The sequence below is a fragment of the Culex quinquefasciatus genome, chromosome 2 (genome assembly GCF_015732765.1).
Source record: "Culex quinquefasciatus strain JHB chromosome 2, VPISU_Cqui_1.0_pri_paternal, whole genome shotgun sequence".
Lineage (NCBI taxonomy): Eukaryota > Metazoa > Arthropoda > Insecta > Diptera > Culicidae > Culex > Culex quinquefasciatus.
The window spans coordinates 167,177,360-167,321,538 of NC_051862.1; the positions used below are offsets into that span (position 1 = coordinate 167,177,360).

The following is a 144,179-nucleotide window of genomic DNA, read 5'->3' on the forward strand; positions in this document are numbered from 1 at the left end:
CTTTTGCTTTTTGCTTTTGCTTTTGCTTTTGCTTTTGCTTTTGCTTTTGCTTTTGCTTTTGCTTTTTGCTTTTGCTTTTGCTTTTGCTTTTGCTTTTGCTTTTGCTTTTTGCTTTTGCTTTTTGCTTTTGCTTTTGCTTTTGCTTTTTGCTTTTGCTTTTTGCTTTTGCTTTTTGCTTTTGCTTTTGCTTTTGCTTTTGCTTTTTGCTTTTGCTTTTGCTTTTTTTGCTTTTGCTTTTTGCTTTTTGCTTTTTGCTTTTGCTTTTGCTTTTTGCTTTTGCTTTTTGCTTTTGCTTTTGCTTTTTGCTTTTGCTTTTGCTTTTTGCTTTTGCTTTTGCTTTTGCTTTTTGCTTTTTGCTTTTGCTTTTGCTTTTGCTTTTGCTTTTTGCTTTTGCTTTTTGCTTTTTGCTTTTTGCTTTTGCTTTTTGCTTTTGCTTTTGCTTTTGCTTTTGCTTTTGCTTTTGCTTTTTGCTTTTGCTTTTGCTTTTTGCTTTTGCTTTTGCTTTTTGCTTTTGCTTTTGCTTTTTGCTTTTTGCTTTTTGCTTTTTGCTTTTTGCTTTTTGCTTTTTGCTTTTTGCTTTTTGCTTTTTGCTTTTTGCTTTTTGCTTTTTGCTTTTTGCTTTTTGCTTTTTGCTTTTTGCTTTTTGCTTTTTGCTTTTTGCTTTTTTTTCATGGTTCACCTTTTTAACAGCTAACGAATTCAAACGGGTTAGGAATTTACTGGTACATAGGGACATCCTTCTTTTTATGAGATCTGGAGATTTTATAAAAGGGTGGTTAAGTTTTCACTAGAAACTTTATACTGATAGAGTTTCACCATTCTTTTATAAGATTTGATGTATTCATGTAAGAAGATTGAAGAATAATAAAATAAAGAAAATCTCGATTTTCAGATTTTCATACAAATTTTGGCAATGACGGGTACTTATAGTGGAGAAAAACTATTTTATAATACTTAATCTTTGGTAAGTATTATATAGTTTGATAAACTGACTTGCTGTCATTAAGTGTTTTGAAATCGGAGAATCCTTGAAGTAAAATTATTTTTTAAGTACAGTAGCTTTTTCAGTTCTCTGATTTAATCGATAATCCGTCCTACTTTGATGAATTCTTCAGTCCTTTAAAACAGCGTACTTCAATTATTTTGTTTTTCATCCTAATACCTCCTTTACTCGACGGTCCCTTCAATATCACCAAATGGTGAGTCTCACATTTCTAGATTTCCCCAATATTTTTCCCGGCTAGGGGAAAAGATCCGTTACCTTGATCAAAAAGGGTTTCTCTCTCACCAAAACCCAATCAAACGGTCCATTTGAACCACCCATCACAATATCTTCCATTCATCGCTGCTGTCTTTTCCCAATCTTCAACCACTCCGCACAGCCGATCCAGATAAAGAGTTACAGTAGCTATTAGCAACCAGGTCTCAAGTACCAAGCGCCAGCACCTGCCGTGCGTCGTCGTCGCTGGATGTCGCAGTCAGTCAGTGAGTGTGTATCATAACATAAAACAAACTATCGCGTCCGGTCGCAACATCAGTCGACCAAGTGCAGTCGACCAGTTCGGAAGCAACACGGGTCGATCTTGCGATTTGCGCGCGCGCTTGGATTTTGATTTGAACCTTTTTTTTGGCACTAAAACTGTATACTTGTTAATTTAGTTGTTGACGAAGGATTTTGTTTGTGGTCGTAAATTTTGCACGTTTCACACACTTTAGTATTGGTTTAGTAGCACCTTAGATCGGCAACCCCGTACTGGTTGTTGCTAGTGTTTGCAGTCGGCTTGTGGTGCAGTTCTGAGTGTACCTCCGTCAGGACTGGCCGCGTGACAATTTTGGCCACCTTTAGTCAGTCATCTCGTACTCGTCAGTTGGCCGCAGATCGTCGTTGCGGTCGGATCGTACACCTCGCTAAGCTTAAAGGTTCCCGGGACTATCCTACCGTATAAATATCTCGCAGTACTCGTGCTCGCTCAAGTGTATCACCTTAAAGTTGCAAGAAATTAAGTGGAAAAGTACCAAACCGTCAAAGGTCTCCAAGTTCAACCGGAGAAGTGGCTCATACCAGTCCTCAAAGGTCCAAACCTTACAGTACGGTTCTAGGGTGAACCAATCTTGATCGTTTGTTGCCCCCGAGGAGTTTCAACCAAGTTCAACAAAACGGCACACGTTCCGGCATCACCACCGGTCCCAACCTCAGTACGGAACAGAAATCGAGCATCGGGCTGAGCCTAAACGCCGAATTTCAAGGTGAGTTTTGTTTTGGTTTCGAAGTCACTTATTTCGCTGATTGATGGCTCAAGTTCATGCTCAGAACTGGTGGCAGTTGAACTTGTTTTGAACAGCTGACGGTGATGGTGACGATGATGCTTGGTGGTTAGCCAGACTTGCCGGACCTGTGTCGGTAGTGACGAATTAGATGCTCGAGATTTAATCGCGGGTTGTCGGTTTTTTTTTTTCGTTGTAGTGTTTTGCTCGTGGGAAGCTGGTGAGATTAGTGGGTTTTTAGTGTGTAGTATATCTTTGAATACATTTGCATATGCAGTTTTGCATACCGACATTCCTCGAAAAGAGGTTCTATTAGCAAAGTAAACATTTTATTCTGATTAGTTCATGAGTTCAATCGTAACGTTACGTAAGCTGATTTCAAGCATTTTGCACTACAATTGATTTAGTATTCAGTGAACTAATACATGACGTTGTATTGAATTTTTATCGTGGTTTATCGTGGACTACTCTTGCTCTATTCAGCTAAGTTAAACAAGCAAATTGTAACAGGGCACACCTGCGATATTAAAAGATATTAAAGGAGAATGGGCAAATTTGTATGGGAGCTGGTCCAAGGATGTACACGAACGGGACCAACTTTTTTCAAAAAATCTTCCCGAGACATGAAAAAAAGTCTTCTGGACCAACTCTCCAAACCCCGGGGTTCAAAAGTTACATGCTGTTGAAGTTTGAGCATTTTGGGTTAAAATGTACAAAAAATCGTATTTTTGCTATTTCTAAAATCATTTATAAAATCTCTGTTTCATTATGGATTTCGATTTTCTTGACTTCATTCGACGCGTATCAGCAAAAACTATGAGTTCTGATATGTCTTAGCATGATTGAAACATGATTTCTCTTGTTTTTATCCGTTTGAACCGCTTGTGCAAGAGGCATCCCATAGAAACAAGTCGAAACTTCAAGGTTTTGAAACCGGATCCGACCCAGACTGCTTCAGTGAGTATGAAAGGCTTCAGTGCAATATTGTAACAACTTATTGGGATGGTCTGAGTCATCCGAGAACTCCTTGGAGTTAAGACCGGTGAGTCTACCGCCGTAACAAGCAAGATGTCGGCGGTTTTTGACCACGGATCATACCCGCATGGCTTCAGTGAGTATGGTAGACTACTATGCTGATGTGTTGGAGTGTCCTGGGTTCTCCTAGGACTCCCTGGAGTTAAGATCTGTGGGTCTACTACCGTAACAAGCAAAATGTCGACCGGTTTTGACAACGGAACATACCCGCATAGCTTCAGTGAGTGTGGTAGACTACTTTGCTAATGTGTTAGGATGTCTTGGGTTTTCCAAGGGCTCCCTGGAGTTATGATCTGTGGAGCTACAGCCATAACAAGCAAGAGGTCGACGATTTTTGACCCCGGAACATACACGCATAGCTTCAGACAGTATGGTAGACTGCTTTGTTAATGTGTTGGGATGTCTTTGGTCATCCTAGGACTCCCTGGAGTTAAGATATTTGGGTCACTGTAACAAGAAAAAGGTCGATGATTTTTAACCGCGCATCATAACCGCAAAGATTCAGTGAGTATTGCAGACAGTATTGCTGTTATGTTGGGATGTTCTGGACCATTCAAGGGAGTCCTTGTAACAGCCGTAGACCTACAAATCATAACTCCAGGGAGTCCTTGGATGACCCAAGACATCCTAACACATTAGCAAAGTAGTCTACCACACTCACTGAAGCTATGCGGGTATGTTCCGTTGTCAAAACCGGTCGACATTTTGCTTGTTACGGTAGTAGACCCACAGATCTCAACTCCAGGGAGCCCTAGGAGAAACCAGGACACTCCAACACATCAGCATAGTAGTCAACCATACTCACTGAAGCCATGCGGGTATGATCCGTGGTCAAAAACCGCCGACATCTTGCTTGTTACGGCGGTAGACTCACTGGTCTTAACTCCAAGTAGTTCTCGGATGACTCAGACCATCCCAATAAGTTGTTACAATATTGCACTGAAGCCTTCCATACTCACTGAAGCAGTCTGGGTCGGATCCGTTTCAAAACCTTGAAGTTTCGACTTGTTTCTATGGGATGCCTCTTGCACAAGCGGTTCAAACGGATAAAAACAAGAGAAATCATGTTTCAATCATGCTAAGACATATCAGAACTCATAGTTTTTGCTGATACGCGTCGAATGAAGTCAAGAAAATCGAAATCCATAATGAAACATAGATTTTATAAATGATTTTAGAAATAGCAAAAATACGATTTTTTGTACATTTTAACCCAAAATGCTCAAACTTCAACAGCATGTAACTTTTGAACCCCGGGGTTTAGATAGTTGGTCCAGAATCCTTTTTTTCATGTCTCGGCGAGATCTATCGAAAAAAGTTGGTCCCGTTCGTGTACATCCTTGGACCAAATTTGCCCATTCTCCTTTTAAAATGAAATTTGATATGATTGAACATTATCATAATACATTACAACGATGATTATGGATAAATCATACAAATGGAGATTTTTTTGATCAAAGCTCAAGGAGAAGGAACTTCTCAAAGGAAAAGTAATCACTCTCGAACTTCCAAAACATTTTAAATCAGTAAACCAAATCAATGCTCGTGTGCTCTCTTGTACTATCTACATAGAAGCTTAAAACAAGATAAGGTATTGAAATGAGAAGTAAAAGCTAAATTTCACCAGATTTTTCTGCAATAGTTTTTTTTTAGATTCTTTTGTTAATGATTCGTCCCTTGCTATATCCTTTTATTGTTTTTGCTTATTAGTTTAGTTTATAAGTTTGCAAGATGTTAACCCTGGACATTTTTTTTATTCAGATTTTTAATTTTTGCTCATGTTTAGGTAATTGATTTTTTTAAATTTCAGTTATTATATGTGAGATTATCATGTAAAGCTTATTGTTTAGACATTCTTAGCCGTCGCAAACATTTCTCAATGTTTTTTTTTGTTGAAACTTCAAAACTCTAAGAAATACTCAATAATTTTCAACAGGGACTTATGGGACTCGAAAACGGACCAAGCAAGTGCTATCAGCCTAAATCAGTTTTAATTCCATTAACCTGCGTTTTAAATCATTTTTGATATTTTTTTGTTTATTCAAAAATCTTTTTATTAGCTGAAAATTTTCGATATACAGTACAGCGAAAAGTTTTTATTTTTTCTGATTTTTTTTGTTTTAGGAATTTTGTTAATGCGTTGCTTTTTTCTCAAAGAGCACAAAATTTATTATAATGATTTTGGTTTTTTTTTAATTTAAATAAATCTTGTTAAGGTATCCAGTGGAAGAATTCTACCGGCCCGCATAAGACATACATATTTTCTTACCAGACCAGTTTTATTGACGTCATTACGAATGATTTTTCTGTTTATCTTGACTATATATTTGTTCTTGTCAGCTTTTCGATTCTGTAAGGTTTTTTTTTATTGGGAAAAACCATAATAGCATTTACATGAAATGTAAATATGACACGTTCTCTTGCCTTATAATTTTAATGTAAAACAAGGTATTCAAAATCCTATATTTGGGAATTTTCAGTAACCCCTTTTTCAAAACTCCCGCATATCTCAACAAAAGGATCAAACTGTGTTTGATTTTTTCATAACATTATGTGTTTGTTTTAACTTTTTAAATTACTTTTTTGACTTCCAGACTAAGGTAAGTCTATAATTTTGCTCTGAAAATGAAATTTTCATAAAAAGCTCGAAAAACCACATTATCGACTCAGAATCGAAAACTTAACAAATTTCTGTCTGTGTGCATGTGTGTGTAATGTGGATGTGTGTGACTAAAATGGTTACTCATTTTTCTCAGCACTGGTTTAATCGATTTTGATCAATTTTAACTTGGTTTATGGTCACATATAGCACTGTTGAATTGTTTGAAGTTTCGATAAGTTGTTTCAAAAGTTATTTAAAAAAAGTTTTCAAAAACAAGCAGGCGTTAGAAAAGTCGCCAAAAAGCAAGTCCCAATATTTTATACATTTTTGGTAAGGTAATCAAAAGACCTTTCGAACGAGTCCAAAACATTGGAGATCTGGCAACTCTGTCTCAAGTTATGACCGCTTATGTGACATTTGGGTACTTTTTTGGAGTCGGATCTCACTTAAATGTAGTAAGATTCCATCATCCGACCCATCGTTGGTTAGGTAATTTCAATACCCTTCCAATGAGTCCAAGACATTGAAGATCCAGCAACTCTGACTCATGTTTTGACCACTTAAATGATATTTGCCATTTTTTTTATTTCGGATCTAAAAAATAGATGAAATTTGTGTCCAAACCCATCATATCATTAACTGTTGATAAAACTTAAGTTTTAAGAAATTCTCATCTATTTATTAGGTTAAGCCTTCGGTCCTAAATACATTTAATTTGATGTTTTCACTATTTAAACAAATGCTTACAAAATTTTCGATGGAAATTTGCTGCTCACTTCCTACTGAGTTAGGGGAAATATACCCTTTCCAATCATACACCTATCTTCGTCATATGAAAAGTTTGATGCTCGATTAAAGATCCAAAAATACTATTTAGGCTTTAAACTTACCAGCAACATCACCGCCTCGACTAAGCACACCAATGTAATTTAATGCACTTTTGATCATAATTTCTATTTTGCGAGACCATTTCTCATCATTTTGGTGGCACACATATCCACACGCAAGATGAGAGCTTAACTGCCTAACGAAAGTCGCCATCAATATCTTTTCACTTGTGCTAACGATTTAAAAGCGCTGAAGATAAAAAAAAATGCTTCCAACTACCGGTAACATGTTCTTTTGCACTTTAGTTAGTCACTCACTTGAAAAATAATCCCGAAACATGGAAATAATTAGCAAGCGCCATCAAAAAAACAAACGCGCCAAGTCTTTTGACGTTTGACTTCTGAATACCCATTCCAATCGAAGGCCGAAGAAAACCAAGCGAGAAGCGAAGGCAAAGAAAGAACAAAGGGTGGCCACCAACACCACCAGCAGCGCCTGTTGGAGTGAGCCAGCGATGCCAGGAAATTTTCTCTACAAAAAGTAGGTGAGTGTTCGCTTAGAATTTCAACAATTTTGGCAGCACAAAGCAAACCCAAAAGAGCGCTGGAAGAAAAAAAGAACAAGCTGACTGATTAGAATGCATTTGAGATTCTTTTTTCAAATGCTTGTAAAAGGAATAGAATAACTTTTAGCAAAAGCAAAAATAAACAGAAATGTTCACAAAAAGTTGCTCTCGTTGGTGTACTTGATTTCAGTAAATTTCAAGGAACACTCCAGATTATCCAGCATCATTCAAACACGACCGCTAATTAGGCTTAAAATGGGTATATTTCCCCTATTTATTACTCGATTTCAGTTAAAACAAACTTATTTTTGAGATATAATTGAACGTCAAAGCGCTGGTATGCCAACATAATGTGCACGATAAAATTATAAACTGGTCAGCTATGTGGGCTTTTATGCACAGATTAAAATCAAAACTGATGATTCACGATTATCAAACTGCTTCAACAAATTTCTCTCGTTTACTGCATGAGTTTATGATTTTTCTCTTTACCGAGCATTAGCTGAATGCTTTTGTCACCGGCTTTTAAAAACAAAAAATAAAAACTTGCCAAAATGCCAACCAACACATCACATTTGCATATCATCCAACTTTGTAAAAAGGAAGACGGCACTAACACACAATCAAGCGGTACTTGCGTCTCGTTATCTTCATCTGTGTCTGAAATATGAAGAAGAAGTAGATAATGGATTTTATTGTTTTTAACCCACAGCCGAGATGAAAGAACTCGCTGAAAATGTTTATTATCTGACAGTTGCCACTGGTCTTGTTTTCCAGCCCCCAACAGACCAGCGAACCTTATCTCGAAATTGTTTTGATGAACGCATGACCGACCACCTCTATTCAGGCTCAGTTCGATAAACTGATAAAGTGATGGAAACTAAATTGTTTAATTTTCTGCCAGATTCGTCCTTCAACAGCTGCTGCCACCGATACGTCAACGGCGCACGTGGTATGCAATGCTGACACCTTATAACAGGTAGAAAGGCCTTTATTTGTCCTTTTGTATACAGTTTAGCTGAAAAAGCGTACATGGTGATATTTAAGCGTCGATTACCCTTTTTGTGGTTAGTCGGAACGAGTGCACCGCTAGGAGTACTGCACCGTGTTTGTGACCTTATCGGAATCCAATCAGGTGGAAAATCGTTTTGTACAACAGTGGCATCAGCTTGGTATTTTGCTACAAGTAACTTTTCAAGCATTTTTTAAAGAAAATTAAGTTTTTTTGTTATACTTTTATGATGATGATGATGGTCCCACCTCTTACCCCTACAAAGGTTTGAGCTGGACGAGTTATCGTTATGATATTTTATTTGAACATTTAAATCAGTATTGCAAAACAAAACGACCTGATTTTTAAGCAAATATAAATTAGCCTTTCAATTAACTCCGTCATTACAGTTTACTTTCGTAGATTACTAGTTGATAGGCCTGTAACTGTATCAGCTTCAAGGAATCGCATTTGGTACTAACTACTGTTCGGAGCACATATAGTTTTACTTGTATCTATCTGAACTGGATTTTTACTAAGTGCCAAGCTTACAATGACATTGCCCGAAATCGCACCCTACTGTTTTACCTGACAGAGTGTACGTAACGAGTTTTGCTTGAAGATTTGTACTTTTCGAAACCCTATCTTTCGACCGCCAAAACCTACTAGACTAGCTTTCCCTATAGCCTTCCGAGCTCTCCTGTCCTCAGAGCAACTACCAATTTTTATCATACATAGTAAGAAACATTTACTTTCATCATCGTCAACTTAAGAGGCACATTATATTTGCATATCGCGCGCGATTCTCAAACCTTTGTAGACTTCTAATTTTTTTTTAAACTCTAAATTTAAACAACATTTCCAAAATCAACAAAAAATCCATCATCATCATGTGGTCATACTGAGCAATTTACTTGTACATTCGTTTTAGAATTCCGTCAATATATAATTATATGAAGTCAAACTTAAAATACTAACTTAATGTGCGAGCAACACCGTCTTTTGAACTCTGCTATTGTCGTTGACTGTTTAATTTGTCTGGGCATCGAGTTAAAGATATTCACACCCTTATAAAACAATGAATTTTGTGCAGCTCCAAACAAGAAGTTTGGAGTGCGTGGTGCATCTGCATTTCTTGTGAAATGATCATGAAGATCACTACCTCGTAAAATTCGATCACATAGATATCTAGGCAACAAACCATTGATTAATTTAAACATAAAAATCATAGTGGAAAAAATTGAGCATGAGCATGAGCATGAGAGATCACCCATGGTTGCCCCTCCGTTGCTGAACAGAACCGTAATATCCTTTCAGCACTACTGATTATAGGCTTCGACGATCTAGTGGTGTTTCCCTTATCAACAGCATGTATGAATGCGCTGAAAAGATAAAACACCATGATTGCTAAAGCTAGATCAGTTGCGAATAGGTAACAGTCATTGGCCACCAACGGCGCCCGCCATGTCAGTTTGTAGATCTCGATTTTAAGGGACGGGAATGTTAGTTAGCGCAGGTTGCTACTAGGGCAGCTGATTTACTCTGTGCTTACACCCCACGAGCGCCAGGAACCTGAAAACTTGTTAGTAGGATAGGGTGTTTGGTCCGGATTCATCATAGAAGATGATGATGCGACCCAAAATCATAGTGTTTGTTTAACGGTATTTTGTTTTATTCTCAAGGCAAGCAATCGGATGCTGCGGATGAGACATTTCCCGTTTATCTGTTGTTAAATTTTAAATGAAATGGTTTAGTCTTAGACAGCCGGCTGTGGAAAGATAGAACCAAAATCATATGAAATTAATGAATGAAGGATTGAACAGTGCAATTTTTAACTTGAGATGATTTAACGAGTTTTAAATGATTGATGTTTAGTGAGGTACTGGTTAACGTTGCGAACGACGAGTTACAATGTTTATCGAACTGAAATGGTATGATAAGGTTTTGTTGTTGTTGCACACCGACAACGGACGCAAAAATTTTGCGACCCAACGAAAAGGCATCGCAAATCGAACTGGCTAACTGTCATCGGGACAGCCAGAGCCAGCCGCACCTTCACACGCACGCGAAAGGAAGCATAGCATAGCATAGCATAGCATTGGTGTCTACCCGTAGCTGCTACTTCGTTATTGACCAGGACCCCCAAACATTGCTCCGTGGACCACAGATGAAAAGTAGGAACCAATCATCACCCCTTCGCAATTTTCAAAGGTCCCTATCGTGCTGATCAATACTGACGCCGGCCACGACCAGTGGTAAGAACACGGGGAATTCGACCGCGATTCTCCAGAAATTCTCCGTCGGCGTGCCTTCCGATCAACGGTGATGTAGGAAGGGCTTCATTCATTAAAATTATTTTATATCATAAGCCTTAAAACATATCCGTCGACGTGCCTTCCGATCCTCGATGATATGGAAAGGACTTAATCCAGCAATACGACTTGCTTGTCTCAAAAACAAAATCGGATCGTTTCTATCGAAAACTATATAAAGAGAACAAAAATAAAATTCATCGGCCAACGAACGCGCGAACAAAAAATAAATGAAAAAGAAGAAGAAGAAATCCAATCACCCCATGCACTCGAACAGCGACACAAAAGAGACGGAAAATAGCACGAAAAAACAGGACTGAGCGTCCACACAGGCACCGCACTACTGATGCCATTGTTTAATTATAATGACCAATCACCCCATGCACTCGAACAGCGACACAAAAGAGACGGAAAATAACACGAAAAAACAGGACTGAGCGTCCACACAGGCACCGCACTACTGATGCCATTGTTTAATTATAATGACCAATCACCCCATGCACTCGAACAGCGACACAAAAGAGACGGAAAATAGCACGAAAAAACAGGACTGAGCGTCCACACAGGCATCGCACTACTGATGCCATTATTTAATTATAATGACCAATCACCCCATGCACTCGAACAGCGACACAAAAGAGACGGAAAATAGCACGAAAAAACAGGACTGAGCGTCCACACAGGCACCGCACTACTGATGCCATTGTTTAATTATAATGACCAATCACCCCATGCACTCGAACAGCGACACAAAAGAGACGGAAAATAACACGAAAACACAGGACTGAGCGTCCACACAGGCACCGCACTACTGATGCCATTGTTTAATTATAATGACCAATCACCCCATGCACTCGAACAGCGACACAAAAGAGACGGAAAATAGCACGAAAAAACAGGACTGAGCGTCCACACAGGCACCGCACTACTGATGCCATTGTTTAATTATAATGACCAATCACCCCATGCACTCGAACAGCGACATAAAAGAGACGGAAAATAGCACGAAAAAACAGGACTGAGCGTCCACACAGGCACCGCACTACTGATGCCATTGTTTAATTATAATGACCAATCACCCCATGCACTCGAACAGCGACACAAAAGAGACGGAAAATAACACGAAAAAACAGGACTGAGCGTCCACACAGGCACCGCACTACTGATGCCATTGTTTAATTATAATGACCAATCACCCCATGCACTCGAACAGCGACACAAAAGAGACGGAAAATAACACGAAAAAACAGGACTGAGCGTCCACACAGGCACCGCACTACTGATGCCATTGTTTAATTATAATGACCAATCACCCCATGCACTCGAACAGCGACACAAAAGAGACGGAAAATAACACGAAAAAACAGGACTGAGCGTCCACACAGGCACCGCACTACTGATGCCATTATTTAATTATAATTACCAATCACCCCATGCACTCGAACAGCGACACAAAAGAGACGGAAAATAACACGAAAAAACAGGACTGAGCGTCCACACAGGCACCGCACTACTAAAAAAAATCATAGTGGAAAAAATTAAAAGAAAATTTGACCAGTTTTTGAAAAAGTAAATAAAAAATAACGATGTTTTCATGTCTTGATTATTCAGAGTTTCTTTGAAGTCCTTTGGATAATCGAACTTTAGATAATCGAGTCTGGACTGTATTGCAAACAACATTCCGAGGACATTCCACTTCTGAGCCGTTCATGGCAACATGTAAATATTGATAAAAACCACACTTCACAAAGTTTTCCACTGTGGAAATTTCAATTACTTCACCGTCATGGTAGACACTTGTAGCATTCAATCTGGAGTACCTTTCTGCAGTAAGTACCCATCAATATCAACAGGTGATAAACCGCTCCTTGGAGTTCAACGGTGCCTGAACTGCATTGCCCCTCCTGTAGTAAACCATGATCTACCACTATCTATTTATTTTTAATTGCTTAAGCTCTCTTTAGCTATTTTTTTTTTGTTTGTTTTAGCTCTCTTTAGCTATTTTTTTTTGTTTTAGCTCTCTTTAGCTAGATACTTTTTTTTTTGGTTCTCTTTCAATAGTTGGGGCATTCGCCAACAATTGTTTTGTTGTTTTAGCTCTCTTTAGCTAGTTGGGGCATTCGCCAACTTTTGTACATATTTGCTCTCTTTAGCATGTTGGGGCGTTCGCCAACTTTCATTAGTACTCTTCAGTTGGTTGGGAGGTTCGCCAACCACCCCCTTCACATTACCACAATCATCTCATTTTCATTCTTTTCTTTATTCACACTATACTCACCTACCGACTATGCCATGTAGTAAACCATGAAATTGATCAAATCTTCGTCAAAATCTAATTTTGACGGACGTGTGATTGTTTTTATTTTGTTTGGAAGAGATAAATAAATTAGATTTTGACGAAGATTTGATCAATTTCATGGTTTACTACACCTCCCAGTGCGATCGCTCTTTCCCACGACGATTAGCACCTGACCGTGCCAAGTTTAGCAATCGCTCAGCAATTCATATCGTTATTATGACGAGTTGTGCAAACTTGTGACTACCTGTGCGCATCGGATACCTGGCAGATGACATCAATCGCGGTTTGGGATTTTATGGGCATCCTCGGCCGGCACGTGCTGATCGATGCGCCAAGAACACACGAAACGCTACCTGAGCTCGTGTTGCGGTTGCTCATCATAGGGGGGGATCATTAGATATTATATACTTGGTTTAATTTATGAATTTTTAATTCGGGATGCCTGCCAAGGTCGGAATGCCAAAAAATATTGTTGGTGGTGGAAGTCTTGCGACCTAGCTGCCAGTTTGGTTCCACACGAGGGACACTGTCTTATTTCAAAAAAAAGTTCCTTTTAATGAAATTTGAAGGTTGAGCAATTGTAGGTTAAGGGGTTTATTACCTTTAAATCAGCAAGTTTATAGTCACACCAGTGGCGAGATGGTCGTAAATGATTGCTGTTGTGAAATTGTTTGTGACTATCAAAGGATTTTGCTCAGGAGATCGTCTTCTGAGTTTTATTTTGTAAAATATAAACCACGATTCGTCCTAATCCTTATGATGTCCTTTGAAACGAGTAATAGCAATGCTTTCAATTATTTTAAGATGTTTTTTGGAAACAAACTAATAAATGTTTTTTTTTGCGCTATTAAATGTCTTTATTTGCCCTCATTTGAGTTGAGTCTTCATAAAGGAGACATTACACTATCGCAAACAAACAAACTCGTACTTTTTCGTGTCTGACAGTTTGCCAAATTCGAAAACTTGTTTGTGGTAAACTCGCTGACTCGGCTCGGCTGACGTTTATACAAACAAATCTAGGCAAACAAACAAAGCAGGCAAACTGGAAAAATGTCAAAAAGTGCGAGCTTGCTTGTTTGTTTGCCGTAGTGTAATAGCTCCTTAAGTCTGCATACGTCTTTAAAAGTCTTCAAACGTCTTAAATTTTCTTCAATCGCCTAAACGCCTTCAAACACTCAGTCGCCAGCCAGCGACAAGTTAAGACGTGTTTTGCTCGTGTTGTCATCTCGCGTGCTTGGAAGTTTTTGACAGATGGAGTTGGAGGAATCCTCCGAGGAGGAAGATTTTCGTCCCGTCCGCGGGAATCGGAAGCGGAAGAAGTCCAGCGAGGTCACTGGAATCGGCATCGAAGGAGAAAAAGTTGAGAAGACCCTGCTCAACAACAACAAGTTCAGCCCGCTAGCGGATAACAAAAACAACAACAATGCCAGCCCAGCAGGAGGAGGGGACGCCCCAGTGGTTCCACCACCCGGCCAGTCGGCAGGTAAACAAAAGCAACCACCTTTGGTGGTGAAGAACACCACGGATTTTTACAAGCTCGTGGCGATAGTGGAAAGTTGTAAACTTGGTTTCAAACCGATTTACAAACTAACCCGATTTGAAACCAAGGTGACCTGCTTCTCTGTCAAAGATTTTGATAAGTTGCAAGAGCTACTCAAGAAGAAGAAAGTGGAATTCTACACCCACGATCGGCGGAGCGAACGAAATCATCGGGTGGTTCTTCGTGGTTTTCCTGATGAACTGAAACCGGACGAGGTCAAGTACCTTCTGAAGAGGGATCTCAAGCTGGACGCGCTGGAGGTGCATATCATCAAGCGGAAGGAAAAGTCCACCGTGGACGAAACTCCGTACATTGTGGTCTTCCCCAAGGGATACACTAATCTGAAGAAGCTCTCTGCAATGAAAGTTGTGGCAAGCACTATCATCCGGTGGGAGGCCTACCGGAACAAGCGGCCGAACGTGACCCAGTGCAGGAACTGCTTGCAGCTGGGTCATGGAACCAGGAACTGTCACCTGAAAGGGAGGTGCAACAACTGTGGGGGTCCCCACAAGACGGACGAGTGCAAAGTCCAAGAAGCCGAGCCGAAGCGGTGTGCCAACTGCTCTGGAGCCCACGAAGCCACGGATCGCAGCTGCCCTAAGCGTGCGGACTTCATCCGGTGGTGCCAGCAGGCGTCGAAACCGAAATCGCCGGCAAGGAAGGCGGAGAAGCAGAGTCCAGCAGTTCCGGCGTTCACGCCGGCGGAGTTCCCTCCATTGCCGGGTGCAGTCCCGGACGGAACATCGAAGGATCGCCCTCGCCCCGCAGGAAAAAGCCAAGGAAGCAGTGGCTCTCGAGACGGTGGAGCCACGAAGGAGGAAGCCGGGGAGGTGCTCTACAGTTCGGCTGAGCTGTGGGGCATTTTCTCCGAGTACATCGGCAGGTTCAAGACCTGTAAAACCCGCTTGGATCAAGTAACCCTGGTCAGTTACATGATCTCCAAGTATGGAGTTTAACCCTCTACTGCCCAAATTTTTTTTTCGAAAATATTCATTTTTCCCGTGTTCAGGAGGTCATTTTGAGCAACTTTTGTTCTACGAAAAACTTTACTTCTCTTGTTTTATGTTTTTCTTGTTTCATTTTTAGTATTTTAATTTGCATTTATCTTGTTTAGTTAATGTTTGTTTTTGGTAGTATTTGGCCTACTCTACCATCTAATATAATTAAATTTCGCCTATCTAATTTTTTCATGTTTTTACAGTCACTTTTTCAATTTTTTGCATGTTTTTCACATTTTCTGCCATAGAATCGCACCATCATCATTTAAATTGCAAAAAAATGAGTAGAAGCATAGTCTGGGACACTACAAAAATTACTGCATACTTCTTTTTACTTAAAATATAGGAAATGTTAGTAAAAAAAACAGCCAAAGTTGACCCCTAAAAAAATTACATTTTTAAAAACATTGGCAAAGTCACATAAAACAAGTTAAACTTCCAACCCTGAAATTTTCTATAATTTTAAGAGTTCTTCTTTCCAATGCTTTTTAAATATCAAAAATTGGTTGGAAAATTGATTTTTGGCGATTTTTTAAATCGAAGCCCGTCTAAAGGCGGGGTTAGGTTGTAGAGGGTTAAGGAGTTGTTTTTTTTTGTTATGTATTAGTTATTTAACGATCCTCGGTCCCAACCTGGTCACAGCACCTAAAAGGACCTAATAAAAATAAGTTATGAATAAAAAAAATAAACGCCTTCAAACAATTGCAGACGTCTTAAAACTTCTGCAAACGTCTTTTAATATTTCGAAATGTCTACTAAAGTCTTCAAATGATTTAAATTGAGTTGAAATAGCATTGTCAATCATTTCACACTAACTTTATCCAATAGTTTTAGTATGAATTTCCGCACCTGCCAGTGGAAACGCCCTTTGCAAAGCGGGTTCTAGCCTCGGCAATAGCCGACAGATTCTGGATCGCACCTGCCCACGTGCACCGCTCAAATGTTAATGGATGCAATTCCGATCGGTGAGATTATACACGATTGTCAGCTTCCCTTATGTCAAATGAATTCGTTTGACATGTGCTGCGCGGAAAAACTGCTTTTTGCTGCACTTTTAGCTCAACAATAGGGTTGATGGAAGTGATTAGGACTTTTTGATAGGTGATTGTGTGAAAAATTAAATTCAAATGAAACCTTATTATAAATTTGATTTTTAATATCTAAAAGATATTGATTTCTATTCAAAGACATCAACTCGTTCAAGGTGTTTTGTTGTTGAATATGATTAAATGCTGCAAATTGATTTTGCAAACCAAAAGGTAGACTGCTTTTATGGTAATTAATCATACCTCAAACCCAGCTGCTTGACGACTGAACTACATTGGTCATCGTTCAACAAAAAAAAAAATGTTGTTTTCAACTCATCCCAAAATGGCAAGTGCTAAAAGACATCGCAAACATCAATTTGCGGGGAAATCTTACGCATCTTGAAAGTCGGAATCGGCCAAATAAAAAACATTTTACGAAACGTAAACAACTCGTGAAAAATTCCACTCAGGCGTGGTGAAATTTCTGTTTTTACCCAACGACCTGTTGGGACCCACTGACACCAAGAAGTTGGGGAATTCCGTCTTCTGGGGAAGCCAGCTTTGGGTACTAAAACAAACCCACAATGCTAATGCAACGGATAAACAGAGGGTGTATGCTCGAGTTGACGGGAAATCCCATGTTCGAACGGAGTGGTCCGACGGTGTGTCAAGCAAGATCGGATTACGGCTGGGAACTGGTGACGTACTTTGGAGCACGCACGTCAACTGGACAGAATCAGAACAATTTAATCGGTGGGGGGCTCATTTGGTATGCCGGTCCAGTATTTGTACAAGGTTTGATGTCACTTAATAGGGACTGATGGAATCTGAAATTTGTGTAAATTGCTTTTATTATTTAAAAAAAAAAATTTCAATGCAAAAATAATATTTAACATCCATAAATCGAAGAGGAAAGATGTAATTCTCAACAAATTTATTTCATTTATTACTTCTTTTAGATAAACATACGTTTCCAAATTTCCAAATCATCACCATTTAAGGCTGCAAATTATTGAAAAACATGTCTTTTATCGAATATTCAAAATTGATAAGTGTCGTACCGCTCCTCCGTCACGAGATATCTTAAAATAAAACTCGGATTTGTGATCAAGGACTAAAATTACCCCTAAGGACAAAGTTTCTCCAAAATTTAAGAGGGGATGAAGCAAAAGCTGTGTGACTTGACGAGGAATAAACCAAATGTTATGTAGAAGCAGACATTTTTTTGTTTGTCAAACTTAGCAAAAACTTCTTAACTTCCCTTTACGCTCCAGTTCATCGACATGCTGTCAGCCCCAGGTTCCGAATCCCTTCTTGCATGAGTAATGTCTGGAAGCAAGTTCTTCCGGCATCGCCTCGGAGGTGGCATTACCAACGTCCAACAGCAACACTCTCGCAACCGCACAGATCGCGCCGTCTGAATTCTTAATGTACGATCTCCTTGACAGTGCGGCGCGCGAGCTTCTCATTCATATAGCAGTAAACTGCATGCCATAAATTCACCGCCGCAAAGCTCCGTGTCATCATGTGGTTGAACACGGTGAGTTGGTGAGTGGAAGAGAGACGTAGCAACAACCTTCGGAGGACGCGGCGAATCGATGTGGACGGAGAAGATACGCTCGCTGTGCGAAAAATGCCAACAACACGCGGCAAGGACATCCGCGCCGTGGCTGATGAAGATCTCCGCAGGACATGGTAAAGAGGGAGAAGGAGGACAGAAGAAAAAACCCGTTTCTGAAATATTCGCATCGGACATGCTAATGAGACAAGCCCCCAAAGATCGGACCTTCTTTTGTCGATACTGAAGAAAGATGATGAGAAGACACTCGGTAAACACAGAAGTTGAAAGGAATCAGACGGTTGGTCAGAAAAAAAGGAAACCCTGATGATAGCTGTGGCGTGGTCAGTTTTCTGCATCTTCAGGACTTGACCTTTTGAGCGAGTGAGATACCTTCGGGGAAGACGGTACTGAGTTATGCAGGACGTGTAGAGTAGACAAAGACTGGTAGACGTTTGTGAAAAAAATGTCAAAAACTTTATTGTTGAACAATCGTCCTAGCAGACGTGCTTAGTAGAACTATGATTTTTTGCATTTTTTTTTCAAACTAAGTAGCTTTTTTGACAAATAATCGTGTTTTCTGCTATTTTTTGAATTCTTTAAATCATGAGGAATTTTTGAATTGATACAAACAATTTTGAATAATTTTGATGAGTTTTGAAATATTGAGGAATATTGGGAAAATATATTTTAACTTTCAGCATATAAATTTGACTAATTTCTGAGAGCTTTTGGTTTTTTTTGTTTTTTTTTGAGCATATTGTTTGAATAATTTCTGTGAGTTTTTGCAGCCTTACCAACATGAGCAGTTCTTTGATTTTGCATACAAGTTTGAATAAATTCGTTGAAATATGCATTTTTAAAATAAAGCTGGTACAAATTTCATTTCAAGTTTTTGTCAATTTAAAATGCATTCCTTTGCGTTTAGAATCATTTTAAGCATCATTTTAGTGTTATTAAAATGAAACTGGATTGAAATTAATCGAAATTTCAACGATTTAAAAAAAATCTTTGTGGGTTTATAAAAAAAATGAAAATCAGCTGAGCAGTTCTCTAGGATTTCGGTCATTCGATTTTTTTTGTATTTTTTAATCCAACTGAAACTTTTTTGGTGCCTTCGGTATGCCCAAAGAAGCCATTTTGCATCATTAGTTTGTCCATATAATTTTCCATACAAATTTGGCAGCTGTCCATACAAAAACGATGTATGAAAATTCAAAAACCTGTATCTTTTGAAGGAATTTTTGATCGATTTGGTGTCTTCGGAAAAGTTGTAGGTATGGATACGGACTACACTGGAAAAAAATGATACACGGTAAAAAAAATTGGTGATTTTTTACTTAACTTTTTGACACTAAAATTTGATTTGCAAAAAAAAAACACTATTTTTATTTTTTTTATTTTTTTATATGTTTTAGAGGACATAAAATGCCAACTTTTCAGAAATTTCCAGGTTGTGTAAAAAATCATTGACCGAGTTATGAAATTTTTAATCAATACTAATTTTTTCAAAAATCGAAATTTTGGTGGCAAAAATTTTTCAACTTCATTTTTCGATGTAAAATCAAAATTGCAATAGAAAAGCACTTTACTGAAATTTTGATAAAGTGCACCGTTTTCAAGTTAGATCCATATTTAAGTGACTTTTTTGAAAATAGTCGCAGTTATTATTTTTTTTGAATTAGTGCACATGTTTGCCCACTTTTGAAAAAAATATTTTTGAAAAGCTGAGAAAATTCTCTATATTTTGCTTCTTCGGACTTTGTTGATACGACCCTTAGTTGTTGAGATATTGCAATGCAAAGGTTTAAAAATGGGAAAATTGATGTTTTCTAAGTCTCACCCAAATAACCCACCATTTTCTAATGTCGATATCTTAGCAACTAATTGTCCGATTTTCAATGTTAAAATATGAAACATTTGTGAAATTTTCCGATATTTTCGAAAACAATATTTCCAAAATTTTCAAATCAAGACTAACATTTTAAAAGGGCCAAACATTCAATAATGCACCCTTTTAAAATGTTAGTCAGAGGAATTTGATAAAATACTGTAATACCAAAAGAATACCAAAATGTGGTGTTCGACCATTGACAAATTCTGCAATTTTGCAATATCAAAACAATACCTTAAATTGGTATGATACCAAATTTTGCTCTTGCATAATCCTTAAGACAAATTTGAAAGGGTCCAGAAATACCAAAAAATGGTATTGATACCAGAGAAAGGTATTATTACGCATTTCCTTTGTTATTTACCCATGCTCGAGATTCCATCTCAAATAATTCTTTTTCAATTTACAGACAAAAATTTGGATGTCACCCCAGTTTACAGTATGCTTTCAAAAATCACCCATGAACTAATTTTTGACAGTTTTCTACATTCTAAAAAAAAAGTTAAAAAAGAAATAGAGAAAATTTAATATATTTATTTCATCACGATATCTGTCAGCTTTTAATTTTTTTCTATTTAAAAATAAAATTTATCTGCACAGTTGAATCTATTTTTGCGACCCCGGATTTTTACGATTTTATTAGAGTTTTATTTCAGTAAAAGAAATTTTAATTAATATAATGGTGTACCTTACAGAGGTAATCTTCGTCAAAGAATATTACATAAATTTTCGAATATTTTTTGAATTAGTTTGACTGAAAAACATTTTTTAAATCAGAACACTTTTTAAACAAACAAAGTTGAACGTATAATAAACATACTTGCTTATATTGATAAAAAACACCTGCTAAATATTGTGCTCAATTTATATATTGTTTAATTTTTGATATTTTGTTAATTTGATATAAATAGTTTACAAAGTTTTTCACATGTAGCTTTTTCCAAAACGATAATAAATGCCCGTCTGAAGAAACTTTTTTTGAAAAATTTGGCACCGGTCTAACCTAGAGGGTTGGGTCGTTAGCTCAATTCAGGTGTAGGAGTCGTCTCCCTGGGTCCTGCCTCGGTGGAGTTGCTGGTAGGGAGTTGGACTAACAATCCAAAGGTCGTCAGTTCGAATCTCGGGTTGGATGGGAGCTAAGGTGTAAAAGAGGTTTGCAATTGCCAATCAAGCCTTTGGACACCTAGTTTCGAGTAGGAATCTCGCAATCGAGAACGCCAAGGCAATGATGTAGAGCGAATAATTTGATTTTGATATTTATCCCCTTAAAAATGATTTGAATAATTTTGAATAACATTAAATTTGTTGATTCACAGCAGGAAATTGTTGCTGTTATCATAGTATAGAAAGTTCATTCCTTTTCATATATTTATTTTTTTTGTCATTGATAAAGAAGTTTTATTTGATTAGTACAAAAAAATGAATTTTAATAAATACATGACTATTCTCCACCAAAATTTGCCCAACTTGACATCCCCCTACCTGCCAGCCAGGTCGGATATGCATTTACAGCGTATTATTTCGCCCCAAAAAGAGTTGGGCCAAATTAGTCCCCGCGGTAGCCAATCATCACCCAGCACAGGTTGGCCAGGTCGTCGAGCCGGGAGCTGAGATCGGACCACTTTTTACAACCCTTTCATTTTGGCGCGCGATCTTTCCATTCTGCTGCGCAAAATCTTCGACGCAGAAACAAAAAACGGATAAAAAAAAACGATGCCGAATAAGGCGAAATGATTATGATTTCCCTGGGTATGGGGTGGGAAACTGTCGTGGCAAAATATTGAACTTTTGCGATGTCAGTGTGCGATTTTGACGAAGCTTACGAAATTTCGCAAGAGTGGTTTTTCAGAAGGACCGGGGTGGTCAGCTTGGCTGGAGTTGAGTCGTAAAAAACTCAATGAATTGGAGTCGTAAAAGTTGGTGCAGGTTTTGGCATTGGATGGAAGAGAGGCTGAAATCTCATGTTGTTGAGATTTCAACAACTTTCGACTTCTTTTAATGTGTGGTGTGTGGGTGTAGTAGATGTATTTGGCTGCAATTAAGAGTATTTAATGCGCGACTTCTCTACAGTGCAACTTCAAATCTCTCATCATTTCCCATGTTTAACTTCAACCTGCGCGATGTAAAGCAATGTCAATGTCAGCCGTAGACCACACACTTCCTAATGCATTATTCACAACTTCCATAAAGATCAGACCTGCCCCGACACCGGTAATTAGCGTTCGCGCACACGTTACGTCACTACGACAGCTGAGATGCCAGATTCAGATTCGGATCACCATGGCTTGAACTGCTTTGACTACAAGTGCAGTTGCTTCCAGCTGTGTCGTCGTCGTCGGTCACACGCACAATGCTTATTATTCAATTGAAGAAATTGCACTCTTCCTCAAAGTTACTGACTTTGTGGTCATAAACGGTGTACGGCTTGAAATTCCTTCGCATCCACAGTTTGTGGTTCTAAAACGACGCGAATTTGCATCAGCTAATGAACTCTAATCTCAGGTTAAAATCCCGGGCAAAACAATAATTTGCCGGGGCTATTAAGCGAAGGGGTTGACGATCAGTTTTTTGAGGACTGGGCAGAGTGAGCAATAATTGCCGCAGAAGTTGAAGTCTTTGTTTCGAATACCTGGATCAGGTTGGGAGTCGGCCCAGATCCTGGTTCAGTGAATGCACCGCTTCCTGGAATGACAAACCTGTTTGAGTTCAACTTCTAGGGCTCCAACTATAGTTGAGAGTTTACAAATGGGAGGGTGAATATCTGGTTCTAAAACCAGTAATAAAATCACTCGACCAGAATTGATTCTTGATATCTCGCCCATTCCAGTGGATGGGGGTAGCAGATTTGCCGGCAATTTAATGACAGCCGCCATACCATTAGTGAGCAGTTTTAGTCGTGAAGGTCGTTCTAACATGTGGGGATTTCCTACTTCTGCCGTCGTAGGTCCTTCATCCAAAAGAAGAATCTATCAGCACGCAGAAGGTCAGAGTTGTTTTTTTTTTGCTCGGATGTCAAAAACCTGTTACCGCCAATTGTTTGGCCTGTCGGTTAGTAGATTGTGCTCAAGTGTAGCCCAGAGCATCTCTACAACGCCGGTTAGTACTACTATAATAACAATGCATGCCACCGGAATTATAATGACTTGATGATGATGTAGGGCTAATATAGCTATCAACGTGCGGTCTGCTCGCCACAAGTCCAACTGTTTTGATAAATGTAAAACTGTCATGACCACTTTTAGCAGGTTTAACCTTCTCAATGTGTGTTCCACTAGGAAATCCAAAAATTTCATTCACTTTATGAATGAATTGATCCAGTTCCTTCTCCAAAAGCAACCCGAGATATTCAAGGTTACGCGCGCTTGATCCAATCATACAGCGTCGTAATGAGAGTAGGTGGCAGCGGCCACTTTATCACCTTCCATTCAGCTGTTCGGCTGGTCCACCCCGGTGAGATCACAACTGCTCGTGTACAATCTGTTGTATGTCAATGGCTTGTCAGATTCGTGAAACAGATTTTTTTTTTGCTCTCCACCCTCAAGACCTGAAACGAGCGCGCCCCGGCTACGGAAACGTTATCGTTTGATTGGTGATTGTGGTATGATTTGAATGAATGTTGTTTTGATATGGGATATCACTTTGGGCGGTTTGCTGCGCAAATATCGAACATTGTGACTGGCTTTGACATGATTTTTTTTTTGCAAGCAGAGCAGTTTTCATCTCAGTTGGGTCAAATTGGACTATTCTAAAATGTTAAAAATTAGTTTATTTTTATACTTTTCTTTCATTGAAAACAAGCCAGAGATGCCGGATCTCCAGAAACCTTCACAGTTAAAAAATGATGGTTATAACTGGGAACGGTGACCGATTTTGTGTCACAAAATGTAATGTAATGTAAACATCAGAAAGTTGTGAATTTACATTAGTTTAATTGAATTTTCTTTTTTTATTATTTATTTTTTCTCTTTATTTAAGTAAATTTATTCAAAAAAAAAATAGGTATTATTCAACCACATTTTCAACTTACAAATTCAACTTTTTTTACTGTGCTGCAGGCATTTCAAACACCAGTAGTTTAATCAACTAGGTTAATATTTACCATAGCAGTACTCTAGAATTTCGCAAAAAAAACTGTTTTTTCAGTTTTTTGATTTGAATGAAACTTTGTCCATCGATTTCTCAAATCCAAATATGCCATTTCACACCATAGGTTTCTACATACATATTTGGGAGCTGTCAAAAAAGTGCTTTGCGAATTTTCGAAAATGTAACTGATTTGGTGGTCGGGCAAGTTATATGTTTTGCTGTAGGTTATGATAAGGACTATTCGGGAAATATAGATTGCAAATTTGATTTTACAACGAAAAATGAAGTTGAAAAATTTTTGCGACCAATATTTCGACTTTTTGAAAAAATCAGTATTGATTAAAAAATTCATAACTCGGTCAAAGATTTTTTGCACTACCTGAAAATTTCTAAAAAGTTGGCATTTGATGTCCTCTAAAACATATGAAAAAAAAAAGTTTTTTTTTTGCAAATCAAGTTTTAGTGACAAAAAGTTAAAAAAAAAACTTACTGTGTATCATTTTTTTCAGTGTAGTCCATATCCATATCTACAACTTTGCCGAAGACACCAAATCGATCAAAAAATTCCTTCAAAAGATACAGATTTTTGAATTTTCATACATCGTTTTTGTATGGACAGCTGCCAAATTTGTATGGAAAATTATATGGACAAACTAATGATGCAAAATGGCTTCTTTGGACATACCGAAGTCAGCAAAAAAGTTTCAGTCGGATTAAAAAATTAAAAATTAAAATTCTAAAAAAAACCGATTTTATAGAGAATTGCTCAGCTGTCATCGGGAAACAGAAAGCAGATCTGATGCAAACAAACCAACTTCTGAGTAGTACTCAGAGGTGTGAATATGTAACTAAATTTTCAACTAGAAAGCCTTATTGGATCGACTGACAGCTGTCAACAGTACAAAACCACGTGCTTGGAAATCATCGAACAATGGGGTATAACAATGTCAGTTTGACAGCTGGTTTTGACGTTTGAGTGCTTTTTCAATCGAATAAGTTGAATTTAGAGAGCTTTCGGATTAGCGGACATTCGAAGTACCGAAATCTGAATTACCGAATCCGCTCTGTACTTCTTACGGCCATCAGGCAAAAGCAAAATGCATTCTGCAGATTTCCCTTTAACCCACCGGCAGTAGCGTAAGTGTACTTTGTACACACTTTGTAAGAACACTTGTAATATACGCTAAAAACACGCGACTGCCGAAAGGTTAAAGATTTGCCAGAAGTTCCTAGAATCAATGGGAAATACGCGAATTAATGAGTAACTATGGAAATACACGAATCACTACGAAATTACTACACAGCTAAAAAAGTAGTAATCCAGCTGTGTGTAAAATGCCTGGGTTTAAAATGAATATTGCATTATCTTATGCAATTTTATGTGATTTTACACCCTGAAATATGTAGCCCATCAGTATGGGAAACCTACTTAACCGAAATTTCAAGCTGTTAAATGCGTTTATCCTTACAACTTTCCATTGTGTTGATGGCCGAGTGGGCTAAGGCACCAGCCCTTACTGTTGGTGCTGAGTTTGAATCCCGTTGGTTGCAACTTTTTTTTGTGTTTGCAAAAATTGTACATGTAGTGTGTAATATTAAGTGTTTATTTTGACGAAGGTGATGTGCATGCGATTTTACCATCGGATTTTTTGCTGTGTAGGTAATTCCGGAATCACAAGAATTACTGCAGAATTGCTAAGTGATTCTGGATTTTCTTAGACAACAATGACCATTAAAAGATCAGCAAACAAGCAAATTGCTATGCTTTTATCTCTTCAAAACATAAACAAACAAACCACTTTCAACCACCGAAAAAAACAAGAAAGCAAAACTCAGAACCGAATCTACACTTTGCACTATTTGCCACCTTCTCCGGATTTGCCAAACCAGTTTCGAAACCCGCTTCTATTTTCAAGTTTATAATCTACTGACCCACAGCCCCTGCTGATCAGCAATAGCATCCTGCTTGTCTGTAAAGTTCGCCACTCGATACGCAATACGCTTCAAGCGAAAATTATCGCACACTGGCTTGAAGTGTGCGCTTAAGCAGTTCAAGGTGATCCGCAAAAATTGACCGACTCCACACACCGGGAGAGTTAGTCAGAGCGTTTGCGACTAATTAGCATACTGCCGATAAATGGTTTGTTTTAGTTTCGTTTGGAAGCGATTTTTTATGTGTTTTGCGAACTTTGTATGGAACAGGTTCTTTGAATTGATCTTTGGACAGGATACTCGCGGATTTGAAGATTTTGTTTACGTTTTCGAACTGGAACTTGATTGCACTCACAATTTTTCACCACACTTTTTCCCAGATGGCAAATGGTCGCAGAAATCGAAATTTATTGCCATCTGTGCCACTCAAAGTTAGCGTCAAAAATCGCATCGCTCTCAAAATATCAGTTTTTGTTTGTTTTTCTAATCATGACGATCTTTTCGCTCGAAATGCTCCTTTCACCGTCACCGAAATCTCTGCGCCAGCCAACGTCATCTGGCTTTGGCAGCTGGCCATCATCACCCCGAGCGCGAATCTTCGGTCCAAAAACCAAAGAAAAAATGTATTAATATTCATGAGAGTCGGTCCAAACCGACTGGTAATTTAGTAGCTCGACGACAAGTATTCTTCCACCCCTTCTTGGTTCCAGCTGGGTGGAGAGGCTCGTCATCTGCTGCTCTCCAAGAAAAGTCCCCAGAACCGGCTTAAGCCGGTTACACTGCGACGATTACGATGAAATTGATACATTCACGTGCTGGTCGGCAGCGCCACACTTGGTCATGGTCCGCCAATCTACCCTTTGGATTCGGGCGCGAAAGTCATTTGAATATGTTCTGGAGTAGATTTTGAGGATGTCGTATGCGTCTTTTAAAATCAGATGATATCACCTATTGAAGTCAGTAGATGGTTTGATGCTAAAAAGGCATACGATCATTTTAAAGTTGATTCTAAAATTAAGGAAAGTAAGATTTTATTGTTGCAGTGAAACAATGTACAAGGTAGCCTGATTATGCTTAATTTGACATGTAAAATTACGTAAGGGCAGGAACATGGCATCATCCCAATTACTTATGGAAATCAGTTTTTTTTCACTATCAGTGTAGCTAATTTCAACAAATATTTTTTACATACATCGTGATGGAACAAAGGGTGGATGGAATGGATCTTTTTAAATGAACTTCAAAAGTTATAAGTAGTTGGGTATTTTGAGTATTTCTATTTTAATAGCCTTTTTAAAACGTTTAAAGTCAAAAAAGTTGAAAGAGTCATCATTTCTAGGAAAAAAATTTGTTAATTAAGAAATATAATAAAAACGATATCAAACTACAAGAGAAACATAAGTGATTCACCATAACAAATTAATAAACTTAAACTTTAGCTACCTTACAAAAATCAAGGTATAAAAACGAGCGCCATTGCTAATCGTCTGTTCATTCCGTTCATTTCAGATTAAAACATCACAATGACGGTGGATAAAGGCCACACCAATACAGCGTTCGTTGGAGATGATGGTCTCAACAGGTAAAATTTAATGTCAATGATTAAATGAAATGTAGCATATTCAAGGTTGTACTGAGCTCACTTTTTAAATCAATACAAAATTAAGATAGTTCTATGTTCCCTGATTATGGATCTAAAATTATCTTCGTTTACAAAATTCTCAAAATCTCTAGTGTGCAAATATAGCCTTCGGAAACAGAATGGTTGAATCTAACAGAAAATAAATTTATAAATAAAAAACAAGTTTCAAAATAAGTTCAGTCATGCATATTTTAAAAGTCATACTTTCATTTAAATTTATCTTAAAAATGACATCATTTTACTACTTCATTCCGCATACAAGAGCAGTTCTCTCAGTAATTATCCTTTTAGGGAAATTAGTTATTGTATTATTTTTTATTCTTTTCTCACTTTGTACACAGCATAAAAAATCTGTGTAAAATCGCATGCAAAAGCATGCACATCACCTTTGTGAGCAAAAGCATGTAATATTGTACGAGAAAACGTGTACACAAAAAGCATGTACCAAAAATCAGGTCTTCTCACCCCAAAAATAAAACCAATCTGGCGAGAGTCATACTCAGATTACCAAGTCTGCGCCCCAACCCGCTCGGCTATCTCGCCGCTTTGAAAATGATTGGATCAATGCCAATGTAACAGTAGGTTTTCCGTACGTCGTATACTGTGTTGACTGCATACGATGTATGGGGAACCAGATCCAATTATATTCATATCGGCGAGATAGTCGAGCGGGTTGGGGCGCGGATTTGATAATCTGAATATGTCTCTCGACATATTGATGTTATTTTTAGGGTGAGCAGACCTGATTTTTTTTCTTCTGCTTTTTGTGTACACGTTTTCTCATACAATATTACATGCTTTTGCTCACAAAGGTGATGTGCATGCTTTTTCATGCGATTTTACCATCGGATTTTTTGCTGTGTAGGGAGCCTTTCGTATGACCAAAAATGCCATTTCGCGTCGGTAATTTGTCCATACAGAATTGACAGCTCTTGAAAAAAAAAATCTGATCAATTGATTGGTTTTTTCTGCAATTTTTTAGGTAAAATTTGAGACAATTTTGTGGAAAAAGTACACTTTTAAAAATTACCAAACATATATTTTACATTGAATGCTAATCGATAAATTTATGATCAATAATAGTATAGTAAACCAAATTTTCAAAACTTGCAATATGGGTATCAAACAAAACGATTTTTTTTATGTGTTTTCAATTTATTTGCGTTTTGTTTCGTTGAAAATTAAAATTTTCACATTATCTTGAAAATTTAAGTATTTTAAAAAAAATGTGAAAATGTTAGTATTTTTTAAAACAAGACTCTTATAATTTGAAAATGCCTCAACAATTTCGCTTCGCAAATTTAAAAAATTTGAGTATTTGCGAAAAATTAAAGAATTTTGTGAAAATGTCAGTTTGTAACAATACAAACTGTTATAAACTGAAAAGCATGTGATTTATGTGAAAAATTTCGCAACGTTTGGAACCCATTTTGCAAATTTTGAAAATTTTGTTTTTTTTGCGAAAAAATGCTATATTTTTTGTAAATTTTAGTTTAAAACAAAAAAAACTCTAAAAAGGAAAAAACGCAAACAAAATTTCGCTTCGTTTGACACCCATTCTGCAAATTTGAAAATTTTAGTATTTTCGAAAAAATACGGAAAAATTGAGTGCGAAAAATTTAAGTATTTAAAAAATATTAAAATGTGAAAAAAGCATACAAAATTTCGCTTCATTTGATACCCATATTGAAAATAATGATAAATTGAGTACTTTCGAAAAAAATAATATTTAAGGAACAATTTTTAGTTCCGTCATCTGGGGTGAATCGGGACTACAGTCTGAATAGGGACAGCAGTGTTTAGAGCACTTAAAGGTTTTAAATTTGGAAATGGATGTACACATTTTGTTGGTCTGAGTCTGTTCTATCCGAAACCAACCAGAAAAATCAAAATATTATTCTCTAACATGGTTAAAACTAGAGACCCTAAATAGGGAGACTGGTCTAAGCTGGCTAAATCGATCTGGCAACGTATGTTTTGAGCTTGGCAACACTGATAAGTTTGGCTGGGCGTAAAGGCAAATGCTCGTTTGGATACGTCAAATTCACTTCGACCAGTCTCCCTATTAAGGATCTCTAGTTAAAACTGCTGTCCCAATTCGCCCCATGTGTCCCAATTCGCCCCATGTGTCCCAATTCGCCCTATTGACGGTATTTATACTTGTGAACTTAAATCATTTTTAAAAAACATTTATTTTAAGTTAAAGCATTGAAAATATCAAATGATGTGGTCGTATTGAGTCAATTTTAAAAAGCTTTTGAAAATGAGTTATGGTCCATTATCGGCGATATGCTTATCGCTTTTTTCAACATTTTAAATTTTTATCGGATTTTGAGGATTAAAATAGAAAATAATTGAGTGATTTGTCAATTTACTGTTTTTTTCATATTTGAAAATACGGTCGACAAAAAAAAACTTTACTGTTAACGGTAATCTTGCACTTTTAGGCTTTAAAAAATTATTAAAGTGCACCGATTTCAAGTTAAATCTAGTGATAAGTTTGATTTGTGTGAAAATTTTGCAATAAGTATTTTTTTAAACTTTTTTTCATGGTTGCCTAAGTCTCAAAATCTAGAAGAAATGTTCAAAACAACCTATGAGTCATGGATTTCCTATGCAGATAGGTCCTTTTGAAAATTTAATCTATAAATATTATTTTGGAATATTTCAAAACAATCCTGTTTTTATGATTGGGTTCAATTTACTGAAGTAAAGTTAAAAATGATACAGGAAACATGATATTTTTTTTACTTTATTCCCAACAGCGCTATATTTTGAAATGCCAAATCTTTCTGATTAAATTTTTTTCAAAATTTAAATTAAATACTAGCTTTTGAAAAGGGTTTAAATTTATATACTTCGCTCATTTTAAAAATTAAACTTCTTTTTATGCTATTGCAAGTTTGAAAAGTTTATGATTTATATCTTAATATTTCATGCAAATACAAGTAAATAAAATTTGAATTCATTTTTTTTTTCAATCTTTAAGGTGCTGATTCAGAATATGTTTAACATACAGTATGTCCCATAAAAAATGCGACATTGTTAATAGGTGGAATCGGGCCAGTTTTGACTGTTTACAATGTGGTTTCTAACGATGCTTTTGACACAGGGTTGGATATTTTTTACTGTTTCGTTTTTAAGATAAAAGGTATGAAATTAAGGTAAATGTTGTACCAGAAATACATCTAATATTTTAGTCCGCAAATACCGAATTTTGGCGAACAGCAATAAACTGTCATGAAAATATCTTCAAAACATACTAAACTAAAACCATGATACATAACAAAATCAGTTTGTTGAATACATTTAGAATGAAACCACTTTTCTGTGAAAAAAAAAATGCACATGTCGCATTTTTATGGGCCATACTGTCTCTTTGATCCTTATCACCAAACCAACCAGTTGCTGAAAATAAGATCAAATATTGAAAATTTTACATGAAAAACTGAACGGTTTAGAAAACCATGGGTATGATCACTTTTACCATTTGATTTCTCGGCATTTCAATAAAAATGCTTTCACCAAATAATCGCTTTCGAAAAATCTATTTTTTCAACTAATCGAAATATTGGTTCAAAAAAAATTTTCAATTTTATTTTTCGATATAAAATCAGATTTGCAATCAAAAAGAACTTTAGTAAAATTTTGATAAAGTTCACCGTTTTCAAGTTAAAGCCATTTTGGGTAACTTTTTTGAAGCAGTTTTCATTTTTTAAATAAATGCACAAGTTTGCTCACTTTTGAAAAAAAAATATTTTTGAAAAGCTGAGAAAATTCTCTATATTTTGCTTTTTGAACATTGTTGATACAACTCTTAGTTGCTGAGATATTATCATGCAAAGGTTTAAAAACAGGAAAATTTATGTTTTCTAAGTCTCACCCAAACAACCCACCATTTTTGAATGTCGATATCTCAGCAACTAATGGTCCGATTTACAATGTTAAAATATTAAACATTCGTGAAATTATCCGATCTTTTCGAAAACAATATTTTCAAAAAATTTAAATCAATACTAACATTTCAAAAGTGCGTAATATTGAATGTTTACCCCTTTTGATATGTTAATCTTGATTAAAAATCACAAAATTGTGTAGTCCTTATCCATACCTACAATTTTGTCGAAGACACCAAATCGATCAAAAAATTCCTTCAATAGATACAGATTTTTGAATTTTCATACATTATTTTTGTATGGAAAATTATATGGACAAACTAATTATGCAAATGGCTTCTTTGGCCTTATCAAAGGCACCAAAAAAGTTTCAGCCGGACTTAAAAATACAAAAATTACAATTAAATAAAAAGACCGATTTCTTAGATAATTGCTCATTTGCTTAAAAGGTAAGCAGAAAAGACGACGAAATTCATTAGAGTAGATGAATTGATTCGCAATCTTCGGCAAAGTTGTACTTGGATATTCGAACAAAATTCGTTTGGAGACTCAAAAATGAGCACAGATTTTTCGGATTCAATTTCTATAGAACTTGAAAACTGTCTGGATTTATTAAATCACATCAAAGAAGGCCCCCATTCTAGAGAATTTCATGTCAACATAAAAATCATAACATTGATCTATTATGAATCAAAAGTCCTTTAAATCGGAATCATCAATAAAATGGCAGATCCTCCTTTCAACCCCTTTGGATATGGTGAACAAAGGTATTTTTAAAAATAAATCACTCGTGTTTTGTTCAAAAAAATTATTATTTGTATTATCTAACTAAACAGACATCCTTTGTCGACAATAACGAAGATTGTTAAAAATAAATTTGTCTACTTTCATCTTTTCCTCATTCAGCAAAAAGGCCCACCATGGCACGAAGAACATCGCAAACAGCTTCGCGCTGGAGATCCAGGACAAGAAGCCGGGCCTCGAGACGGACTACAACCCGTACGAGCACCGGCACGTCGAGCATCCCACGACGAACAACGAAACGCTGATCCACCTGCTGAAGGGCTCGCTCGGGACTGGGATCCTGGCCATGCCGAACGCATTCCACCACGCCGGCTGGCTGGTCGGTGGCGTCGGAACGCTGCTGATCGGCATCCTGTGCACGTACTGCATCCACCTGCTCATCAAGGCCGAGTTCGAGCTGTGCCGGCGGAAACGGGTGCCGAGCCTGAACTACCCGGCGGTCACGCAGACGGCGCTGCTCGAGGGACCGGACGCGCTGAAACCGCTGTCCAAAGTCATTATGTGAGTTTGGTGGGTGGTGGTTGAGGTTGGAATTTTTGTATAATGGAATATCCTTTCGACAGTCACATCATCAACACCTTCCTGCTGATCTATCAGCTGGGCACGTGCTGCGTTTACGTGGTGTTTGTGTCGTCCAACATTAAGGCCATTGCGGACTACTACACGGAGAATGATACCGACGTGCGGATATACATGCTGATCATCCTGTTGCCACTCATCCTGATCAACTGGGTTAGTATTCGGGATGTCTGTAGTTATTTTAGTCGTCTTAATTTACGAGTTCTGCACCGATGCAAAAGTGCCAAAAATGGGCGCCAGCATCCATTGCGATGAACAAAACAAATTTTAACACTAATGTGAGAATGCACTCACCAACACAAAGGAAGGGTACGAAATTGGCGTCAAAATAGTTTGTTTTAAATTTAGATCTTAACCCGTCCCGCCCAAGTCGCGTCTTTATTGTTATGATAACTGACGTGCACATTCGGGGGAAGATTGCAATTCGATGTGATCGTGCTATCTTGTCGCACGTGCATCTTGGACCAAGTTGAGTTTGAGATTTTACTTTTTTTGACGTACAATCTTACCAGACTTGACTTTGACATTATGTTTTCATTCGTTCACAAACGCGTAACGCAACGTCACTCATACAGTCATTTGACTCTCACCGCCTCTCTCAATTCTGATCACCTTCCCCATGACTGCACTCAAATGATTGATGTCACCACGCAACACCGCAGCATGGAGGATAGAGAGTAAAAGGAAGAAAGAGAAAGAGCGTTCGTGTCCTGCGGCTGATTGAGTGTCGAGTTCGCATTCCTTCGTTTCAACTTCGTGTGCGCTCACTGACGACGGTCTCTTCTTGATAACGGTTATGAGAGGCGCGCTCAGTCAGCATTCAACAATCGCTCTTTTAAATTTCGGGCAGTCACAATTATCGACAGCTCCCCTTTAAAGCATTGGTTGACAGTATATAAAATAAATTAAACCTTGCAGCCTGAAACTAGCTCAATAGATTTGAAATATATGGACAAACAGGTAGTTTTTTCTTTGCACATTGTATGAATTTACTTCTTCTGCTTAATGAAACTATGGGGTGTTTTTAAACTTAAACTTCTTATGTAATATTTTAGATCGATGTTAAACCATCACTCTAATCCGACAATGAAAATTTCACTTGAACTAACCCTGTATTTCTCCCTTAAATTTCTCTTTCCCCATGTGCGATCATCTTTCATCGTGGATCAACGCTCTCATCCACGACACTCCTGCTACTGCACCACTCCACAAAACTTGCAGGTTCGCAATCTCAAATTCTTGGCACCGTTCTCGACGCTGGCTAATTTTATCACCCTGGTCTCGTTCGGCATCATCCTGTACTACATCTTCCGCGAGCCGATCTCGTTCGAGGGTCGGGAAGCGGTCGGCAACGTGGCCGAGTTCCCGCTCTTCTTCGGCACGGTCTTGTTCGCGCTGGAGGCCATCGGTGTGGTAGGTTCCTAGTGAGTTGCTTTCTTACGCAGGTTTGACATGTTTGCTTAATCGATTCGCAGATTCTTCCGTTGGAGAATGAGATGAAGACGCCGAAGAAGTTTGGCGGAAACTTTGGAGTGCTCAACAAGGCTATGATTCTGATCGTGACGCTGTACATCGGAATGGGATTCTTCGGATATCTGAACTACGGATTGGACGCCAAGGGTTCGATCACGCTGAATCTTCCCGAGGATGAGATGTAAGTTTGCTGTTTTCAATATTCTTCAAATTTAAAAATTCAAAAATTTAAAAACGTTCAAATTCTGCTCTTCTAGTTTGGCCCAGTGCGTCAAGGGAATGCTGGCCTTTGCCATCTACATCACCCACGGGCTGGCCTGCTACGTGGCCATCGACATCACCTGGAACGATTACATGAAGAAGCACATTGGGGACTCGCCGCGGGCCACCATCTACGAGTATCTCGTGCGAACGGTGCTGGTGCTGGTCACATGTAAGTAGACATGCTGCCGTATTTATGAGATTTGAAAATTGAAAGTTTATTCGAAGCCTTTTTTCATGAAACGTTCTAGCATTTTTAAACATGACGTCAGCTCGTTTAAAAATGTTTATGTATCTTCAAAAATGACTTCAATATTTTTTTTATTTTAATATAATAGTGCCATCAACTGTTATGGTTATGGAAATTTTGTTTAATTTATTCAAGTATAATCAAAGTCGTAAAAAAAATTATAGCCACTGCAATTTTTTTATGGCAACGATAATCGCGTAGAATTAATATCAATTTTTAATTCTTCCACATCATGTTCAATTTTCAATGCTTTCACTAAGAATATATTTTTTGAAAATGTAGTTAGTTTCAAAGTATAAATATGTACTAGAAATGTTTCACAGCAAACTCTATTTTTCCGGTATCAAACGAAGCGAAATGTTTTTTCACTTTATTAAAGTTTTTTTTTTGTAAAATATCAACATTTCTCGGGTGAGTTTTCAAAAAGCCGTAAGAGCCACTGTGATCTTTGACACTAATTTTCGTTTTTCTCGAAAATGAAACAAAATTTCATTTATTTCAAGTATGGGGCACTTGAAGACGTGTAGATGAACAATCTTGAGCATTTTTGATATTGGTTTTTCGTAAGTAGATCGAATACCGATGCAAAAAGGACTTCGTTTACCAATGGCTCTTACGGCTTTTTGAAAACTAATCCGAGATTTTCACAAAATACCGTATTTTACTAAAGTTTTCAATTATTTTTTTTCAATACTAAAATTTTCACAAATTACCCTATTTTTCAAAAGTACTTTATTAGAGTTTTTTTTTTGAAATACTCAAATTTTCAAAATTTGCAATATGGGTATCGAACGAATTAAAATTTCATGTGGTTTTTTGATGTATTAGATTTTTTTTCGAAGATACATAACTTTTCACAAATTACCGTATTTTTCGAAAATACTCAAATTTTCAAAATAAGCGATATGTGTATCAAAGTTCTTTGCTCAGTATTGGGACTGATTGTTAATTTACCCAAATTGTTTATCAGTTTCATTTCTTTCTTCTAATTTGTGAGTTTAATTTCACCGAAAACTACCGATAAGCCCGTAAATTATGTGTATCAAATGAAGCGTAATTGTTTCGTCTACACAGTAAAACATGAGCGAAAAGTACCTTACAGAAATTTTGACCTAAAATCCACCTAAAATTTGATTTTTGAGAAAATTTTAAAATTTTGGTTGATCAAAATCAAACTAAAATTGGGTCGCAGAACTCGAATTGATGTCAAAAGTAAGTAGATGAAAAAACACGAATAGTTTTTTTGTTAGAAAAAGAAAGATTCATAAAATTTTCCGATCTTATCAAACACAATATTTTGGAAATTTTGGAATCAAGGCTAACATTTTAAATGGGCGTTATATTAAATATTTGATTCTGTTGAAATGTTAGTCTCGATTCCAAAATTTTCACAATATTTTTTTACCGAGATAAATATCAGAAAATTTCATGAATGTATGGAATGAATGGAATGAATGAAACTAACCATTAGTTGCTAAGACATCGGCATCAAGTTTGCAGAACAAATACTTTGATGAAATCAAACTTTCGGTGGCTATATCTTGAGGACAAGCCCTTTATCAAAAAATCTGTTAAGTACTTTTCGAATGCAATTTCAAATTCACATAAAAATTGAAGTCACACAAAATGTATTTCTGAAATTTAGATTTTTTCCAAAAATCACAATTTTTTATGGTTCGGGGATCGAAGTAGCCATGCGCGAGTTTGGACGTAAAATTTTTTCGCTGCCGTAAATTTGACGTTTTCTTCGGTTTTTTTTTCAAGTTATTTCTCGTTGGCATCTTTTGGCCAATTGTTACAAAATTCCACGACGGTTTCGGATTTGTTCTTCGGTTGACTTTATTCTGTAAGAGAATCTTTCTGTGGCTGAAGACAAAAGTGAAGCTCTCCGTGAACCTTTTCGTATGGCGGTGAAGATTTCCTGATGGTTCCAGCCTATTCCGGCAAAGAGCCTGTTCCTTCACTTAAACAGCCCCTAAATGGAAGCAGATTCTATTTGATTCGGTTCGTCGACCGAAAACTATCAAGAACCCAGAGGAGGTGACGTCAGGCTGTGTCAAATTCCGGTTGCAGGAAAATGAAGATTGAAGCTGCTTATTGAAGATATCCAGGTTTTGGTGAGATCTTTCCATAATTTTTTGCAAAGTTTTTTTTTTCATATGAAATATCTTTCCTACCCCTTCTCCATTTCCATTTTCCCAATCCCCATTTGTCCATTTCCACGAACCTTATTATTTGCCAAATTTACACTTACACACCCAACCCCAACTGATTCGGAGCGTTTGGTACGGTATGTCCACGCATCCTTCCTCCCCTGTAGATTCTGTGAAATGTGATCCGTTCACAGAATCCTCTCTGCGGTAAACACAACGCAGTAGGGCTGGCCGCTTTAATTTTTGCAATTCATTTTGGGGTGTTCTCGGATGTACTGCAATTATTAATATTGACAAGAAAAGTGCTTGGGGCGTAATCTAATCACAAGACTTTCCAGCATGCTTTCATCGGACTGGCTGCGTTTGTGTTCGATTAGATTAGATTAGATTAGAAAAATCACAATTTTTTATGGTTCTTCTCTATGGCTCAAAAGTTGTGGTTTTGGTCCTCTAACACATATATAAAAATCTCGAAAATCAAGTAATACCAATTTTGGGAAATAGAGTTTTGGTGAAAAAAAATAAATTGAAAAATCGGCAAGATTTTTTCTTGTTTACTTTTTTTCTGTACAGTCCTCATCAATAGCTACAACTTTGCCCAAGACACCAAATTGATCAGAACATTCCTTCAAAAGTTAAATACAGATTTTCGAATATTCACGTACCATTTTCGTATGGACAGCTTCAAAAATGTATGGAGACTTGTATGGGTGTACCAATGACACAAAATGGCTTCCTTGGTCGTAGGGTCGAAATCGGCCGATTTCATAAATAATTGTTCTTATGTTAAACAGAAGTTGAATAAGAATTGGCAAAGGAGCACGATTCCTCAAAAAATCCAGTAATGCATTCCCAAAATAATTTTGTTTAATTTGATTTTCTAATTCCTAACTAAACTCCTTGTTTCTCCATACTCCAGTCCTGCTCGCCGTGGCCATCCCGAACCTGGAGCTGTTCATCTCGCTGTTCGGGGCGCTCTGTCTGTCCGCGCTGGGTATCGCCTTCCCGGCGCTCATCCAAACGTGCACGTACTGGCACGAAACGCACGGACTCGCCAAGGCCTGGATGATTGTGAAGAACAGTGTCATCGGAGTGATTGCCGTGATTGGGCTGGTCGTCGGCACCAGCACCAGCCTCAAAGAGATTATTCACACCTTTGGGGATCACGAGTAGAGGGTTAAAGAGGGCGGGAGATAAGGAGATTTTCCAGGAAAATCCATCCAGTTTGAAATTTTTCAAGTCGTTGCGACACGACGCAATAATTACATTCCTATTGGTTTTAAAAACTGTTTTTGTGTAGATACAATCGAAGTTGTGTATTTTGCCTATAAGTATTTAGAGCTAGCGACAGGAGCGACCCCACAGACAACTATTTTATTGTGATTAAGATAATATATTAAGTCCCCGCAATCGCTGTATCGATTAGAGAGTGAGATGAATATTTTGTGCCAACCATATATCTAATAGTATTTTGTATGGCGATAGCACCGTGCAAAGAGCTATTGGAGTAACGATAGACGATATTTTGATGTTTTATACATTGTCGAAAGTAGTTTTAACAAATTGAAAAAGAAAATTCATATTGTAAAGACGACGGTTACACTTTTAGCAAAATGTTGAAATGATCAATAAAGTATTATGAGAATATTTCCCCTTTATTTTTACTACGGTCTTCGAACGTTCCTCAAATCAACGGTTAACACGTGTTCATCAATTTTCATACTACTATGACAACTGAAAATCACTCACAGCGCATGCTCCAGTTGTAAAAAGCGCCTTGATGCTTGCAACCACGCGGCACATTTCTTCTCACTGCTCACCCTGCTCACTCTCATCACCTTCCACTTGAGTGAGGACGCCGTTCAACGTCAAACTGCACACACACGAACCAGAGCAGGAGAGTTTTGCGTTCACGTGGTCGGTCTTTCTCACGCTCTCTCTTGCTTCACCTTTTTCTACTCACTCTCTTGCTCGGGTTTGAGGGTTGATTCTTCCACTTCCATTTGAGTTTCCCAACCCCCGCCCAACCTTTCAGCAAGTTCCACGCATCTACCCAGGGAGGATATTTTCCGCCAATCAAACGCAATGTTACCGGCGATTGGAGTGATTTGGATTATGTTGTGGGTTAAAAAAAACTTTTTAAATGTTTTAAGGCTGTAGTCAAGACTTGTTCACACGAAGCCTCGATTATCCGAAGTTTCGATTGGCCGAAGGTAAGGTTTGTATGGGACTTCGGATAATGGAGCACCCGCAGTCGAGCAGTTTTTGACAGTTCGCTCCATAAGAAATACATTGTAGAAAAAAGCAAAAACTGCTCCAATGGAAATGCTCCATTGAATCATGAACAAAAAAAATAGGTTTCCTTTTTATATTATCTGATTTTTATCATCAAATTGAAGTTCTGCGATTCCATTTGATTATTGCCTATTTATTATTGATTGGATTGCCTATTGTATTTTGCAAAATGTCCGGAACATTGTCCGGATCCAGAATCAGACCATTACCCTTTCAAACAAGTCTAAAAGTTTGAAGATCTAGCAAATTTTTTATCAAGTTAAGACCACTTAAGTGATTTTGGTGTAGTTTTTTGAAGCCGGATCATTCAGATATAGTTGGTTCCATACAAATACACATTTTTGGTGCTTGATGTCGATTATGTCCACATCTTTAAAGTGAGCAAAAATTGGTAAGGAGTGGTGAAGGCAACAACCACATAAGAGGATTAAGTTATTTTTTTTTTTTCATTAAACGGACCTTTCTGCCCCCCATCCACCTTCAAAATTTTCCCATAAAATCAGGTGTAAACAAATATTGTTAAAAAATATTTTTTGCAATTCCGTCGTGAAACTACTTATTTTTGCTGTCATTCTTGAACGACGAAATAGCCTACTTTTCTGTACCAAAACGAACAGAATCGAATAGCAACACTTTTCAAAATAAATGCTGAAAAGTTCTACTTTTCAGCACTCAAATGGGTGCTGAAAAGTTGAACTTTTCAGCACTTGTTTCGAAAAGTAACACTTTTCAACATTTTTTTAATTTAAACGATTTATTGACAAAATACATGAAAATTTGACATAAAATTTCACTCAGTGTGTGTTTTTTGGAAATGCAAAAAATGTTGTATGGAACTCGTTGCAAAACTTGATTTTTTCAGCACTCTTCGTATTTATCCAACTCGGTGAACCTCGTTGGATAAATGTACGACTCGTGCTGAAAAAATCCTCTTTTTGCAACTTGTTGCATAAACTACTATTTCATTATTAAACTTGATTGATTATAAACTTTGAAGAATACATTTTATATTGTATTTTTAATCAAAATCTAAAAGTACAATTGTGAAGAAATATTTGAATAAATTTATTGATATTTAATTTTCTGAGAATTTTTGAAATTTTTGGCGAATAGCATGTTATCAATTAATTTATAATAACATTTTCAGCATCAAACTGTAATGCTCGGTTTGTACTTTTTTCAATTCAAGATGTCAAAAACTACCGCAAATTGACTGCAATAGAAAATAAACATTGCAATACACATTAAAATCAGTTTACAAGCGTACGTATAAATTTTGCCATGAAAGTTATAAGATTTTGACACTATCGAAAAAAAAAATACAAGTTGCATAACGCCTTTGCAAACTGTACGGATTTTTCCGTACCGTACGGATTTTCGATCCTCTTCGCGGTTTTTTACAGGCTGGATTCGGATTTTTGCCTTCCTCACTGAGGTAAGGCTATAATCCTGCTCTAAAAATGAACTTCATATAAAAACGTCGTAGACCCACCTTCATGTATACATATCGACTCAGAATCGAAAACTGAACAAATGTCTGTGTGTATGTGTGTGTGTATGTGTGTGTGTATGTATGTATGTGACCAACAAACTAGCTCATGTTTCTCGGCACTGGCTGAACCGATTTGACCCGAACTTGTTGCATTCGACTTGGTTTAGGGTCCCATAGATCGAGTTTAATACAGATTTAAGTTTCGATAAGTAGTTCAAAAGTTATGTATAAAAATGTGTTTTCACATATATTTGGATCTCACTTAACTGTATGTAAACTATGTCCGGGTCCATCATCCGACCCATCGTTGGTTAGGTTATCAAAATAACTTTCCAACGAGTCCACAACATTGAAGATCTGGCAACCCTGTCTCGAGATATGGCCACTTAAGTGATATTGATATACTTTTTTGAAGCCGGATCTCACTTAAATGTATGTAAACTATGTCCGGGTCCATCATCGGACCCATCGTTGGTTAGGTTATCAAAAGACCTTTCCAACGAATCTAAAACATTGAAGATCTGGCAACCCTGTCTCGAGATATGGCCCCTTAAGTGATATTGATGTACTTTTTTGAAGCCGAATCTCACTTAAATGTATGTAAACTATGTCCGGATACACCATCCGACCTATTGTTGGTTAGCTTATCAAAATACCTTTCCAACGAGTCTAAAACATTGAACATCTGGCAACCCTGTCTCGAGATATGGCCACTTAAGTGATATTGATGTACTTTTTTGAAGCCGGATCTCACTTAAATGTATGTAAACTATGTCCGGGTCCATCATCCGACCCAACGTTGGTTAGGTTATCAAAAGACCTTTCCAACGAGTGCAAAACATTGAAGATCTGGCAACCCTGTCTCGAGATATGGCCACTTAAGTGATATCGATGTACTTTTTGGAAGCCGGATCTAAAAAATAGATGAAACTTGTGTACAGCCATTGTTGTGAGGAAGGCTCCAACCACATAGGTGGATTAAGTTAGTTTTTTTTTTATAATATGGATTTAGGATGAATTTAGTGACTCACAATCCAGAGGTCGCCGGTTCGAATCCCGCGGCGGGCGCTCTAAAATTCTTGGTGTAAATATGGGTATTCGGCGCCGTCGCTCCGTGCCATACTTTCATACACTTAGGAGCCCAGGGCGGCGAAGTCCTTGTAGATAAAAAGGAAGACACTAGTGGTTGGTACTAGCAATGGTGGCCGACAGCTATAAAGTCAACTTCGTTTTTTTTTTGCCTTCCTCACTGAGGTAAGGCTATAATCCTGCTCTAAAAATGAACTTCATATAAAAACGTCGTAGACCCACCTTCATGTATACATATCGACTCAGAATCGAAAACTGAACAAATGTCTGTGTGTATGTGTGTGTGTATGTGTGTGTGTATGTATGTATGTGACCAACAAACTAGCTCATGTTTCTCGGCACTGGCTGAACCGATTTGACCCGAACTTGTTGCATTCGACTTGGTTTAGGGTCCCATAGATCGAGTTTAATACAGATTTAAGTTTCGATAAGTAGTTCAAAAGTTATGTATAAAAATGTGTTTTCACATATATTTGGATCTCACTTAACTGTATGTAAACTATGTCCGGGTCCATCATCCGACCCATCGTTGGTTAGGTTATCAAAATAACTTTCCAACGAGTCCACAACATTGAAGATCTGGCAACCCTGTCTCGAGATATGGCCACTTAAGTGATATTGATATACTTTTTTGAAGCCGGATCTCACTTAAATGTATGTAAACTATGTCCGGGTCCATCATCGGACCCATCGTTGGTTAGGTTATCAAAAGACCTTTCCAACGAATCTAAAACATTGAAGATCTGGCAACCCTGTCTCGAGATATGGCCCCTTAAGTGATATTGATGTACTTTTTTGAAGCCGAATCTCACTTAAATGTATGTAAACTATGTCCGGATACACCATCCGACCTATTGTTGGTTAGCTTATCAAAATACCTTTCCAACGAGTCTAAAACATTGAACATCTGGCAACCCTGTCTCGAGATATGGCCACTTAAGTGATATTGATGTACTTTTTTGAAGCCGGATCTCACTTAAATGTATGTAAACTATGTCCGGGTCCATCATCCGACCCAACGTTGGTTAGGTTATCAAAAGACCTTTCCAACGAGTGCAAAACATTGAAGATCTGGCAACCCTGTCTCGAGATATGGCCACTTAAGTGATATCGATGTACTTTTTGGAAGCCGGATCTAAAAAATAGATGAAACTTGTGTACAGCCATTGTTGTGAGGAAGGCTCCAACCACATAGGTGGATTAAGTTAGTTTTTTTTAGTGATGTTAGGAATAATATTTCAAAATTTAATTGCTTTTATGCTCTGGTCATACTTTTCCAATTACACATTTTTTATTCAACTGTACACACTTAGATTTTTTTTTACCGAATTCGGTAGTAGAAAAAATCGGTAAACCTTCTGTCAAAATGAACAAAATTCTACCGAAAATCGGTTGTATAATGAACAATAGTGAACTTCATTACCGAATTCGGTAGTTTTCAGTTTACCGAACTGTTCAGCAGTTGAAAATTCGGTAAACTTTACCGAATTCGTAAAAAATCTAAGTGTATATGTTTTATTATAAAAGAATAATTTGAGTTATTCAAACACTAGTAAACCGATAATTGTTTTTAAATTCATTACAAATCAATTTTATACAATACAATATCCAAGAGCATTCAAAAGCTTGGGAAAACCTGTGAAATATCTGAATGAAAAACACATTTTCTCATATAAACACTCAGAGCAATAGAACTCGTAAAAGCAAACTTGACAATTCGTGAACTTTAAATCGTTTAACCATTGGAAAAACATAAAGATTTAGTGCTATAAGTTAAGGCTATCTGTTTTACTCCCAATCCGAAAAAATGTTAAAAATTATTTGAAATCATTCTAACTGGCATTTTTTCCAATCAAATTTACAACTCCAATACTTCTAACTTACGTGAAATTGTCCGAGGATTTCGAATATGACAAAATTGAGACCAAAAAGTGCCGCGACCTACAGAGCAAAAAGCAACGTTGTAAAATGTTTGTTGTAGAAAAATCGAAAAACTATGAGAAAAACTGGATTGGCCTAAAAGTTAATACCATAGGCTTATAGTCCATGAAATTACCTATCTTTTGACCTATGGGAGTATGGGTGTTGGAGGCTGTTGCAAAAAGATATTAAGGTTTTTAAAAAAATCATTTTTTAACAGTTATTTGCAAAAGCTATGAGAAAAAATCAAACCAATCCTGGATGTCTATGGCACATTTTAAAGTGCTTCAAAAGACCTTTTGACTGCATCTAAGAGAGTTGGAATTGATGAAGTTTTACGGAAATGCGAGCAATTTTAAGATTTTTAATGTTTTTTCGACCCCAAACTTCAAAGCCCGTTTTACCCCACTTCCCTTTGTCGTAGAGGGCTCATATTTGGCATGAGTTCATCTCATGTAGAGACAAACAAACGCTGAAAGTTTCATCCAAATCGGAGCACCTCGATACGACCTCTAGAACAAACCGAGCAATATTTACAAATACTGCCTCTTAACAACATTTTAACATTTTTTTGCAAAAAAAAATCAAATCCTATTTTTTGATCAAAACCAAGAATAGAATTTGATTTGGAAATTTATAAAGAAGAATAAATTTTTTCGATGTATTTCATTTGTGACAACTCGATTTGTTGATAAGCATACCCCAAATTTTGCAAATATTTTTTTTAGATGTCTGCCCTACAACATTACAGATTGCTGTTACACTGTTAAAATGTTCCTGCTAATATACAAAAAATACAAGAATGGGAAAAATATAATGTTGTTAAAAACAAAATAATTTAAGTTTAACGAAAATCGATAATTTTCTGATTGAATTTGTAAATTTTGTTGAATTTTTTTATTAAGAGTTTTTTGCTTGGTATGCTCGAAGTGTAAATGATTTTATATTTATAGTAAGGCCGTTTCAAATACTTTTTGAAGTTTATATCCCTCGGCTCTGACCATAGTCGAGGGAAGAGTAAAAAATAGAGCGTCCAATTTCCCGTCCCGGGAAATCCCGGGAATTCCCGGAAAAAAATATTTCCCGTTTCCCGGGAAATTTGTAAATTTCCCGGGAATTCCCGAAATGCAAGCGGAGGTATACATTTTCCTACCTTTCTGCACCATTGTTTTGAAATTATACAAAAAATAATAATTATTAAACTTGATTTATTTTATTCATTGCAATCTACTGTTCATATTGAACTAATTAGTTTGTCTGTAAATTTCATGTTAAGGTTTACTTCAGATAATATTTATTTTTGAATTGAATTTGAATTGACATAATTAAATTTTTCAAAAAGAGTTCTGTGGGACGAATTTGTTTAAAAGTATTCGAGAAATTACAGTTTGAAGTTATAAATTTATGAAGCACGTGAGCTACCAAGAGCGTAAGAGGGTTAAATATAAAAATATCGATTAATTTCAACCACTTCTACACTTAACTTAACTTAACTTAACTTAATAAAAATCATACCATAAATGAAACCATGAAAAATCGTTAAAAAACAAATGCGTATAATATGGAATCAACCCAAAGAATGCAACCATATTTTCAAAACTCGCTTCATATATTTGAAAACTTTGAGTTGTGGTTTCATGAAATAGTGTTTCAAGTTAAAAAGCGCCAGAAATTAGATTTTTAAGGCAAATTCAATGATTATCTATTTATTCACATGTAGAAAATACTTATTCTGTTAGAAGTTATTTGTCATGATAAACAATATTTCTGCATGATTTTTTTTTCATTTCAATTTATGGTCACTGAGAAAGCTTTAAAAGCAATTGTATGTTGCCATAGATTTTTACTGTTCAAACAATTTGATTAAAAAAATACTACTTCTCAACAAAAAAATCTGTTTTTTTTTTCGATTTGGTACGATTTAAAGACAGCCTAAAAAATTATAAAATTTATATATTTTCTCAAAGCTGGATGATTTTTTTACAAGCAGTCAAGCAATTAATTGATCCTAACACTTATTTTGATCATTAAAGTTGCTGTTCTATACAAATGTGTTGCAAAAAATTGATCAGAAACAGGATCAGAATGATTTTCGTTGAATTTCAAATTTCCCGGGAATTCCCGGGATTTTCCGGGAAATTTGTTGAAAATTTCCCGTTTCCCGGGAATTTTGTAATCCCGGGAAATTGGACGCTCTAGTAAAAAACAATTGAAATTACAAGGCAGATTTTCTGGATCTGGATGAGAAACAGTGTTTTACATTCATTTTACAACAATCCAGCATTTTTGAGCTCATTGGTTTTCAAAATATTCTAGAATCGATGAAATTATTTTAAGCCGAAAAAATACTTTTTACGCGGATAAAAATTTTGTAAGCTCATCTCGTAACTCAATGTTGTCAAATTCGTAAACAGTGAAATGTTGTCAAAATCGTCATCTTTTTTCCGATTTTGAACCACAATTTTGTCGATTTTGAAAACATTTACAGCGAAATTGAACAAATGTTAACGATTTTGGAACATTTCAATGTAGCCGTCATCTGGGGCGAATCGGAACTACAGTTTGAATAGGCACTACAGGTTTTAGAGCACTTAAAAGCTTGTGATTTTGAAACCGATGCACTATTTTTGTTAATTAGTGTCTGTTCTTCCCGAAACTAATAAAAAATATCCAAATATTGTACAGTAACGAGGTTAAAACCGCTTCACCTCAGATGACGGTACCCTATTGTGAGGGCACATTTTACGAGAAACAAAATATCTTTTTTTTTACTGTCAACTCTTAACTGTTACAGAAAAATCTTACTAAGAAATAATAAAAATGTTATAAAAAGAATTATTTGTAATGCTTCTTTTTTAAAATTTTAACTAACCTCTATCACACATTAAAAAAAATTAACTGAACATAGTAATAATTTTCTAGATCACATTTTTTAAATCCGTTCCAAAGTCACCCCCCTCCGACGGTACGCCAACACCGGTCGACTACAAATCCCATCCACGAGGCGACGTTTCTCTCAGTCTCATCGCAGCACTCAAGCTGCACACGCCGTGGTTCTTCTCTTCTGACAGCATCGGTACCACCGGGAGCCAAGGAGCTTTCCCAGTTTCCTCCTTCCTCCCTACCTTACATCGGGTGGCGGGCAATCCTTGACACAGACTGTGTTGTTTCCTGTTGATGTCCTTCCGAGCGGGTGCTAATCGGTTGTAACGCACACACTCTGTGTACGGTGGTGGAAATCTGTTGATGTTTACGTGACTCAAAGTTGTGATTTTTTGATAAACTTTGCAAGTGAAATTCGCGGATAGTCGGATTTTCGTGTGGTTTAAACTCGAGGACCAACCACACACTCGGCCACCCCCCACCACCAGGGAGACGACCCAGCCGGAGATTATGTAATTTAGTGCAAACTGCAGCTGCAAAGTGCGACCGGACAGAAAAAATAAAAGTTTCTTCAAGTGAGTAACAAACCAATTTGAAAAGGCGACAGTTTTGAGTGTTTTTTAGCACTTTTCCACCGCGAAAAGTGCCAAGATTTTCCGAGTCAGTGTCGAGTGTCATCAGTCTGGGAGAGCCCTTCCAAAGGGGGGTGGTGGGTGGTGGGTTTTCTATAAATATCATCCCTGCTGCTGCTGCTGCTGCTGTTGGGGGGTGTTTTACAACCACCACCCACCACTCCCAGAAAATGGTGGAGCCAAAGTGGGGTGGAAAACTGTGGGGGAAGCGGTCGACATTGAGGGTGGTTTTTCGGTTGTGGCGCAGCGGAATTGGCCGGTTTCGGCAAGACTTTGTATGAGTTGTCTTTTTATAAATTAAGAGAATGAAAAGCACGTGAATGCCAAAGTCTTGTTAGCAAATTTCTTTGAAGCAAAAAAAAAAAAAACTGCCAGCAAACCCGATAGGATCAGGGCGATTGCAGAATAATTGAGGGTAAACAACGTGGTGAAACATATCGTACACGATTTCTTCTGCTTCTTGTGGTGGTTTTAAAAGGACTCGTTCGAGGGCCATTTTTGAAGGATTCTTTTGTGGGGTTCTCTCTCGTTTGAGACGCGATTAAAGGGTTGAAGAAGGCCAACGTAAAAAATGATGCAACATTGAAAGGAAAGCACGTTTGCTTTCAGGAGAGAGGGGGTTAATGTTGATGAAACGTGGCCTTCTCATGGTATCTTGAGTGCTGCCGATTAAATCTTGTTAAAAAAAGGACATTAAAAAGGTTCATGTTACTTTGAAGAACTTGTTTTTTTTGCTTTGCAAGTTTGAGCAAACACTCGAAAGAAGTGAAATCATCAAGGTTCGAAATTCTTAGAAATAAATAAATGAGTGAACTAGAATCCTGAGATTCATGATTATAATTATTCAGTTTTCACAAAATCTTCTGCTAAATTGGGATTCAACATACAAATTTTAACTGTCTGTGCATTAATTTTTTTAATTATATTAACCCTCTACAACCCAACCCCACCTTTAAAAGGGCTTCGATTTAAAAATTCACCAAAAATCCATTTTTCAACCAATTTTTGATCTTTAAAAAGCATTGGAAAGAAGAACTCTAAAAATTTTAGAAAATTTTAGGGGTTGGAAGTTTTACTTATTTCATGCGACTTTGCCAAAGTTTTGAAAAATGTCATTTTTAAAGGCGTTTAATTGGGAAGTGTTTTTTTACTAACATTTCCTGTATGATAAGTAAAAATAATTTTGCAGTAATTTTTGTAGTGTCCCAGGCTATGCTTCTATGCATTTTTACAAATTAAATGATAATGGTGCCATTTTATAGCAGAAAATGTGAAAAACAAGCAATTGAAAAATTAAAAAAAATACTGTAAAAACATGAAAAAAAATAGATAGGCAAAATGTAATGATAGGAGGTAGAAGAATAAGCCAAATATTACCAAAAACAAACCTAAACTAAACAATGTAAATGCAAATGAAAATACTAAAAATGAAACAAGAAAAACATAAAACAAGAGAAGTAAAGCTTTTCGTAGAACAAACGTTGCTAAAAATGACATCATAAACAAGGAAAAAAAAAATAGAAAAAAATTGGACGGTAGAGGGTTAAAGCCGTATCAAACGTGAAATTTTGAAAACACCGTGAAATCCCGCAAAATTTGTTACAATCTGTTGCCATAGTGTGCTAAGTGTACTTAAACCACGATTTTTTTTTTCAAATTTACGCTATACAAGGAATCTACTGTTCATTTAATTTGATAATATATCTCAATACTTTAAGGTATTGTAGCAAATTAAATTTTAAAAATCTCTGTAGAGATACATCGTTAATTCAGCAGATGAACTCTGAGTAAGCATAAGCATAAGCATAGGTGCCCACCCGCAGTTGCTACTCCGTTATTGACCAGGACCTCCAGAAGTTACATCCACGAGCCGTGGAAGATGAGTGGGAGCTTTCTTTCCTCGCTTCGCAACTTCTCAAAGGCCCCTATCATGCTGATCAATACCGGCGCCGGCCACGACCAGTGGTAGGGTCACGGGGAAGTGGATGGGAATGTTAGTCCGATACTTGAGTGATAGAGACCGCCCAATCGACTGCATCTCCGACAAAGTATCACATGAGTTTTGAGGGGGTTAGTAGATGGGTATGAGGTCAGGATTCACGAGTGGCAGTGATGTGACCATGAGCATTTTGTTTATCGGTTGAAAAATTTAAATCTTAGGCAGCCGGCTGCGGAAAGATCGATAATTGATTATTTAAAAAGTTTTTTTTTATCGCACGCGTGCCAGCCGAGCAATAGTGCTATGGGCTGGACTTATCAGTATATTTTTACTGTTTTTACAATTTAGATAACGCGAGCAAATTTCAAAAATAGTAAATAAATGACGCTTTACTCTTCATAAAATCAATAGTTTGGTGAGTTTATACTAAAATTGCCAGTTAGAATAAATTTTTACGATCATTTACGACGAAAATTATCGCGGAAAAACAGGACTGCGCATCCCCAGAAGCACTTCACTTATCTCAGCAGATGAACTCTGAGTATTCTCAAAACTGAATTCTTATTTATTTTAATATTTTTATATATTTTGTGTCTAGAACCAAGTGCCTTGATTGCACAAAACAGACCCTTTTACTCGTGAGCACAGTTTGAACGCGACGCAAAAATATTCTCCTCCATTTCCGTCGTTTGTCACTTCCACATCAATCGCTACTGAAAACTCTCTCTTTTTCTCTTCCTCTCATTCCAATCGGGTAGTAAAGCGAATAACGTCATGATTCGAAATCCGGACACTTAGTAGCATATCATTTTTGTTATAGCTGGCAAAAAATCATGTAATAAGTTGGAAATGTAGAAATATCATCAGGATGTAGTATAAACAGTCAGTTTCAAGAAAGTGCATGCAAAATATGTCTTTTCTAACAATTTTTCATCAGAATTTTAAAATTAAAATGACTTGTTGTGCTTCGAATCCCGGACACTGATAAAAGCTGATTCGAAATCCGGACACTTTTGCTTCGAATTCCGGACACTCGATTTTATTTATGAATCGCACAGATTTGGACTGAAATGTTAGTGAATGGCATTCTTTAGGTCTCAAATAAGCTGTTAACATCAAAACAATCGATAGTTTATATGAAAATTTGCTAGAATTTAAGGAAATCGAAAACATAAATTTCTGCTTTGCCTTCCCGGTGCTTCGAACACCTATGAAATATTTCAAGTGAAATGTGTGTGTGTTTAATTGAAAGTTGATGTTGGAATTCATTAAAAAACACAGTTTTGAAATTCATAATGCGAACTTATATCCAAATAATTGATAAAACAAGCTGAAGTGTCCGGGTTTCGAAGCGTCCGGGAATTCGAATCATGACGTTAGCTCAAAGAGATCGATTGCGCTGTGTCGCTCGAAGCTGACTCAAAATAATTCGCGATCGGCTTTAGTTTTATCATTTAATACATTGCTCAAAATCATCGTTATCAACAAAATTTTGTTGGTTACATAACATCCGAGATACATTTGATACCAATTTCCAATATGCCAAACTCTAATTGACGGCAAAATGTGGAAGTGCAGGCCAAGTGAGCGCCGCGCTGGTATTCTGTTAGATTCTCTCCTGTCTGAACATATTTTCTTGTGACTCGGGCCGACGGATGAAGTAGGCGAAGAAATTCTCGAAGTATTTGTATCGCTGTGCAAAGCGATTTTTGTATTTTTTAATGCGGCTGACACATTTTTGGTGTCTTCGGTATGCCCAAAGAAGCCATCCCAGTCAAATCAATCCGAATTCTGAAACGGAATCTAATTAGAATCGTATACAAATTCCGTTTCAAACGCAACAACCGGTTCCGTGTTCGAACCGGTTGTTGCGTTTGAAACGGAATTTGCATACGATTCTAATTAGATTCCGTTTCGGAATTCGGATTGATTTGACTGGGATTTTGCATCATTAGTTTGTCAATGTAATTTTCCAGTGTTATATTTCCAGTTTATGTTGGTCCCATTATCAAAATTTCACTAAACATCGAAAAATGAAGTTGAAATATTTTTGCGATCAATACTGAAAAAATCAGTATTGATTAAATAATTCATAACTTGGTCAAAGATTTTTTGAACAACCTGGAAATTTCTGAAAAGTTGGCATTTGATGTGTTTTCCCCTAAAACATATAAAAAAATAAAAAAAAGTTATTTTTTGCAAATCATGTTTTAGTGACAAAAAGTGAAACTAATAGTCACCATTTTTTTTAAATTGTATCATTTTTTTCAGTGTAGTCCTAATTCATACCTACAATTTTACCAAAAACTACAAATCGATCAAAATATTCCTTCAAAACGTACAGATTTTTAAATTTTTACATATCATTTTTGTATGGACAGCTGCCAAATTTGTATGGAAAATTATATGGACAAACTAATGATGCAAAATTGCTTCTATGGGCATACCAAAAGCACTAAAAAAGTTTCAGCCCTATTAAAAAATACAAAAAATATTAGAATGACCGAAATCTGAGAGAATCGCTCCGCAACAAACTGCGTCTGTCCGAATGTATTCGTGATTGACATTTCAAATTTGAAATTGTTGTTGTCATCTATTCGTTTTTTATCGAAATCCCCTCTTCTTATTTATTTTTTATCTAGAGGATGGAAAACTATTTAGCGTGGATTGAAATTGTGCATGAAAGCTGTACCAGGCCTGAAAGGGTTAATTTTTTATAGTAACTAGAGGGTGACGAGCGGGAATTCCTGGGAAAAATTTCCCGGGATATCGGCCATTTTTGGAACTCTCGATTCCCGGGAAATTTGGTCGAGACTCCCGGGAAATTTTTTACTTACAAATATCGACCCAAAATTAAAAATTTGATCAGAAAAAAACATTTGAAAAATTCAAAATTGTTTAGAATATTGGATGTTCAATGTTCGATTCTCAAATTTGAATAAACCAATGCTTCTCTAATCTACTTATTCTAAAAGTGTAAATTTAAGAGGCAGTATTTGTAAATATTGCTCGGTTTGTTCTAGAGGTCGTATCGAGGTGCTCCGATTTGGATAAACCTTTCAGCGTTTGTTTGTCTATACATGAGATGAACTCATGCCAAATATGAGCCCTCTACGACAAAGGGAAGTGGGGTAAAACGAGCTTCGAAGTTTGAAGTCGAAAAAACATAAAAAATCTTAAAATTGCTCGCATTTCCATAAAACTTCATCAATTCCAACTCTCTTAGATGCATTCGAAAGGTCTTTTGAAGCACTTCAAAATGCGCCATAGACATCCAGGATTGGTTTGACTTTTTCTCTTAGCTTTTGCAAATCACTGTCAAAAATGGATTTTTTTAAAACCTTAATATCTTTTTCCAACAGCCTCCAACACCCATACTCCTACAGGTCAAAAGATAGGTAATTTCATGCACTATAAACCTATGGCATTAACTTTTTGGCCAATCGCAGTTTTTCTCATAGTTTTTCAATTTTTATAGAACAAACAATTTACAACGTTAGTTTATGCCCTGTAGGCCAAGAAGACGGCACTTTTTGGTCTCAATTTTGTCATATTCGGAATCCTCGGACAATTTCACGTAAGTTAGAAGTATTGGAGTTGTAAATTTGATTGGAAAAATTGCCATTTAGAATGAATTAAAATATTTTTAACAATTTGTTGGATTAGTGGTAGAACAGGTTTTCGCCTACTTGATACAGCATTTGACGTATTGATCATAGGGTAAATAAGATCTATTTCTTTTTTCAAAAATGTTTTATTTAATTATTTTTTTAATCAAATTTACAGCTCCAATACTTCAAACTTACGTGAAATTGTCCGAGGATTCCGAATATGACCAAATTGAGACCAAAAAGTGCCGTCTTCTTGGCCTACAGGGCAAAAACTAACGTTGTAAAATGTTTGTTCTATAAAAATTGAAAAACTTTGAGAAAAACTGCGATTGGCCAAAAAGTTAATACCATAGGCTTATAGTGCATGGAATTACCTATCTTTTGACCTGTAGGAGTATGGGTGTTGGAGGCTGTTGGAAAAAGATATTAAGGTTTTAAAAAAATCCATTTTTGACAGTAATTTGCAAAAGCTAAGAGAAAAAATCAAACCAATCCTTGATGTCTATGGCGCATTTTGAAGTGTCCCAAAAAGGCTCAAGAAACGATTTTGTATTTGTGGATTGAGGTGAAAAATTTAAATGAAGAAAATTTTCCTTAAAACAATGAGATTACTCAAATTTACATTTCATTGGATTAGTATGAATTAATTGTATCTGAATTCATTAAAAAGATACGTTTTTTTACTATTCTTTTTAAGTTATTGACACTATTGGCTAGTTGAAAAAATCCCGGGTCCCGGGAATTCCCGGGAAATGGCAAAACTCAACTCTCGATTCCCGGGAAATTGAAAATCTCGAGAGTCGTCACCCTCTAATAGTAACAAACGTAACCCCAACTTTAGTTTACTTTATGGATTCACTGCTTATTATATCTGTCAAAATCTTTTGTCATCCAAGCCTTGACAGTGTCAAGGTTAAATTTAATAACTCAAGAGCGTTTCATTTTGTTTTACATAAATTGTTTTAATTTGTGTATTAATGTTGTTCAAGTGATGATATAATAGTTATCATTTGTTTGGTTTGTAGTAAGAAATAAATATGGCATCCAACTTAGGGTAAGTCAAAGTACAATCCTCTAGTATAATTGACCAGAAAATATGGTTCAATTGGTCGTTTAGGGCCATGTGTCTATGTGTACGTCCCCATTTCTCCAGTTTCTACCATTGGTCCTCGTTTCCAATCAGGCTGCGGACATGCAAAAGTCCGAGAAGGAGCTTGTGTCGGTTGTCACCGTTACTTGTTACATGTGCACTTTGCGCTGGTGTCTGTCCTCAAATGGACCAATTTACTGTTCTTCTTAGTCGTCTTCGTACTCTTAGCGCAGTGGTGGACGAAGTAGTCAAGTGACAATAATGCACCTCTCGTGATGTATTCTTTTAATTTGTGTCCACTGCCCTCTATAAATACCGATTTGTGAGCCCGAGCGAAGCACAACAAAACGTGTGTCCGGGATTCAATTGGCCACAATCCCGGCCTCTGGTGGTGTGTGGAATGTCAGGTTAACTGGTGACGTCCGTTTGATTCGTGTACAGGCTGGGCATGGTGGGTAACAAGTAAGAGTGATGGTTTGTTGTCATCTTCTGGTTTGTTGTTGTGACCGGGTGAGTGCCGGTTTCATTTGGTTTTGGGTACAGATTCGTTTGGCCTTTTATTGGTTCGGTCAGATGACCTGAATTTTGCCCAAATTTAATTTATTTTGAATAAATTATAGATAGACTCAATTATTATGGAATCAGAAAATTATCAACAATTTTTTGTATTACATGATACTCTGTCTTCTTTTGATAAATTATTTAAGAACTCTCCAATAACTATTTAGTTTGGTATGACTAAGTGGTAGACTGTTGAGGAATGCAACTAAACCTCATGAAATATTTGTAGTTGAATTGATTTACAAGATACGCGTGAAATGCTTTCTTTCATGCATCCCATCAAAATAGTTCTGAGGAAGCTGCCAACGCAATACTCCCCCTCCCCCTGGACCACTTTTATTGGTTTAATTTAGTTTGAACCGCCAACGCAAACCAACCCAACGACCGACCACCAACTGGGGCCGAGAAATTACCCGATTGATGAGCGTATAGAGCAAAGGCGTCGTCGTCATCGCTAATGCAAAAGTTGCCAACAAAACGTCACGATCGATTTTCCCAACATCCCTAGGGCGCTCGATCGGCGTGTTTTTCCTCCCGCAGATGGTTTCAAACCGTGGCGCAGTTCGGAAGTTGGTCGCATAAATTTTCTGCCTTTTGCAGTGCAAGTCTGGCCACAACAGTGTGTTCATTTTGCCAACTTGGAGGAAAGTTTTTGCTGGGGTGAAAGAAAAGTGTGGAGGCGTAAATTTGGAATTTCGTGAACAATTTTCTTGGAAGCAAAGATCTGTGAAAAGCACTTGCAAGTCTGCCAGCCGTGGGATTGTTTACGATTGGTGGATTAAGTTTTCGGCTGGATAAGATAGATGAGTTTAATTAAGATCCGTGAAGGTCAAGTGATGTGATTGCCGCTGACTGTTAAAACTGTGATATTACAGAAATTGTAAATATTCTAACAGTAAGTAACTGAAAGTGTATTAAAAACTGAATTCGTCAATGTTAAACTAACAAAATCATAAAAAAATATTTTTTGAATAAAATAAAAAGATTTTTCATGGTGCAAAAAAATATTTCGCTGCATGCCAATTACAAAACATAGGAATTTCATGGCTTTTTTACGCAACATTAAAATCTGGTTAAATAGACAAAATATAACCCGTCGACACAAAAAAATAATGATAAAAATATAAAATTTAAATTTGAAATTGTGTAGAACTCATCAGCTGAGCAGTTCTTTACAAAATCGGTCTTTTTTTTAGAATTTCAATTTTTGTATTTTTTAAACTGGCTGAAATTTTTTTGGTGCCTCCGGTACGTCCAAAGAAGCAATTTTGCATCATTAGTTTGTCCACATAATTTTCCATACAAATTTGGCAGCTGTCCATACAAAAACGATGTATGAAAATTCATAAATCTGTATCATTTGAAGGATTTTTTTGATCGATTTGTAGTCTTCGGCAAAGTTGTAGGTAAGGATATAGACTACACTGAAAAAAATGATACACGGTAAAATTTTTTTTGGTGATTTTTTATTTAACTTTTTGTCACTTTTTGCCTTCCTCACTGAGGTAAGGCTATAATTCTGCTCTAAAAATGAACTTCGTATAAAAACGTCGTAGACCCACCTTCATGTATACATATCGACTCAGAATCGAAAACTGAACAAATGTCTGTGTGTATGTGTGTGTGTGTGTGTGTGTGTGTGTGTGTATGTGTGTGTATGTATTAGGGTGTTTCATCCAAAACCAAAAGTTCTCAGAATCAGGCAAACCGAGGTTCCCCTAGTAGAGGATACCCATAGGGACTCTCATGCCAAATATCAGCCCATTTGGTTGAGAATTGGCCTGTCCCCAGCGGTTTAAAGTTTACATGGAAATTACTATGGGATTTTTGTGCTTTTCGTTCAATCGTTCCTACAGGTCTGGGGACAACATGGATTCACTCGGAATAAAGACAGGTGTCTAGGGGATGGTCCAATGAACACATTCCAGAAGGAATTAAGGTTGTCCATTCTGTCCCCAAGGTGCGCATTGGATCGACGTCCGGTGTCTCCAGAATTATCGATTCACCCTTCAAATGTACTCATTGTCCTTAGTATGCTATGACGGCTAGGTGAAAACCTGTGAAAACCACGACGCCCCATATGAGACGGTGAACACGTGGAGAGGCATCGATTGCATTATTAACACAAATGCATCATTTTACGCTATTTAGAATAGTTGAAATTCTTCCAGGAACAACAATAATTATAATTTTAGTACTTTAAAGAATCTTTCTGAGCCAAAACTCGAGTAGATGCTCTGCCACGTGTTCACCGTCTGACATGGGGCGTCGTAATTTTCTCCTAGCCGTCATAGCATACTAAGGACAATGAGTACATTTGAAGGGTGAATCGATAATTCTGGAGACACCGGACGTCGATCCAATGCGCACCTTGGGGACAGAATGGACAACCTTAATTCCTTCTGGAATGTGTTCATTGGACCATCCCCTAGACACCTGTCTTTATTCCGAGTGAATCCATGTTGTCCCCAGACCTGTAGGAACGATTGAACGAAAAGCACAAAAATCCCATAGTAATTTACATGTAAACTTTAAACCGCTGGGGACAGGCCAATTCTCAACCAAATGGGCTGATATTTGGCATGAGAGTTCCTATGGGTATCCTCTACTAGGGGAACCTCGGTTTGCCTTATTTTGAGAACTTTTTTGTTTGGCTGAAACACCCTAGTATGTATGTATGTGACCAACAAACTAGCTCATGTTTCTCGGCACTGGCTGAACCGATTTGACCCGAACTTGTTGCATTCGACATGGTTTAGGGTCGCATAGATCGAGTTTTATACAGATTGAAGTTTCGATAAGTAGTTTAAAAGTTATGTATAAAAATGTGTTTTCACATATACTTTGATCTCACTTAACTGTATGTAAACTATGTCCGGGTCCATCATCCAACCCATCTTTGGTTAGGTTATTAAAAGACCTTTCCAACGAATCCAAAACATTGAAGATCTGGCAACCCTGTCTCGAGATATGGCCCCTTAAGTGATATTGATGTACTTTTTTGAAGCCGGATCTTACTTAAATGTATGTAAACTATGTCCGGATCCACAATCCGACCCATTGTTGGTTAAGTTATCAAAATACCTTTCCAACGAGTCTAAAACATTGAACATCTGGCAACACTGTCTCGAGATATGGCCACTTAAGTGATATTGATGTACTTTTTTGGAGTCGGATCTCACTTAAATGTATGTAAACTATGTCCGGATCCTCTATCCGACCTATTGTTGGTTAGGTTATTAAAAGACCTTTCCAACGAGTGCAAAACATTGAATATCTGGCAACCCTGTCTCGAGATATGGCCACTTAAGTGACATTTATGTACTTTTTTGAAGCCGGATCTCACTTAAATGTATGTAAACTATGTCCGGGTCCATCATCCGACCCATGGTTAGGTTATCAAAAGACCTTTTCAACGAGTCTAAAACATTGAAGATCTGGCAACGCTGTCTCGAGATATGGCCACTTAAGTGATATTGATGTTCTTTTTGGAAGCCGGATCTAAAAAATAGATGAAACTTGTGTACAGCCATTGTTGTGAGGAAGGCTCCAACCACATAAGTGGATTAAGTTAGTTTTTCGATGTAAAATCACATTTTCAATCAAAAATTACTTCAGTGAAAGTTTGATAAAGGGCACCGTTTTCAAGTTAAGGCCAGTTTTAGGTAACTTTTTTTGAAAATAGTCGGACTTTTTCATTTTTTAAAATTAGTGCACATGTTTGCCCACTTTTGAAAAGCTGACAAAATTACGACCCTTAGTTGCTGAGAATTTGCAATGCTAAGGTTTTAAAACAGGAAAATTGATGTTTTTCAAGTCTCACCCAAACAGAACAAAGCACAACATAAACATAAAGTAAGTTTTTGAATAAAGGTGAAACCGAGTTGTATATATTTAATGCATTTTTATACGACTGCTTCTATAAATGTCAGGTAAAAATCTATTGAAGTGTTTGAACTTATAAAATCAAAGTTTAAATACACGGAGGAGCAATTTGACAATAGTTTATTTCAAATTTCGCTAGATTTCGTGGTTTCCCTCAAAGCTTATGTATATCCAGCAATTCAACACGAAAACAGCACAATTATGGGTGTTGATTATACCTTTATTCTTAAATTTGATCAATTTTTTTACTAAAACTGCGATAACTTAAAAAAATCGTCTTAAAGTTACGCTATTATTGGTACTTTTAAAATTTAGATCATCGATTTTGACCAGACACAAGTCCACAAAGTAGAGATTCATCCCTTCATTTTTGTAAGATTAAAAAAAATACTGGGGAATGTAGTTCTTGGGAATGAGATAGAACTTTTTTTCTATGGAAATTTCAAATTGCAAGTCATATTTTTAAAATTTTGAAACAATAATCACATAATGTATCAGTTTACCTGGTGACAATAATTTGCACAAAGTCAAGGAATTAATGTATTTTTTTCAAGGTTCTTCGTCATTGTCTAACCCGGATATATAAAATTCTAAATTTCTAAAAGTCTTTGATTTCTCTACTGGATTGAAAAAGAAAAAAAATATTGTTTTTTTAATAGTTTAAGATTGATCCAGCATTATTTTTTTCCAAGGTTTTTTTTGGAAAATATTGAACACCTATTAAATAAATTAAAGTGGCCTAATTCCACATTAATAAGATTGATTCTAAAATAAATTAATTGATTTGGTAACGATTTCCATCATCAACTTGGAAACAAATTTGGGTCATTACACCTCAATCGTACACAAAAAGTGCAAAATTGAAATCAATATTTTTTGATAAAGCTTAAATTTGATAAAGATCAACAGGTTTTTTTTGCAATAAAAAGTTTTTTGCATTGTTGTACATCGGAATTCCATAAAAATACATAAAAATATGAATGGGAATGAAATCTAGAAATGTTAGAGAAATTCACTGTATGTATTATATTGAACCAAAATTGTTATTTTTATCGGGAAATTGTTCTAGAAACAATTTTCTATTATATGATTGGCTCGAAAATGTTTTAAAATATCATGGTATAATATAGCAGTGGATTGAAAAAATTACTTTGGCAAATATTCTCTCACAAATCATCCTTGTTTTGAATCTAAAAACAATTTGTTCGTATTTAAATGCTAATTTTCTAGGGTAATGTATTGGATACATTATTTTTTAGGCGTTTGTTAAAATTCTCCATTTTTTTTGCTTATTACAATTAACATTCCAACGCCCAAGGCTCCAAAAAAGTTGGAACGGGAACTTGAACTTGCTGGTTCTCGGGCATTACTCAGCCAATCAAGATGATTCTTCTTTTCAGTGATTTGTTAGGATGTCTACATGATTCTACAACTTTGCAGAACTTAATTTGATTAGGCCGGAAATTTTAAAATCATCTAGACATTCCTACAAATCACTGTAAACAAGAATCGTCCCGATTGGTTGAGTAATGCCCGAGAACCAGCGAGTTCAAGTTACCGTTCCACCTTTTTTTGGGAGGCTTGGGCGTCCGTGTAAGTTGGACGTGCGTTGGGCGTTCCAGTGTTGAATTAATCATAAAATCATACCTAATCAATATCAAGTTAGAACCGATTGAAATATAACTTGAAGAATTTGTTACATCTAAATATTTTGTAACATACTTAAATTGACAATTAAATACTGTTGATACACGGAAAAAAATCAATTCTCGAAATCGTGAATTAAATTCACGAATGTGAGAACCACGTTTATAGTGCAAATGCACCATACTCATGAATAAATTCCTTCATGGTTCTCAAATTCGTGAATTTAATTCACGATTACGAGAATTGATTTTTTTTCTGTGTATAGGTGAAACCAGTGTTGACTTGTGGTTAAATCATCAAGCATTAATACAAAATAGTTTGTCAATTATCACATTGTTTATTGAAATCCAGCAACGAACTATTTCAATTATGACAATTCACCAACAAGCGCACCATTGCGTCGAATTTCAGCCAGCAGATCTCTTTGTTGCTCAACCTCATCCAGGTCGTAGATAACCTCTGAAAAAATCTCTTATTAGCTTTGATTCAATAATATTAAAAGGCTACCCAACTTACCACCCTTTTTCGGCCCAACTATCCAAACTCCCAGTGGTTTTTGTCCATCGTCACTGTAGAGAGGCGTATCGAGACATTTGAGAATCTTGATGGAGCATGGTTTCGCAACAGAAATGGACACAATTGCACCGAGCAGTACAAGTAAGAGGATGGACTTCATCTCGACTGATTTGGGTACAATGGGCGAATTTATACGTCTGGAACCGAGCACTGCTGGAAGGGAACTAAGACAGTTTTGTCACAGTTTGGTGGCTATAACGGAAATTTTGGATTGCTGGTGAAGCTAATTTCAATAGGAAAAAAACTCAGAAACATGTTTGCGACTTTATTAATGATCTTGTTCATCTTCTTTAGGAGGCCACGTCCCATTTCTGCGCATTTCCGCCAGCATTTCCTTTTGCTGATGCAACTCTTTCTGATAATAGATTATTTCTAAGAAAAAACGAAACTACTTAAACGATTTTTTTTTTCAAATAGCTGATTTTCACAACTTACGCCCTTTTTTCGGCCCAACGATCCAAAGTCCGACAGCTTTGAACTGCGCTCCAGGTTCAGCATGCTCGGCTGTGGTACGCAATCTGGAGTTTTTGTTGAACATGGTTCTTGGAAGGAAATGCAGAAGAGAGTGCAAAGAACTACCGTGAATATCAGGAACTTCATTTCGACTAACTGTGCGCAAATGAGAACTACTCAAGATGGCTGGTGATTAGCAACTGATTGCTACTTTGTAATTCTGTGGTAAACATCAATACTAGAGTTTATAATACAGTCCAGACTCGATTACCCGAAGCCTCGATTATCCCTAATTACAATTTTCCGAAGTTCGAATATCCACAACATTTATTTCATCACCGCCATTTTGGCCGCCATCTTGAATTTAAAAATTCTAAATCATCGGAACATACTTAAACTCGACAGATTTTTTTTTGTGGTTCAATTATCAGAAGTGAAATTCGAATAATCGAGTCTGGACTGTGCTGATTACAGATGAAATTCCACAGCCATGATGTTTAAATAGTTGGGTCTTTGATTATTATTTTTTGAGCTGATTTATCTTCAAAAAATCAAGAATTCTCTCGTAACTTCAGTGACGCCAGTTGAAAAAGATTTACCAATGCATTTTTGGCACAATCACCCTCCAATCACGTGACATTTGAAAACACTTTCGAGAGCATGCAGCTTCCTTCTAGCCAGAATTGCAACTAATCTGCACAATGTCAGGTTTGCAAACTATTTTGAGATTCACACTGGCAGATGTCTCATGTAATCCAAAGTAGACTAATTACATCCGACGTTCAGCTGATCGGCGATCGTGAATTCTGCCGAGGGGTTGACTTTGACCGAGTTGTGACGAACCAAGTGCTTTCACAGTGTAACTCAATTGGCGGTGATTAAAATAAATTTGTTTAAACCACAAGGGGGTTGGGGGAATGTGTTTAGTTGGTATTTGGTACTAAGTGGGGATGTCGTTGGACGGGGTGTGTTTGATGTTCCCAAAATAAGCTGCTTAGAGGGGGGTGTGAGGTGGACTTCAACTAGTTGAGATCTGTTACGAAATTAGACTTCAATCGCAAGATCATGGTCATTAGCCGGTTTGGTCCGGTTTATCTCTGAGCAGAGTTGAATTTGGTCAAATTTAAAGGTAGACTTGGACGCAGATGTGCGATCAAGTGATTTCCTGACTGATAGCTCGAGTTCAATTAGAAGTTGCTCCTAATTGTTGTACTGATTCCGATTGCACCCCTAGATTGAACTTAATTGGAAGTGACTTGCATTGCTAGTATTAATATCAAGTACAGAGTCCAGTGCTAACCTCCTCCACGTGTTTGTTTCTCCCCGTAGACCATTCAAGTTACCTCTGCCCATCATCACCATCGAGATGAGCAGCCCCAAGAAGGATGTTAACCTGGACATGCAGCTGCTCAGCAAGCCGGGCTCGCCAACCCGGAACGGGGACACGATCGTGGACGACAACTACGATCCCCATCTGCACCGGAATCGACCCCATCCCACGACGTTAGATGATTCCAAAATCTCAACAAAACCAAAAAAAAACTCATCCACCTTCCCTAATTTCAGCAACTTTGAAACGTTGGTCCATCTGCTCAAGGGATCGCTGGGAACGGGCATCCTGGCGATGCCCCAGGCCTTCTACAACGCCGGTTGGTTGTCCGGGTTTATCAACACGATCCTGATCGGTGCGTTGTGTACATACTGCTTGCACGTGCTGGTCCAAGCGCAGTATGCTCTCTGTAAGCGGCACCGGGTTCCCATCCTGACGTATCCGATCTCGATGAAGATGGCCCTGGCGGAGGGGCCGCAGTGCTTGCGGGGGTTGTCCAAGTATGCCGTGTAAGTACAAAAATACAAACAAATACAAAAATACAAAAATTCAAAAATACAAAAAAAAAACAAAAATACAAAAATACAAAAAATCAAAAATACAAAAATACAAAAATACAAAAATACAAAAATACAAAAATACAAAAATACAAAAATACAAAAATACAAAAATACAAAAATACAAAAATACAAAAATACAAAAATACAAAAATACAAAAATACAAAAATACAAAAATACAAAAATACAAAAATACAAAATACAAAAATACAAAAATATAAAAATACAAAATACAAAAATACAAAAATACAAAATACAAAAATACAAAATACAAAAATACAAAAATAAAAAATACAAAATACAAAATACAAAAATACAAAAATACAAAAATACAAAAATACAAAAATACAAAAATACAAAATACAAAATACAAAATACAAAAATACAAAATACAAAAATACAAAAATACAAAAATACAAAAATACAAAAATACAAAAATACAAAAATACAAAAATACAAAAATACAAAAATACAAAAATACAAAAATACAAAAATACAAAAATACAAAAATACAAAAAAAAAAATACAAAAATACAAAAATACAAAAATACAAAAATAAAAAAATACAAAAATACTAAAATACTAAAATACTAAAATACTAAAATACTAAAATACAAAAATACAAAAATACAAAAATACAAAAATACAAAAATACAAAAATACAAAAATACAAAAATACAAAAATACAAAAATACAAAAATACAAAAATACAAAAATACAAAATACAAAAATACAAAAATACAAAAATACAAAAATACAAAAATACAAAAATAAAAAATACAAAAATACAAAAATACAAAAATACAAAAATAAAAAATACAAAAATACAAAAATACAAAAATACAAAAATACAAAAATACAAAAATACAAAAATACAAAAATACAAAAATACAAAAATACAAAAATACAAAAATACAAAAATACAAAATACAAAAATACAAAAATACAAAAATACAAAATACAAAATACAAAAATACAAAAATACAAAAATACAAAAATACAAAAATACAAAAATACAAAATACAAAAATACAAAAATACAAAAATACAAAAATACAAAAATACAAAAATACAAAAATACAAAATACAAAAATACAAAAATACAAAATACAAAAATACAAAAATACAAAAATACAAAAATACAAAAATACAAAAATACAAAAATACAAAAATACAAAAATACAAAAATACAAAAATACAAAATACAAAAATACAAAATACAAAATACAAAAATACAAAAATACAAAAATACAAAAATACAAAAATACAAAAATACAAAAATACAAAAATACAAAAATACAAAAATACAAAAATACAAAAATACAAAAATACAAAATACAAAAATACAAAAATACAAAAATACAAAAATACAAAAATACAAAAATACAAAAATACAAAAATACAAAAATACAAAAATACAAAAATACAAAATACAAAAATACAAAAATACAAAAATACAAAATACAAAAAAATACAAAAATACAAAAATACAAAAATACAAAAATAAAAAATACAAAAATACAAAAATACTAAAATACTAAAATACTAAAATACTAAAATACTAAAATACAAAAATACAAAAATACAAATACAAAAATACAAAAATACAAAAATACAAAAATACAAAATACAAAATACAAAAATACAAAATACAAAAATACAAAAATACAAAAATACAAAAATACAAAAATACAAAAATACAAAAATACAAAAATACAAAAATACAAAAATACAAAAATACAAAAATACAAAAATACAAAAATACAAAAATACAAAAATACAAAAATACAAAAATACAAAAATACAAAAATAAAAATACAAAAATACAAAAATACAAAAATACAAAAATACAAAAATACAAAAATACAAAAATACAAAAATACAAAAATACAAAAATACAAAAATACAAAAATACAAAAATACAAAAATACAAAAATACAAAAATACAAAAATACAAAAATACAAAAATACAAAAATACAAAAATACAAAAATACCAAAATACCAAAATACCAAAATACCAAAATACAAAAATACAAAAATACAAAATAAAATCCCAGTTTATGTTTTTTTATGATTTCTTTCTAGGGTTATCGTTGATGGCTTCATGATCGTTTATCAACTTGGAATTTGCTGCGTGTACATAGTTTTCGTCGCCACCAACATAAAGCAGGTGAGTTAATAAACCTCCGCCCTAAGACATTCAGCTAATCATCAAACATTGACCCCTCCCCCCAGCTCGTCGACGTGTACCTGGTGCTGGACGTCAAGCTGCACTGTCTGATCCTGCTGGTCCCGCTGATAGGCATCAACATGATCCGCAACCTGAAGGTGCTGGCTCCGTTCTCGTCGCTCGCGAACGTGATTACCTTCGTTGGCATCGGCATGATACTGTACTACGTCTGCCAAGACCTGCCGTCGATTTCCGAGCGCGAAGCCGTGGCGGACCTGGGAAAGTTTCCGCTGTTTTTCGGCACGACGCTGTTCGCGCTGGAAGCTGTTGGTGTGGTGAGTTGGTTAAGAGTGGTTGGAGGAGTTGAGGTGGGTTTGATTATGAGATTCTTGATTGTAGATCATCGCGCTGGAGAATAATATGGCAACGCCCAAGTCGTTTGGTGGAACCTGTGGAGTTTTGAACTCCGGCATGACCGTCATCATTATCCTGTACGCCGGTATGGGCTTCCTGGGATATCTGAAGTACGGAGCGGATGCGCTGGGAAGCGTTACGCTGAACTTGCCTGAGGGAGAATGGGTATCCCAGAGCATTCGAGTGCTGTTTGCCATTGCCATCTTCATCTCGTACGGCCTGCAGTGCTACGTCCCGGTGGACATCATCTGGAACGTGTACCTGGCGGACAAGTACAAGGACTCGGGCAAGAAGCAGCTGGTCTACGAGATGTTGGTTCGCATCGTCGTTGTCATCACGACTTGTAAGTATATGGCAGCAACTTCCAAATTTCAAAATTTCACACAATCTTCTCAATTTTAGTCCTCCTGGCTGTGGCCATTCCGCGTCTTGGCCTGTTCATCTCGCTGTTTGGGGCGCTCTGCCTGTCGGCACTGGGAATCGCCTTCCCAGCCATCATGGAGATTTGCGTGCGATGGCCCGACCAGCTCGGTCCCGGCAAGCTCATCCTGTGGAAGGATATCGTGCTGATTTTGCTCGGAATTGTCGGCCTCGCCGCCGGAACGTACACCAGCGTGCGGGATATTATCTACAGTTTTCAGTAGAAAGTTAAGCTAGGATGTCCCAATCTCTGCCCCACCCCGAAAATCCCCATCGGAAGCAATTTGTACTCCTCTTCTTCAGCTTACTCTCTCTATTCAATGCGTAGTAACAGAGATTACCAATACTCGGCCTCGTCAGTGCAACAATATAATAAACGAAATTCAATAGACTGTAGTCGTTGTAACGTTTAAGGCACCCACCCAAACCACAACAAGCAACAAGCTTAATCGCATCAGCCAATCTCAAGAATACCAAAAAACTAAACTAAATACTAACTAAACACAATCAGGCGCTTATCGCTTACAAAGTGATACTGCTGCACCAACACACTCAAACACACCCCCCAAACTACACAACAAGGCCTTGGTAGCAATATTTGTGCGAACTCTAGTTACTATAGCAAACAAAAGCAAAAAAAAAGAAAACAATACGTAGAAGCTCAAGCGAAGGTAGATAAAAGAACAATTGCTGGCCAACATATCACAATTTAAATTGTCATCCGTTTTTCATTTTCTCTTTATTTTTGTGTTTGTATAACGTTAAGATTTTAGATAGCGCATTAATGAAGGCTCTACCTGTTTCCTATTATTTGTCTACACTCCTTTATTTTAGAATAGTGTTTTCTAATTGTATGTCTAATGTTTAGTTTGTTATAAAAAAAGTGGAGCATTTCACTTTAAAAAGCACTCGCGCAAATGAAGCTGGTTTAGGTTTTCGGTACTGCAAAAATAATAAAAATATAAAAAGATAATTTGAAGGAACACGCTCACTTTAATCTGCATCTAATGTAGCACACACGTTGTATTGGTTAAACTTAAACTTAAACAAAACAAAAATGTACCAAATTTATCGCCCGAAAATTGTAAGCAGGGAAATAAAGCATACCGTGCATAGTATTGCGTAAACGTTGTTGTGGTTTATTTGCAGCGAAATGTCAAATCTGATGAAAAGACGAGCTTTATATTTTAACCTTTTCACAAAATATTCTTTATGTAATTTGTTGTTTTATTTGCTGTGAATAGCCTGTTAGTATAAACTGTATACTAGTTTTATTAGATTTATTAGATCTACCAAACATTTAAAAATGACGACTAGCTTTTCATTCAATATTATCGAGTCAACCTCAATCAAATAAAACTTCAGATATGTTTATACTAACAAGCTTATCGATAGTAATAAACAATTAAACTCAATTCCATTATTTCTAGAGTTTATTTGAAACGCTCCTATAAACATGAAAGACAATAGCTTAAAGTACCTTAAAAAACTCTAGATTTGATCTGAGGTTCGATCGTAGCAATCGGTGCTGACGGTTGGAAAACTTTTTCACTCCACGTCATTTTTGACAAATTTTATCTTTTTCCTTTATATGTATTTTTTTATAAGGATTTTTTTTTGTGTTAAATGGGAATTACGTTTCTAAATGTCATTTTCGAAGTGAATTTCGCTGAAAATTAAATAAATCGTTCGGAACTGCCAAGGATCAGGAACATGAAGAGTAAGTGGAAGGGCTCAACCAAGCTGGAGGAGGCCGTTACCAGAGCATTTCAAGAGGCTTTGGTACCAGCGAAACATCCGGAAATATTTGTTGGGAGTGGAGATATTCGGTGCTAAAGGAACACTTCCACTTCATCCGACCGGCCTGTGTCCTGTCAAGTTCCTGGTCAGACTATCGCGACACCACCACCACCTGGCTGTGTTTTTGAAGATTCACTGTTTCTTGGTGAGAGCTTTCCATAATTATTTGATATTTGATTATATTCTCCTAAATTATAACATTATAAATTTAATAACCCTCCTACCTCTTTCCCACTTTTCCATTCCCCAATTCCCCCTAAAAATAAAATAATTTGCCAATTTACACTAACACACCACACCTAACTGTTTCGGAGCGTTTGGTACGGTATGTCCACGCATCCTTCCTCTCCTGATGATTCTGTGAAATGTGATCCGTTCACAGAATCTGTCTCTGCGGTTAATGCAACGCAGTAGGCCTGGCCGCTTTAATTTTTGCTATACATTTTCGTGGTAACTGCAATTATTAAGAATGACAAGAAAGAACTTGGGGCGTAATCTAACCGCAAGTTCTTCCAGGATGCTTTCTTCGGACTGGCTGCGCTTGTGTTCGATTAAATTAGATTGAAAAAACTCTAGATTTGATCTATCTGATTTCTACTTCGACATGTTTTTCAGTGATAAAAAAATCCGTATTGAGATAGACACTTGTAGTCAAAAGGATAATTATTTAGAATTTCATGCCCGATTTGATAGTTTACTAAACATTCTTAAATGCTTATTATTCTACAACTCAAGAGAAATGTTTTTTTTTTATGGAATACGGGTTTATGGGGTTTATACAGTATTCTGTGGAAATTTTAGTATTTTTTACTAAACATTAGTGCGTCCATCCCAGGAATTCCCGGGACAAAATTCCCGGGATTTTTCCAAAACTGGGAATTCCTCAATCCCGAGATTTTTCATATTTTGTCCCGGGAATTCGCGAAATATAAAAAAAATATTTTTGGTCTGGAAATGTGGGGCAAATCCGAACAAATGAACGAATTAAGACACTTATTTGTCGCAGTGCTTGCGGGGGTAGTATGCCGTGTAAGTACAAAAATAGAAAAATAGAAAAATACAAAAATACAAAAATAGTGCTGAAATTTTAGTATACCAATCTGCAAAATGCCTAGCGCTTTAAAAAAAAATTTAGATATCTAGATATATTTATTATTTAAAATAAAAATTAAATCAAATTATTTTTCATCAAAAACTGCCGTGTGGGGCGAATCCGAACAAATGAAACGAATTAAGACACTTATTTAGCCATCTTTTGCATGATGTTTTGAATAACTTTTGTTAAAACAGGAACAGAACAAAACAATTTCACAGAACACCGATTTTTAAATTTTTTGCTCTAAAATCTACTTACCTATTCAGACTGTTTTCCTGTTTTTTTCCTAGTAACTTAAAATTATTTTGTAAAATATGTTTTTTGCAAAAGTTTATTTTTGTAAAAGTTTAACTTTTCAATACAAGTAACTATAAGTAATTTTTTTTTATTTTAACGGTGTACTTATTTAACTTATGGAAAAAAAATAATTCAAAAGTCGCTAATTCAAATTCAAAACTTATCAAAACTAATCTAAAATTTTACATTGGCTGTTGTCATTTTATTTGTTGTCTTGTTTTTTAAAGATATTTTCAAATAAATTTTTCAAGCTTTTCTGATCATGTCATATAAAATAGAAATATATTTATATGCAACAATTCCCCACGAAAACAGCATGGAAAAAAACAAAGTGCTCGGATCGGGCTCAACATTTTCTGGGGTTCCCTGGCCAAAATAATTAGACCCGTATTTTTTTGTTTGGCCATTAGGGTGACCTACGCCATGATGTTTGGGTACCAAAGTTTTCGTAATTAAAAGACGCAACTTTTCGTACCCAGACATATATAGGTAATTGCTGAAATTTTGAAGTTATCGCAGTTTTAGTGAAAAAAGTTGATTTTTTGCCAATTTCGTCATTCTCCGGTTTTTGCGCGTGGCGCTTAAAAAAACACGGATTTTATTTTCAAAAAATCATATCTCGGAATCCTGTTAATGAACTCTTCCCATTTTTCAGTATATTATGTAAAAATGTCCGGGAAATCCGATAAAAATATTTCCATATATAGGCTCTTTGGTCCAGACACCGTCAAAACGGCATTTTGAAGTTTCATACGCCCTTTTCATATGTTAGGCTAGATTTTTGAAACTTCTTATTATTTATCTTTGAAAGGCCAACTTATCACCTTCCATTTGCGTATAAGACAATTGAAATCGGTTAAAATGGCGAGGAGTTATGATTTTTCGAAAAAAGTGGTTTTTGCGAAAATCGACGAAAATGGCCATTTTTCAGACCACCCTAACACGGCGTAGGTCACCCTAATGGCCAAACAAAAAAATACGGGTCTAACAATTACCCCCAGAAAAAAGTTGAGCCCAATCCGAGGACTTTTGCTTTTTCCATGCTGTTTTTGTGGGGAATTTTTGTATAAGTTTATTAAATTTGAAATGAACTTCAACATTTCAAATCCAAATCACAACAAAGAACAAAACAACTTATTTTAAGTCTCTTTAAGCAATTTAAAACTTGTCGTCCTTGTTTAGATTGAAGAGTAGATTATCACCAATTAATATGATTGAGCTAATTCCATGATTTTAAGCTTGAAAAACATAACAAATATAATAAAAACATAGATTTTATGACTGTTTCATAAATTTCCCGGGATTCCGGGAATTCCCGGGATTTCAAAAATACTTTTCCCGTTTCGCGAGAGCACAGAGGCATCGATATTTTGACGAGTTTTTATGAAAAAAAAAAAATGGTTTGGCTTTTATGCAGATTTGCCCTAATTGCCCAACATTGTTTATTCCTACATGAGCAAAAACCACGTTCATCAAAGGATGTGAGTTGAACTTAAATAAAACTAAACATATTTTTTTCTTTTTATGGTATCTTTATTCCAGTAAGAATTTTTGTCACTGTCCACATTAAAACATATGTTTAGTCCAATTTGCCTGATAGTTTGATAGTTTACTGTTTACACGTTTTGAGACACCTTTTATCCACACCTATCTATCGATTTAATTGACAACGAATGACACTCTTACCAAATCGCTATTCTACACTAAAATTAACCTTTTAGAGAAAATTAAAAAAGAAAACCAAAAGTGACATTTTTGTTGTCTGGCTATGGCTCGTTGCACTGTTTTTATAAAAATCAACACTCCGTTTCAGAGCACGGGCGCTTTGTCTAACCTAATGAAATCAAATCACGCTCATCCGATATGTGTAGTACGAATTAAACTTAAAAACTTTGGAACTTTTTTTCGCTTCTCAGCTGTTCCGATTCCCGATTTCCCTTCTCTGCCGGTTTGACCCATCTTCAACACAGAAGGTGTGTGCTTTGCCACTTAATATCACAACTATTATCACAAGCTGTACAAGTTTATCATTCGCGCGCGGTTCTTTCTTCTTCTTTCACTAATTGAAACATAGACTGAAACCGATTTGATCGGTTCCATTTCTATCCTCTTACTCGCTCTCGCTCTCTCTCTTCTTCTCAATTAAGCTGCTCTAATCTTACTCACTATTACTATTTTGTTTTTTAATGTAACATTTCTTGTTTTGTAATTGTTTACGGAAGAAGCTTTCATCCTGGTTAGATTTTCTTACAGTTTGTTAATTGGGTTTTTTGAATCCGTTTTTAAGCATAGCTTAAAAGCATCGTTTTTCTTCACAAATCTTACACGTCTAATTTGATACTCTCGGTAGTGTAGCATTGTTTTTGTGTTTCTCTCTTGGTGCTGGGTAGCCATTCTATGGTGACGACAGCTCGAAATCACACACCAGTGAAAAGTGATCCGACGGGTACTGGTAGCTGGGCGTCCGGTCCGGGCTGATCTCCTCGCCCGTGGGAAACATGAGACAGTTTTTGACCTGGAACAAAGAGATGTTTGTATCAACATTTTTCTCAGATTGTAAAACATTATTTTTCCAAAGAATTACAAGAAAATTGATTTTTTAAAGTATGTGGGTCAATCTCCACCAACTCACACAGTATTTGGCCTGATACGAGGTCCCTTTTTTCGATATTTCGTTACGGAGGGGCAGTTCGACCATTTTTATTTATGAACATTTGAAAAAAAGAAGTCAGCAATTTGGAGCTTGACCATGATGATTTGGAAATTTGGTGTCAAAGGGACTATTATGTAAAATTGGACGCCCTCAGATGGCTTATTCAGAATTACGAAAAAAAACATGTTTTACCGAACTAAATATAAAAATAGTTTTGAAATCTCTGCCAATATTCGTTACTTAACTGTATGAAAAATTGTCTTTTATTGGGAAATGGACATATCATTTTATGGGAAATTTTGTATGCTTTTGAATCTGCATTTACCCAGAAAGGTAATTTCTTCATTGAGAATAAAAAAATCATTTTAAAATTTCATGTATTTTCTAACTCCGACAAGTTTTTTTTTCTAGGTGAAAAAATGTTCTGCAGAGTTGAGCACACAATTTAAAATAATAAATCTGTGCAAACATAAGGAGACTGCTTGACATCTAGGAAGGGGTACATCTTTTATGTCAGGAAAAATATGTTGCCACTTTACCACTTTTTAAATCTAAATTGAGGTAAAATTACATCATAAAATTCAACCTTCCATAATTACACCTTCCAATTTTAAACATTTTATTACTGTGTAGTTTCAAAAAAAAAAGCAAGACATTTTAAATGATTTTTTTATTGTAAATGAGAAAATTACTCCAAAAGGACATTTAATTTCCCTTTCAATGTCCCAATTTGTTTCAGTTTAGTAACGAAAAATGGTAACAGTTTTAAGACTACTTTGTTTCGATGAAAAATACGTTTTTTCTGTAATTTTTAGTACGCCGCTAGATCGGGCCAACTTTCCAAATCATTACCGTTTCAGGCTGCAAATTATAAAAAAAAACACGTCTAATTACGAATGCTCAAAATTGAAAGGGGTCGTGCCACCCCTCCGTCATGAGATATTAAAAAACAAACCTCGGGTTCGTGATCTGGGACCAAAATTACCCCTCAGGACAAAGTTTCACGCAAATCGAAGAACATTATCGGGCAAACTTATTCTGAATTCGTGCGAGTTGACAGAGAATGACTCACACGGAGAAAAAAGGGTTCCCAAAATCGTGAACAAGCGTTCATGAAAATGGGAACCACGAACAAAGTGTTCAAATGCCATGGTACGTTTTTCAAAATCGTACCATGGGATTTGAACACTTTGTTCGTGGTTCCCATTTTCATGAACGCTTGTTCACGATTTTTGGAACACTTTTTTCTCCGTGCATGTATTTTGTGGACAGAGTTTTAAATGAGACTAGATAGTTGAATTTGGAAAGTTTTAAAACGATACAGGTGGTTATGTTATACATGACCAATTTGACAAAGAACGTTGTTCAGTTATAAGGCCGTTGTAAATATTTTTTCAAAGTTTATGTCGCCCCCTCCCCAGCAAAAATCGGTCCGAAAAATCAGGGGGCGCAACACTTTTTTTCAAAAAACTTCTAAATTTCAAGGGAAATAAAAGTCTAACCAACTGAAAACAATTAAAAATGCATTTTCCTGCATTCAAAATCATATTTAACATGTCTGAGATCGATCAAAAATATTTTCAATTTTTGTGAAAATCCAATGTACAGCACCGCAAAAAGTTTTTTTTTTCGGCAAAAAAAAAAATCTCTTCAATCTTGCATATTTTTAACACTTATAAGGCCGATGCAAAAATTTAAAAAAGTTTTTGTCCCTCGGCCCTGGCCGAGGTCAAGGGGGGGGGGCAAAAAAAATAAAAAATATAAAAATTTAAATAACAAGCCATAGTCTTCACATTTAAATGAAAAAAGTGTTTTAAAATGCATTTTACACTAGTTCAGTTGTTTTGCAATCATTAGTTTTCAAAAAATCTAAGATCTGACAAAAACAAAATTGTATCGAAAAAAAGATTTTGCATCGAAAATTTTCAAAAAATCTTAAGATTTTTTAATAAACCCAAACATGCTAAAAATGATTTAAAACGCAGAAGAATGTATTTTAATTTGATTTCAGCTGGTTGCACTTGAATTTTCATTGAAATTTTGAAGTTTATTGTAAAAATATTTTTTTTGCCCCCTGATTTTTCGGGCCAATTTTGAAGGGTGGGGTGGGGGTGACAAAACTTTTAAAAATATTTGTACCAGCCTAATTGCAAAACAACTGGGCAGGTTAAAATACATTTTAAAACACTTTTTTCATTCAAATGTTGAGACCATGGCTTGTAATTTAAATTTTTATATTTTTTTTTTATTTTTTTGTCCCTTCCCCGACCAGAGTCGAGGGACATAAACATCAAAAAATATTTGCAACGGCCCAAAAAGAAAAAAAAATAATATTTTTTTTTTTGCGAAATTCAATTCTTTGTATGTTTTTATTTTTCAAAAATAAAAGTTAATTGAAAAATTAGAATAACAGGCAATGTTCCAACATTACAAAAAAAAAGTGTTTGAAAAAGCACATAATTATTTTTTTTGCATTTTTGCACACAAACTTAACATATTTTCTGAATAGTCTACCATTGCTAAAAATAATGGTCTGCGTCGGAAAATGCATTTGAAATTGTTTTGAGTTGTCTGTAAAAAAACATAAACCATTTTTTTTAAAGCAATTTTCACCGATAAAATATTTGTGATGCAGATTTAGGCTTATAAAACACAACTTTTTACGTATAAATCTCAGATAAGGTATCAAATATTTTGATTCAACCACGCCGTTTATTGTCATAACTCATATTTAAATTCATTTTTAGATGTAAAATCAAATAAGAATGTAGAATAAGAATTGACAAATAAAAAAAAACATCCTTTTTGGCACTCCAGCAACAATATTTGCATTTTAAAGTTTTGACAAATGTTCTGAACTTTTCAACAAATTTTGTAATAGCTAACTCTAAAATTAAAAAAAGCCTCGCAATTCAAAATGAAAAAATTAAGTGTTTTTTGTCTTTTTAATATGTTAGCCTTGATTTACAACATTTGAACTGTTTTTTTAAACAGGAAAAAATTAATCTTTGAATGCAATATTAATTTTTTTTTTTCGAAATTTTATCCTGCACCCAAAATTCAGAATCGAGATAATCGTTCTCTCAAAGTTTATTGAGGGCTCAGTGCCAAAATCGATAGAATAATGGTACCAACTCACACCATCATAACAAATGAGTTCATTCGTTAGTTGAATCAATAAATCTCCAACAAGTGTCATACATCGACTTCTGACTTCTCCTTGGTCACCAAGCTGTGGTGGCCGAGGCAGCTAAGTCATTGGATTGGTTTGTCAAAGGTCTCTGGTTCGATTCCCGTTGTCGACACTTTTGGTTTTTTGTTTGACGGATGAACTTTTTTTGCAAATGAACCTCGAGAGAATAGTTCTATCGCCCATCTCGAGCTGTGTTCTCAGCGTCCGTGAATGGTACTACTATTCTCTCGACTCGAGACCATCATTCTCTCGGACTAGCGCTGCCAGTTTTGGGTGTAAAATGCCTACAACATGGAAATGGCCAGTGAAAATATTTTTTTTCATTTGATTTTTTTCATTTTGAAGTTTTTATATCAAATATATTAGCAAAAATTTCGAAAAAGTATCAAATACCTCACTGCAAATAAGTCTAAACATAAGTCAAACATGTGTTTCCTTGAGTTCCCTGAGCAATTCAATAATATACTGATCACGGTAAAATTTATACCTTGGTTGTCATGTTCAATAGTAGATGCAAAATAGGTCTTTTCAATTGTTTTTTTTTTCAAATTCATCTGGAAAAAACAATTTTCTTCAAGTTTATCACAACTGATTTTGTAGATTTTTAGCATCATCTAGAATAAATACAATTATGTGTTAGTTATTCTTTTCTTGTACTTTAATCATTCCCAGTTCTACAAATCTAAAATCCTAAATTAGATTTCGAACTTATTTTGCTTGTAGAAAAAAAAAACGCACACATTATTGTACATCTAACAAAATATCGCTTAGCAGAATTACAAGTGTAAGTAAGTGTAAGTGTATTATGTATAAAAATGTTATATTTATGATGTTTCAATACAACAATTCCCACGCAAAACGGCATGGACTAAAACAAAAGTGGTCAGATCGGCCTCTATTATGGTCTGGAATTCTATGCCCAAAATAGTTGTACACATATTTTTGTTTGGCCATTAGGTGGTTCAATGATTGAAAAATAATGAAATTGCCCATTTTTGAAGATAATTGCTATAATATATAAATATTCTAAATTTACCTAAAAACTTAAATTTAATCAGAATAAAGTCTGCAGTAAAATTTGTAAGCATTCCACAATGCAACTATCAATTTTAACCTGGCCATGGTCTTCGTTTTCTACATACACGAATGGTATTCCGGGTCTATAGGACCCAGAAATGTTTTCAGCTGCCAAAATTCGAGATTGTAACCGATTTTGGATGTCTTGACCGCAAATGAAAGGCTAGGATGTCTACTTTCTGAATCCGACCGGCAGAACCGGGTTTGGACATCGTGGCCACCGGGAACCTGCTATAACCGAAAAAAGTCCTTTTTGAGGCCCCTAATTTGAGGACCTGTATCTCCGAAACGATTGCACATAGTAGGTTGCTTCCGCTTGCATTCGACAGATAAAAACCTGAATTTTAAGCCCCAGAAAAAATAATTGGTCCATAGTGGCCACCGGTTCCGGTAACCCGGAACTTCCGGAAAACTTGATTTTTACAGTTTTTGACATAAAACCGTCACACAGACCAGTATTTTGAAACCGATTATTTTGTAAATCATTGCAGAAGGATACTATATACCACCCCTGACTGTTTGGTATCGGTTCTGGCCAACTCTGGCCAATCCGGAACCGGTTCCAGGGTACCACTAAAACGGTTCAAATAATTGTCACGCTAGAAACCCGTCATGTTGCATATCAAACTTCATGAAATTGCATGTTATGACCATTTGAGGTCATGCCGATGTCCTCTGACCCATCCTGGTCACTCCGGAACCGGTTACCGGTGGCCACTGGGGGACACTATCGGAATATGCAATGAACGCTATCATCCGACATATCAAACTTCATGAAATTGAAAGTTATGACCATCTGAGGTCATGCCGATGTCCTCTGACCCATCCTGGTCACTCCAGAACCGGTTACCGGTGGCCACTGGGGGACACTATCGGAATATGCAATGAACCCTATCATCCGACATATCAAACTTCATGAAATTGAAAGTTATGACCATCTGAGGTCATGCCGATGTCCTCTGACCCATCCTGGTCACTCCGGAACCGGTTACCGGTGGCCACTGGGGGACACTATCGTAATATGCAATGAACCCTATCATCCGACGTATCAAACTTCACGAACTTGAATGTTATGAACATCTGAGGTCATGCCGATGTCCTCTGATCCATCCTGGTCACTCCGGAACCGGTTACCGGTGGCCACTGGGGGACACTATCGTAATATGCAATGAACCCTATCATCCGACGTATCAAACTTCATGAAATTGAAAGTTATGACCATTTGAGGTCATGCCGATGTCCTCTGACCCAACCTGGTCACTCCGAAACCAGTTACCGGTGGCCACTGGGGGACACTATCGGAATATGCAATGAACCCTATCATCCGACATATCAAACTTCATGAAATTGAAAGTTATGACCATTTGAGGTCATGCCGATGTCCTCTGACACATCCTGGTCACTCCGGAACCGGCTACCGGTGGCCACTGGGGACACTTGTGGAATATGCAATGAACCCTGTCATCCGACGTATCAAACTTCATGAAATTGAACATTCTTACCATCTGAGGTCATGCTAACGTCCTTTGAACTTATCTGGTCACTCCAGAATCGGTTACCGTTGGCCACTTGGTGACACTCTCTGAGTATGTAGTAAACCCTATCATCCGACGTATCAAACTTCATGAAATTGAATGTTATGACCATCTGAGGTCATGCTAACGTTCTTTGAACTTTTCTGGTCACTTCGGAATCGGTTTCCGATGGCCACTTGGGGACACTTGTGGAATATGCGAGAAACCCTATCATCCGAAATATCAAACTTCATAGAATTGAAAATTATTACTATCCAAGGTTATGCCAACTTCAACTAACCTTACCTGATCAATCTGGAACCGGTTACCTATGGCCACTGAGGGCCACTCCGGGACCGGTTACCAGTGGCTTTTGGGGAACATTATCGTAATATGCAATTACGGCATATCGAACAACATGAAATTGAACAATATTTAATTACGCTAACATCCCCTAACTCTATCAGGCTTTTGGAATCGGTTACCGATGGCAACTGGTGTACACTTGTGGAATATGCGGAATAGAAACCCTATCGTCCGACATATCAAACTTCATGAGGCCGTCTTTCTCTCAAACCGAGTGTTGCCGAGATTTGGGTGCAGAAACTCTTTCATCTAACCTTTGATTTTGATATTTTAGAAATTATAGACACGCAAAAATCGGTATTTTCTCGGATAGCTAAGCTGCACTATTGGCGTTAAAATCCTCTAAATGCGAATCCAAACATGTTTGGAACTTGCTACTCGGCATGTTGTTTTGGGTACCAGGATACTGCGGCATTGAAGGCATTGAAATGGCTGATGAACTTGCCAGACTAGGCTTATCAAGCATATTCGTGGATCCCGAGCCGTTCCTTGGAATCTCAAAAAGTGCCGTGAAGCAAGAAATAACTAATTCGTCGCTTGTGTGCTATCTATCTCCTATCTTTTTACAGCAGACGTGTTACAAGATAGCACAAGTGACGAATTGAGGACAATCGCAAATTGCTTCAATCTGGGGCGAGATGCGTGGATTGAGACAAGCGTAAACTTTTATCACTCCAAGTCCTTCAATCACCAAGAAACTTCTTGGCTTAAACCGTAGGGAACTACGAATACTCGCAGGGCTTCTAACAGGACATTGTCCTGATTGATATCACCTGCACAAAATCGGCATGGGGCCTAACACCCTCTGTCGTTTTTGTTTAACTGAGCTAGAATGCTCGGCACATGTACTCTGCCGGATAAATGGATAAACAATGGCTGCGAAATATCCCCTCGTCTACCGATCCCATGAATACGAGTAATTTGTAGTATGGACTGTAACCAGGGTACATTACAAAAGATAGCCTTCTTAGGTGGTCGCACAAATGCCCGATGTGAAAAAAAAGTTTGATATTGATAGACAGATTAAAAACTATAGTAATGAGAAAATAGTGAAAGATTTCGTGTCAAAAATATGTGTAATATTACATCAGGAATTGGTGATTTTCCATCAGTTTCTGGTGAATTTTCATTAGGTTCACATTTTTACACATTTTTTAGGTAAAATTACTCAAAAAAGTGGTTATCCAATTTTTCAACATTCCAAAATTCACATATTTTTTGCTGTGCGATATAGAAGGATACAGATGTTGGCATAACCTGGGATAGTAATAATTTTCAATTCTATGAAGTTTGATATGTCGGATGTTAGGGTTCTAGCATATTCCACAAGTGTCCCCAAGTGCATGACCTCAGATGGTAAGAATGTTAATTTCATGAAGTTTGATAAGTCGGATGACAGGGTTCATTGCATATTCCACAAGTGTCCCCCAGTGGCCACCGGTAACCGGTTCCGGAGTGACCAGGATGTGTCAGAGGACATCGGCATGACCTCAAATGGTCATAACTTTCAATTTCATGAAGTTTGATATGTCGGATGATAGGGTTTACTACATACTCAGAGAGTGTCACCAAGTGGCCAACGGTAACCGATTCTGGAGTGACCAGATAAGTTCAAAGGACGTTAGCATGACCTCAGATGGTAAGAATGTTCAATTTCATGAAGTTTGATACGTCGGATGATAGGGTTCATTGCATATTCCGATAGTGTCCCCCGGTGGCCACCGGTAACCGGTTCCGGAGTGACCAAGATGGGTCAGAGGACATCGGCATGACCTCAGATGGTCATAACTTTCAATTTCGTGAAGTTTGATACGTCGGATGATAGGGTTCATTGCATATTCCGATAGTGTCCCCCAGTGGTCACCGGTAACCGGTTCCGGAGTGACCAGGATGCGTCCGAGGACATCGGCATGACCTCAGATGGTCATAACTTTCAATTTCATGAAGTTTGATACGTCGGATGATAGGGTTCATTGCATATTCCGATAGTGTCCCCCAGTGGCCACCGGTAACCGGTTCCGGAGTGACCAGGATGGGTCCGAGGACATCGGCATGACCTCAGATGGTCATAACTTTCAATTTCATGAAGTTTGATACGTCGGATGATAGGGTTCATTGCATATTCCGATAGTGTCCCCCAGTGGCCACCGGTAACCGGTTCCGGAGTGACCAGGATGGGTCAGAGGACATCGGCATGACCTCAGATGGTCATAACTATCAATTTAATGAAGTTTGATACGTCGGATGATAGGGTTCATTGCATATTCCGATAGTGTCCCCCAGTGGTCACCGGTAACCGGTTCCGGAGTGACCAGGATGGGTCAGAGGACATCGGCATGACCTCAGATGGTCATAACTATCAATTTCATGAAGTTTGATACGTCGGATGATAGGGTTCATTGCATATTCCGATAGTGTCCCCCGGTGGCCACCGGTAACCGGTTCCGGAGTGACCAGGATGGGTCCGAGGACATTGGCATGACCTCAGGTGGTCATAACTTTCAATTTCATGAAGTTTGATACGTCGGATGATAGGGTTCATTGCATATTCCGATAGTGTCCCCCAGTGGCCACCGGTAACCGGTTCCGGAGTGACCAGGATGGTTCAGAGGACATCGGCATGACCACAGATGGTCATAACTTTCAATTTCATGAAGTTTGATACGTCGGATGATAGGGTTCATTACATATTCCGATAGTGTCCCCAGTGGCCACCGGTAACCGGTTCCGGAGTGACCAGGATGTGTCAGAGGACATCGGCATGACCACAGATGGTCATAACTTTCAATTTCATGAAGTTTGATACGTCGGATGATAGGGTTCATTGCATATTCCGATAGTGTCCCCCAGTGGCCACCGGTAACCGGTTCCGGAGTGACCAGGATGGGTCAGAGGACATCGGCATGACCTCAGATGGTCATAACTATCAATTTAATGAAGTTTGATACGTCGGATGATAGGGTTCATTGCATATTCCGATAGTGTCCCCCAGTGGTCACCGGTAACCGGTTCCGGAGTGACCAGGATGGGTCAGAGGACATCGGCATGACCTCAGATGGTCATAACTTTCAATTTCATGAAGTTTGATACGTCGGATGATAGGGTTCATTGCATATTCCGATAGTGTCCCCCGGTGGCCACCGGTAACCGGTTCCGGAGTGACCAGGATGGGTCCGAGGACATTGGCATGACCTCAGGTGGTCATAACTTTCAATTTCATGAAGTTTGATACGTCGGATGATAGGGTTCATTGCATATTCCGATAGTGTCCCCCAGTGGCCACCGGTAACCGGTTCCGGAGTGACCAGGATGGGTCAGAGGACATCGGCATGACCACAGATGGTCATAACTTTCAATTTCATGAAGTTTGATACGTCGGATGATAGGGTTCATTACATATTCCGATAGTGTCCCCCAGTGGCCACCGGTAACCGGTTCCGGAGTGACCAGGATGTGTCAGAGGACATCGGCATGACCACAGATGGTCATAACTTTCAATTTCATGAAGTTTGATACGTCGGATGATAGGGTTCATTGCATATTCCGATAGTGTCCCCCAGTGGCCACCGGTAACCGGTTCCGGAGTGACCAGGATGGGTCAGAGGACATCGGCATGACCTTAGATGGTCATAACTTTCAATTTCATGAAGTTTGATACGTCGGATGATAGGGTTCATTGCATATTCCGATAGTGTCCCCCAGTGGCCACCGGTAACCGGTTCCGGAGTGACCAGGATGGGTCAGAGGACATCGGCATGACCTCAGATGGTCATAACTTGCAATTTCGTGAAGTTTGATACGTCGGATGATAGGGTTCATTGCATATTCCGATAGTGTCCCCCAGTGGCCACCGGTAACCGGTTCCGGAGTGACCAGGATGGGTCAGAGGACACCGGCATGACCTCAGATGGTCATAACATTCAATTTCGTGAAGTTTGATACGTCGGATGATAGGGTTCATTGCATATTCCGATAGTGTCCCCCAGTGGCCACCGGTAACCGGTTCCGGAGTGACCAGGATGGGTCAGAGGACATCGGCATGACCTCAGATGGTCATAACTTTCAATTTCATGAAGTTTGATACGTCGGATGATAGGGTTCATTGCATATTCCGATAGTGTCCCCCAGTGGCCACCGGTAACCGGTTCCGGAGTGACCAGGATGGGTCAGAGGACATCGGCATGACCTTAGATGGTCATAACTTTCAATTTCATGAAGTTTGATACGTCGGATGATAGGGTTCATTGCATATTCCGATAGTGTCCCCCAGTGGCCACCGGTAACCGGTTCCGGAGTGACCAGGATGGGTCAGAGGACATCGGCATGACCTCAAATGGTCATAACATGCAATTTCATGAAGTTTGATATGCAACATGACGGGTTTCTAGCGTGACAATTATTGGAACCGTTTTAGTGGTACCCTGGAACCGGTTCCGGATTGGCCAGAGTTGGCCAGAACCGATACCAAACAGTCAGGGGTGGTATATAGTATCCTTCTGCAATGATTTACAAAATAATCGGTTTCAAAATACTGGTCTGTGTGTCGGTTTTATGTCAAAAACTGTAAAAATCAAGTTTTCCTGAAGTTCCGGGTTACCGGAACCGGTGGCCACTATGGACCAATTATTTTTTCTGGAGCTTAAAATTCAGGTTATTATCTGTCGAATGCAACCGGAAGCAACCTGCTATGTGCAATCGTTTCGGAGATACAGGTCCTCAAAGTAGGGGCCTCAAAAAGGACTTTTTTCGGTTATAGCAGGTTCCCGGTGGCCACGGTGTCCAAACCCGGTTCTGCCGGTCGAATTCAGAAAGTAGACATCCTAGCCTTTCATTTGCGGTCAAGACATCCAAAATCGGTTACAATCTCGAATTTTGGCAGCTGAAAACATTTCTGGGTCCTATAGACCCGGAATACCATTGGTGTCAGTTTTTGGTGGGCACTTCCGGTGGCCACCGGAAGTTCATTTTTGCCAGAATGTGTGTCTTAGTAAGATACACAAAGTCACAAAATTTCAGATCTCTAGGTGTTTTTGGTCAAAAGTTACAATTACTTTTATAGTGCTACTGGGTCCTATAGACCCGAAGACCATGCCCGGGTTAATAAAAATATTGATAATACTGTCCAGCCTCGATTATCTAAAGCCCTTGGTGAAAATTCACTTTGGATAATCTTAATATGTATTGAAATTTCAAAGAAATTATTGATCTTTTCAATACTCACAGTGATCTGATCTTTGGAATAGAAGACGTAGTCGATGGTGTGGCACACTTCGCCCTCCTCGCGGATCTTCCACGTCGTGTAGGAAGGTTCGCAGGAGGCGGACTGCTCGGCCTTGGTCCGACCACCCGCGCTTATACTGCTGGCGCAGTCGTCATCGACACTGTGCGCGGAGCTGATGCTGGACTGGTGCTGCAACGACTTGAGGTCCTTGATCATCAACGACGGATCGCCCTCCTCGGCCAACAGGTCCGAGTACGCACTGGTCAGCCCGAGCGGTTTGTAGTTCAACACCGTGCTGTAGATCGGCTCGATGGGTTCGGCGTTAAAGTCTCCGCACAGTATCACAGGTCGCTTCTCGGCCACGGCATCGACGAACCCGAGCAGATCCTTGCCCTGCTCGTTACGCAGCTTGGACAGCAGCGCTCCCTTGCGGGCTTTTAGGTGGGTCGTGGTCACGCACAGCTCCTGGTTTGTGTTACGCGTCCGGAAGAGGGCGGCGATCGCGACCTGGTTGCTTTGAACGCGCCACACTTCCAGGACCCGCGTAAAGTGGTTCAGCAGTTCGAGGCGATCCTTTTTGTAGAACACTGCACAGCCGTCCGGGCCGTTGTTGTCGTTGATGTACAGACAGGGTGAGTCGGGCTTGGGGAAGAACACGCCCTCGTAGTTTTGGGTGGCGAGGATCTTCTGCAGGAACTTGAAGTGGTCGACTTCCTGTGGAGTGAGGGAAGTGGAAAAAATTGATGTTAAATTGTTGAAACCAATATTGGATCCTCAAATTACCTGCAGACACACAATGTCCGGATCGTTTTGTACAATTTCCTGTATCAGTTGATACCGCCGGCAATCCCAGGTTAGCGCATCAACTGGACACCGTACAAACCCATCGTTATGCATGCCGAGGGCTGTTATTTGAACAAAAGTCATTAATTAACTATAAGTTGGACGAATCAAGCCTAAAGTACTCACTTTGTGAGAGCATATTCCACTGGAAGATCCGCAGCTGGGCTGGATTTGTCGTCGGTTCGCTACAATCTGAAATTTGCGAACAATTATTAATCACTGTTTGAGCTTCTTTCCGCAGAACAAACTCACTCTTGGATATCGCGTCCAGCTTCAGCATCCGGAAGCCGTCGGTCAGGTCGGGCTGGCCCGTGCGCTCGTCCGGCCGCAGAAACTTGCGCTTGACGAGCTGCGGCCGGTCCTCACCCCGCATGATCCGGCAGTACTCGACCAGGTCCGGGATGGACATCCCGTCCGAGATCTGCAGCTGGTCGTCCTGGTAGTCGACGTTCTTGATCTGGGGCGCCGACGTAAAGGAACCCATCCTGTGGGGGAGGAAAAAAAAAAGGTTCGAGGTTAGATTTAAGATAGATTCTGAGAAGTTTAGGTAATGATGATGAGATGAGGCTTCCAGGTTCTACCTTTGCAGCATGACCCGCTGCAGGTGGGACTTCTTCTTGGGACCACCAGCATCTTTGGGCAGCTGTTCGTCGCAGTTTCTACCGTTTACAACCGCTTTAGTTTCAATCATCTCGTGTTTCCTAGAATACTTTAACGACTCGCAATTCACATCCCACTCCGTCTACGATCCACGCTAGACTGAATATGTACGAACAAGACACGACTCTCGTAGAGCTATTTCAAAAAAGAAGTAGAAGATCACACGACTGAGATACAGCAGAAAAGTAGAGCTCGTGGACTAGCAAATTACGCGCGAGAGAGGTGAATAAAACATTCAATCTTTGCCTAGGGCCACGCTTATTGTTGGGTAAGAATATTCAACAAACACGTGGATTATCAAGATCAAGTCCCCCTCCCCCAAAGGGTGTCATCTTTCTTTTGTAGTACGATATGGTCGAGGCCGAGGTTACTATTCCTGAGCGAAGATAGTTTTGACGGATTTGTTTGTATGCGAAGTCAGAGAGGGGTCAGAAAATTATTCCTTTGAAAATAAGATCATAGTGGAAAATTTCATGAAAATCTTCATCAGATTGGTCCAGAATCAAAGGTGTAGTCATTACAAGGCTACACAGTTAAAAATATAAGTTTAAAGATTGAAAATTAGATTGTTGAGTATAACCTCTATTTCGATGTAATTTTACCTGAAAAATATGTGAAATCTATGCAGAGAACAACAATATTTTAATATGTATCTTGACAGATACGTATTTCTTCTACTACTTGCAGACTTCATCAGTGCCTGTTCTCGAAAAGAAAGGAACAACTCGTCTCTTTGAATGTTAGTTTTATTTCGGGTGGTTGAGCAATGAGATGTAATTTCACCTGAATGTATACAAACAAGTAAAATTACTCATAATAAGATGCTAATTTACACATTTTATAGATCTAACACACTATTTGAATACACAGTAAAAATTGTGTAAGATGTTATATTACCACTTTTATGATGTAAAATTACCTTTTTTATGATGTAATATTACCTCTATTAACACTGAAAAGTGTTAACATACTAGAAAAGTGGTGGAAAAATGTTTAGATTTTGAAGGTTTAATATAACCTTTTTCGATAAAGATATAGACTGAAAAAGTGACTTTACAACAGAAAAGTGACTTAAAAGATGTATCCATTCCCAAATGGAATATTACCATAATTTTTAAAAGTGTAATATTGTCTGATTTTTTGCCAGGGTTGCGGAGATGACTGATTCTTACAACACGTCTGTTAACAAAACAAAATTAAAAAAAAACCTGGATCATGAATGGTTAGTTTTTTTAAACAGTTATTTTGATTCACACATAAAACAGAGGAAATTTACACATTTTAGAGTTCATGATCATTTTTACTGTGTAGATCAACCTTTTATCAACAAAATTTTAACGTATCGTTTTCCAAAAGGTATTCCTGTGTAATGTGATTATTTATATACTTTGCACAGTAAGAAAACTTTTTTATTACGAATATTACGTGTATTACATCAATTTAAACTGAAAAGTGGAATTTCACCGTAAAAATGATAAATTTACAAATTTTCAAAGATTTAATTTCCCAGATGTTATATTACCATGTTCCAATTTCAGCATACCATGATTTAGGATTTTTTGGCGACACTGTTTTAAGATAATTTATCAAAATTGGAAACAAAGTTGCCAAAATAAACGTAACATTAATTGACACAAAAATTCAAATATTGTTAATATTTCAAATAAATGTAAAAAATATTTTTCAATTAGTAAAGCAAGAACAGTCAAGACTTGATTATCCGAAGGTTTGTATGGAACTTCGGATAATAAAAATCATGAACAAAACAATCGTTTTGTTTTTTCATTACCATGTTTTTAACATTAATTCAAAACAAAAACTTGTCTAATCGATTGTTAACTCTCATTTAGCACTTAATGGCTTTCTTTAAATTTTCAATTTTTGGACCACACTTCCCAATTGATGGTAAAACTTGAGGAGTTAAAATATGTTATGTTTTCATGCAAAAAAAAGTATTTCTGATACAGTAATCCGGGGTGACGTTGATAGGATTTCAATTATTTTTTGAAATATTTTTTTTCCAAGTGGTAAGGATTTTTTTAAGACTATATTTTTTTCAAACATGTACTGGGGCAGGCCACACAATTTTCAAAAGTGTTTAAAAAAATAATTGCGTTGGAAATTCTTATTTTGCTCCATCAGAAATTAAGAAACAATATTCTAATTATTTAATTATTTCAAATAATCACAACTCAGTTTTGAAATATTTTCAAGACACTTCATAGGTTGCCTTCCTAAGCTGTAATTTTGAAAGGTTGCATATAACCTTTTTTATGATGTAATTTTACCTTAATTCAGACTGAAAAAGTGACATTACCCCAGAAAAGTGGTAAAATTACACATTTTTAGTGGTAAAATTACACATTTTTCAGATATAAAAGATGTACTCCTTCCCAGTTGTAATATTACCATGATTTTTTTAATGTGTAAGGTCCAGTTTGAGACCTTTACTAAGCAATCGAATCCAGAAAAGAAACGATCACCAGTTGTGTTGGTCGAGCCGGGATTTGAACTGAATACGATAGAAAAATAATTTCACAATGTTGCATTCATATCTCCAAAATCTCATCCAACAAACCTCAAGTCAAGTTCGCTGTTCACGAAGAAAAACTCAATATTTTTCTTGCAAGTATTATTGATCAATCAGAGTAGTGGCAAGGTCGTGGTGCACCAAGTCAGTGACATCAGCGCGGCAAATGTCAATGCCAAACAAATTGCGTATTTCGCGTGCTAAAGAAAATAATGCCACGTAAAATCGTAAAAATATAGATATATTTTCCCTCTTGTCAGCCGACGCGGCTTGGTTTCACATCTTTGAAGTTCTACACATTTTGACGTCCGGCCAAAATAAACTTTCATTTTGTATGTTTTGCTGTACAATTTGCAAAACCAATCCGGCTCACGTTTTACGTAATAATTGATGATGGTCAAATTTTCCACATTCTAGCTCGCGTGAAAACGTAAACAGAGCTGGCAAAATTTGTTTTTCGCACTGCCAAAGCCAACACTCGTTGTTTTTTTTTTACTCCCGAACCAAAAACACTTGCTGCAGCTCACAAATGCACACAACAAACACCCTTCGCTCCCGGACAGGACTTGAATGTCTTTCGTTCGTGTTTTGCGTTGTAAGCCACGACTCGACTGTGAATGAAAAGGTGGAATCCCCGACGATTGCTCCGAACGTGAGATTCTCAGAGATGGTGAAAGCCATCGCTTTTTTTGGGAGAATAGATGGTGTACGATATAAGGCCTCTCCACGTACGATAAGATGTAAACATTCGAGGATTGTATACCCACTGCTTAAGGGTGTTAGTGCTGAAGGGAGAGCAGTGATGGTAGTTTTGTTGGAACAGTCGTGAGAGAAAAGTTTATGAAATGAAAAAGTTTTCTGGAAAATATAAATAATTTGCAAAAGATTTCAAACAACGTGTAAACAAGCCCAAATTTCAAGCGATGGTTTGAACACACACTTTAATCTGTGTTTAAGGTATTAAAATTCACATTTTCAACTTTTACCAAACTAAACTTAAAGACATTTGGTTGTGTGATTACCGAAATAAAACTATTTGAAGTTAGCAATTAAAAGAAAGGGGGTTACAGGGTGGCCACTCAAATCTGGTTTTCAAATTTCCGACTATTCCAGAAACACAAATAATAGACTTTTCTTATCTAAAGAATGATTTCAAACCAAAAAAAAACTCTTAATATAAAAAAGAAAATATCAAACTTAAAAAAAAAATATTGAGTTAAAAAAAACAAACCATTGACAATTCTTGTAAAACATAAATTTCACAACAATTTCCTAAAAAAAAAAACACTTCAAAAGTGGAAAAACTCATTTTTTGGATTCAGAGTAGAAACATAAACAGTACACGGAGAAAAAAGAGTTCCCAAAATCGTGAACAAGCGTTCATGAAAATGGGAACCTCGAACAAAGTGTTCAAATCCCATGGTACGATTTTGAAAAACGTACCATGAAATTTGAACACTTTGTTCGTGGTTCCCATTTTCATGAACGCTTGTTCACGAATTTGGGAACTCTTTTTTCTCCGTGTAGTCTTTGAAAAATAACCAAAAAATTAACAATACTTAAAACAATTCATACTTGGCTAAAGATAAAAAAGGTAAAGAATTAGAATATTTATTTTATTTTAGGACAAAGATCGCATAAAACATGTTTACTATTATTACTCTTTCAAAGAATTAAGAAATATATCTAGGAATTTTTTGATAAATAAATTTTTACCAAGTTCCCTTTTTAATTTTGAAAATTTAGATATCGAATTTTTCCATCAATGTACATTTATCTAGTTGTAAGTATTCAAGAGCGAGTCCACAATCAGAGCATACCCAACTCATATCGAACTCACCAATCTGCCAGAAATTTTTAGAGGTTGTTTGGACATATATAACTAGCATATGGGCCAAATATGAGCACTCTAGATCAACGGGAAGTGGAGCAAATCGGGACACAAAGTTTAAAGAATAAAAAACTTGAAAAAAAAAAACTTTTTAATTTTTAGAAAGGCTGTAATTAAGGCGAATTTCAAGGCAATAAAACTATTTTGATTCATAAAAAAATATCATGAAAATCTGTGTCGAATGCAAGATTGAATGCGTCCAATATTTATTAGGATATTTAATGACCTAAAAAGCCTTTTGAATCTAAAATAGATATTTAAAAAATATTCAAGAATGCCCGACTTTTTGACAAAATATCATAAATTCCCGACTTTCACCCGATTTTTGGCGGAGTTTGCCAAATTCCAGATTTTTTCCTGGTTTCCAGTCTTAAATGGCCACCCTGAGTGTTACAATATCTCAACATTGCTTTGACCAAATCGGCTAAAAATCGTTGTAAAGATATTTTTTGCACATGTTTAATTTTTATGTTTCAAAGTATTTCATTTTTTGGACTCACTTTAAAAGTGTAGTTTGAAAAGTTTTTCAAAGATTGGCCAGCTTTTCCCAAGTAAATTTCAATTTCAATTTAATTTGTGTTTTTTATTAGAATTGAGCAGTTCTGTTCCAGGATGTTACATTTGCAATTCAGAGATTTGGAGAACCTTTTAACTGAGATCAATTCATAAGCCTCTGCAGGGAGGGTACATATTTCTACGTTTGTCAAGTAAATTTATTTTAATTATTTATTTATTTATTGTTTTTTTTTCGCTAATTTATTTTTTATGAGTACTTTTTGGTGCAGAGACCAGAATAGGATCGGGGGTCTTTAGGCCGAAGCAAATATTTAAAAAAGTTTTTGTCCCTCGGCCCTGGCCGAGGTCAAGGGGGGGTGGGGCAAAAAAATAAAACAAATATAAAAATTTAAATAACAAACCATTGTCTTCACATTTAAATGAAAAAAAGTGTTTTGAAAAACATTTTACACTAGTTCAGTTGTTTTGCAATCTCTAGTTTTCAAAAAATCTAAGATCTGACAAAAATAAAAATTGTATCGAAAAAATAGATTTTGCATCGAAAATTTTCTAAAAAATTTAAGATTTTTTAATAAAACCAAAAATGCTAAAAATAATTTTAAACGCAGAAGAATGTATTTTAATTTGATTTCAGCTGGTTGCACTTGAATTTTCATTGAAATTTTGAAGTTTATTGTAAAAATATTTTTTTTGCCCCCTGATTTTTCGGGCCAATTTTGAAGGGGGTGACAAAACTTTTAAAAATATTTGTACCAGCCTTAAGTATTACTAAAAATGGCTGGCAACAAACCCTTTCAATGAAATGTGTACCAGCCTTATGCGCTTAAAAACATATATTTTTAGCCATACCTAATCAATTTACAATTTAAAAGTATTTTGAGACCAAAAATATCAAATTAATTTGAGTGTTAAAAAAAACTGGAATATTTGAAGCCAAAATCGGGTGTTTCCAAGAAAAGAAGGAAATGAAATAAACATTAATAGTAGTTTATGCAACAAGTTGCAAAAAGAGAATTTTTTCAGCACGAGTCGTACATTTATCCAACGAGGTTCACCGAGTTGGATAAATACGAAGAGTGCTGAAAAAATCAAGTTTTGCAACGAGTTCCATACAACATTTTTTGCAATTCCAAAAAACACACACTGAGTGAAATTTTATGTCAAATTTTCATGTATTTTGTCAATAAATCGTTTGAATCAAAAAAATGTTGAAAAGTGTTACTTTTCGAAACAAGTGCTGAAAAGTTCAACTTTTCAGCACCCATTTCAGTGCTGAAAAGTAGAACTTTTCAGCATTTATTTTGAAAAGTGTTGCTATTCGATTCTAGTATTTTTGGTACAGAAAAGTAGGCTATTTCGTCGTTCAAGAATGACAGGAAAAGTAAGTAGTTTGACGACGGAATTGCAAAAAGGTACTTTTTGCAATTCCGTCGTGAAACTACTTACTTTTCCTGCTACTACTTTTCTGTACCAAAATTAACAGAATCGAATAGTAACCCTTTTCAAAACAAATGCTGAAAAGTTTTACTTTTCAGCACTGAAATGGATGCTGAAAAGTTGAACTTTTCAGCACTTGTTACGAAAAGTTATACTTTTAAACATTTTTTTGATTTGAACGATTCATTGACTCAATGCATGGACATTTTTCCTATAATTCTGTCCAAAGGGTGTTTTTCGGAATTGCAAAAAACGTTGTATGGAACTCGTTGCAAAACTTGATTTTTCATCACTCGTCGTATTTATCTAACTCGGTGAACCTCGTTAGATAAATGTACGACTCGTGCTGAAAAAATCCTCTTTTTGCAACTTGTTGCATAAACTACTATTTTGGAATTTAAACAAAACGCTTTAGAGGTTATTTAAATTGTTTCACGTTCCGTAAACTTCCGTGAAATTTGGTGTTTCGGAACTATGGTCCACGTGAAAATGGCAGTTTTTACACTAACCCTTATTACATTGCTCATAAAACATGTTTGACGGAACGAAAAACTTAAAAAATAGAGCTGAAACATTTTGATTTATTTTGTTCTAAAGAAAAAAACACACAGTTTTTTTATTGTATTGTACTCTTTTGTACTGTATTATAAGAGAGAAGTTAAATGAATACTGAATATTGAATAGTGAATACTCTTTGGTATTGTTTTTCGTAGAAGTTTTTCATAAAGTGCATCAAGAATCGAAAAAATCTCTGAAAGTATTAGTTCGATTTTCAGATTAAAACCTCTGGCAACCCTGCCACACCTTCTTCTCACCCCACCAACACTTCATTCACACAACAGCACTTTATCCCCAACAAACACCTTACAACACACGTCCGCGCGTCGTATCACGTTTCTCGCCAAGGTGGTTCCCTCCGAAAAGAGCAAGCAAATAAATGTTATCCACTCATCTAGTACGATATGCGATAATCTCCACTTTCACCACAATTTGTCACCGTGTCCAAAATTGATGTCATCCTCCTCGTCAAGGCCGTTGTCCTTGTTTAAGGTGCGCCCACACAGCTCGGACCCAACCCAACCCAACTTTACAACAGCGCACACCACGCGACATCCCACCCGTCGCCGCTTGCTATGAATGACATGGAAGGTCAACCACTTTTCCGTCCACACTGGGACGAACTTTCGCGGAAATGTCACCCGTCTCTACCTGTCCGGATGTTTGCCACCCTGAATCGCCGCCGCCAGCCGATTTCGTAGCATTACGCGACACTTGGACACGATCAGCTTGAACATTTCCATGCGGGGTTGCTTCGATCGAAGAACTGTCAAAAAACGCTACGCTTCGCGGTCAATCGAGGATGATGGTTACAGCATCACTACTGAACTGAACTACTCTGCCACCGATTCAGGGATAGGTCGCGGACGATTGATGGGATGTTCTGCTCTGCTGTAGAGAAGCAGTAGCATGTGCGGATGAGTTGGATACACAACAACCTGACGAGATATCTATAACTGTATTACGGGCTAGATTCACACCTTGAGCTAGGCAGCGCTTCCTGGTTGGCCGCACAACATACACGGCAAAAACACGGCGACACGACGAACACAGCGACTTGAGACTTGAGCAGCGGCTACAGGTTCCAATATCTACATCGGGTAATGTCACTTAATCGAGGCAAAGCTAGTAAAGCTTGTAGATCCACGCGCGCGTTGATGAACACTGAATTACACTGAACACACACACACAGCACACACGCGGAGAAATGGACAGCACCGAAACGTCAGAGGTCAGTTCGTCAGTGTCTGGTACAGAACATCAGTGCTCGTCGTTACCTTGGGATTAGCAGTAGCGCTCGGAAGCGTCTCGTACTGAACACACAGGTCGTCCGTACGCATGGCCCCATCATGGTGTGCGTAAGATCGGTAAGACTGGTCTCTTTGCTTGCAGGTGGTGGTCGTGACTACTTTCTCCTCTCACCACGACTAGGCTTTCCGCGTTTCTTCTCTTTGTGTGTTGTTGACCAGGCCACAACAGCTGTGTAGTTTCGCGGAGAGAGCGCGACAGTCTCCGGTCGCGAACGTTAGTCGTCGCGAATCCGCTCACGCTCACGCTCTCTTGATAGATGGGGGTGGTTTGTGTCTTGGCTAGAAGAGTGTGTGCGGGTGGTGGAATGTTGCGGGGTGGGGATTTTGGGTGAAATAGAGGAGGTGAGATGGGAAGAAAAACGTTGATTCAAGGTCAGTTTTATTTGCTGTTCAAAATTGATGTGCTATTTTTTGAGCGGTACATACACACGATCCGGCAGCAACTAGCAAACACTGTAGAGTTGTGACTTTGTAACGGGTTTAATTTCAGGCAAAATTATTGAAGGGTGAAAAAGGAGGTTAATTGTTGTTGAATGGAGACGCTTTGTTCTATAAAATGGTTTCATGGTGAATTTTGCGGAAATAATTATAATTTTTGATTTATTGATTTTAAAAAAGATAGAATAATAGAATAATAGAAACCACAGTTTCATAATTTATTCACACCGATTGAACTTAAAATTGGTTTAAATATTTCTTGCAAAACAAAAAAGTTTTTTTTATCCTAAGGTGTAAAGTTGTAAATCGATAACCATCGTCGATATTTTTATCATCCGACAATAACGATAATGGTTATTGATATCGTCGGGACTTTAAACGATAATTTATCGTTGTTTTTATCGAAATACGGTTATTCTATAGACGAAAGCTCTTTTGAAATATTTTACTAAAGCTAACTTATTGAAAGCAAAATCATGATTATCTTTTAAAGCTTTCACTAAGATGTATTTAAATGATGTTTTAGTAAATTTTATAGCATAAGTTCTTAATTTTTTACAAGTTATTCATTTTTTTTAAACTTAAATTGATAATTTGCTTTAAGGGTTTAAAAAGATGAGAAATTTTATAAGTATGTTCACTTTATTTTTATTTTTTTAGAATAATGCTCAATTTTTTACAAAAAAACGTGTTTCTAGAAAATACTTTTTTTATGTGTGATATAGATATCATACGAAGCAAAATTGTGTATGCATTTGCAATTCATAAGAGTTTTTTTTGTAAAATACTTAATTTATCACAGAATAGTTACCGTATTGTATTGATAATATTTTTATATCTTTAAACGTGGTTTTAAACCATAACAAATATATATTATATATGCAGCCATTCCACGTCAAACAGGAAGTCTCCAAATCAAAAGTGCTCTGATTTGGCTCAAATTTGGAGTGGGGGTTCTTTGGCCCAAATAATTAGACCCGTTTTTTTTGTTTGGCGATTAGGGTGGTCCTATCCGAAATAGGGTGGTCCATAAAATTGCGTTTTACATCGAAAAGATTTTCATAGGCCTTTTCAAATTTCAGTTAGTTTTTTTGGACCTCAACATATTTTTCCATAAAAAGCCCAACTAATAACCTTTCTTTTGAATTGTGGCGCTCCAAAATTGGTTCAGCCGTTTCGGAGATATGATTTTTTGAAAAATGTGGCTTTTGCGAAATCGACGAAAAACGCAATTTTATGGACCACCCTATTTCGGATAGGACCACACTAATCGCCAAACAAAAAAAACGGGTCTAATTTTTTGGGCCAAAGAATCTCCACTCCAAATTTGAGCCAAATCGGAGCACTTTTGATTTGGAGACTTCCTGTTTGACGTGGAATGGCTGATATATATTTTTGTAAAATATTGAAATAAAAAAAACGTAATTCATATAAAAATATTTTTTCCTTCATATTAACTATACAACCGATTTGTATTTGTAAAATACTCAAACTTTCACAAATTATCTTCATTCATGCAAATACATTTTTTCATATTTAAATTTAAGTATCATGAAATAAAATGAAATAATAAATAATAAATTTACCGATTTTGAAAAGTATGCAAATTTTTGTATTTGAATGAATTATGGTATTTTAAGAAAAAAAAACAGTATTTTGGGGTAGGTAAACATAAATATTGTAAATTTTAATTACAATGCATGCTTAAAAAAATTGAAAAAACACGAAAAAAAATTTAACAATTTTCAAAATATCGGAGTACCGATGTTTTTTTCGCTTTGCTACTCATATTTTAAATTAAAAAAAATCTTTTTTCAAAAAAAACGGTATTTATGAAAATCAAAGTGTTTAAAAAAATTATAAAATGAAAATGCATATCAAAATTTTAAATTGATTGAAACCTATAATGAAAACTAAGCAAATTTAATCTTTTCATGATATACTTTTTTTTGAGTATTTAACAAAAATAATCATACATTAAAAATACATACAATATTTTACATTATTTGATATTCGTATTAAATTTTTTGTTAAAATAATATTTTTATCAATACAATATTGTTTGAAAATTTGAGTATTTTGATAAAAAAAACGCTTAAACAGTGAAAATACAAATACAATTTTGGAAAGATTAATACTCTTAAAAAAATATTTATTTTTATTTTGACCTGATTTGAATTGAATTCATTTAATTTTTACTGTATTTGCTACATTTTATCAAACTACACTAAATGCCAAAAGTAGAGAAAAAAAATATCCAGGTGTTTATATTTTCAATTTTTAAAAGAAATAATATTCAATGTAATTTATTTCAAAACATTCGTTAGTAAATTTTGTTTTGTGTTAGATGACAAAAAAAGAACTTTTAATAAATCTACAATAAATAAGCATACAAACTATGAGTGTAAAATTGTGGAATATTGAAGGATTTTAATATTTCTGAATGTTATCGAAACCTATATTTTAACGACTAATAAATATCACGTTTTGTACACTAAAATATGAATAGTTTAGCAAGAAAAACAAAACAAAAAGCTTAAGGAAAAAGGTTCTTTGGAAATCTTATGAGGTTCAAGCAAAAATTTAATAATAAAATGATGTTATTTATCTCATCACAACTTCCTGCACAAATGTACAAGCTTTTGAGACATTTACACAAAGCCATTGCAATAAAATTTCAAGTTACTAGAAAAATGAGAGGGCAAAAATTACTCAAAACGCTCATTTCTATTGCAAAGACTGTAGACTGGATTAAATGCATTGTATAATAAAATAAATACTATTAAATCTTTTTTTTTAAATTTGAATATTGGAATCACAGCGAAAAGTTAAAAATAATAATATTTTCAAAGATTCATTTATTTTTTCGAAACTTTTTATTTTAAAATAATTATAATGGTTTGTTAAACATTGTGGGATGGTTTTCGTCTATTTATTTTAATTTATAAATTTGTAAATAGAGCTTAAGAAGTTTTTTTTTTAATTTCAGATGCAAATTTTGCAGAAAAGTCTATATTAGCAGTAAAATGCGGAAAACGGAAAATAGTGAACAAAAAAAAAAAAAACAATTTCCTTTCAAAGTCTTCCCTTTCAATATCGGAACAATTCTATAAATTTAAAATTAACCACCTCATTAAAACCCCTCGACAAACCGGATATCGAGCAGAATTCCAAAACCCCACAAAAAAAAGTTTGTTTACCACTCTAAATTTCCTTCCTGCAACCCGCTCACATGCAGCGTAGATCGTTCGCACAGGTCAACAAAGTGCTTTACACTTCGGGTCTCTTTGGCTAGACATCGTGACTGCTCTTTGCCCAGTTTGCTCTTTTTTCTGCTCCATCATTCTTCCACACACATGACACATTGGCACCTTTTGACTCCATCGATAAGTCGTGCAATCGCGTCAACACCATCGCCATCGTGAAACCCACCCAAAATTGAGTAGCGTGCTCTCGTTAGATCTGTTGGGGTCAACCATCAGCACAGCTTAGTGGTCACACTGTTTGACAAAATTGTTGATACATTTTATTTGAAAGATTTGTTAAATTGGCTTTTTGAATTTATCAGATATTCTTAATAAAGTTTATCCAAAAATAACAAAAATAATTCGAAAATATCTATACAAGATATTCAAAATAAGTGATAAAATTATGCTGCATAGTGTACTTAGTTCTGTGCATATGAGTTGAGCAAATGGCAAATACACCCGAAGACGTATGATGAATCAAGTGAATGAGTCAACCGACGCGACGCGCGACGAATCAAAACAGCATGACGACGACAGTGGTGAGACTTGGCTTGAAGTTTTGTGCAATCTGCCGAGCGACACAAAGCGCCGCGGCGATGATCGTTTACGCGGTTGTCAGGTCAGGTTGGCGCGAGACCTGGGTGCTACGGGGTAGAGCTCTTGGCCGGCTAGAAGTGTTCAGCAGGTTTCAATTCTAGATTACTTTTTCAAAACAAGCAATCGGTTTTCTATGTACATAACACTTTTTTTCTTTTTTTCATTTTATTAGGTTGTTCGAAATGGGGCGAGAGTTAACTAGTACTAAGAAGAACAAATTAGACAGAGAAGGGAAAAAAATGCAAAAAATAGCGAAATAGCTAATAAATGTGGGATAGTAAGAGGAAAGAATAATGTTGAATGATTAGAATAGAAGAAGATAAATATTTACTGAGAATAATAATGCTTATACGTCATAAAATTAAATAAATTTTTAATAAAAAAAATTAAATATGTTAACTTGTTACAGCAAGCAAATTTAATGTTATATCGATCTAATTTATAAATATAAATTATAAATAGAAAAATCATAAGTTGCTTGTTGATTTAACGAAAATCACAAAAAATAAACATGTTGACAGCGAATGATATTTTCTAGTGCGTCAATTCCGGGAATTCCCGGGACAAAATTCCCGGGATTTTTTCCAAAACTGGGAATTCTTGAATCCCAAGATTTTTTTATATTTTGTCCTGGGAATTCCCGAAATTGAAAAAAAAATATCAAAAAAAAAATTGGTCCGGTAATTCAGATTTGGTTGTTGAAATCAATGAACAGTTAAATACTTAGTAAGCGATAAGAATGGTTAAGGATTAATTTAGCTAATAATGGAAAATTGGTAAAATTCGAGTTTATAGATTCGCAAAATACGCTTTGAATATTTTCTATAAAATTTTATATATTTTTGAAAAGATTGGAGTTACATGAGTCGATTATATACGAATCTTCATGCTTTTAAGTTTAAATTTGTTTTCATCAAACACCGATTTTAAAATTTAAAGCTCTAATATCTCAGAATATATTCCCGATTTTCCTCAGTTGGAGGTAGTGACTTAAAGATGTTTTGTAAAATATTTTTAATGTAAAACATGAAAATCTAAACTTTTGTAAAATTTTACATTGACTGGTATCATATTATTTGTTGTCGTTTTTTTAGACATTTAGTCCGTTACAAATATTTTTCAAAGTTTTTGTCCCTCAAAGAAAAAAGTATAAAAAGTGAAATAACGAGCCACGGTTTCAGCATTTGAATGAAAAATAAAAGTATTTCAATGCATCATACACCATTCCAGTTGTTTTGGAATTATGTTTTTCCATCGGAAAAACATTTTTCTGCGGAAAAAAACTGTTTTGCGGTGCTTTACTTTGGAGTTTATAAAAAATGATAAATATTTTTAAACGATCTCTTATAGCATATAAATATGATTTTCAATGCAGAAAAAGCATTTAAGATTGTTTTCAGTTGATTAAACTTTTATTTTCATCGAAATTTTGAAGTTTTTTGAAATAATTTTTTTGACCCCTGATTTTTCGGACCAATTTTGAAGGAAGGGAGGGGCAACATAAGCTTTAAAAAGTATTTGCAACTTTATTAAAAGAACTGTTTAAGCTTTTCTAGTCAAATATATTTTTATAAGAGTCCTTTTTAATTTTTTTTTGGATTGGAAATTGTGGTGCAATCCAAAGCACAAACAAAAATCTCTCAAGCTATCTAAAAACTGCTATCTTTATTAAGACTGATGTTTAGATAATCATAAATTGATAGTATTGAGCTAATTCTATGATTTTAAGCTTAAAAAATTAACTCATTCTTCAATTTTCCTGGATTTAAAAAAATCCCGTTTCCCGGGAAATTTTAAATCCGGGAAAATTGGACGCTCTAATATTTTCTTTAATCACCAGAAAAAAAAACCTAATTAATTTTTTTTTTCAAAACTTGAACAGAGAGCAGATTTCTGCTATATTTTTTTATCAAAAAAAAAAAAAAAGAACCAATGATCTTTTTTTTGCATTTTGGGTGTTTCATTCGGATTTTTCTCTTTAAGAACATCCAAAGATTTTCTTTTGGTTCTGATTATTCCATCGTTTATTGATACATAAATAAATAAATTGAGAATTGTAAAAATGAGAAATAAAAAAAGAAAAAAAAATGAACAAATTGAAAAATAGAAAAAAACGAAAAATAAAAAAAAAAAAACAAATGAAATACCCGATAAATTTACCAAATAACAAATTAAAAAAATGTAGAGCAAAAAAATTGAAAAAATCAAAGCAAAAAACAATAAAGAATAAAAACAATGAAAATTGAATAAATTTAAAATTTGATTAATTGATAAATTTATTCATTGATAATTTGATAAATTGATAAATTCATAAATTGATAAATTGATAAATTGATAAATTGATAAAATGATAAATTGATAAATTGTTAAATTGATAAATTGATAAATTGATAAATTGATAAATTGATAAATTGATAAATTGATAAATTGATAAATTGATAAATAGTCAAATTGATAAATTGATAAAAAATTATTTTAATAAATTGATAAATTGGAAAATTGATAAACAAAAAATGACGGATTTCTTCTAAACCCAATTCTTCTGGACTTCAGTCAACTGTCTCAACCTCGCCTCAGAACTCTACCTCTCAACTAGCATACAGACTTCATCTGCTCTGTAGGACGTCGTCATCAGGCTCAACAAAGTTAGAAGTTGACGACGCGTTTTCCGTCGTCGATGAACCAAAACCATAGGCATATAACTACTTTGAATTTCATGTCTCTGCGTCTCGTCGCGTTGGCGCGTGACGATCTAGATCTTGCGAAGCAAAGTGCTGCTCCCCATTAAGGTTCGGTGACGTATGCCGCGCCACGAGCTGCGTTGGATGACGTGAACGTCAACCCTCTCGCAAGGTCATCCGGGGTAACTGTAATTTAACGTGTGTATTTTTTTTTGCTTCACAGCATCCACCAGCATCATTTGCTTCCGTTTCGGCAGGAGACAATTTATGGGTTTGCTCGATTAACATGTATGGTTGGGGCCTGTGCGGAGTAGACCGTTTAGCTGCAGCTGCCGTTGAAGTGTTCTGGGTTGTGGTTGAGTTCCAATTACAAGTTTTAAGTACTTGAAGGGAAGCTGTGGAGTTGCCTATGTCTACTAGATCAATTCCTAGCGCTTTGCGATGTTCTACAAAGTTGTTCCCCGGATCAAAACCTATTAGAAACCTAAGAATAGGAAAGTTTGACAGGGGTTTGGGAAATTTTCTATAAGAAGATGTAAAAAGTTACAATTCTCCATAGTAAATTGATTTTTGTTCCATACTAACTTCAAATCAAAACTGGAGCAACTAAACCTTAACTAAATGAGCTCAAATTTTCAGGCTAGCTTCTGGGGTAACAGTACTTTAAAATTCCGGTTGATGCAAATGAAATTGAACACTTTTGTCTTTTCCATATATCCGCGAACCACGCTAATGTCTAGTTGTTGGTAGAGTTGGTAGAGAAAAACAGACAAAATAAAAACTTCTATCACCGATAATAGCCCTTTGTTATGCCCAGAACTAGCCAACACAATAACTGTTGAAACTCTCTAAGCAGTAAATGGCTCTTTCTTAACCAACACTTAACACTCAACTCCGTTCCTCTTTCCACAAACACACGTGTGTCAATTTACACTTACACCGGTACCGGCTAATACCTTATGATTAAAGGGTAGCTTGGCGGAACGCACACCGCGATGTTGTCATTAAAGTGATATTAAATCTATGCACGATCTACCGCTACCATAGCAACTCGCGCGTAGTTCTCCGTCGAGTTCAGGAAGAGTTTGACCAGCGGCGATCGTTGATACAGTTTGGTCCCATTCTAGATTCTAGTATAGCTCCTCAAATCACCCCACTCAATCAACCAATTTATCGATCGATTAATGGTGGTGCGGTCTGGACGACCACATGTGTTCTCCATAGAACGTTTCCAGTGTCGCTCGGTCACGACCAGGTTTCCCAGCTTCTAACCCGTATCGAATTGTGGCAACGCGAACGCACTCAGAACTTTACTACGGGGTGGGAAGCGTAAAATAATAGAATTGCGGAAGTTTGTTCGAAGTAAGTTCGAAGACCACAAAAAGTTTTGCCCCAGACTGGGACCAACAAATCAACAAACCACATGAGTCAACCGGTCTTGGCGTTCTAGTTTGGTCAGAACGTTTGGTTGCTACCTCGGAGATCATCTTTTTTTTTCTGTCGGTCATCAGGTTTACACCCCGGGATCAAGGTCTGGATCACGATAACATGACTCGGTACGTTCACGCCATTGTCCGAACCAGCTTAACCTGTTTGATCGTGGGTGAGGCGTTTATCTCCGATGAGTCTGGGAATCCTCAGACTTTTAAACACTTATCAGGAAGGAGACTCTGGCCAAACCGTCATTTATGTAAATAATAATTAACCTGTAAAGCGCGAGATGATCGACACTTTCCGAATTCAACCAATTGGCAGTTTTCTTTCACCCTGATGACTGTACGAACTGTCGGTAATTGTTTTCAACAGTCCCGTTTTTTTGTTCAAAGTTCGATGCCTGGACGGTCGCAGCCTATCGCAGAACGTGTGCTTTTTTGTTTGTTTGGTTCACTCAAAAGTGAATGGATGGCTGCAAAACAAACTGCGCAGTAGATTGACCTGCACTTTGGGAGCGGGAGCGACATCCCGAAGAAGTAAACAGGTTTCACCCCCCGGGGGTGGTTATGTTCTAGTTCTGGGTCGTAAAAGATTCCACTCCAAATTGGTGACTTGGAGGATTTTCTGTTGTGGACAATAAAATTAAATACTCAGGTGGAATTATAAAATCAAACAGCTTTTACTGGAATTCATCTGATTTTTTTAAATGTTTGAATTTTATTAGAATAATATGACCATGATGGTTAAAATCATGATGCAAAAATGCTACATTTGACATAAGGGTAATTCTCTGCCAACTCACACAGCAGTTGCCCCGACCCCTCTTCGATTTGCGTGAAACTTTGTCCTAAGGGGTAACTTTTGTCCTTGATCACGAATCCGAGGTCCGTTTTTTGATATCTCGTGACGGAGGGGCGGTACGACCCCTTCCATTTTTGAACATGCGAAAAAAGAGGTGGTTTTCAATAATTTGCAGCCTGAAACGGTGATGAGATAGAAATTTGGTGTCAAAGGGACTTTTATGTAAAATTAGACGCCCGATTTGATGGCGTATTCAGAATTCCGAATAAACGTATTTTTCATCGAAAAAAACACTAAAAAAGTTTTCAAAATTCTCCCATTTTCCGTTACTCGACTGTAAAAATTTTTGGAACATGTCATTTTATGGGAAATTTAATGTACTTTTCGAATCTACATCGTCCCAGAAGCGTCATTTTTTTCATTTAGAACAAAATTTTTCATTTTAAAATTTCGTGTTTTTTCTAACTTTGCAGGGTTATTTTTTAGAGTGTAACAATGTTCTTTAAAATTGTAGAGAAGACAATTACAAAAATTTTGATATATAGACATAAGGGGTTTGCTTATAAACATCACGAGTTATCGCGATTTTACGAAAAAGTCCCTTTGACACCAAATTTCTATCTCATCACCGTTTCAGGCTGCAAATTGTTGAAAAACATTTCTTTTTTCGCATGTTCAAAAATGGAAGGGGTCGTACCGCCCCTCCGTCACGAGATATCAAAAAACGGACCTCGGTTTTGTGATCAGGGACAAAAGTTACCCCTTAGGACAAAGTTTCACGCAAATCGAAGAGGGGTCGGGGCAACTTTTCCCGATTTCGTGTGAGTTGGTAGAGAATTACCCATAGGGAATGTATGCACAAAGTTTCTTCCAAATTGAAAATTACAAAATGCACAATTATTGATGCACAAAGGTTTTTAAAATTGTCTGTAAAAAAAAACTCTGTGCATTTTTCTAAAATTTAAATATATCAATTAACAGTCATGGAAATCTATCAAACATTGCGTTTTTAAGCATCGTTACGTCAAGTCTTGAACTAACAAAATGAGTTTCAGTGGATATTTTTACAAAATTTTAATTTATCGAAGTTTTTTCAAGTGTTTTCTATTAGAAATAAAATATGAAGGACATTCACCTTCGCAAAACTGTCCAACTCCAAACCAAACATACTGCGGGATACAGTGGAGAATTTCCCCTATCCCATTAAAAAAGTAAAGCATCATATTGTAATGCATGTACTCTCTGTCTACCGAAGCGGAATGAACTGTAATGGACGGCTATCGTGGTGTTGAGAGTCTGTTCCAAGTGAAAAGGATCAAATCCTGGATAATCATAAAATATCTATAACGAAATCCAGTCCATAATCCGCTAAAATCAGTCGAAATAAAAAAACCACTTGGTTCACAAATCTGGAACTAAAGTTTAGTGTGTCAGTCCAGAAAATTCCTTCCAGATCTTTCTCCAATAACTATTTTCATTTCAAGCTCTCGAAACGCTCAAGAGACCCGGCGTCTCAACGGTTTATTTATAAATACTTTCGGTCAACAATTTGCATAATCCAACCGCGAACACGCAGTTTTGGGCCGGGCGCACACCTTCTTCTCGTCAGGTAGCTCCCGTGTTTATGTTTGGCAGCTCTTTGTTTGACTTTCCTGTCATGTCTCCCTGGAACCTCCGCGAAGAAGTTGTTTATTTTGATATCCACACCATCCGTTTTGGTTTGGCGCGTGGCCAAACTTGCTGTAATTCGTAAAACAGGGTCGGAAATTACAGCATTTGATTTGTATTTTTTTGTGATCAGTTAAATAACTTTTTTTTTGTTTTCAAATGTTTGAAACAAATTAAATCTTTTCCAACAGTGTTTCAAAATTCTTAATAATCTTTCTTGTCTAGTCTTAATCTTTCTTTTCTAGTCTTTCAAATTTGGAATATCACAATCAACCCCAAGAAGGTGAACAGTGTCTGCAGAACTTTTCGACAAGAACTGAACCGTGACGCATGGTTCATAACTCCAGTCAGTTGAAAAATAAATAAATATTATATAGGTTTAGGTCAGTGAATTGCGCTTCTCTTACCGGGAGGTTTGCTGGCAGAGCAAAGAACTTGTTTATGATGCCAAATTTTGCGCAGAATTTTTCGGTTCAAAAATGTCGGCTGAAGGTGTCAAGCTGACTCATTTGTTGTTTACAATCAACTAAAAATCAGTTCTTTGTGTTTGATAGGATATAAATCATAATGATTTAAAGCTTGATTACCATTATGATTACACAGTTCAACAAAAAATCAAATGTTTCCTTACCACTTTCTTTAGATCTACAGTATGACAAGGCAGGCGCCGTTAATAACACAGTCCAACAAGATTTTGTCTCTGAGACGAGTATATGTGTTCCTAGTAGATTTTTGCCTGCTGAATCCGTATCCGGGTCCAGAATTGCTCCAAATGGTCCCAATTTTGAGATACACCCGTTTGAAATGTGAGTTTAGGCCAAAATTAGCTACTTTGTCGACTATTTTACAAAAGAACTATTGAATAAACAAATAAACCAATACATGTATCTTGAAGTTCACGTTCTCCCCTTTCTGAAACACCCCTGGTTTTTAAAATTTGATTGTTTCTACGCATATTTATAGCCATTTTAAAATTAGAATTTGACTTGCATGCAAGTTGGAAAAACTTGAATGACAACCAACTGAAAATATAATTTTAAAACGGCTATAAATATGCGTAGAAACAATCAAATTTTAAAAACCAGGGGTGTTTCAGAAAGGGGAAAACGTGAACTTTAAGATACATGTATTGGTTTATTTGTTTATTCATTAGTTTTTTTTTGTAAAATAGTCGACAAAGTAGCTAATTTTGGCCTAAACTAACATTTCAAACGGGTGTATCTCAAAATTGGGACCATTTGGAGCAATTCTGGACCCGGATACGGATTCAGCAGGCAAAAATCTACTAGGAACACATATACTCGTCTCAGAGACAAAATCTTGTTGGACTGTGTTATTAACGGCGCCTGCCTTGTCATACTGTAGATCTAAAGAAAGTGGTAAGGTCGTTGATAACGTAACTGAATCGAACAACTAATTTTTTAAGTGTAACTTTACAAATCTTCATATACAATGCGAACAATCCAAACCTCTGACTGTAAATAACTACAATAAACAAGCTCATGAAACTTCAATCGCATCGAATTTGATATTGCCCGGCGATAAGTGTGATTTGTGAGTAATGCATTTTGCAAGAAGGGGTTTTTTTTCAGTCGTGATTGGGCTGTTTGACCGTGCCCCGATTGATTATACAGTCGGTCCGGAGATCCAGAGATCCGTGACGCGGCTGACACGCGAAGTTGCGCCGGCGCTGTTTTGGCGGATTTTTGAGGGCGTTTGAGCGCGGTGAGACACCGCGAGTGCGTAACACCGCGTTGAGTTTTTAATATTTTTGGGGTCTCGAGCGCACGATGGGTCGGGGGAAATCCGGACTGTGAGTCATTTTTTTTTCGGGGAACTACCCCGTTTTGTTAGAAGTTGAGACCCGGATCAATTGACGGCGTGATTTAGTTGTGGGAATTGTATGGTTTTTGTCATATCATGGCCGATAATTGTCAGGTTATCACGAGAAGATTTTCTTGGAAAGTGGCGTTTGGCGGTTCCTGATGCTGAACGACTCCATTTAAGATAGTTGGTTTGATTTTTAGATAAAGCTGAAGATAATATTTACTTTCACTGATTTTTTTTTTGTTAGTAGCCAGATAATTTAGTTAAACCCATTTAAAATCTTAGCTTTTGTATGAGATATTGTAATGAACATCGTCATTAACATAGAAGAAAAAAAGGCAATATTACATCCGGGAATGAGTATCTTTTATGTAACTCACAACTATGTCAGTGTGTTGCTAGTTTTACAGTCTAAATTGAGGAAATATTACATAATAAAAGAGGTACCTTCCAATTCTACACCTTAAAAATTCACACATTTTTTTACTGTGTACTTAAAATATGCCCAGAAATGATGTTTTTAAATAAAATCAAATACCATATTCATTATTCAAATTAGGGTTTTTAAGTCAGTCTTTAAATAAGCGTTTTTTCGTTCTTTTTATTGAACGCTTATTTGTTTACATAACACGATTTGATAAACAATTTAAGGGTAAGTTCAGTAGAAAGAGGTTCGAAGTGAGACCATAGCATACATAAAAGAAAATGATGGTATTATGCATCAGGAAATGGTGACATATTTTGTGTAAAAAACATGAATAATTTTACATCGGGAATTGGTGAATTTCTAGCAGTTTCTGATAAATTTTTGATCACTGATCAATTTTTGATTTTATTTTTACACAGGTAATATTACTTTTATATTCAACCGGCAAAATTTTCAACCTTCCAAAATTCAACATTTTTTCGGTTTATGTTAGGCCGATGCAAATATTTTTAAAAGTTTTTTTCCCTCGGCTCTGGCCGGAGTCGAGGGGGGGGGGGGGGCAGAAAAATAAAAAAATATAAATAATAAAATGACATGCCATAGTTTCAACATTTGCATGGAAAAAGTGTTTTAAAATGTATTTTACACTAGTTCAGTTGTTTTGCAATAAATGTTTTCAAAAAATGTAAAATTTGACGAAAACAAAAATTTTAGCAAAAAAAACTTTAGCGATAGTAGACATCGAAAATTTTCAAAAATTCAAAAGATTTTTAAATCAACCCAAACATGCTAAAAATGATTCTAAACGCATTGGAATTCATTTTAAATTGATTTTGACTAATTGCACTTAAATTTTCATAAAAATATTAAAGTTTTTTGAAAAAATATTTTTTTGCCCCCTGATTTTTCGGGCCAACATTGAAGGGGGGGGGGACAAAAACTTCAAATAAAATTTGTACCAGCCTTATCTTCACAGAAAAAAGTTTTTTTTTTTTGAAATTAATTGTGTAGAAGTGAAATTCACCAGAAATTGATGAAAATTTCACTGGATCCTTATGAAAAATTACACAATTTTTGTTACAAAATCTATAAAATTTCCCAAGGTATGTAGATTAGATAAGGTATGTAGATTAGATAAGGTACTTACCTTACGGGTTTTTTTCTAGCTGTCAAAATAGTTAGCACGAAATCTGGATTTTATATGGAGATTTTCAGAAAAGTGAAAATGTGACCATTTTCCGGGCAAATTTTACCGGATTTTTTTCTATAGGGTTATTAAGCTTGCCAAACTGAACTGAAAAACGCGTTTAACTGATTTTTTTTTGATTTTTTTTTTTCAAAGCGTATTTCGGTTTAGTTTGGCATGCTTAACAACCCTACAAAAAAAAACTAACTTAATCCACCTATGTGGTTGGAGCCTTCCTCACAACAATGGCTGTACACAAGTTTCATCTATTTTTTAGATCCGGCTTCAAAAAAGTACATCAATATCACTTAAGGGGCCTTATCTCGAGACAGGGTTGCCAGATCTTCAATGTTTTGGACTCGTTGGAAAGGTCTTTTGATAATCTAACCAACAATGGGTCGGATGGTGGATCCGTACATAGTTTACATACATTTAAATGAGATCCGGCTTCAAAAAAGTACATCAATATAACTTAAGTGGCCATATCTCGAGACAGGGTTGCAATATCTTCAATGTTTTGGACTCGATGGAAAGGTATTTTGATAACCTAACCAACAATGGGTCGGATGATGGATCCGGACATAGTTTACGTACATTTAAGAGAGATCCCGCTTCAAAAAAGTACATCAATATCACTTAAGGGGCCATATCTCGAGACAGGGTTGCCAGATCTTCAATGTTTTGGACTCGTTTGAAAGGTCTTTTCATAACCTAACCAACAATAGGTCGGATGGTGGATCCGGACATAGTTTACATACATTTAAGTGAGATTCGGCTTCAAACAAGTACTTCAATATCACTTAAGAGGCCATATCTCGAGACAGGGTTGCCAGATCTTCGATGTTTTGCACTCGTTGGAAAGGTCTTTTGATAACCTAACCAACGTAGGGTCGGATGATGGATCCGGACATAATTTACATACATTTAAGTGAGATCCGGCTTCATAAAAGTACATCAATATCACTTAAGAGGCCATATCTCGAGACAGGGTTGCCAGATCTTCAATGTTTTGGACTCGTTGGAAAGGTCTTATGATCACCTAACCAACAATGGGTCGGATGGTGGATCCGGACATAAGTTACATACATTTAAGGGAGATCCGGCTTCAAAAAAGTACACTTTGAATCACTTCAGTGGCCATATTTCGAGACAGGGTTGCCAGATCTTCAATGTTTTGGACTCATTGGAAAGGTCTTTTGATAAGTTAACCAACAATAGGTCGGATGGTGGATCCGGACATAGTTTACATAAATTTAAGTGAGTTCCAGCTTCAAAAAAGTACATCAATATCACTTCAGTGGCCATATCTCGAAACAGGGTTGCCAGATCTTCAATGTTTTAGACTCGTTGGAAAGGTATTTTGTTAACCTAACCAACAATGGGTCGGATGGTGGATCCAGACATAGTTTACATAAATTTAAGTGAGTTCCGGCTTCAAAAAAGTACATCAATGTTACTTAAGTGGCCATATCTCGAGACAGCGTTGCCAGATCTTCAATGTTTTGGACTCTTTGGAAAGGTATTTTGATAACCTAACCAACGATGGGTCGGATGATGGACCTGGACATAGTTTACATACATTTAAGTGAGATCCAAATATATGTGAAAACACATTTTTATACATAACTTTTGAACTACTTATCGAAACTTCAATCTGTATAAAACTCGATCTATGGGACCCTAAACCAAGTCGAATGCAACAAATTCGGGTCAAATCGGTTCAGCCAGTGCCGAGAAACATGAGCTAGTTTGTTGGTCACATACATACATACACACACACATACACACACACATACACACACACATACACACACACATACACACAGACATTTTTTCAGTTTTCGATTCTGAGTCGATATGTATACATGAAGGTGGGTCTACGACGTTTTTATACGAAGTTCATTTTTAGAGCAGGATTATAGCCTTACCTCAGTGAGGAAGGCAAAATCCGGTGAAATTGGCCAGGAAAATGGTACAATTTTCACTTTTCTGAATATCTTTATATAAAATCCAGGTTTCGTGCTAACTAACTGTTTTGACAGCAGGAAACCCCGCCTTACCTTACTAAAACATGCCTTGAAAATATCCAAGGCGTAATATTACCAACATTTTTTTTGTATTTATAAATATTGGAAACATCTTATTTTCACAGTCACTAAAATTCACAAAATGACAAAAAAGTTTGATTGCTTTTACACACACAGTAAAAAAATGAATTTTGGATTGTTGAAAATTTGGCTGGTTGAATATTACCTGAATATATAAGTAAAATTACCTAAAAAATGTGTAAAAATGTGAACCTGATGAATATTCACCAGAAACTGATGAAACAAAAATGCAGAAATTTGTATGACCCAATCTCACCTCTGATGCCGGTATTTTAGAAATACGTTTTTTTTAGAGTTTTAGTGCCTTGAATTTGAAAGTTATTTAAATTTGAGTGTTATGAAAAAATGGTATTAATATTTACGATTTAGGTGATCCAGACTTAAAACTATAATTTAGTGAAAATTTTCAAATTCACGTCGTTTGATACCACATTGCATATTTTGAAAATTTTAGTATTTGCTAAAAATGTAGTATTTTGTAAATTTTGTTAACTCACTCAAAAAAGGTTTTGGTTATTCCTTCTTAAGAAACTTTTTTCAAGAGTTATTAACACTAGTGCAATTTTTATATTATGTCCAAAATTAATAATTTTTTTTCTTGCCCATGTGATTTCATAAAAAATAAACATTTTTGATTACGTAATGGAAAGATGTTTTTTGCTAACAGTGAAAGAAAAAAAATCAGCTAAAAAAATGCTGAAGATCCTAAAATCAGAAAGCAAATTATTCAAATCTAAACAGAGATTGCAATTTTTGTGCAAAAATATTTAGAAACAGAAATTCTCACTAGCTTATTATAAATTTGGGACAAAGTTAAATGTTTAGGAATAAAGTTTCAAAAGGTTTGTCTAAAGAAATCAACAATTTTAGAATAAAATGAGACCAGCTTTTCAACAAGCGTCTCACCTTAAATGTTTAAAAATTCATGCAAAATGTACACAATTTTTTTTTGTTTGTTTTTATTATAGAAACTTTACACAGTTTGTGCATTCGCCTCTATTTTGTACACAATGGTTTTATTTTTTAGTGAAAAGAAATAAAATTATGACGAGATGTTTAATATTCTCACTAATATGTCAGTAAAAAGGTTCTTTGAGCATTGAAATGCAAATCACATTCCCAAAGAAGTTGTAAAGAAATCAATCAAAAATAAAATATGTTGGAGACCATTGTTTATTATTCTTGTCCAGTATATATTTGTATAATGAGCAGCACGGTACAATTGTCGAGATTCTGGACACGTCTGCTTTATCGGAGCCATACGTGCGCATAACGCACAAACGTTTAACGGCACAAGCCAAACTGGCTTGCAGCATTTTCATGCTAGAAATAACAAATACTTGTGTTAAATTGAAACTTTTTTCCAATATTTATATTCAAAATTACAAAACATGTCGAGCTTTCAGAAGAGAAGAGGCTGCTTACAAATAATTCTTCATAATTTGACTAGCTGGATTCATAGTATCACGTAGAAACTAAACGTGACCTTCTTATCAGTGTTTGATCCCACTATTTAAAGATTTGACAAGCCCTCATTTCAAGTACAATATCAGTTTCTATGCCACACGAGCCTCCAAACCTCGTGGTCTACATCCACACAGACTCTGTAGAACTTCAACGCGCCGCTTAAGTTCACCCAGATTTTACGGCACCAGTACTGTACCGTCGATACACCAAACCGATCCCATATTAAATGTAATGAGATTCACACGATCGCCCCAGCTCGCGATCTCATCAAGGGGCCGGTCTAATTATCCCATTCGCGAAAACGATAAAGATGCCCACCTTATATAACTCCACAGTACCCCCCCACACTCTCGACCAGAAAGAAACTCAAGACCCAGTGAGCCTTTACGGCTCATGTGGTCGTTGATGTAATGATCTTTTGTCACAGTTTGAAACCTTAAATATTGACACAATAAATCAACTTTTTTAAACGTCACGCAGAGCAGATAGTCAACAATAAAATGCTCTCAACTTGGATTGAGAGAAAAAATCTCTCGAAACAACGATCTAGGCAGTGAAGACCCACTGAACGACAGTTGAGTTGAAAGCTCGAACTTTTTTAGTCTCTTAAGATCCATCAATCTTCCAAAAAATGAATTCATGACAAGGGCGCACAACGCCAACCAGATGAAGAGGCGCCGCGCGCGTTGATTTAATTACCTGACCAAGTACATGAGCAGCTGCTTCGGCGGAATACACTCGTAGTCCCCGGCCGTAGCCGTAGCCGACTCCATCTCGATCTTGCGGGCCGCTAGGCGCCTGTTGGCCGCGGCCGGCGTCTTCATTGACGCCTCGAAGATGGCGAGCCGTTTGCGAAAGTAGGCCCGGGTTTGCTTTTCGTCCGCGAACTGGCTCAGGTCGATTTCTTCCTCGTCGGCTTCGTCCTCGGTGGAGTCCAGCTGGCCGAGATCGGACGAGTCCTTCCGGCAGTTGGCCCGGTACGGATCTTCCGACACCATGCGCGAAACCTGCCCATTGGTGGGCTTTTGGTGGTGCTGGTTCCCGAACTGACCTCCGCAGGTCAGCAGGTCCACGAGCGACGACGCACTGCTCATCACTGATCCGCTACCAATCACTGATCAAAAGTGTGTTCAAATATGCCGAAGTGGCTTCAAATATCGAACAAGTCCCCACTAATTCACACGTCTTCTTCTGTTGACCAAAAGCTTCACGATCTCTCCACGATCCCCAAAATCTGACCGCCTTGTTTCGACTTTTACTTAAGACTGAACGCGGAAAAGTCCAAATCAAAACACGACCCCCGCGAATCTCCGTACGTTGTTGCACTTGCACCTTAAGTTTCTCTCTCGCTCTTTCTCTCTCCCGCAGTTTCGTAGTTCTCTCGCGCAACGGCTTAGTAGAGAACCGCCAGGCCCCTCTCGCGTAGCTGGTTTCGGGAACGGCCGCAGGGGGAACGGTCGGTTGTGGTGGTACTTTCCCAAGATCAAGGTCGTTCGGCGCGGTCTAATGGTGTGCCCGGCGGATGTTTGAGGTTAGTCACTCCCGGAATGGTCGGCGGCGGTGGTTAAGGTGGCGGCGACAGCTAAGAAGATGAACGAAGTGCTTTGTTTTATGCGCGTTGTTTTGCGACTGAACGGGCTGAAAACGGTTCGGATTTGCAGTACGAGTGATGATCTTTGGCATGTGAGAAGTGTTTTTTTGTCTCTGGGTTTTTTTTAGAGGAAACTGCGTGAAATATTTGTTTTGAGTTTGAGGAAGTATGACATTCTAAACAATTCTTCCGGTTATTTTGGGTTTGCTTAGAAATAATTGTGAATCGATTAATTTTCTTCGAAATATATATATTTTTTAATTTTAATGAATCTTCCCTTTATTAAATAAATGTAAAAAAACAAGCATTTTTTGACTGCTAAAATAATACTGAGTTTTTTTTCTTTTATTATAATTAATTTACTCGTTGCACATGTTTCATGCTGTCTTTAATAAATTCTACAATTTATTTGAGGTATTGACTAAAAGAAATTAAAAAAATCTTTTCCAAACAACTTTGGTGCGAGAGATTTTTACAAAGCAATATTTTTGCCTTCCTCACTGAGGTAAGGCTATAATCCTGCTCTAAAAATGAACTTCGTATAAAAACGTCGTAGACCCACCTTCATGTATACATATCGACTCAGAATCGAAAACTGAACAAATGTCTGTGTGTATGTGTGTGTGTATGTATGTATGTGACCAACAAACTAGCTCATGTTTCTCGGCACTGGCTGAACCGATTTGACCCGAACTTGTTGCATCTGACTTGGTTTAGGGTCCCATAGATCGAGTTTTATACAGATTGAAGTTTCGATAAGTAGTTCAAAAGTTATGTATAAAAATGTGTTTTCACATATATTTGGATCTCACTAAAATGTATGTAAACTATGTCCGGGTCCATCATCCGACCCATCGTTGGTTAGGTTATCAAAAGACCTTTCCAACGAGTCCAAAACATTGAAGATCTGGCAACCCTGTCTCGAGATATGGCCACTTAAGTGATATTGATGTACTTTTTTGAAGCCGGATCTCACTTAAATGTATGTAAACTTTGTCCGGGTCCATCATCCGACCCATCGTTGGATAGATTATCAAAAGACCTTTCCAACGAGTCTAAAACATTGAAGATCTGGCAACCCTGTCTCGAGATATGGCAACTTAAAAGATATTTATTTACTTTTTTGAAGCCGGATCTCACTTAAATGTATGTAAACTATGTCCGGCTCCACTATCCCACCCATCGTTGGTTAGACAATTGAAAGGCCTTTCCAATGAGTACAACACATTGAAGATCTGGCAACTCTGTCTCGAGTTATGACCACTTAAGTGATATTTATGTACTTTTTTGAAGCCGGATCTCACTTAAATGTATGTAAACTATGTCCGGGTCCACTATCCGACCCGACGTTGGTTAGGTTATCAAAAGACCTTTCCAACGAGCCCAAAACATTGAAGATCTGGCAACCCTGTCTCGAGATATGGCCACTTAAGTGATATTGATGTACTTTTTTGAAACCAGATCTCACTTAAATGTATGTAAACTATGTCCGGGTCCACTATCCGACCCGACGTTGGTTAGTTTATCAAAAGACCTTTCCAACGAGTCCAAAACATTGAAGATCTGGCAACCCTGTCTCGAGATATGGCCACTTAAGTGATATTGATATACTTTTTTGAAGCCGGATCTCACTTAAATGTATGTAAACTATGTCCGGGTCCATCATCCGAACCATCGTTGGTTAGATTATCAAAAGACCTTTCCAACGAGTCTAAAACATTGAAGATCTGGCAACCCTGTCTCGAGATATGGCCCCTTAAGTGATATTGATGTACTTTTTTGAAGCCGGATCTCACTTAAATGTATGTAAACTATGTCCGGATCCACCATCCGACCTATTGTTGGTTAGGTTATCAAAAGACCTTTCCAACGAGCCCAAAACATTGAAGATCTGCCAACCCTGTCTCGAGATATGGCCACTTAAGTGATATCGATGTACTTTTTGGAAGCTGGATCTAAAAAATAGATGACACTTGTTTACAGCCATTGTTGTGAGGAAGGCTCCAACCACATAGGTGGATTAAGTTAGTTTTTATCATCGTTTTTGGCGATAACCTTCGATGCCACATTTATATAAATTAATTAAAATTAACTTTTACTTCAAACAAATTCTGTTCGAAAAAAAAACATAGTTTTGATAAGTATACAGTCCTGACTCGATTATCCGAAGCCTCGATTATCCGATGTTTGATAATCCGAAGGTTTGTAATTGACTTTGGTTAATCGAAAAAAAAAAACATTTTTTTTATATTTTCTTTCTTTTATCATCAAATTCAAGTTCTGCGACCCCATTCAAGTCAAATGGGAGTATTTGATTGCCTTTCAATAAAAAAAAGCTTTTTTTCAATATGTTATGATTGCCATACTGGCCGCCATCTTGGACTTGAAAATTCTAAATCGATTTAAAGTAGTTTATGGGTCATACTTTAACTAGACCATCAAAAATATGACAAGTAAAAATAGTTTTTGATGTTCGATTATCCGAAGATTTAATTATCCGAAGTGAAATTTTTCCGAGGCCTTCGGATAATCGAGTATGGACTGTTTTTAAAAGTATAAGTACCTTAATCTAGGGTGACATTGATAGGATTTAAATTTATCTCTGTATTATTTTCCAAGTGGTAAGGTTTTATACAAGATTATTAATTTTTAAACATGTACTGGGGTAGGCCACACAAAAATAGTTTTTCAAAAGTATTTAAAGAATAGTAACGTTGAAAAACTTATTTTGAATTCCTTTGATAGATAGACTGTGATAGTCATAGTTTCTTGTTTCAGATTAAAGGTGTTCAAATTTTATTTTTACGTCAAATATACTATCACTAAGGTTACTGATATGGTTTTGAAGAAAATAATAATTTTTCAAAGTTCATGTAAATTTAAGGTAACAAAGTTGAAATTTAGATTTATGCCTCAAAAACGCTAAAACTAGTTTTGTGTATTAAATTATCGATTCTTATTGAATTTTTAACTGAATTCGAAACATGAATTCTGGAGTTTTTTTTTTAAAGGTCCAATAAATCAAATTTCCAGTATTTGCTTTTTGGGTGTTTTTGAAACCGCCTTGAGTCAGGGGTATTCAAAAACATCCAAAAAGGAAAAACAGAAGATTTTTACATTTTATATCAAATTTTTAAACCATTAAATATTTTATGCAAAATTCTTCATGAAGTAGATTGAACAATTCTCTACCACGGTCAGAATGATTCCATTCCAAAAAAAACAAACCTATCAGAGTCACCCCGATTTACGGTACTCAAACATGTTCACCGAATATCCGAATATATAATTTTATGTTATTTTTGTTTTAAATCCTTTAATTTCATCTATTACAAAATTGGTTTCAAATGATGTAAAATTTGGTATTAATTTTCACTGCACAAGAATTATATGTGTTTAAATACATTTTTTTTTTCTTTTTTTTAGGCTAAATATTTTTATGTGGTTTGCACGCCATCATTGTTTTGGAATAAAATATCCAAATTTGAGTTTTAACAAATATAACGGTATACATTAATATTAATTTATTTTATTATAGTTTTATTTTTAAAGCAAAAAGATAAGAAATTCTACTCAAAATTTAGGAAACTTATGAAAATTTCAGTGTTTAACAAAATACGCCATTTTGATAAAATTAATCAGCATCAGCATAAAAAACGAAATGAAAATGTTAGTATTTAACACACAAAAAACACTTATATGACATTGGTGTAGTTAAGCGCATGATAAATTATGCAAATGTGTACCTTACATTGAAAAAATGATATTTTATGAAAATAACATTGAAAACTCTGATATAGTGAAAATCTGTACACGATATTTCACATTGTAATAAAATTACGATTCAAACATTTTTTGTATTTAAAATCTATTGAAAATTTTGTATAAATATTTAAATTTCTGAATTTAAAAAAATCTCTGATTTAGTGATGATCTATGCAAAATTTCACTTTGTTTAGCCATTTTGCGAATGCCTTTTTAATATGTCTTGGTTCCATAATTTTGAAAATATTTTATCGAAATGATCAGAAACAATCCCAATGTTTACGTTTTTTTGATAATAAAAAAATAATTTATGAGATATTGATACAAGAAAATAAAATACTGATTGAATGAAACTAGAAAAAACTTCAATTGCACTATATCTTTTTCTTTTATTCGCTGTATTTCAGTAACCAGAGATCCAATCTTCAATGTCTCTTGGGAAATTTTATTGGAACATTTCCATTTTTTTTTCTTGAAAAAATCATGTTAAGAATGGATAATCATGAACATTATTTCAACGAATTAAAAAAACTGGATTTTTTTATGTTAAATCAAACTTTAAGTGGCTATATCTTGATAACGATTATCAAAAAAATTGTTGAGTACTATTTAATTGCAAATTTGATTATACATTAAATCATTATTTTTTTGTAGTAAAAAACAAATTTCTAAAAAGATAACTCGACGGAAATATTTTTGTCTATGCTGCTATGGCTGAGAAGTTGCTATTTGCTATCCTTTCAAACATATCACAAAATTTAAAAAAATGTGGATTTCGATTTTGTAGGAAATCTCTCTCACTTTCTTAACGCTGAATGTAATGTTCCTTCCAGGGATGACATTGGGTCTAGAGGTTTAAATTGGATTATACAAATTTCTGCATTTTTGTATGAGCTAATCTCACCCCTAGACCCAATGTCACCCTTGATAACGGTTTAAAGTGTATTTTTCTCCTAAAAACTATGTTAAACTTTGTTTTAATATAAAATCACTATGGGAAAACATGCATTCTCACGTTTTTGAACTAACAAAATTCATATTTTATTATTTGATGAAACTATCACCGTAGAAGTATAGCCCTGGACGTCCTTATCAACTCTCTCAAAGACAGTTTGGTGCTAAATTGCTTCTAACAAAAGTTACAGAGCGTTAAAGAGAAACATTTAAAAATACTCTGAAAAATACTACTTTTTGCCAACATAGCCAAGTCATGCGGAAACATTAGAAAATTATAATATATTTAAGAAATTTGGCTTCAACTTAACTAAATAGTGTCTTCTGAACATTTCTTTATATCGACTTTTTCCCAGTTTCATCTAAATATAAGAATAATCATGTTTGTTTTGAGTTTCACTGATTGTTTCTATACACTATTTTTGAAAACTCTGTATCTTTTTTATGAAGCACTTTAGCACCATACTGTCTTTGGGTGAGTTGTTACTTCTACGGTGTTAGTTTCATAAAATAATAAAACATAAATTTTGTAAATTTAAAACTGTGAAAATGCATGTTTCCCCATAGTAATTTACATACGAATTTTATTCGCTTTCGTTTCGCCAATCGTGGGCTTAAACATTACGCTACTCTAAAAGGGACCCAAAAAATGTGTTGCTGATTGGATTTTTAACATTTTCAATTTTTCTATATAACTATATTCCACCCTATTGCACCATATACGATTCAATTCATATACGGATAAGAAATAAAAAAATCATAGAGATATAATTAATAAATGGTGTTTGCAAATTTTGCTGTTTAAAACATTTCTCTGAAAGATAAGGCATAACTAAGGCTACCAACTGTTCGGATTTTTTCCTTACCATACGGATTTTCGAACCTCTTCGCGGATTTTTAACAGGCCGGAATTTTTTAAGGGAATTTTGCGCATAATACGGATTTGTACGGAATTTTAACAACTTTTTAATCATTGAATTGCTTTTTGGTTTGGTCGAAGCTTTTGTTAACTAGAAATTTTTATTTTTCTGTGAGTTTGATTTAAAAAGGTAAAGTTTTCTGGGGTAATGATTTGATTCAAATCATGGTTTATTTTTGGAATACTTTCAAACGTGCAAGTCATAAGTATTCTGATAACATTTTGTGAAATTTGTTAGCTGTAAAAACGACATAGTTTTATATTTTTAATTCTCAAATTTATTAAATTTAATTTATCTAAATAATTCATTGCCAGTTTTTGTTACACCATGGTGTCATATCGGCAAATTGTACGGATTTTTGCTCAGCAAGAGTTGGTAGCCTTAGGCATAACTAAGATCATTTAAAATTCAGCTCCATCTGTCACGCCACTAACGGCTGAAAACAGAAGCTTTCACAAAGACTAGAAAAAAATAGACACTCTCAAAAGGGTTCTTATTTTTATGACCCAGAAAGCAAACAACAAAAAAAAGTAAACGAACGACGTTTCTCCAATTCGCGACGTGTCAATTGCCAGTTTGGCATAAACAACGCCATGATAGATGGACATTTTTGTGTTGTGACCAAGGTTTGCTTCCAAGCGGAACCACCAGATATTTGGTTTATGGTGATGATCATTTGTTACGTTTGGAAAAATTGTATGAATTGTCGACGTAACAGGTTGTTTACAACTTTGAACCAGTTCTAACTTGTTAAGTGGTTTGTTTACATGATCTTCGGGCGCGTTGATTGACTTCTCCGTAATGAAGTTGTGTATTTCTTGGTCGCCTGAAGTGATCTAGAAAGGGGATCTTAGCTCAATTAGACAGCGTTGTAATTTACATACTAAAAGTCACGTTGTTTTACTGGTGGTGCTTCGAAAACGTGATCTCTTTAATGAGTTGCAAGTTTGCATGACGTATTCGGGTGACAAAAGGAATGTAGATTCCCACGGTACTTAAATTTTGTACGCTGAACGCGAATCGAAAATTGCTCAATCAATCAATCAATCAATCAATCAGATTAAAGACGATGAATATTTCATCAAAGAAGATAAACTTTCCATATAATTGGAAGATTTCCTGTAGTTTCTAATTTCAATTTTTATAGTTGGTTTCAACTTTGTGGCAATTCCCGAGCAGACGGAAATAACGTGGGAATAACATTTTTTGATATTTGAAAATACTAGGCCAATAACATGTTATGTTATTTATAACAAGATTTGTAATTCGTCGTTATGATTTTTTCGTTATTCGATTGTTATTGTAATAACAGACCAATAATATTTTTAGTTATTCTTCGAACAAACCTTTGTTATTATTTTTTGTTATTTTAACAACTAATCCGATCATCCCAATAACATTTTGAGGTATGCTTCCATAACAAAAAATGTTATTCTAAAGTTGTTTTGGCTTTCAATCAATATCAGACCAATAACAGATTTTGTTATGATAACATAAAATGTTATTGAACTCTTATTCAAAAATGGATTTTTCAAGAAGAATCCATAACAATTTCTGTTATTTTAACAGTATTTGTTATTGAAATTGCATGAATTTTGTTATTACCGTCTGCCCGGGTTGGTTCGTTTATGCAAGTCTACAAACATTATTGACAACTCGATGCCTCTGTGCTCGCTTGTTCTAAGCTTGCTGATTTTCCTATCTAGTTGAATCTTAATTAAATTTGTAAAAAAATTTCCGAAGTCTACTCCAATACCTCAAAATCTAAGTGATCATTAAAGTTCTAAAAATTATTTTGAAACATTTTAATTCGTATTTTACAGTTACCCGGAATAAATTATTTGGTGTCTAATTTTTTTAAAACACTTTTGGTTTTTCTTTTTGGTTTTTGTTTAATAAATTGAAATATTTGTTAAAAGATTGAAAAAGCTAAAAACGCTTGAAATCACCTTATTTCCTTCACATGCCAGGATCATCACTCGTTTTTGCTTATCACAACCAAATTTTAAAAATCTTATCAAACAATCATACTCACAGTAACGTTATAAAAGACTTTTAAACAGCACTGATCTCTAAACACTAGCTTGTCAGTCTACCCAAGTTCCATTCAAATTCTCTATCACTGCGCAAATCTCAACCGAGCGCCGAGCCTCGATCGCTGGGACGTGAGCTAAAGCTCTTCGATCGTGTCTTCTTGAGGAACACACCTCTCTTTCTGCGTTGGCGTTGGCGTCGGCGATATCAAACAAAAGCCGACTGAAACATGTGGTTTACGGCTCTTCCGTTGTGTGTGGGGCTAAAAATAGCTCTCGACGCCGGTCGGGCTCTTCTTCAGTCTTCCTTCTTAAGAAACGCGATCGCGAACTCCTACAGGAACGAACGCACACTCAACACTTTGATAAAACCACAAAATTGATCGTTTCCTTAAGGAGAGCCACACACAAAGGATCAACAAAACACAACAATTACCGCAGAGAGCGAAAAAAAAACGAGCTCGACGAATGACCGACAACAACAAAAAAGGAGTAAACGAGCGTCAAGCAAGTAAAACAAAACAAAAACACAAAAGAGTAAAGAAAAAAAAAACGCGATGTACAACTTCTCACTGGGAGATACGAGTCCGGTTTGCCTAATGAGATCGATCTCGATCGGCGAAGCACTGAGCGGATACTAATTGGCAGCCGAGAACGGGGCATTGGTTTTATCCCCCAGAACCCCGCGAGTGGCGAGACGACCGATGACGACGGAGCACGACAACGACTTCTATTAGGAAAGGGTTCTAAAAGCTACTCGAGCGCACACACTGCTGAGAACGTCGCGAACCTCACGATTCTTGGCAGATATTTGCATACACGAAGAAGCTTGTAGTGAGAGAGAAAGGATTTGAATGTCGATTATGATAAAATTGATTTTTTTTTCAGTACAATTTTTATTTTCTGCAACTTTGAAATAAAAAAAATAAAATTTTACATGTTTTCCAACGTAGTTACTCACGGTGTGTTAGTGTGAATTTTCACTACAAAAACCGTTGGTCGGCAGTGAACCTATGGGAAATTGTGGTTTTCATCAGACTTGTGTTATGCTCATACAACATATCTACACACAGAAAAAAGAGTTCCCAAAATCGTTAACAAGCGTTCATGAAATTCGGAACCACCAACAAAGTAATTAAATTTCATGGTACGATTTTGAAAAACGTACCATGAAATTTGAACACTTTGTTCGTGGTTCCGAATTTCATGAACGCTTGTTCACGATATTGAGAACTCATTTTTCTCCGTGTAGGTCTGCGGATTACCTAAAAAGATGTTCCCACAGGCCCGCCTGTGGGACTCTGATAGATCTTTGTAGAAATCTAGAGTTTTTTTTTTAATTATGTCCTTTAAACCAGGGGTGCTCAAAGTTTTTGGATGCCGGGCCAATTTTGAAGCTTAAATGAGCTTGCGGGCCTTATGTATAAAATTGGTTATTCATATAAAGAAATTACGTTACATAAATGTAAAAGACTGAAAAATAAATCTTAATCATGGTCGAGGGAAGGCAAAAAAATTAAAAGAATTATGGAAATTGAAAATACAAGCCAGAATATTCAACACTACAATGAAAAAAATGCTGGAAAATTTTAGAAAAACACATTTTTATACGCAATCATAATTTTCCAAATACATAAGATTCGACGAAAAAACTTCAGTTTTGCGAAAAGAAACCTTTTCGCTGTTAATCGAAAGTTCACTAAAATTCAAATTATTTTTGAAGAAACCCGAGCATGCCCAAAATGATTATAAACGCAGAGGAATGCATTTTAAATGGATTTCAGCTGATTGCACATAAATAACAAAAGCTTTGAAAAATATTTGCAACCGCCTTATTCCTCCGATTTTAAATTTTTTTCTGTCTGAATCAGATGGTAGTCAATCAGTTTCGATATCCAACTGTCATGAGTTCGAATCCTGAAGTGGAATGTTTCTAAGTGCAAAATAAGTTTGAAGCTCAGTTTAATAAAATGGTCATAATGACTTTTAAATTAATATGTAATGCTTATATTTTTGCTATTATTACAGTTTTATAAAAAAGCAAAACAGTCAAAAAGGTTATGTGTGGTGAGTCACCCAAAACCTCTTATACGCAAATGGACCGACGTTTTACTTCCCCGTCCGATAGAAGACCAGGAGGATAAGGCGGGAATCGAACCCGCGCCCCTTAGCAACTTAGGGATCGGCAGCTGAAGCCACTAACCACCGCGCCACGAGGCCCTCCCAGTTTTAGACCTAAGTCAAATTTGAACTTTTCATAAACATTTCCAAAAATATTTGATGAATATTTTGAAAATATTTACAAGTTTCACCACGAGTTTCACTCACATTGAAACGTGCGAAAAAAGTTTCAATTAGAAAGACTTTTGAACAACATATTCGTAAAATAAGGATAAAAAAGAAAAGATCATTAGTTTAATACTAACAAAAAACAAAAACGGATCAGCACTTAAAGTTTAAAATAAGGTTTAATTTTGAAAAAGTTTAAAATCATTTTACAGATGGTCAACGGGCCATTTTACTTGATCATTCAAAAAGGGTTCGCGGGCCACAAAATATCACCTCGCGGGCCACGTTTGGCCCGCGGGCCATACTTTGGTCACCCCTGCTTTAAACATATGAAAGACAAAAGTTTATAAGATCTATTCAAAACAAAAAAATAAATAAAAAAAAAAACTTCAAAAATGTGCTTCAACTGACAACGAAGATAGACAAAAATGATTTTATATTCTTTTTCTTAGTCTTTATTTTCTTATGATGAGATCTTCGATCCCATTTTAGTCAAATTTGAGTAGTTTATTCCTGATACATTGCCAAATTCCATTTCTAAATATTTTTTACTCAGTCATTTTAGCCGCCACCTTGGATAGAAAATTCTTTATTCACTCAAAAGTTAAGAGCATTTTTGGGATAAAATTAAAGCTCAACAATCCAAATTAGGACATCGAAAAAAACAGATTTTTTTAGTGATTATTTAATTATATAAAATCATTAATATTAAAATTTAGATTGTTTAAGTTTATTTTATATTAAAGTTTTTTTTAAGTATTTTAAGTATATCCAGTTGAGTAGTGCGGTGCCTGTGTGGACGCTTAGTCCTGTTTTTTCGTGTTATTTTCCGTCTCTTTTGTGTCGCTGTTCGAGTGCATGGGGTGATTGGTCATTATAATTAAATAATGGCATCAGTAGTGCGGTGCCTGTGTGGACGCTTAGTCCTGTTTTTTCGTGTTATTTTCCGTCTCTTTTATGTCGCTGTTCGAGTGCATGGGGTGATTGGTCATTATAATTAAATAATGGCATCAGTAGTGCGGTGCCTGTGTGGACGCTTAGTCCTGTTTTTTCGTGTTATTTTTCGTCTCTTTTGTGTCGCTGTTCGAGTGCGAGTAGTGCGGTGCCTGTGTGGACGCTTAGTCCTGTTTTTCGTGTTATTTTCTGTCTCTTTTATGTCGCTGTTTGAGTGCATGGGGTGATTGGTCATTATAATTAAATAATGGCATCAGTAGTGCAGTGCATGTGTGGACGCGCAGTCCTGTTTTTTCGTGTTATTTTCCATCTCTTTTGTGTCGCTATTTGTGTACATGGGGTGATTGGATTTCTTCTGATTCATGTTGTTTTCATCTCTTTTGTGTCGTTGTTTGTGTGCATGGGGTGATTGGTCTTCTTCTTCTTCTTCTTCTTTTTTCTTTATTTTTAGTTCACGCGTTCGTTGGCCAATGAGTTTATTTTTGTTCTCTTTACATAGTTTTCGATAGAAACGAAGAATTCTTTTTTTTCGAGACAAGCAAGTCGTATTGCTGGATTAAGTCCTTTCTATATCATCGATGATCGGAAGGCACACCGACGAATATGTTTTAAGGCTTATGATATAAAATCATTTTAATGAATAAAGCCCTTCTTACATCACCGTTGATCGGAAGGCACGCAGACGAAGAATTTCTGGAGGATCGCGGTCGAATTAATACTATATTTAAAATTCTAAATAGCTATCTTTCGGATTCGATTGTGAGTAGCGGGACTTCGCGGTTACTATGCAACGTATTTTTTGGAGTCTTTTTATATTTTAAATTTATAAGTCCTTCTTTTATCATCGTTGATAGGAAGGCACGCCGCCGGTTAAGTTCGTTTAAGTTATTGTTTTAATTTCATTACAATCGGTTACGTGGTGTCCTGTTTTCTTTTCGTTTAAATTCGTTGATCGTAATAATTTATTCCAACTGGCAGCTTTAGTATTAACTCATCTACTATTTTTGACATTTGCTCGCTTTATCTTAATTGTACCAACAGTAAAAATATACTGATAAGTCCAGCCCATAGCACTACCGCTCGGTTGGCACGCGTTCGATTAAAACAAACATTTTAAATAATCAATTATTTATCTTTCCGCAGCCGGCTGCCTAAGATTTAAAATTTCAACCGATAAACAAAATGCTCATGGTCACATCACTGCCACTCGTGAATCCTGACCTCATACCCATCTACTAACCCCTCAAAACTCATGTGATACTTTGTCGGAGAAGCAGTCGATTGGGCGGTCTCTATCACTCAAGTATCGGACTAACATTCCCATCCACTTCCCCGTGACCCTACCACTGGTCGTGGCCGGCGCCGGTATTGATCAGCATGATAGGGGCCTTTGAGAAGTTGCGAAGCGAGGAAAGATAGCACCCACTCATCTTCCACGGCTCGTGGATGTAACTTCTGGAGGTCCTGGTCAATAACGGAGTAGCAACTGCGGGTGGGCACCTATGCTTATGCTTATGCTTAAAAGTATTTTAAGTATATCCAGTATTAAAGAAAGTTTAATGCTTTTAATTATTTAATTTAATTAGTGCTTTTTTTGTATTTGGAGTATTTCTAGTGTTTTAAATATTTTAAGTATTTTAAGTTTTTTAAGTATTTTAAGTATTTTAAGCATTAATAGTATTTTAAATATTTTAAGTATTGCAAGTATTTTACGTATTTTAAGTATTTTTAATATTTTAAGTATTTTACGTATTTTAAGTATTGAAAGTATTTAAAGTTGTTTAAGTATTTCAAATATTTAAGGTATTTTAAATATTTAAAGTATTTTAAATATTTTAAGTATTTTAAGTTTTTTGAGAATTTTAAAATTTTGATTTTTTTAAGTATTTTAAGTTTTTTAAACATTTAAAGTAGTTGTAGTATTTATATGTTTAAGGTATTTGAATCAATAAAAATATTTATACTGTTTATTGTATTTGAAGTATTCAATGAATTGGGTTTTTTAGTACTTAAAAATAATTAAAAAAATTTAAAGCTCTAAAAAAATTAAAACAAAGAAATCATTTTTTTTAAATTTATTTAGATTATATAATAGATTGAACATTTTAAAAGTTTTTTAAGTATTTTAAAGAGTTTAAGTACTTAATTTATTTTCATTATTTCAAATATTCCGTACATTTTATGTGTAAACACTAAGTTTAAGGTATTTTAAGTATTTGAAGTATTTTTAAGTAATTAATATAGAATATTCTAGCTTTCATCCCTTTCGAAGTCACCAACTTTTTATTACTTAATATCCCGTACACATACTTGACAGTCAACTGTCAGCTGAACGTAAATAAACAAATAAGCGAGAGAAAAAAGTTGTCCCACTATTTGCGATAACATATTGCGCAAGTAAAGACGGCACTATTTATTCTCGCACGTTGCAACTTGTTTCGATTCTCCGTAGTTCCCTGAAGAAAAAAGACAGTAGAACAAACTAATCTCACAGAGTGTATGCATTTCACTTTTACTAAACCCTTAGGAGACATGTGCGAAATGTGTTTACTCTCGACCGTTTTTAAGCGCCATTGTCTTTCAACTGACTTCTGACGGCGTCAGAAGCAACTGTGTTTTTTTGCTCGCAAACTAATTGAACAAAATTGCCTTACCTAATCGATGGAGATTGCTTGTTTGAAGTGGGATGAGGAGCAAAACAAAAAGTATCTTTTAACGTGGCTCTAAACTTTCCACCCTTTTTTGCGTAATTATTTGGTGACTAAGCAGCAGTTTTTTTGTTTGCAATCATTTTGGCTTAAAGAAGTAATCGAGACGATAAGAAAAAAAGATTCTCCTGTGATTCATAGCTGATTATTGCGCAGATTTTCTTTTAAGAAACATTTTTCTTGGTGGCGTGACTTGAACGCCGGTTGGTGCCTTTCAAGCGACGAACCTAGCTCCCGGTGTCAAAAGGTTATTTGCGTGACGGTTTTGTTACCCAGTCAAGTTGGTTTTGTAGTCTGGACTACGTCTTCCCGGTATCCAGTAACGCCAGACACACCCGCGACAGCTGCCCGTATCTTCATTGAGGTGACAGCGGGGATCGTCGGTTGTAAAATTGTAATAATAATGCAAATAGGTGCACTTTGAACAAGCAGCAATCACCGCGTGGAAGATTTACTTTACTGATGAAGAAGAAGAAGAATGCTAATGCAAATGAACACGATTCGTCTACCGGCCTGGACAGCGTAGAGGTGTGAAGAGAGTTGAGTTGAGGCGAACCGTTCAAAGCGACGAACCTGTTCATCAGGAAAGCTGAAGGAAAAATAGTGAAACTTGTTCCACCGCACGGTATTCCTTTATTACGAAAGGTAACTGGCGCGGGAGATGGCAGGTGTGAATTATGCGGGGATCATCAGCGCCATAAGAGAGATATCTCTCGAGTCAGAGTTTATGACCGGGACCACACTTCCTGAACAATTCGCCAGCGCCAGTGTAAGGAGGACCACCTTCGGGTTTGAGCATGAATTGATGTATGATTTCACCGGTGTTGATCTGGCAGCAATTGCGACGGTAATTGAGACTTTAAACGGCATCATTTGCCGGCTGGTTAGCTGTAAGGAAATTCTTTGTTCAGCTGGATATTGATGGGTGCCGATCGTATAGACTGATAATGGAATTGAACTGAATCCTAATCCCAAGTAATCTCCGGGATTACACTCTTTCCAATCAGCTAGCTACGAACCTGCAGTCAATTAGTTCAAACAATAATCGTCCAATAAAACTGTCACCATCGATCAACGACTCAGCAGCAATATCACATCGATCACCACCAGTCAACGGGTCGTCGTATATAGACAAAAAAAATGTGCACATTCCATCGCGGATTATGACAGCCGAAGGGGAACAACAACCTTCCTTTTTCGGACGAGACACGCGAGCACGAGAACGGTAATCCTACTGCGCGTGTAACGGCCGGCCGTAAATCGGAGAATGTAGATCATGAAAATCCTTCAAACGAGAGCGCTCCCGTCTGTTTAAGGGCCACTCACCCGGAACCGTTCACCGCCAAATGCATTATCAGCAGGCTCCTCCGAGCTAGCCATGATCGCAAAAGAGTCCGATTTGCATCTCTTGGCGTATCCCGATCAGTGAATGCTAGTTATGCGGAGCGATTAAATATCCGCTGGAGGTTTAAAGGACCTTGTCATCTTGTACTATGGTTCAATGGGACTTCTTGCGAGACGGGACCTATGCCTTTTCTTTTAATTTGGACGAAAAATGCGCTAAGGAGTTCAAAGTCAAAGTGCATCCTTCGAGGATTATATGTTTTGAGCTTCTGTCGATAGTTGAAAGCTTCTACACGAAAAGGACTCCCAACTAAAGTTTACAAATTTTAAATAGTTGGATTGAATTATATTTTATGTTTTCAAAGTATTTTAGTATAGTCATCAGGGGTGACATTGGGTATGGAGGTGAGATTGGATCATTAAAACTTCAGCATTTTTGAAGGTTTAAGTTTTTAAAGTATTTAAAGTTTTTAAAGTTTTTAAACTTTTTAAAATTTTAAAAGTTTTTAAAGTTTTTAAATTTTTTAAAGTTTTTAAAGTTTTTAAAGTTTTTAAAGTTTTTAAAGTTTTTAAAGTTTTTAAAGTTTTTAAAGTTTTTAAAGTTTTTAAAGTTTTTAAAGTTTTTAAAGTTTTTAAAGTTTTTAAAGTTTTTAAAGTTTTTAAAGTTTTTAAAGTTTTTAAAGTTTTTAAAGTTTTTAAAGTTTTTAAAGTTTTTAAAGTTTTTAAAGTTTTTAAAGTTTTTAAAGTTTTTAAAGTTTTTAAAGTTTTTAAAGTTTTTAAAGTTTTTAAAGTTTTTAAAGTTTTTAAAGTTTTTAAAGTTTTTAAAGTTTTTAAAGTTTTTAATGTTTTTAGTGGTGATCTGAGTTAGGTTAAAAACGATTTTTATAATTATTTGGGCGTCGTTGTTTTGTTAGTGTCATTTAAGAAAGAAAGCATTCACTAAAATAAGACCCTCATGCAATCAGGACTACTGGACACGTTCTACTTTCATCGAGGCAGCATTCCCAAACCTCCCGGAGTCCGGTCATTAATTTGCGCATTTTTTAATTTGCCACGATTCGGCCATTATCACCCCGAGATTAGCAGTGGGCTTTGCTTATTTCACGAAGTTCTAATTCGAGCCATATATTTACCAATAAATTCGTTAGGAGGTGGTTGAAAATTGCGAGATAGTGCCCGGCTTAAATCATCACTGGAAATAATAGGTTGAGCATTTTCTACATCACAACAAATGTGAGCAAAAGTAAACAAGTCGTGGTGGCGTCTGCGAGAAATTATTTCTAGCAATTAGCGACAGACACATAAATTCCAGCGACCAGAAATGTCTGCAGAACCAGCTGCTGGTAAATTGGCTGACGCCAAATGTTTTAGCGTTTGTTTGAGAAAGTTTGCTAATCGCATTCGATTTGGTTTCCACCGGAATCTGAGATGTTGTGTGCAATTATTAAAATATGAAGTTTTTTTGAAGTTTTTTCAGAGAGCTTTGTGAATCCATCACACGCATATGATGTAGAGTAAAATGTCTATACCATTTTTCTACTCTTTTGAGAATTTTTCCCTCTTGATTGAATGCTGCACATTTTTGGGAGCAGATTTGAGAAAAAAATGTAGATGACCTAATTAGTGAACTTTGTTTCATCGCCAACAACCTTCAATTAGTCATAATTCACTCAATTCAAACTGTCACTCTCGATCTCAAATTTGAACTGTTTCAATGTTATGAACCTGCAGCTGCTGCCGACTGATAACGACATCCTCCCTGCGATAACGGAGTTTCGCAAAAAAAAAAAATTAAATTGTATTGCCATTTTCTAGCCAGCTATCTTGGACGGCCCAGCCGGTTCAATTCTGTTCTGCCTTACATAAGAACCACGCTCGAGCCGGCTGTGAACCGGTTTGCGGCTGTTGAACTCCCCTTGTTTTGTGGACCAAGATTACACACGGCGTACACACTATCTGTTATCCCCATAACGCTAGAAGAAGTCGAATTGAACTTTGCTTTTATTGTTAAAGGTTCCGCCAGGATGAGTATTTTGTATTTACGACCTTGTTTACGGCGAAAACGATGACCATGAGAGAATCCCGTATCTCCAGACGGACTGTCGAAAAAAAAAATATCTCTGTTTACCAAATAAGTTGTAGTACTCGCTGGACTCAACGAGCTTCAATTACCATTTGGAGACGGTTCGGGCTGGTAATCTAGGTTATGTCGTTAAAATGGCTATCGCATTAACATTAGAATCATCAAACAACAAACGACCTCAAACGAATGCACCATTTATCAACTGTCAAAAAAGCGCCACTGTGGTGAGTAGCAGAACTAGTAGAAGCTTTGCACGGGGTTCTTCAAACTGGACGTCTCCTTGTCTCTGGAGCAGCTTTGTTCCACGTTGTCTGCGCTGTAAAGCAGATTCCACCAGCTGATTGTGTGACCTTTTTGACGCCATTGTAAATGTTGATTAACAGTGAATGTTTACAAATTCGGTGCACACTTCGTTGACTAGTGTTTACATAATACACCATGTGACTAGGTTAGTGGTGCATTCGTTTGAGCGTTCCCCATTGATGTAGGATTAATTTGCAATCTTTTCCTAATTTCTAGGTTACTCAAACCGTTTAGTCAACGTCTCTAAAATGTAACTTATCACTTGAGGAAGTCCCACAAAAGTCCCAGACAATGTCCAAAGTCTGCAACTAAAAGGAAACTTAACACTTTGTAGTAAGGAGACTCGTTATCAGTTTGAAGTTTCGCGCAATCGCGCAATTCCGATCACGTTTGCCGGCCCCGACTTCCACTTGATACGTTTTGGAACGATGCTTGCGATAAAGTCGTCATAATTTATCAAAGATAAAGAGTGGCTTATAGGATGGATCATCCCAAAGGTTCGCGGAGGGACAGCGCACGATAAGCGTGAAATCGTCGCCGCACGAGGTTGTTTTATAAGAAGAACTAAAAGTGAACGGATGTTCACGATTTGTTTATGCTTGCACGGCTGGTTATGCTCGGACTCTGAGTTGATAGAGAAAGGTGATGCGATTACGTACATGGAAGACTTGCGTCAACTACAGGCACGTTGATAGTGATGCTGCACTCGAATTGCGGTCCTGATGGCAGTTTTTTGAATTATGCACGAGATGATTTGCATATCGGGAACATTGTAGTTATGAGATAAAATCGATAGGCATGGAAGTGATTATAATTACCCTGATATATTTCAAACTATTAAATCAGTTAATTTTTTTTGTTGATGCAATTAATGTTCTAAAGAAACAGCACATCCACTTTATCATATTTCCAAACCACTTTATCTTCACAAGAATTGGACTGAAGACTATGTTGAATATGAATCGTGATGAGATTTTTTTTTTGGTTTAGATAACTTAAAAAACACTTCTATAAATTTTTTTTTAGCATTTTTGATTAATCTTTTTGTAACATTTTAGGTTATTTCCACAAAAAAATTAAATGAAAAAAAAAATCGTAGTGAAGGTGACGTTTAATCTTAAAAATCAGAGAATCTTATAAAAGTCGAATGTTTTATTTTTTAATTGTATTTTTTTTCCAGAAAGTTTGTCAAATTTTCTACAAGTTTCTCTTTGACTACTTTTTGATACGATGCAACGGCTTCGAGGAACAGCAATATTTGAATTATGAAATAGATAAATAGTTCACAAAAATGACTTATATAAGCATAGGCTAACATGTCTACAAAATTTTATTGATATTCGAGAGGGGGTCGGGTGAAAATGATTTCTTATTGGAGATGGAATTACTCTATTTGTTAGAGGCAATTACAAAGTTAAATTCAGTTTTTTGTAGCTCGACTCTATAGGAATTTAGAGCAAAAAATGTTTTTCAAAGGGATCAGAATTTGCTTCAAATGCATTGGAGATTGACCAGTTTTTGAAGAGATACAACAAAAAAGGAATAATAAGGTAATACGGGTTTCTCACCATCACTAAAATAGCACCAGTTTATTAAGACTTGCTTAGAAAATATGCGTCAGATTTTTAATGTAAAATATTCACAAAATTTAGTAACCCTTACTATTGATATGGTCAAAAATAAGTGTTTTAGCTTTAAATGAACAAATAATTTCATTCAAATTTGCTGATATTATTGTTCACATCGAAAATATTTATTTTTAATCAGCACAATTCTAGAGTTTTTTTTAAGGAATCTTTTGTGTTTCATATGTTCATTATTAAAAAACTCTAGAATTACACTTTGTATGACAACAGAAAATTTAAAATTTATGAAAAACATAACTTTGCAACCTTTCTTCACAGAAAGTACCTTACTTGACAGCTCCTTCCATCTTAAAATCTTAAGCTGGAATAATTTTTCAAATTCCGTGACAACTGGTAACTATTTAAGTTTAGAAAGGTAGCTGAGACGACCCGATATTGTTTTACTCATGAAAAAGTTACTGGTTGTCTCGGAATTTGAAAATATTTCCAGCTATCATAACACTTATCCGCCCTTTTTTGAAATGTTACATACACATTTGGATGGTTTTATTTTTAGAAGATTGAATATTACCTCTTTTATAATGTAATTTTACATCAATTTAGACTGAAAAAGTGGTATTTCACCAGAAAAGTGGTAAAATTACACATTTTCTGACATAAAAGATGTACCCCTTCCTAGACTGCCCATATTTGAAAATTCGGCTATTATGTCAAATCAAGTATTCCGAGAAAAACACGTTTTAGTGTTTGTCACAAAATCTCCGTCAAGGCAATTTCCCATAAGAGTGGCATATTTGCCGTTTGATTTTTCACATCGGCAGCCAAGTCTAAACACTATTTCAGTGAAATTCAAGTTCCAAAAGATGCGTTGGAACCTCCTCTACCACCTGGTGCTAATATCTCGTTTTTGCCAAAAGTGGATATTAGCCGTTTTATCAATGGTGGGCAGTAGATGTTATATCACCATGATTTTTTATTGTATAGTTTTTTTTCAAATTTTTGTCATAAAAAAGTTATCAGAAATGGGTTTTCAGCATGTTTTTTTATTGCTTTTCGTGTTAATTTTTCCAAGGGTTTAAGAACCCTATTACGGACCTTTTTAATTTTTAAATCAAATTCAGAAAAAAGTTATTCAGTTTGCTCAGAAAATGCTGAACCGATTCTGTCCAGTTCAGTGCCATTTGATCCGACTTGAGGTCCCACAAGTCCCTATTGAAAATGATTAAGATTGGCAAAGTTCTTCAATAGTAACGATAGCAAATAATTTCGATGGATGCAAAAAAGGTAAGTAAGTAGTGATTAGTGAGTAGTAGTGATAAGTAATTAGTGACACTTTACAATTATCAAAGATTTTTTTTTAATACTTTTTTTGTTTCATATATTTTACTTAGGCTGGTACAAATATTTTTAAAAGTTTTTGTCACCCCCCCCCCCTTCAAAATTGGCCCGAAAAATCAGGGGGCAAAAAAAATATTGTTACAATAAACTTAAAAATTTCAATGAAAATTAAAGTGCAACCAGCTGAAATCAAATTAAAATACATTCTTCTGCGTTTAAAATCATTTTTAGCATGTTTAAGTTTATTAAAAAATCTTAAGATTTTTGGAAATTTTCGATGCAAAATCTTTTTTTTTTCGATACAATTTTTGTTTTTGTCCGATCTTAGATTTTTTGAAAACTAATGATTGCAAAACAACTGAACTAGTGTAAAATGCATTTAAAACACTTTTTTCATTTAAATGTGAAGACTATGGCTTGTTATTTAAATTTTTATATTTTTTTATTTTTTTGCCCCCCCCCCCTTTTTAAAATATTTGCATCGGCCTTATAACAACATAAAAAAATGTTGATGGTTGGAATGCTTATTTTTTATCTAATCTTTCTAATAATGATGCAAGGTGCATCTTGTCCCACAGAAAGATTTCACATTTCCTATATCCGAAATTATTTACTGACCGAAATGCACTAAACAAAAATTCTGTCAATTGAAACAGCTTCAGGAAGAAAATACTTGAAGAGAATGTTGAAAAGTCAGCAGTCATTTACGTTTATTATGCAGTTTATTCTCGAATATTAGGGTAGAGTAGTCATCAATGAGACACGGGGAACAATGATAAAATGGCTCTCACAAGTCGTAGTTTCAACCAATCAGGCTCATATTTGGAGGAAAGGTGTGTCTACGGGATACACGTCTGCCATATTAGTGGCTTTGGTTATGGACGCTCCCTTGAAAAGTTATTCATAAATGTTTGATTATGGGGTGTAAAAGTAAATTATGGACAAAAAATACTTTTTCGCTCGTAGGCTGCCATTTACACCAAAACTAATATTTCTTCAAATTTCTTTCGACGTTCCATAGGGATTGAGTTGGGCTACAATTCCTTTCATTAGATTTGACCAAAATTAAGAATATACCCAGAATCCAGGGCTGTCTCATTGTTCCCCACTCATGTTAGCCAATGGGTAACAATGAGACACTTTGATTTTTCTTCATTAAACATTTCAAAATCCATGTAAATCTTTCAAAACATGAATTAAAAGTGATTTTTGGCATATTTATAGAGTTTTAACTTCATTTAACCAGACATACAAAGTAATTTGGTATAAATATATGGATTTTACAAAATTTAAATACTTTTTAGTATAACTTTTGTTAATTAAAGTTTCATGTTGGCAAAATTGCTCTAAAATGTTCAAGGCAAGTCACCTGCAATGGAACAATACAAAAACATGATGTTTTGCTAGAAAAATGTTGATTTTCGTAAAGTGTCTCATTGTTCCCCAGCTGTCTCATTGTTCCTACCAAGTGCGTCTACAATGAGACAGTTGAATAACTCTGGCTGTAGATGTCGGATCGATCTCATATTTTGGTCAATGTTTGAACACACTAAAAGAAATAAAATGCAACAAAAAGCTCATTAAAACATGCTGATGAAAAAATGGGAAAAATCGTTGAAATTTGAAAACCAAAAGTGTCTCATTGATGACTACCCTACCCTATGTCTAATGGATCACCAGCAAAAAATATTTTTAAAAGTGCCCAACTATGTTTGCAGTTAAGTCGATAGTTTTTTTAAAATAATTATTCATTTTTTTTTAATTATTAATCTACTCCATTACGATCCCCCATTGAGTCACTGGCTAGAGTAAACAAAACGTCCAAACTATCGCGCTGTCATCCCCCCTCAATCAGCTCAGCTTCTTTGCTGATCCTTGACGTGGAAAGTGCGTTCAGTATCAGCTGCTTTGCAGCTACTCAGTTACCAAGTCACGCGTCTTTCACATGCTGACCCCGCAGGAGGGTTGTTTGCTAGTTGCCGGTGTCCGCTCTGTGTGTACACACTTTTGCTCGCTATCACAACGCTTTCAGGCGTGGGTGTACTTACCGTTCGCCAATTAGATAAGACACTGTCAGCTGGAAGGTGACAAATGATGCACCCCGGGAATTAGGACATCGACTTCACTTGCTTTTTTTATATATAACTGGTAATTTCAGCTTTCCAAACCTGTTTTAACTTTTTTTTGCACTTCTCGGCGAAGATAACGCGCCCACCTTATCACTTGTCACGTTTGCAAATTTTTCCACTTCTGGAATCTTCTCAATTGGTGGCTTTTGGAAGCTTCTAATTATGGCACTTGATACTCTTCACTTGATAACCACAATACGCCCAAATATTTCGCAAAACACCAACTGAACCGTAACTGTACGACGCCGAAGACTCACGGAACTCAAGAACCGCCTTGAACGCGACCGTCTCGTACAGCTTTCACCGAACGATTGAAACCGGCGGCCAGGGCCAGGTTTGGCTCGGCGAGGTCCAACTCCACCGCGGCTTATCAGTAGCAGTACTTACTACGACCAACGCTGAGAGACCACTTGGTGGTGGTAGAAACGTGCCCCGGACAGCTGATAGCAGTCTTTGTTGAACTGTAACGCAGACTTGGCTGGGCACTACTATGTTGAAGGAGGTGATACTAACTAGTACAAATCGGAATCACTGTGAGGGATTTATTTCTGCGGAACTGCTGAGTGGTAGATCAGATTGATAGTTTTGACTAACTACTACTGAATCATCTTGTTTCTTTAAAATCATCAACTAGGTATTCCACCCAAATATTCTCAAAACAGTTTTTCAAGACGCTCAAACGGTGTTATCAGCCGGCAAAATGATGCTTAATTTGGACAAATGCACAATCCAATCACAACTAGTAAGAAGTAGAGCCTCCTGACAAGATGCGAGGCAATGGCCCAATAGGGGGTGATAAGATTTGTGTATTTGAGGCACAGTAAATAAGCGCGCACGTCCTTGGACAAACTTTGCTCGGTTAGGTCTTATCGAAGGTGATGGTGATCACGATGAAGAAGAATGGTAGACATTATGGTACTGTGATAAGATGGTAATTGAGTTTATTTAGCAAGGTAAACAGCACCTCTTTAATGATAAAATTAAGTGTTATTCAATTAAAATTCAATCCATGACTTAAAAAAATTATCAATTCAATTTTGAATCTTCTGAAAGCATTGGAAAGAAGAACTTATTTATTTTCTAAAAATTTTGAGTAGATGATTTGAGTTCCCAAGTAACATTTTTTCCAGGAGTTCTACAAGAGCTCTTCAAGATAGCTACAGCATAGCAGTTTGGAACGCGGTAGGATAAAATTCTCTTCAAAACTTCTTCAGGAGTTTTGAAGAGTACTTGAAGAGATTTTTATCCTACCGCGGTCCAAACTGCTATGCTGTAGCTATCTTGAAGAGCTCTTGTAGAACTCCTGAAAAAAAATGTTACTTGGGTTGTCTTATGTGAACTTGCAAAAGTTAAAAAAAAGCATGTTTTTCTAGAGTCAGATTTTACTGCGTGTTTTACTAATTCCCTCATTTTTTTTTTGATAAAATGAGTATGCAGGAATTTTGGTCGTTTCCAAGATGGTATTTTGATAAAAAAAATATCTGTAATCCAAATAAAAAATATCGTTATCGTTCAATCCTGCAAAGCTTATTTATTTTACTTTTTATTGCAAGTACTCGATATTGTGAAACTCTAGCTACTTAGATTTTTTTCATTTATTGATAACTTTTATTTCAGCAAAGCTATAATTTATGAAAAAATATTGATATTTGAAAAATTATTAAAATACATTCGGCAAATCCCTTAAAAACATGCTTCGATAAGTCAGATCAGAGAACTCCAAATCACTTTTCCAGTTGGTCCCAATTAATTGGTAATCAAAGTAACGAAACTATTTACTTTTTATATAGGGTGGGTACGTTTTTCAAAAAGTTCTCGGATCAAGTTTTAGTATGGTTCCCCTTGTAGGGCATGCCCATAGGGACTTTCATGCCAAATATCAGCTCATTTGGTTGTAGCTGCGCGCATCAGGTTAAAGTTTACATGGGAATTACTATGGGAAATTGAACTTTGTTCAAACGATCCTACAGGTCTGGGAAAATCACGCGCCACTTCTGGTATGGTCAGGCCTATGGGAATGGTCTGGAGAACACTTTTCCCGAAGAGAGCATATGGATTCGTTGTCCCTAGACCTGGCGCATCGGCAAACAATCCGATGTCTCCGGAATCAACGGTTTTCCCTCAAAAAGCATAAAATTTTCCTTAGCATGCTATGAAAGCTTGATGAACACCGCGACGCCATATGTCAGACAGCTACCACGTGGTTGAAATATATGCAAAAAAATATAAATTTGCTTTGCAAAGATTTTAAATTCGACTAAATAATATCAGGATTACTCGAAATGATCATTTTCTACATAAAAGAAGGTTTGCAATTAAATATTCCAGCCGTTTCTCACCTACGTGGTAGCTGTCTGACATACGGCGTCGCGGTGTTCATCAAGCTTTCATAGCATGCTAAGGAAAATTTTATGCTTTTTGAGGGAAAACCGTTGATTCCGGAGACATCGGATTGTTTGCCGATGCGCCAGGTCTAGGGACAACGAATCCATATGCTCTCTTCGAGAAAAGTGTTCTCCAGACCATTCCCCATAGGCCTGACCATACCAGAAGTTGGCGCGTGATTTTCCCAGACCTGTAGGAGCGTTTGAACAAAAAGTTCCAATTTCCCATAGTAATTCCCATGTAAACTTTAACCCTGATGCGCGCAGCCAGTTTACAACCAAATGAGCTGATATTTGGCATGAAAGTCCCTATGGGCATGCCCTACAAGGGGAACCATACTAAAACTTGATCCGAGAACTTTTTGAAAAACGTACCCACCCTAATATATAATCTATTATAACAGTATTTTATTAATTTCAAATAAGAGTGAAACACAGAGTTTCAAAAAAGACTGCTTTTGTATGTAGAAGGCCTTATTCACCATAGTTCTCTCCTAAAACTCTCCTAAATTTTTTTTTTATCATGTTGTTTATCGAAGCTGATTAACAACAAAAGGTAACGCCATGATATATCAAATTGTCGACCAATTTCTGTGTTTCTACGCATAATTGTCCCGAAGGTTCCTAATCGCCTTATGTGTCCCTAATCACCCCCGTTACCAGTTTATCACCCTTATTTGTGATTCTCTTGCGATACAACAGGTAAACAAGACATAATGCTTCGTAAAACTAATGATTCCGTGTAAGAAAATATTTGGTGGGACAATCATTAATTTTTTATGCTTTTCCTTCTAATAGGCAGTCAAAATTATTTGAAGTTTATGTGGATAAAATATTTAATACCAAAATGTACAGAATTATCATTGATAAAAACAAAGTTTTTAAGTGATAGCCATTTAAACATCAATAAAAATAAAAATATGTTTTTTTACATAGCTATTTTCCCGAAAAAATTCCAAATATTTCTGAGACAAATGTTTCAATGTAAAAAATCAAACTCAGAAATTAAATGTACATTTCACATTATCCGTATTTTCAGTAACGGATTTATTAATTTGCTTGAGAAAAAAAAAAAACATGCAAAGTAATGTCAAACCAATGTTTGAAAAACATTTTAAAACTTTACGTTATTTTGCTGAATTTTGAAATTTAATAAAATGATTTAAAACATAGGAATGTGAAGTATGAAATGTTGTCAGATCATTACACTTCGAGTTCCTTTGAAATTTTTAAGTTTGTTGAAAACATTGTTTAAATTTTACGGAAGATCATCAGGGGGGCAACATAAACTTTGAAAAATATTTGCAAAGGCCTATGTTGCAAAAGACCAACTCTCCAAAGAATCAGGTAACCATTTTTTTGTATTTTTATATTTGCATGCTACTTACATAATGTTATTTTTTCTATGACCATTTTGATCTCTGAAGTCATTTTGCATCACCAGTTTGTCCATACAAGTTTTCATACATACAATAAGACTATTACAACATTTTAAATAAAACTGTATCTTGAATTGGATATTCTGGCCAATTGGTGTCCTCGACAAAGTTGTATGTATTGCTTATTATTTCTCAGAAGAAAATGATAACAATCCAAAAAAATACCTGTTTTTTATTCAACTATTCAAACAGTTATAAAAAATCTCATTTGTTGGATTTGTTTTAGATGACGACAAATGCCATCTATTGTGCTATGACACAAGTTGGTTTTCAAATTTATTTGGCAGTGCTGCCAATTATTCGAAAAAAGAAAAATGTTTGAAAAAACATGGCTATTTGGGAAATATGATTTCATTTGTAGATGTAAAATCAAATTTGCAATCGAAAATAATTTTACATAAGTTCGATTACGTGCACAGTTTTCGAGTCATATCAACCAAATTTGTTTTGTATTGTTGATAACTCTCAAGCTAAAGCTAGAAAATTTCTGATCCTTTTTTTCTATTTCAGAACCATACCGTAGCATTATGTCTCAATATCTAATTGATTGTTAGAACTGCCACCAATCCATTTCCAACGACTCTCTTTCAGGAAAATTTCCACCCATCTCTTATCTGCCATTGCATCGCCTGTTTGACTAGACAGGCTGACAAGTGCATCCCTCTCTCACACTCACCCAACGCACTTTATCTTCCCTGCGAATCTAACCTCCACGCGTCGCTGGGTCACTAGTTCTCTGGCGGTGTTGCCACTTGCGCTCTACACGGCAAGTGTGCAGTTCCGAATAAAGAAAGTGCACTCTTCTCAGAAGTGCGTTCGTCAGCTCAGCTGGTTTGGTCTAGATTGGATCGGTTTCTTATCGTTTGCTGGAAGGAAAATAGTCCCGCTGGAGTTCAGTCCGGTTTGTGGCAAAAGCCACTTGGGCATTTTATAAACCGTCAGTGGCGTCCACACCATACGAGCTGGTTATCAGCGGGATCTACGTGAATTGCTCACTGTCTAGCTGGAGCAGTTCTAGTACCTTTCTAGTAGAACCCGCTTATTTACTGTCTGCGATTGCAAAGCATGACTGATTTGTGATAGTGCGGGGATTGAATTTACCTCAAACAAGTAAAACATTGTTTCAAGTTGGTTTTTTTCTGCTTCTCATTTATTCACAAAATATACACTTTGTCTCACTAGAAAGCTACGGTCGGTCCGAAACCTGAGGTCAGGCCAGGCATCTCCTTACTGATTCGCTTCCTCGGCCAGGTCGCTCGCTTTGAAGTGATTCACAATGTTGACGGTCCAGTCCGAATCGACGCCCTTGGTGAACTCCTTGATGAACCGATAGTTGCAGATGCAGATCTTGTCCCGGAACTCGGGCATCACCCTGGAAAAGTGGAAGAAAATGTTGTGTTTACGGTAATCCTTATCTACCAATGTAAAATTTTCATGCCGAATTAAAAATGTGTTTTCGCAAAAATCCAGTTGTCCAATAAATTGCAAAAAATCTTATTAATGGCAGCCCAAAACATTGAAGATCTGGCAACCCTGTTTTATGCAATGACCACTCAAGTGATGTTTATGTAAAACTCTGATCGGATCCATCATCCGACCCATCTTTGAAAAGGTAATCAAAAAGCGTTTCAAGCGAGCCCGACGTTCCGAGAAAAACGCATTTTAATGTTTGATCTTGAATAAACCAAAAATAGAACAGGCAATGTAAACAATAACAAACTCTTTGTGTTTGGTTGACCATTTTAAACATTGTCTTGAAGTTTGGTTGAATTAGTTTGCCCGAGTTCCAAGGTATAATTTCAAATGTGTACGGTAGTCGGGGACCGAGCCACGTAGCCCAGTGGTAACGCTTCCGTCTCGTAAGCGGTAGATCGGGATTCAAATCCCGGCTTGGACCAACACAACTGGTGATCTTTTTTCTTCTGGAATCGATTGCTTAGTAAAGGGAAGGTAGTGTATCGTCACAAACTGGACCTTATTACGACACCTTAGGGAGGCGACCTATGGAATGTTAACATTAACCTTAACATGTTAACATTAAGTTGAGAATGAAACTTCCACTGAATCCGCTTTGTAAATGCCGGCCCCGATACTCTTCAAGGGTGTTCCCCTCAGGAACTGGGAAAGATTTACTTACGGTAGTCGGGCATGTACGTAGGACAAACGCGTTCTGACGTGAAATCCGTTTGGCCAGTTGTCCCACTTACAGCAATATTCAGGTGTGTCAAGATAGCACCACTGATTCTTTCATGTGAAGAGTGCCAATAATGCACGATTAATTTTTGTATTTCTCGTGGTTGAAATCGAATTTTGGGAATATCCTGAGCTAACGGAAATAACTTGGGAATAATATTTTCTGATATTTGAAAATACTAGGGCAATAACATTGTATATTATTTAGGACAAGATTTGTTATTTGTCGTTATGTATTTTTTGTTATTGGATTGTTATGTTGTTAATTATTCTCCGAGCAAATCTTTGTTATAATGTTTTGTTATTTTAACAACTAATCCGATCATCCCAATAACAGTTGGAGGTATTCTTCCATTATAAGGAATATTATTTCAAAGTTGTTTTGGCTTTCAACCAATATCAGACCAATAACAAATTTTGTTATGATATGATAAATTTTTATTAAACCCTTATGCAAAAATGGATTTTTCAAGAAGATTCCATAATACTTTTGTTACTTTATCAATATTCCATCGTACGTGCATTTTGGGCCAAATTGAGTTAACAACGCCATTTTGAGCAGCTCACAATGCCTCACCTTTTAACCTTCACAGATCCCCAAAATTCGATTACAATAGATTGAATAGATTTTCAACGAAATCCGAAAAAAACTCTGTGCATTTTTGTCACTTTACATATGAAAGTAGTTTCAATCTTGTCGTGCTATCTTGCCACTCCCTGAAAATTAATGTATGTGCGACAACTAGCTAAAGGGATTTCTGGTCAGAACGCGTTTGACGCACGTACAAGTTAGACTACCGTAAACATTTGTAATTATAACTCGGGACTCCAGCAACCAACTTCTACCAAAATTCGGTATAATGCACAGAATGGTCAGCCAAACAAAACGTATGTTATTGTTTACATCGCGTGCTTTCGTTTTTGTTTATTCAAGGTCAAACATTAAAACGCGTTTTTCTCGGAACGTCAAAATGGCGGGTGTGACAAGATAGCACGGTGGCCAAAATTAAGGTTCGATTCAATTATCCAAATCCTAAGAAACATAAAAAAAATAAAACATTGTTTGGTTTATGATTCGGTTATCCGAAGTGCTATACAAACTTATGGTTAATCGAACTTCGGATAATCGAAACATCAGATAATCTTGACGGAACTTCTAAAGAACCAAACACTCACCCAATATTCAACGGTATCTGGTCACCCCGCTCAATCATTCCCTTCAGTCCTTTGAGCACGTGGAACACCATGGTAATTTCGACAAACCTCTTCTGACTCTCTTCATCCTCTTCGTCAAACATGACGCCGACCTAAAATTCAAAATTGTTAGCTAATCACCAGCAATAAGTAGGATCAAGTCAACCCCAAACCTGATAAGGAAAGGAAAAGTAAATATCCTCCTTGGCCACCATCAGGTCGTACCGTTGCGCAACAGACATCTTTCCGACGGCCGTCTTCAGGTCGTTCAGCGTTTGCCGTTCGACGAGCCCATCCAAATTCTTAAGTTCTCCGCCGGCCAGCGACGCCGACACGACCTGCAGCGCTTGCTTGGCACCCTGGACAAAGTCCGGCAGGGTGAACTCCCGATCAAAGTACGGCCGGATGATAAAGTGCACCATGATCCAGTTCTTGACGGTCTTTATGACGGACGGCCATACGAGTTCCGGAAAGTCCATTAGCCGCGGCAGGCTGCGCGGTTTTCGTGGAGCCGCATCCTGGTCCTGGCTTCCGGTGGAATAGGTTCTCCGCGCTAGAAACGAGGTTTGGCTCCCAGCGGGAAGAAGTCGCTGGAGCTGAACACTGCTGTTGGACTGCCGGATGGCAGCCGCTCCTGAGTTGGTTGAGGAAGGGCTGGACACGTAACGGGAAATGTTGATTAAATGTTGAACGGAGGTGCGTTGACGGAGGAACATTGTAAATAAAATTGCGGAATCAAACGTCGGTGAACGGGCGGCGTAACATAACACACAACAATAACAAACCCCGGATCGAAGGGGGTGACGTTTGGAATTAATGAGGAAACGCCGGCCGGGTAGCCATGACGCATGGCTTTCTACCTAAGGTACTCGCGATTGAGTGTGTAGTAGTGCGGTTGTCAAAATCGTTATCGCTGACTCTCTCACTCCACTGACACTGACATTGTTTATGTTTTGGTTTTCCTGGCACGGTCCATTGTTCGTTTGTTATTGTTTTGGTTTTAGTGGCACGGAGTCATGCACTCACACTAATGCAAAGCAAGATCGCGAGTACCTATGATATACAGCCTTGGCCATGACGGATGAAATTAACAGTGTATACTGCATGCTTATAGAGCCTTGCGTGCAAGCTTGCATGCAAAGCTTTTATCCTGCAATGTTTCATTCGTTGCATTTTAGCTCTGATTGAAATTACAGTTCAAAACGTCCTAAGGAATCTAGTTGTGAATCAACTAAATATGAAAAAAGGATTATTTCAGTTTGACGTTGTCGTGTTATGTTGACGCACGTTGCTTTTTGACGTTCCAAGAAAACGCATTTAAGGTTTGACCATAAATAAACAAAAACTTGAGCACGCAATGTAAACAATAACAAACACGTTTTGTTTGGTTGACAATTCTGTGCCTTGTCTCAAATTTCGGTTGAATTTGGTTGCCGGTGTCCAAAGTTATAATTACACATGATTACGGTCGTCGGGCATGTACGCGTGTCAAACGCGTTCTGACCTGAAATTTCTTTGGCCAGTTGTCGCACTTACATCAATTTTTATGGTGTGTCAAGAAAGCATGACACGATCGAAACTTCTTCCATATAAAGAGTGACAACAGTGCACGAGTTTTTTTTCTGTTTTTATTGATTATCTCAGTATCGAATTTCAAAAGGTGAGGCATTTAGAGCTGCAAAATGGCGATCTTGGCGATCTTTTTTACTTATCCTGTCAGGACTACAATGGAGAAATGGCCTACTTATCGTCAAAAATAACACTGCAGAAAAGTTCATTACAGCACTTATTGAGTTTTAACAGGTAATACTTATCGACAATGTTTTGTAATTTGAGATGTTTTCCAAACTGAAGCGAAGAAACAAAGTATCATTGAAAAACCCTATACAAACCCACAACAATTCTCAAATAACATTTCATAAAAACGCAAGAGCCGTTTGTAAAAAATCCCGTATTTAATTGGTATTTACACGAATTTGATTGAGATTGTTCATCTACACGTCCTTCAAATCTGAAGCAACATTTTTTTTTCAAATGTAGCTCCAGCAATGATCTAGAATAAAAAACAATGATTTTTATCTTGTTTCGTAAAAATATGATAAATAGTGGCTCGAACGTCCTTTTAAAACTTACTCGGGAAAAACTTCTAACAAAAACATTAGCGAACCTGTT

The 144,179-nt window shown here is 36.3% G+C and overlaps 3 protein-coding genes and 1 long non-coding RNA gene across 13 annotated transcripts; 1 reads left to right on the top strand and 3 right to left on the bottom strand.

Annotated features, from left to right (window-relative positions):
- The first annotated feature begins 1,524 nt into the window (after positions 1-1,524).
- On the top strand, positions 1,525-67,083 carry LOC6043897. The gene is made up of 15 exons (XM_038250902.1): positions 1,525-2,247; positions 27,443-27,515; positions 32,378-32,776; positions 32,839-33,007; positions 34,076-34,267; positions 34,330-34,508; positions 34,585-34,760; positions 37,911-38,161; positions 54,036-54,070; positions 62,394-62,567; positions 62,631-62,903; positions 65,038-65,122; positions 65,188-65,457; positions 65,522-65,879; positions 65,939-67,083. Exons 2-15 carry the CDS (start codon positions 27,457-27,459, stop codon positions 66,178-66,180), a joined length of 2,862 nt encoding a protein of 953 aa, XP_038106830.1. The 5' UTR covers positions 1,525-2,247; positions 27,443-27,456; the 3' UTR covers positions 66,181-67,083.
- On the bottom strand, positions 60,353-60,983 carry LOC6043895. The gene is made up of 2 exons (XR_005277764.1): positions 60,552-60,983; positions 60,353-60,494 (listed from the first exon to the last, which is right to left on the bottom strand). It is a non-coding gene; the product is annotated as an uncharacterized LOC6043895 (long non-coding RNA).
- A 3,577-nt stretch (positions 67,084-70,660) lies between the features above and the next one.
- LOC6043899 (nocturnin) lies at positions 70,661-120,713 on the bottom strand. Of its 10 annotated transcripts, none has more exons than XM_038252375.1 (7): positions 120,066-120,708; positions 111,500-112,382; positions 84,269-84,501; positions 84,143-84,208; positions 83,957-84,078; positions 83,174-83,887; positions 70,661-71,664 (listed from the first exon to the last, which is right to left on the bottom strand). In XM_038252375.1, the coding sequence occupies exons 2-7, from the start codon at positions 111,892-111,894 to the stop codon at positions 71,545-71,547; spliced, it is 1,650 nt and encodes a 549-aa protein (XP_038108303.1). In that variant the 5' UTR covers positions 111,895-112,382; positions 120,066-120,708; the 3' UTR covers positions 70,661-71,544. The 10 variants fall into 10 exon arrangements, with proteins under 10 accessions (XP_038108303.1, XP_038108304.1, XP_038108305.1 ...); XM_038252376.1 differs by lacking the exons at positions 111,500-112,382; positions 120,066-120,708 and adding exons at positions 84,598-84,811; positions 87,580-87,828; XM_038252377.1 differs by lacking the exons at positions 111,500-112,382; positions 120,066-120,708 and adding exons at positions 84,598-84,811; positions 87,711-87,814.
- A 19,028-nt stretch (positions 120,714-139,741) lies between these two features.
- Positions 139,742-142,806, bottom strand: LOC6051404 (m-AAA protease-interacting protein 1, mitochondrial). Its single transcript, XM_001867814.2, has 3 exons — positions 142,181-142,806; positions 141,990-142,120; positions 139,742-139,992 (listed from the first exon to the last, which is right to left on the bottom strand). The coding sequence occupies exons 1-3, from the start codon at positions 142,721-142,723 to the stop codon at positions 139,848-139,850; spliced, it is 819 nt and encodes a 272-aa protein (XP_001867849.2). The 5' UTR covers positions 142,724-142,806; the 3' UTR covers positions 139,742-139,847.
- Positions 142,807-144,179: the final 1,373 nt, after the last annotated feature.

Bases quoted from the DNA above. Each gene is read 5' to 3' on its own strand.
- LOC6043897 (XM_038250902.1), top strand. From the start codon at position 27,457: ATGACGGTGGATAAAGGCCACACCAATACAGCGTTCGTTGGAGATGAT. The intron at 34,268-34,329 runs GTAGGTTCCTAG...ATCGATTCGCAG, and splicing joins CGCTGGAGGCCATCGGTGTG to ATTCTTCCGTTGGAGAATGA. The intron at 54,071-62,393 runs GTCGGTTGTCAC...TTCTCCCCGTAG, and splicing joins AAGTCCGAGAAGGAGCTTGT to ACCATTCAAGTTACCTCTGC.
- LOC6043899 (XM_038252374.1), bottom strand. From the start codon at position 111,894: ATGAGCAGTGCGTCGTCGCTCGTGGACCTGCTGACCTGCGGAGGTCAG. The intron at 84,502-111,499 runs GTAATTAAATCA...CCTCCCCCACAG, and splicing joins CTGCTCATGTACTTGGTCAG to GATGGGTTCCTTTACGTCGG. The intron at 71,665-83,173 runs GTGAGTATTGAA...TCTTTGTTCCAG, and splicing joins ATTCCAAAGATCAGATCACT to GTCAAAAACTGTCTCATGTT.
- LOC6051404 (XM_001867814.2), bottom strand. From the start codon at position 142,723: ATGTTCCTCCGTCAACGCACCTCCGTTCAACATTTAATCAACATTTCC. The intron at 142,121-142,180 runs GTTTGGGGTTGA...TTTGAATTTTAG, and splicing joins ACTTTTCCTTTCCTTATCAG to GTCGGCGTCATGTTTGACGA. The intron at 139,993-141,989 runs GTGAGTGTTTGG...CCACTTTTCCAG, and splicing joins CAGATACCGTTGAATATTGG to GGTGATGCCCGAGTTCCGGG.